Source organism: Diceros bicornis, chromosome 31 (genome assembly GCF_020826845.1).
Source record: "Diceros bicornis minor isolate mBicDic1 chromosome 31, mDicBic1.mat.cur, whole genome shotgun sequence".
Taxonomy (NCBI): domain Eukaryota; kingdom Metazoa; phylum Chordata; class Mammalia; order Perissodactyla; family Rhinocerotidae; genus Diceros; species Diceros bicornis.
In genome coordinates, this window is record NC_080770.1 from 24533684 (window position 1) to 24677160 (window position 143477).

The window sequence follows — 143477 nt, forward strand, 5'->3', positions numbered from 1 at the left end:
GTGGATTTTATGGCCCCTCCCAGGTGCCATAAGTTCATAACTTTGTTCTTTTGAGTTGCTTAGGAATGTGATGACCCCAGGGCAGAGAGTCTATGCTGATAGCCATCACCAATGACACCTGAAAGATCAGGGTGTAGGGCGTTGCTCTGGTCTCTGATGCACATCAAGTAAAACAAGACTATCAGGAACTAAGAACAGATGGATGCCCCCACCTAGAGATCAGATGGATGCCCCACCCAGAGACCAGATGCCTCCCACCCCCAACCCACCCCCCAAGACCAGCCCCCTATATAACTGGCCTGTAGTCTTTGTTCTGTAAGATGGTGCTTTTGGACATGAGTTGGCCATCTTCCCTCTTGCTAGCAAGCTGTAATAAAAAGTCCTTTCTTTCCTACCTCCTTGCCTCTTGCCTATTGGCATGTCTTGTGGCGGGCAGGTGACCCCCCCACTTGGGGCGGTTAAGCGGTAGCAGAATCACATCTGGGTTCAAATCCTGTCTCCACTTCCTCACTCTGTGACCTTGGGCAGTTGACCTACCCTCTCCGTGCCCCAATAAAGTGGAGATGATGAGATCAACCTCAGAGAGCCAGTGCGAGGATTACAGGAGATACTAGATGCTTGAGAATCATGGCTCTGACTGCTGCAGCCTCCATAATTGGTTGGAGAAGAAAAAAACAGACAAAGTCAGGGGGAGGGTGGGGTCTATGCTGGTCAGCCCTGTTTCCAGGAGAACCCCAATTTTATGCATTCATTTTAGATAGAGCAGATTTGCTAAATCCATAACTATAGGTGGTTTAAAATGTATAAATTTCTGAGCCTTTGCCTATAAACATATTTACAGATAAGAATAAAAAGATCCTCCCTCGGACCATATGCCCTGTTTTTTGTTTAGAAGTTGAGTTCTTGTGTTTTTCATGTTGTCATGCTCAGGATGTTCTGGGTCCTGGGATTCAGAGGCCCCCATCTGCCTCGCTGAGCGCCCCTCCCCCTTCCCTCTCTGCCTCCCCAGCCCAGGGAAGGCAAGCAGAGGGCAGACCAGAATAGCTTCCTTCCTGATGGAAAGAAAAAGCCTGATGTATTAACGATGGCACTTAACACGCCTCGATTTTAATCCCTGCTTTAAATCTGGCACAATTGTTTCTACAATAAAGCCTGATTTTTTCCACAATAGGGTGCTGAGGGTATGTGCTTTCCATTCAAACACAAAGAAAGCCCACTTCACTTTCTAAAAAAAAAGAAATAAATAAAACTCAGCCTTTGTTGTACTAAAAATTCACAGACTCGTGTCAGATGTCAGACTGTTCAATAGTCGCCTCCTCTCCCTCCCTCCACATTGCCTCAGCCTCGCTCTTGTTCTGTGTGCATTCCTGAGTGCCTACTGGATGCCAGGCAGGTGATGAAGGATGAGTGAGGCATGTGGCTGGCCTCTAGAAGGGAGCCCTGACCTTCTCACCTGGTTGCAGGCTGAAGGTGAGTAAGTTAGATCCAGACCCTGTAAAACAGGTCCGTGGGATCAGTGTTTCTCAAAGTGTGGGTTCCCTGGATGACTCCAGGGGCTCCCAGACCTGGCATCAAGTCCCACTGAATTGTGAGTGAGAATACGCTCTTTTGAGTAATTCAGTCATCATTTTCAATCCTGATCCTGGCAGGAGAAAGTCTCCGGTGGGGCTCGTGTGTCTTTATCGCCCCTTGAGCACTTGCCTATCTCCCATTTTAACAAAAAGAGCAGAGTTCAGGCTCGCAGACTGCCCAGGCCACCATCCATGGCTTTAATGCCACCGCCTTGCCGTTACTGTATTTTATAGTTGTGCTGTATTTCTGGACAGTGATTCTAGCTTTCCCATGCAGGAGAGAGAAAAGCTTCCTTTTAGATCTGCATCAGAGAAAGTGAACGTAAAGAAACATATTAAGTAAATAATTACTTGGGTGGTACGCAGACACAACACATTTCGAGTGTGCTGGCTCTTCAGTGACTGGAGACTGGGAACAAAATGATCCCGATTAACATTCTCTTTGTGTGTATTTCCCAGGTGCCATTCTAACCCCAAGTCTGAAAGTCCTACCTTTGTCTCCTTGTCTGTAAAATGGGCAGGGAGGCAGGGGGCGGTCTGTCTTGCTGCCTCGGGTGGACTTGGCTCGAGGGGCAGAGTCTCCCCAGGGGTCTAACGAGACTCCCCCTGTTTTTCCTGCAGAGAGTGAGAAGCTTTTCAGGAGATGAGTTCCAGGGCGCAGAGGAAGGAGCCGCTGGGCTTCAGGCCCTGTCGTGGGTGGGTTCCCTCGAATGAGGGCCTGAGATGGGGATTCTTATGCATGTGGTTTATTGATGGAGGGAAAGCTGTAAGGAAGGAGAGAAGCAGGCTAGGGCAGAAGCAGCCAGGCAAAGATGTGGTTGCAGGAGAATTCTGTTAGCCTGATCCCACGGGGAGCTTGGAGTAGGAATTGCCTTACAGGGTCTGTCCCACCAGTGGCAAGAGGGCTTCCCTGTTAGACCCCCACACCAGTCCGTCATTGGCTATGGGCTGCCCCTGGGGTGGGGGAGGTAAGTTCCCAGCCATCTCTGAGCAAGGCAGCTCCCATGAGCTCAGGACAATCCTTCAGAGAAGGGCGCAGGTGTGAGCAGCCAGCACCTCTTGGTAGGGCACCAACAGACTCTGCTGCAGGACTCTTGGCTTTGGGGAAATGGAAGCAACTTGCTCCCACTGCTGTGGTTTCCAATCTTATGCACCGGGGTGGCCTGGCAAAGGGACAGATCCAAGGGAGGGCTCAAGGGACCTTGCCTTTCCTGTGGGGGTTACAAACAGGGGTGGCCATCCTGCCACACAGTGGGCTGTGAGCAAAGAGTAGACGATGGGCATTGGCACAGCCAGGCGAGCATGTGGCTGGCAGGATCCACTGGGCCCAGGTTTTCAGTAGCCCATAAAGCAGACAAATGAATATTTGATAGAAACATAATTCCACAGAATGAGGGCCCCTGTTGGCCCGAGGGTGAAATACAGTGGCCGTCTGACCTCCTGGAGGGATAAATCTGCCCAGCGGTGATTTCAGCCTGAGACATGGAAGCCCCTCCAATGCAGCTTTTTCTGGAAGGGCTGAAACACTCAGCACGGGGATATTTACTGTCATCTGGAACACTGGGATCCCAGGGTCACCCTGGCTACGCTCCTCATCCTGCCCGAGGCGTGCCTATATGTCATCCTGGTACCCTGGGGCTGCCTGTCACCGTGGGCCCGAATGAGCAGAGGCCAGCATGGGGGGGGGGACGTGCCTGTCTTTGCCTGCTGGGCCTTGTTAAAGGAGAGGGGGCCCGCAGTGTGATAGTTACCAGCGTGGGGAGGGGTGGGGCAGACCTGCCACTGGAACTGCCCCGGTGCGTGACCTTGGCTAGTTACTTACCTTCTTCAGACTCAGCTTCTTCAACCAGACAGTAGGGCTAATCACAGTGCCTACCTCATAGGGCTGTGGGACGATTAAGTGGGCGAGTGCATCTGAAGTGCTTTGCAGGGACGTCCTCGGTGCTCCGTGCAGGCCAGCTATCATGACAGCCTAATGATAATCTGACTCTAGGCCCATCACTGGCTAGCTGTGTGTCCTTGAGCAAAACATATAAACTCTCTGAGCCTCAGTTTCCTCATCTGTAAAATGGGTCTAAGCATACCTACTTCACAGATATAAGGATTGTAGGGATGAATACAAAGCTCCTGGCCTATGTCAGTGCTCAATCAATAATAATGGTGGTGGCGGTGATGACAATGATGAAGCCAAAGAGAGATTTTAACAATATAGGGTTAAACCCCTTCCTGTGTAAGGCCTGGGTTAATTTCCCTCATGCCCCCTGGACCACCTTGGTGCCCAGCAGCCCTGGACAACAGGAGAGAGGTGGCAGCAGGAAGCTATCCTACCCTCCCTCTGTCCCCTCAGCTAATATTCTTGCTGAGACACAGGACTGGGCTCCAGGTGCTGTGGTGGCAGAGGGGCGGGAATTACCTGGGGTGAGGTGTCCTCCTCCCTCCTGCCACCTGCCCCGGCCATTAGCTCATGCTGCCCTCCTTGCCCGGAATAGTCTCCCTCCAGTCTTCTTGTGGCTCATTTCTCATTATCTCTGATATCACACTCTGGTCCCCACGTCCCCCTCCTGTGCACTCCCGCAGTAACCAGGGCATCGCCCAGCATCACCTATTACATTGTATTCATGAGCACTCACCATGTGCCCAGCACTGGCTAAGTGCTTAGTGCTAACCACTCCCTCCAGTCCATGCGGGGAGGGACTGTGTCTGCCTCTGATTCCCTGCTCAACCCATAGAAGGTTTCAGCAATTATCTATCGAATAAAGGAATGAACAGACCTGGCATCTGGGTGTTTGGTCAGCAGTGAAGACTGACAGTACCCTGGCTCCCTGCTCCTTCAGTCTGGGAAACCATGGACAAGGAAGGGAAAGAGACTGTGTCCTCTGTTTCCCAGGGCTGCTGAAACCTGTTCCCTCTAAAGAGTACAGATGCTTTCCTGTCATAAACCATCCCCAGTGCCGCATAGTTCTCCCTACCTTACCAAGTACTTCCCCATCTCCCCTGAGCCTCCCCATGACATCAGGAGATGGGAAAGACAGTGGGTTCCACTGTCTTTCCAGTTTTATAGACGAGGCTCAGAGAGGTTAAGGGTCTGGCCTAGGGTGACACAGCTTATGGTGGCAGAGCTGGGAACCAGGCTCTGTCTCCTCCACTCCTCTTTTACCACCTCCTGGGCCACATAATCATGAAATTCTAGAATGTCAGGGTTGGTTGGAATCTTAGAGATTGTGTGGCACAGATGGGAAAACTGAGACCCAGAAAGGAGGAGTTAGCTGCCCAATTCCTCACGACTAGCACGTGGTGAGCATGGGCTAGAACCCGTATATCCTGGCTTGAAGCCAGGTCCTGGAGGGAGCGCGTTCACAGTTAGCAATTAGGCGTCTGGTGTGGCCAGTCTGGAACCTAGCACAAAAAGGTTCACTGTCATAGCCTGTAGGTTATTCTCACAGACAACTGTTATGATGTGTTCTTGGCCTAAACGCTTTCCAAAAAATCCTGGCCAGCCAAGCAGACGGGCATCTGTCATCGGCTACAATGAGGAGGCTGTGGGACTCGCTGATCAGGCATCCCACTTAGAAACAGCTCAGAACACCCGGGCAGGAAAAACCCGGTGTGCCGATGCTGGGGCAGAGCTCTCAAGTGAAGGAACAGGGCACTCCAGACACAGCCCGAACCAGACACCGTTTCAGCACTCGGGACAGCTCCACGGAGGGACTTCGTCGTCTGCTGGAGTCCGGGAGCCACAGAACTTGATCATCAGAAGCCTGGTCTCCAGTGGGGTGGGCAGTGGTGTTTTAACGGAGAGTCACTCATTTTCTGAAAAAAGAATCCAAGTGTTCACAGAAGCATAATGTGACCTAATTTTGTGTCCATTTGGGTTTTTAGAAACCGAAAATTTTAAGATTAAGAAGCAGAATCACACTTGAAGAGATAAGGTGATTTTTGGAATATGCTTGAGCAATGATCATTCACGCCCCTTCCTCTCCACATTACAGCCAGTAGGGGAAGGAGAACGGCAAGGTGGAAGGAAGTAGGATGAGAATCAAAGGGGAGAATTAACAGATCCACAGAGAAGGAGACTGAGAAGCACAGAGACAGAAAGTTGAAAGATACAGAGAAAGTGCAATGAGAGGTTGGACAAAGGGATAGAAGGAGGTTCCACAGGTTCTAAAACTTGACCACATTTCTCATCCGCTTCCTGACGTTCGTACGGCCCCCAGGCTGCTTGGCAAGATTCCCTCTGAAATGTAATGAGTAGTTCACCCACTTTTGAAGTCCTTCAACTTCTCATTAAGCTTAAAGCTTCAGAAACTCTCCTCTGATGAGAACCCTTGTAACAATCTATTACAACGATGCTTTCCCTGGTGCTGCCATCAGCAAAGATTTCAGGGGGGGCCTCAAAGACTCAGGACGTCTGGTGGATTTAGCCTGATCCTTCACTTCTGATGATGAGAAGCTGCACCATGGCGGCTGATGTCTGAGGGCCGCTGTTGAAGACAGCAGGAGGGGAAGAACCCTCCCTCCCCATGGGCCATTCAGCATAGGGGCAAACAGGCAGAATGTCTTGACGGCCCTAGGGACAGCACAGAGCAGTGTTGGTGCTCATCATAGTGGTCCCAGTGCATCAATCTTATGGATTAAATGGCGTTTGATCGTCTCTGTTTAAGAAGATGGGAGCGTATGAAACATCCTCTAGAAACATTTCCATCAAAATAATTATAATAAAAAAGCTTAAAGGTGTAAGTTTCTGTTGTCTGGAGAATTCACTCGTATGTAATACTTCACTGCCCACTTATGTTGGACGTTAAGTTGTGTTCTCTTAGCCAAAAGGACTCATGCTATTATAATGAATTATAATGAATTAATCTGAGCTGTAAAATGTAACAATGATGCAATGTGGTAGGAAGGGAATTAATATTCTGAGTTTCTATCACAAGTGCCAGGGGCTTTACATGCTGTGATAGATTGGAATATTGCCCAGCAAATATTCTCTCCTCTATCCCTGGAGGCAGTGCCTTCCCCTCCGCCCATCATGACGGGTGTGGTCACGTGATTTCATTTGGCCAATAGAAGGTGGGTGGAAGTGACAGGGGGCCAGCTCCAAGCCAAGGCCTTAAGGGGCATTGTGCATTTCCCCTTTCTCCCTGCACTGTGTGGATCCACCAGGAGAAGAGCAGGCCCCTTCACTTGGGTCTCAGCACGAACACACGTAGAGTAGACTGAGCCCAACCACAGCCTGAAGCAGGACCACCCAGCCAAACCCAGTCTAGACTGAACCTTAGTCACCCCGCAGACCTGCGGGTCCACGAATAAACGCTCGTCGTCATCAGTCACTGGATCTTGGGGTTGTTCGTTCTGCAGCATCGTTCTGCAAGAACTAATACAACATACATTGTCTTATTCAGTCTTCGCAACAACTCTTTGAAGTGGGGATCACAATTTTTCCCATTTTATGGGAAACTGAGGCCTAAAGAGAAGAAATGCCTCACCTAAGGCCACAGAGTGAGTTAACTAGTGATGGACCCACACTGTTATCTGATCAGGTAAGGAGATAGCTGCTTGGCCCTCCCCGCTAGCCCCTGCTGGCCTCTCCCGCTCGCCCATCCTTTCACTCGCTCAGAGCTTCAGGGGAGGGGGTGGGTGCTGAGGAAGCTGCAGTGTGGACGATGTCTGAAGCTCCTCTCAAAGAGCCAGCAGGGGTTCCCCCGCCCCGTGGTTACTGGAAAAGGTCACATTTGGCGATTCAGCCCACAGAACAATGACATTTCAAGGATCAAAGAAAAGGTTAAAATATTCCTATAAATCTATTCTTGGAACTTTTAAGTACTTCCAATGGAAAGGGAAAATGTCATTTCTTTTCCCCCCAAGAGTGGCGGAGGGTGGGTTGCCGGTAATGGGTCTGCTCTCATTTTTCTGGCCAGCATGAGCTGGGAGGAAGAAAGGATTCACTCCACAGCCCTCCACGTGCAAATGAAGGTGCAGTTAACCCCAAACCTCATTTATTTATGGAAATTGAGTCCCATATGGCCCCCAGAGGAGCTTCTCCAAGGGCAGAGATGGACAGGGCCAGATTCCACCATGCTCCTGCTCCCTTTCTCTGGAGCGGCTCATGGGCCACCTCTGCAGAGGAGACCTCCAGGCTCTCAGGTCTGGGACGTGGGTGAGGCCAGGCAGTGGGGCAGGATGAGCTGGCAGATCACCTCCTCGAGCTGCCGATCCGTACTTCCAGCTGCCTTGTGCATCCACGTGGGTGTGTGTCAGGCTCTTCAAACCCAGCGGAGCCCAGATTGATTCACCGCCTTCTCCCCTTGGATTCGTGTCTTGGTGGGTGGCCCTGCCCTCCTTCGCCCATTCATTCAGCAAACGTGTCCGGAGTGCCCTCTGAGTGGCAGGCACTGTACCAGGCACCAGGATAACAAGAAGGGAGGGAGACTCCTGCCCTCAGGAGCAGACTATTCAGGGAGACAAACCAAGAAAGGGACAAGGACCCCGCCTCAGGTGACGGAACCCAAAGAAGCAGTGATTAACTCTGCAGGGGAATCAGGGAGGACTTCCCAGAGGAGTCGTTATTGAGCTGCAGCCAGTCGGAAAGGGGCACTGCGGGCAGGGGGAGTGCACTCATAGGCCCGGAGTCCAAGAAGCCTCGGCTTGGTGGAGACTTGAGGAAGCCTGTGACCCCGGGGGAGCCGGTGTCTTCCCAACGCTTCTAAAGCCACCTTCCTTCAGGGGACTGGGTTGTCGGCACGGTGGGCTGCACCCCACACAGTCTGTGAGAAGACGCTGTTATTCATAGTCCTCAAGCCATTGCTGCCCTCCCACGTCCCATCAGTCACCAAGCCCTGTTGTATTCTGCCTCCCGCACACCTCTCCTCACTGTCCCTTGCTGCCCACGGCCACCCCCGGTCCCAGCACCTCTGTGGGACTGTGCCACAGCCTCTGAGTGTTGACTGCCTCTGTGCGCAGTCTCCCTCCCACCCCCAGCTCCCCGTGCTCCAGCCAGAGGGGACCCTCGGAAGCATCAGTCTTGGTATTCGACTCCTCATTGAGGTCCCTTTGCTGACTCCCTGATGCCCACGGGGTAAGCATTGCACCCAAAGCCCTTTGAATCCAGAGTCCCCCCCCTCCAGCCTCATTGGGGCCCCCGTGTAACGAGCCCACTGTAGCCCTCTGGACCACCAGCTACAGGAACTCAAGCCCTTCCTGCCTCTGCACCTGCTGTTTCCTCCACCTGGAATTCTCTTCCCCTGTGCTTATCCGCCCAGTGAACTCCCACTTGGCTTTCAAGACCCAGATAAACAAATATAATAGTGATGAAAACAGTAAGGACCGCTATTTACTGACCACCCCTCCAGTCCCTCTGTATCTCATTACATCACTTTATTTCCATCGCATCTGAAATAGTACTGTTTATCGACGGCTCTACTGTCTGTCGTCCACCTCCCCATTAGAGTGAAGGGTCACGAGGGCAGGAACCGACTTTCCTGTGTCCTCAGGGTCCAGAGTCATGGCTGGCACGGAGTCGATCAAAAGAGTTTGTGGAGCAAATGAAGAAAAGACTCTGTACAACAACTCTACGAGGTGTTGACCATTCTTGTCCCCATCCTACACATGGGGAAACTGAGTCTTGGGAAACAATGGCTTTGGCAGCTGCCTCAGTGCTCCGTGTCCAGGCCTGTTCCTGGGAGCCCCTCCAGGGCGGGGGCCATGTCTAATTCCCATCCAAATCCCCCAGATCCCTAGGAGGGGCTCTGGAAGTTGGTGGGGGGCTCGCTGGTGAGAAAAAGGGGTGGCTGGCACAGCTTTGGGGGAGGCAACTCAGCTAGTTGAAGCTTGGCTTCCCAGAGCCTGTTTCCGGGCTGGGAATTAAAGGCACTGATGGTCCCCACTCATTTGTAATTAGCACCAAATTATGTGGAGTGGGCTGGCTGTGCTGCCTGGCTCGGCTCAGCGGGGGCTGAGAGGCAGCTGGTATCAATAAAGGAGCTTCCCCCGCGGTGGTGGGAAGTCAGCCTGATTGATTGAAGCAGCATGGGGCTGTGAAGGGAGCACTGGGCTGGGAGTCCTTGGTCCTTAATCTGGGGCAGTGGCAGGAACCCAGGCTTTGGGGTTAGGGACAGCCCAGCTGTGTGGCTGTTCACCTTTCTGAGCCTCAGTGGCCTCATTTCTGAAATGGGAATGGTCATCACCTACCTCCCGGGGTTGTGGGGAGGTAAGGACGGCTGCTCTTCTGTGGGCACAAGCCTGTACTCTCTGCAGCAGTGCCGGAGACGGGGAGAGGCTGGTTAGGGGAGCCCTTCAGACCTGGAGGGGAAGGTGAGTCTTCCTGGGTTTTACCTCATCTGCCCTTTGGGGGGCTCCAAGCTCGAGGGCACATTCTTTGCAAGACCTTTGAGCCCTGGGGCCTCTACCTAAAGGGAGGTTCTGAGGGTAGGGCAAGCGGATCCCTCTTCCCAACGCACTTGCCCAGTCCTAAGAGGGTGCATGCGCAGGGCGAGTACCGCTGTAGGAGTCACAGACCTGATCGCCAGCCCCGCAGCTCAGGGCGTAATCGTGGTCACCCGCTGCGCTGTGTCTCAATTTCCCTGAATCTGAAATGAAGGGTCTGGACTGGATGGTCTCTCTGGGCCCATCCAACTCTGATTGAAGTTAATTCTTTATTTCCTTCTGTATGAAACTTCCAATTCCTGCAAGTGGGCCTCTGGGAGGGCCGGAGATCGGAGGAAGGGGTTCTCACGGAGGAGAGTCTGACTGCTGGCTTCTTTCACGGGCATTTGCTTTGTTTTATTTAAGAAAGTGGAATTCTCACCCGACGGTTAATCGTGGGACCTTAGGCAGTGCACAACGCGAAGAATTTCAGGCATAGGGGGCAGAGGGGCGAGGAGGGAAGGGAATCAGGGCCATGCAAGGGGGTCAGCGACAGCTAGGAGTGGGGAACAACGACGGTGACAGAAGGTGATGGAGGCGAGCGCAGTCTCTGCAGAAGGTGCTAGAAGATGCACGAAGTACCACTGTCCAGACAAAGAGCTGAGATCAGAGCCCGGGAGGGTGGGGTTGGGTTCTGGGAGGGAATGCTCTCGAATCAGTCTTGGGGGCTGCTTAGCTATTAAAGAGGCAATGCTTGGGGTTTAGAGTCTCAGTCACGGGTTCTACTCCTAGCTCTGCCACTGAATGGCTGTGTGATTTTGAATATGTTACTTAACCTCTCTGAGCCTCAGTGTCCTTGGGGTTTAAGAGGGACGACCAACCCACCTCACAGGGTCGCCATGAGGAGTGAATGAAATAACCAGTGTGAAATGCCTGGCCCTGGCCCCACCGTTGTAAGCCCCCAGTAAGGGGTGGCCGTTACTGTCCTTGTAATTCACAGCCTTAGCACAGGGACAGTGGCTACAGTCCTTGGGTCTTAAAGGCCCCTCAGGGCCTGGTGCCCTAGAGCAGGGGGATGCTCTGGGAGCTGGAGCCCCTCCTGGAGCCCCACAGGCTCTGGTGTGAGGAGGAGGCTGCCCCACCGTCCTGATAGAGGGGGCAAGAGCACGGGCCCCTCTGGGTTCAAACCCCAGTCCCGCCACTTACCTGGCTGTGTGACCTCAGGCCAGTCAGCTTACCTCTCTGAGTCTCAGGGGTTTCATGTTTAAAACGAGGATGATGATGATAATAATTGTAGCCACCTCAGGGGATGCTACCAAAGATGAAATGAATGAATAGACTAAAGCCTCTGGACCTGCGCTAACAGGACCTGCACTAACACTTGCTCCACGTGGCTACTGAGCACTTGACATGTGGTTAATCCAAACCACATGAGGAAAAGAACCACTAGGCTTAGGAGGCTTAGGACAAAAAATATCAAGTATCTCTCTAATAATTTTTTATATTGATTACATGTTGAAATGATAATATTTTGAACATATTGGATTATCTTAACTATACGAAAATGAATTTCACCTGTTTCTTTTTACACTCTTTAATGCGGCCACTAGAAAATTGGTTACATATGAGGCTTGCGTTCTGTTGCTCTCAGTCAGTGCCCATCGAGAGCAATGCTAGGCATGTAGCGGGCACATGCCAGCGTCTGCTATTGTTATTATTAGTTGTTGGGTTCGAGTACTGGATTTACAACTTCCGGTAGGATCTTGTGAAGGTTAACTTCTCTAAACCTCAGTGTTCCTCTCTGTAAAATGGGACGAATGAGATTAGCTGAAGTCGTGCCTGAGTGTGCCTGGCAGAGCACCGAGCACACAGGAGGCCCTCGGTCAGTGTGAGCTGTTATGCTGTTGGCCAGAGGGGAGGTCCCCACCCCACGATGGGAGAGGGGCTCATCTGTTACCCCCCGGTGGCACAGGCAGGCCTAACCGGTGGAACTTGCTCTCCCCACAATGGGACCTGAGTCTGAGGACACTCTGCCCTGAGCTAGAGGTTGAGCTGTTTGGCCGGTTATATTAAGGGAAGGGTCAATACCACAGGAATGGGATCAGTGGTCCCATTAATCTTCCTCTAATGAACAGCCGTTCGAGCCAGCCTGTCTTCCCCAGATCCTGGAAGACGTTTCGTATTGGCAGGAGGCTTGCAGGTAGAAGGAACCTCGGATCCCATAAAAGTGATGGAGTGGCTTTGCTTGGGAAAGGCAAGGCGAGCCGCAGGTGGAGGGCAGGGGGAAGTGAAACAGGGGGGGAACAGCAAACCTCTCCCTCGGGGCTCCAGATCAAAGTCCCAGAGATGGCTGGGAGGGGAGGCGAGGGAGGGGACTTTGGTGAAAGTCAGGGGTGAGGGAGGGTTTGCCTCACTGGTGCAGACACTCGCACCTTGAAATCAACAGATTGTTGGTGATGCAAAAATTGGGATGGCCTAGAGGACCAGGAGGGGTGGCGATGGGCAGTGGAGAGAGCCGAGGTGGGCACCTGAAGTCCTGGGCTCTGGTCCTCTCAGCGGCAAGGTGGAACTGTGCGACTGTGGACAGGTCACTCCCCTTCCTTGTCTGTAGGGGTCTCGTAAATGGTGTCCGAGCAGAGGGGCCTGAGAAGATGCTGAGCTGGGGTGGGGAGACAGGAGGAGGAGCCTGGGGGAAGGATGTCCCCAGGGTCCCTGGGAGATGAGCAGAGGCCGAGGAGGACCCTGTCCAGGGGTTTGGCCTGGGAACCTCTCTTTCTACTCTGCCCCAGTGTTGCCCTCTGCCCAAAGAGGCTGCGGTTCAACCATCGGCACTTCATTCCTTGGGGGTGCACGAGTCTTCTGGGCTCCAGGGATCTGTCTGAAGACATGAATACTCATGGGCGGCTGCTCGTTTCTGCTTGTACAGCAGTCCATCTACCCGTCCATCCAACCCCACTGAAGGGAAGCAGAAATGGATGCAACGTGGAACCCCCTGCCTTCAAGCAACTTAGCATCCGGAAGGGGGGGGGGTCAGAAATGAACCCACGTGACTAGGAGTCAGGTAGGAAGTGGTCTGTGCCATAAGAAGGTTCACACAGAGCACTGTGGGGTTTCAGGGGACATGGTGACCAGCTGGGGGGTGAGCATCATGGGCTTCCTGGAGGAGGTGGCATTTAAACCAGGTCTCAGAGGAGACCTTAGCGATCAGCAAGTCCAACTCTCCCTTGTTACAGATGAGGAGATAGAGACCCAGAGCAAACACCTAGCTCCGTATGGCTGTGCCAGCGGGAGGGGTAAGATTTGGAGATGTAGAGATGGGGAAAGGCATTCCAGGTGAGGGAACAGCTTCAGCAAAGTCCTGGGAGAAGGAACTGGAGCGTGCAGAAAAGGCAGCAGGCAGTTCAGGGTGACCAGAGGCTGGGAGCTGGGGGGACACTGAGGCAGATGCAGTCCTCACGGCCCTAGTCGAGTCAGCAGAACCTCTGGTGGGGTGGGGTGAGGTCCTAGAGGCTTATGGAGAGCCGTGCCCACGCTCCGCCCACCATAGTACATGGGCTGTTCCTCCTCTCAGTAACCCTGCAGACCCTGGCGGACTCCCTGGAGGTGGCCCTCCCCCCCCCGAGATGCCCAGCTCAGGATGGAGGGAACCTAGTTTGCTTCAGGTCCCCAGGGGCTCCCTGTGGTGGTTTGTGGCTGTGGGAATGGCAAGGTGACCATCCGAGTGGACCTTCTTGCAGCTGAGCCACCCCATCTCCCTGGGCCTCAGTTTCCCCCTTGGGAAGCAGGACCCCCAGCCTGCCTCCCAGAATTCTCTTGGACTCCAGAGAGCACTGGGTGCAGAGTTATGCCCATGAGAGGGGCAGATCGGATGCTCGTATAATTATAATCGTAGCTCACATTTATCCAGCACATACTGAGCGCTAGGCATTTTCCTCAGTACTTTCCATGCATCCCCTCATTTAGCCCTCAAGCACCTCTACGAGGTAGCCATTATTGGTATCTCTTTTGCAGGTGGTAAAAGCACAGAGAAGTGAAGTGACCTGCCCCAAGTCACACAGCAGGCAGCCTGGGGCTCTGCTCTCCTCCCTGCACACCCGCACTCACGCTCCACGCATGCAGCCGCGCCTGCCCGCGCATGCTCACACTGCCTGCTCTGTGAATGCGCTCAGTGCTGAGCCTGTAGAGCAGAGACCTGGAGAAAGCTCCAGAGAGGCCCTCTGGCCGGGACGATGCACCCTCTCAGGGGTGGAAGTGACCGCTCACTGTGCTACTTGGGAAACAGGCCTCGACAGGCAGGGGGCCTTGCCCAAGGTCCCTGTGAGCTAATGTCTTAATGAACAGGTCCGGGAATCTGTCTGGAATGAGACAAGGTCAAGTCCAGCCCTTGCTCTGCACTTTTTTTTTGTGAGGAAGATCGGCCCTGAGCTAACATCCGTGCCAATCCTCCTCTTTTTTTGCCAAAGAAGATTGGCCCTGGGCTAACATCCGTGCCCGTCTTCCTCCACTTTATATGGGACGCCGCCACAGCATGGCCTGACAAGCAGTGCGTTGGTGCGCGCCCAGGATCCAAACCGGCGAACCCCCGGCCACCACAGCAGAGCGTGCACACTTAATGGCTTGCGCCAACAGGCCTGCCCCCTTCGCTCCGCACTTTTGACCCACTCTTCCTCCTGCCCTGCCCAGCCCAGCCCCATTCACTCTCCCTCACTGGCCCGTCCAGAAAAGTAGCCCCACTACTACCCAGCCTCCTCCTCTTCCGACCATCACCCCCTCGGGCTTGAGCACAGGCTCCACAAGGCTGAGGTGGGAGGTGAGACTTGCCAACACGGCTATTTTCACTCTGACATTTTCAGCTTCTGAAAAATCTCACTTGAAGTTCATTCTAGTGTTTGCATCCTCCGAAGGGGCAGAGATGAGGTCCCTTCCACCCTGGCCTGGATCCTTACGAAATTCCCCATCTTATCCCACACCAGTCCCTGCTTTCTAAACTCTAGGATGGACAGGGGCAGTAGTGGAAAAAAATAAAAATAAAAATCCAGAATAAGCCTTAGACCGACCTGGAAGGGTGAGGACAGGAGACAGGAAGGCCGAAAGGGGGCCCAGAGCGATCCTGCAGGCTCCGCATGGAGATCAGACAGGACTCAGGGCGGGTGGGTCCTCTCGGAATTTCCACCTCTCCAAGGTCCTAGCCTCAGAGCCTATGTGGCCGCCTCCCGGGCTCCAGCCCCAACCCAGGAAAGAGGCTGCTGGGAGGAGGGAGGCTAGTCCGGAGGCCTCAGCCTTGGAGCGTTTAATTAGGGCATTGGCGTTTTATTGGAAGCTTAGAGTAATTTCCACTCCTGGAGACATTAGGAGGCCTAGCAAATTCTGTCCCTGTTTTATAGTTTGGAAATACAACATAGATTCTACTGCGGGCCACGGTGTCTGTCTTTAAACCACCGCCCAGCCTGATAAAGCGGAGAAGCCGCTGAAGTAGGGCTGCAGAGGAGCCAGAAAGGCCTCCACATATCCGCACGGGGCTCTCTGCGAAGGGGTGGCCTCTCTTTCCAACATGGAAAGACCAGACGCTGGTTAACCTGTCTTGGACCACACAGCTAATCGGGAATGTGTTTCTGGGAAATTCTTCCAGATTTGGGACCTCAGCAGGGAGGGAGGGGTGTCCGGGAGGGTCCCCTCCCTTTTGAGGGTTTATTTTGATTTAGTTCAGCAGCTGTGGACTGAGCGTCTCTTATGGGCCAGGCCTGCAGGGGAAACTGAGGTGAACAGGGCACTCTCCTTGTCCCCGTAGAGCTCAGAGTCTGGAGTGGGGACACCAGCTATGACACCGTGAGTGATAACACTGGACACAAGCAGAGTGCGAAGAAAGTCACAAGGGGCGGCCGTGGAGAGGGGAGGAGTGAATTCTGCCCGGGGAGCACCTGCGAGGGGATCACGTTGGGCGTGACGTCTGAGGAAGCCCTGAAGGATGAAAGGTTTTACCTGACCTCCTCCGGAGGCGGCAGACTTGCTTCACCTTCCATCGCTCTCTTCCTGACTCAGGCTCTGCCACGTGCCCAGGTGTTTAAGCCACAAACCTGGGAGACTCATCACCAACATCCTGATGTCACCACGTCCTGTCGGTCCTGCCATCAAAACATATGTCAAATCTGTCCCCTTCTCTCCATTTCCCCTCCTCTGCCCTGGCCCAGGCCACCATCAGCTCTTGCCCGGACACTGCCATATCTTTTCTAGTAGATGCAGCCACACGCCGCTTAAGGGTGTGTTCCGAGAAATGCGTTGTTAGGCGATCGCGTCGTTGTGTGAACATCGTCGAGTGCACTTACACAAACCTAGATGGTATAGCCCACTACACCCCAAGGCTGTATGCTATTACTCCTATGGGACCACCGTCGTATATGTGGTCCATCATTGACTGAAACGTCATGTGGAACATGACTGTATTTGTCATGCAGGGCCACCCAGTCTCTTCTCATCGTATTTTCCATGAGACCTCTTGGTCTTCATCAGGGGCATGCACCTCTTCCCTTCAAGTCATGTGGTTCCAAGGAAGCTGGTGCCATCCCTGGCTCAAGGGCTGGAGCAGGTGACCCCGGCCAGGCCAACGGCTCCTTTCATTCCTCTGGCCGCAGCGCTTGGTTCAGGGATGCACATGAGACGGAGGTCAGACCAATCAGAGCCGATGAGACTCAATTCCAGGACTTGATGTGTTATTAGGGAAGTGGACTCAACTCTTTCCTGGCTGTACCTGGACAAGAGCAGATGTGGGACTGGAGCTATGCCAGCCATCTTGCCGTCATGCAGCGTGATCCTGGGAGGAAATGGAGCCACCACAAGGAAGGAGAGACAAGAGATGGAGGGGAAGAAACTGGGTCATGACAACATTGTTTGAACCTTGATCAAGCCTTGCCTAAATCCCTTCCCTATGCCTGGGCTTTCAACTACACTTGTCAATAAATTCTGTTTTTACTTGAGCCAATTTGGATTTCATTTTCTGACATTTGCAATCAAAAGAATGATGTAGCTTCTTAGAATCTCCCCACACTCTCTCCTGCCCGCTTCCTCCAAACATTTTTCAAGCTATAGACTGTAAAACCCTTTAGTGACTGCCCACTTCTCTGAGGATAAAACCCCCAAATCCGTAACATGGCCCACGAGGCCCAGCATGATCTGGACCAGCCCTTTCTCTGTCTCATTCACTATGATGCAGCCATGCTGAGTTCTCAGTTTTGCAAATATGCCAGCTCTTTTCCAGCTCAGAGCCTTCCCATACACCAGCACCTCTGCCTGGAACTCTCCATCCTCGCTCTCCGCCTGGTCCCTACTCACCCACCAGATCTCAGCTCAAAGAGGCCTGCTCTCCACGCCATTGGTCCCCCGTTACGCTCTCTCGTAGCACCTGCTTTTACTCTTCACAGCACCGAACCCAATTTGCAGTCAGGTGTATGCACGTGTGTGTGTGTGTGTTTGTACACTCCACGAGGCCTGGAGCCTTGCCTGTCTCATTCACTATGCCATCACTTATGCCTGGAAGAGTTCCTGGCACATTCTAGAGGCTCAATAAACATTATTTGACTTACGGAGTGAAGACTAAGTGAGGATTGGGTTGGGTTGAGCGATCCCGCCTGAAATTATAACAGGAGCTGAAGTTCAGGGCCTGGTTAGGGATAAGCGAAGGTGGCCAGGACCAGACCATGAGGGTCTTGAGTGCCACTAACACGTCTGATGTTCAGTCTGTAAGCCAGCAAGTTCCAAAGTGTTTTCTGGGGAACCCAATCCTGCAAGATGCTCCGCCAAAGGAAGAGACCGAGTAGATCAGAGGTTCAATAAGCTTGAAAACAGATGGATTCTCTAAACCCCTCTGGGAGAGGCACCGTGCATGAGTTCATTCCAAGGCTCTGACAAGTCTTACGGTGGCAGAATCTTAGGTTAACTAAGGGTTGACCCCCAAACCCTTTTCCCCCCACAACGGCCACGATTGTAAGATGGAGATTTCCATATTTATGAGATGGGGTAGTATCTTACAATCCATATGCTCCTGGAACATAGGGTTTCTTTAAAGGCCCTGAAAGCTGGTTATTTAATCGATAGGGCCTCTCACAATTGGTGATGTCTTAGAATCGAGGCCATATGGTCACGTTTTGCAGAAGCCATGATCTGCGGAAACTGCTTTTGGAGATGAGCTGGACATAGCATGACGTGTGTTTTGGCGCGGCCATTCCTGCAGCTGTGCAAGTGGATCAGTGGGTGCCGAGCAGGGACTAGGAGCCTGGAATCGGCATCTCTCATTCCTGCCCAGGCTCCCGCTGACAGGTCTGTGGAGTGAGCTGCTGAGTGCGGTGCCTGCGAACAGGAGAACTTTAGGACGCTGGGGCATTGCCGAAAGGTTGGATCAATTCCCCCCTGTGGACGCCTCCTGTCTTCTAATGCAAAAAGACAATCTAGAACGTTCCTATTGCTTTTCATACAGCTGTCCAGAGATGCCTGTTGGGGGTGTCTGGGTGCCGACGCTGTGCATGGAGCCTTGGGGCGGGACCACCGCTTAGCTCCTCTCTGTCTCCAGCACACCCCGACTGGTCAGGAAATCTGTCGCCTCTACCTTCAGAATATTCCAGGGTTGAGCACCATCGCTCTTCCCCTGGTAACTGCAAAGGCCTCCTAATCAGTCTTCCTGCTCTGCCTTTGCCCCCTGCAGTCTATTCTCAACTCCACAGCAGAGAGAGATGTTTTAAAAAATGTAAGTCAGATCATGTCTCTCCTCTGCTCAGAATCCTGTGATGACCCCTCCTTGCACTCAGTGGAAGGCTTGTGTCCTCACCACGGCCTACAAGGCCCTACATCATCTGACCTCATCCGCTGTGACTCTCGCTGGTCCTTGCTGTTCCTCCAACATGCCGCCTCAGGGCCTTTGCACTTGCTGTTCCCTTGGCCTGGCGCCCACTCCCCAGAGCGCCACATGGCTAACTCCCTCATCTGTTAAGTCTATGCTTTAATGCTGCTTCTCATTGGCACTTTCCCTGACCACTTATTGAAAATTATACCCCATCCCCCCATCACCCTGTGTCCTGCTTTCTGCTCAATTTCTCTTTGCACCTTCTAACCCGCTGTGGAAGGAAGAGTTCAAGAGGCTGGCAGCCTCCAGGCCGCGTGGTACACACACCTTCTCCCAGTTATTCAATCAAACACGGATCCAGAGGCCGCTGTGAACAGATTTTGCAGATGGAATTCAGATCCCAAGTCATTAGCTGACTTTAAAAAAAGGGAGATTATCCTCCGGGGGTCTAACCTGATTAGACGAGCCCTTCAAAGGGATGGGGCTTCCCCTGGCGAGAGAGATCAAAGCTTGAGGCGGTTTCGATGTGCGGGAATTTCTCCATTGCTGGCTTTGAAGACGGAGGGGGCCACCGGGCTAGGACCCGAGAGCCACCTCTAAGAGGTAAGAGTAAGCCCCTCGGGCAGCAGAGGAGGAACTCAATTCCGCCAGCATCCACGCGAACCTGAAAGAGGACCGTGAACTCCAGACGGGAGCGCAGCCTGGCCACCACCGAGATTTCAGCCACGTGGGTCTCTGAGCAGAGGATTCAGCTGACCTGTGCCTGGACTCCGGCCACGGATATCGCGAGATAACTAATGCACGTTGTTTGAAGACCCTAAATTTGTGGTCATTATTAATGGAGCAATAGAACATGAATACAATAAGCTACATATTTCTTTTATTTATCATCTGTCTCTCCTTGCTGGAAGGTAAACTCCAGGAAGGCAGGGATTTTTATGCGTTTCGTTTGCTGCTCTATCTTCAGCGTCCAGCAGTGTCTGCCACATAGCTTAATAAATATTGGTTGCACGAAGGAAGGGGAGTGGGGACCAGTGTCGGCTCAGCCTTGCCCTCCAGGAGCTCTGTGTCCATCACGGAGACGCACCCCGTCCGGCATCTATCAGAGGAGACGCGCCCCATCCCCGTCCATCGGAGGAGACGCGCCCCATCCCCCGTCCGTCGCAGGAGACGCGACCCGTCCCCCGTCCGTCGCAGGAGACGCGACCCGTCCCCCGTCCGTCGGAGGAGACGCGCCCCGTTCCCCGTCCGTCGGAGGAGACGCGCCCATTTGTAAATAACAAGGAAGAAAACGCTAACGGAGCTGGAGAGGCGAGAGCAGTTTGTCTGCTGTAAATCCAGCTGTCTGCCCATGACGATCTGTATTTTCACAGCCCCAGCAAAGCTCTGCTCTGAGGGGAACATCATCGAGATACGAGTGCACACCCCGGGTAATTAAAGCTGGCCTGGCCCCACCTTCCCCTGCGCTCTCCGCGAGGTTGTCCGGGAAGCCTGGTCACCCTCTGATTGCCCTGTGCTGAGAAGGAGCCTCTGAAGACCCACCTGTCTAAGTAATTAACCTGTTAGAACGAAAGCGATAAGTCCTGGTGCCAAGGTGAGCGTAGCGGGTGGGGAGGGCGCCTCTGTTGTGTTTCTTTCAAGTAGACTTCAAAGCCAGTGTCACTGTTGCTTCATAATGGTAATAAGTCTGGGCGCTGGCTGGCTCCCGGGGAGCAGCCACGGTGTTGAGGTCTGGGATGAGGCTGCTGCTCCCGAAACCCAGCAGCCCTGGTTTGAAACTAGCCGATATTGTCCTTTGGATGTGGTGGGTCAGAGTCTGGAGGGGATTTAGGGAGGAGATTCTGGACCCCTCCTCTGAGATTTCCATGTCTCCCCCAGGCTCCTCCTGCCCCCACCCCAGCTAGCAGGGATCGGAGCCAGAAGTCCAGGCCTTAGACTTTTAAAGCAGGAAGGGACCATAGAGATCTTTTATATTACAGCTGGAACCCTGAGACCCACAGAGGGTGAGAGAGTCGCCTGACGTCGCACAGCAAGTCAAAGGCAGAGTGAGGACTGGAACCCATCCTCCCATCATGACTGCTGGTTTGTCTGCCTCCTTGAGGGCCTCTGGGCTAACCTCACTCCACAGAGGGGAGCAAGATCTCTATTTCTAGCCCTCCAAGGGTGTGGTTACAGTCTCTGAGACCAGGCCTAGGGATGGAGGCTGCCCCGAGAAACTGAATCCCAGGAGGGATATCACAAGCCCCACAGGCTCCAATTTACAGATGGGGAAACTGAGGCTCCAGGAGGAGCAGTGCTGACCCAAGGCCTCCTGGGCAGTCAGTGGTGAGAAGCCAGGATTTCCGGCTCCTAGTGGGCGCTCCATCCCTGATTCCCAAATGGTCCCTTCCTATTAGGAAGGAAGTGGCCTTTAACGAGGAACCTTAGACGGAGCGGATGGGGAGGGAACCCCAGGTGGAGGGCCAGCTGGAATTCACACCTGCAGGTGTGAATGAGCAGGTGTGTGCAGGAAGCAGGGGGAGGCCCAGGGCTCAGGATGTGGGAGAGGCCACGGGGCGGGCCTGGTGGGCCCACAGTCAATGTTAGGAGAGCTGAGGAAGAGGAGATGTTGGCCCGTCTGCTCCTGGCTGGCAGAAGAAAGTTCTTCTGGGGTGGGGGTCTTGGTGGGGTTGCGGGGTGGTGAGGCCATAGCCCAGTTCTGCCCAGCACCTCCCCTCTTTCCTGCCCCTTGGATGTGTTGCTCGCACAAGCTGCAGGCCTGGGTTTGTTGGGGAGGAGCGTGGGGCCGCCTCTGCCTCCTCCTTCTCCTGCCAGGATGTATTTCTCTCTCCTTGGCTGCCGACCACATGCCTGACATCAAGTTCACGCCCCCGGTGGGTTATCTGCAGCAGGCAGGGGGCCCCCGCCCCCGCCTCCTCCAAAGGCTTGGGGCTGGTCATTGTGGGAGTGGCCCTCTGGCTGACTAGGTCACAGGGCCAGCGGCAGGCTGGGGCCCTGGCTGGGTGTCCAGGGCCTCTGGATCTCACCCACTCCTCTTCCAAGTCCCCCTGTGAAAGCCTGGGCCTCCCTGTCATACTGCTGGCTGCTGGGATGTAGAGAGGCCAGAAGAGGCAGCCTGGGCTCTGGTCCTGGCACCGCCTGTTCCGAGCTGTGCAACCGCTGCTGGCAGAGCCTCAGTTTCCGCATCTGTAGAGTGGGGATGGTTATAACTCTCCCTAGGTGATCTCGTTAAATTCCACCTTTATGCTGGTGACACCCACGTTTGTGTCACCAGTTCTGACCCTTGTCTCCCCCACTGGGTGGACTACATAATTTGTGGAGCCTGATCCAAAGTGAAAACATGGGGCCCTTGCGGAAAGATTATGAAGAATTTCAAGATGGCAGCAGCAGAACATTAAACCAAGAATGGGGCTCTCCTGAGCACGGGTCCCCGAGCAGCTGCACAGGCTGCCCGCCCGTGGGCCCTGCTCTCTGGAGCTCCAGACCCTCCCACCTGCACACAGACCTCTGCCTGGAGGCCTCACAGGACCCTGCAAGCTAGTAGTGTCCTGATTGGTGCTCTGGATCCGTGCCACCTCCCCACCTCTCCCCCTCCAGGCTTGCCCGTGGCGCCCCCATTCATTCAGCTACGCAAACCCTAATCTGGTTATCACCCAGGATGCCTTCATCTCTTAACCCCTATGATTATTTCATCACCAAGTCCCAGTAATTTCCTCCTCAATTTGTCTTGAGTCTTTCCGGTTCTCTGAATTTCCACGACTGTGGTACCTTCCTCTAGTGTCTCCTCATTCCACGCCCCCTTCCTCCATGTAATCCCCACACTGCAGCCTAAGTTATCTTTTAAAAACAAATCAGGCTATGCTATTTCTCAGCCTAAAAACACTTTGATGGCTTCTTTTTACATCTAGAATAAAATCTACCCTCCTCAGAGGCCCTGCCTGTGCTGGCTCCTGACTTCTCCCCACTCACTGCCCTCCAGCTGTGCTGGCCTCCTCCCGGTTCTTCAAACCCTCTGAGCTTGCTCCTGCCTCAGGGCCTTTGCACGTGTTGTTCCCTCTGCCTGGAGCACTCCAAAATCTGCCTTTTAATATTTCCCCCACACCCTCCTCCTCCTGACTCCCTGTACAAAGTGCTGTGGGATTATAGGGAAGAGAATGGCAATAAAAGAGCTAACAATGCTAATGACTGCCAACATTTATTGAGCGCTTACTGTGTGCCAGGTACTGTTACAAGCACTTTCTGCAGAATTAGTGCAGTTGAACCAGGAGAGGAAACTGAGGCACGGAAAGCTGGTGCTCACCTGCCTCAGTTGCATGGCCAGCGATGTCGGGGAAGGCGAGGCTGAGAAAGCTTCACAGAGGAGGGAACATCCAGGTTCTGTCTTGTCATCATCTGGGCCCCCTAAAAGCAGAGCCTGAGACAAGGACTTGAGTGAGGCTGTTTCTCTGGGCGGTGACCCAGGAAGCAGGAGGTGGGAGAGTGGGCGCGGAATAGGGAAGGGGGACATCCAATCTGAGGATGAGGGAGTGAGCTTGTCCTGCTCTGGGCGACTGGGACTCAGTCCCTCTGGGGCCCTCTGAAGAACAGCATGGAACACACCCCAGAACTTCCCTCCAGAGGGCGGGAGGTTGGGCATTTATCTGGCGACTCCTGCCCCCCTTTGGTTGAGGGTTGCCCCGGGGACACCTTCCCGCTGTACCTGTGCTTGGCTTGAATGGCCTTGGGGACAGCGCCGGGGCAGGAGAGCAGAGAGGCATCATGGGGCCTCGAGGCGGGACCCTGGCAATGTGCAGAGTGTCCCCCACAGCTGTGCTGAAATCAGGAGGTCTGGGGGATGTGACACGGGGCACCTCAACTCTCTGCTGCAGGTCCGGAGAAGTGACTAGAGGCTGGTGACAAGCGATACAGGCATTCTAGACAGAGGGATCGTGTGAGCAAAGGCCCGGAGGGGTGCTCTCGGGCCCCCTGCCCCTGCTGCCCCCACTCGATGGCTCTAGGGGGGCTCATCTGATGGAGCACTTCTTCCTTAGGTTCATTGACAGCAGCCTGTGGCACAAACCCACCCACTCCACACCGGTGTTGGAAAAATAACCTTGGGCCATAAAACTGTGTACAGAAGGCCTTGGCCTCTGTGAAGCTGGGGGTCTGCAACCTTCGCAGGAGCACAGACCCCATAGGAACACCCTCTTCCCCACCCTTCCTTCCCCACTAGAACACCAGTCTCAATTTAAAGTCCATTGATTGAGAAAATAGTGACTAAAGCTTCTAGAAATTCAGGGACATTTCAAAAGGAATTTGTATTTTTTTATCCTAACTGCATCTACAGTGCTTGGGGGAAAAAGAGCAGCTCCCCACTGCACCCGTCTGCTGGCCGAGATGGTCTCCAGACGCTGGCTGGGGCCATCGGGTTGAGGCTCCTACAGTTACCCCTCACTCTCCAGGCCCCTGGCTGGGAATTTCACAGAGCGTTTTCCTTCCCTTTCTCTCCTGGGGATGCTCACAATAGTGGGTGTCATAGGCAGGCAAGATGTTATTTATTATTCCCATTTTAAAGATGAGGAAACTGAGGTCCAGGGCCTCATCTTTCCTCGGGATGCACTGACCTCCTTCCGGAAACCCAGACAGTGTTGAGTTATAGATGAAGAATCCCAGCCTCCCTGGTTTTCATCTTGGCTTCCCCAATCACCACCTGTGTGACCTTTGCAATGTTATCAACCTCTCTGGGCCTCAGTTTCCTTATCTTTATAATGGGGATACCAATATATCTACTTGTAGGGTCGTGTGAGGATCAAATGAGCAGATATACGTAAATGTTCAAGGAACGTTAGCTACTGTCAACATCATCATCATGACTGAAAGTGGTCCCAGAGCAGAGTCCTGGCGGCTAAGGCAGCCCAGCCAGGCTGCTGGAGGTCCCCCTCCCCCATCTCCTTGGGCCCAATTGAATCTGAAAACAATGAACCAGCCGCAGGAGGTGTTTTCAGTCCTGACAATCAGGGGAGGGTGAAAAAAAAGAAAGAAAAGAAAAGAGAGTGGAGACCAAATTGTTTTCTTCAGGGAGAGAGAAATCTCATTTGGAGGCGGGCTCCGTGGCGCAGAGACGTTGTTGCGGGGTGTAATACCAGATCTGTCCATCTCCAGGCGGCTCTGGAATTGCTGCTGGCATTTCTAGCAAGAAGGCGCCACGGGCCCCACTTCCTATAATATCCTAATTAAAGGGCTGTTATTCATACGGGAGGCACTGTGGCCAAGTGACAGGCTGGTGGCTGACAGTGGCCGGGGCCTGGGGAGCAGAGGTTGGAGGGCGGGAGGGGCTGGCTGCCAGTTGCCTGCTGCTTCTCCGTCTGATGCACGCTGCTCTCTGCCCATAACCCACGTCCCATGGCTCCCAGCTCGATGCCCACTGCCCATCACCTATGCCCATCATCTATGCCCATTGCTCCCTGCCCTCTGCCCACTGCGTGCTGCCAGCTGCCCAGCACCAGGCCTGAGCTGTGGCGCTGGGGAGGGCCAGGTCCCGGGGGGCTCTCCTAGTGTGCCCAGGCGGGAGGTGGGGTGGGGATTAGGGAGAAGGTCCTGCTGGAGTTCAGCAGGGTGGGGAGATCGGGGGACGGGGACAGACAGCAGAGAGAGGAAGCGAGTGAGGGGAGCAAAGGAGGAGGAAGGAATAACAGGAAGAAAAGGGACAGAAGCTGAGCAGCTGCTGGGTGCCAGGCCAGGGCTCCTACGCCCACCGTCGCACTGCCCTGCACACCGATCTTTCGAGGCGACTACTGGGATAAATCATTTCCCCGAGCCTCAGTTTCCCCACTTGCAAAACAAGAGGTGGGCTGGAGTGGATTCTGAAGGGCCAAATCGGATGAAAGAATGAGGGAAAAGAGAGAGGGCCAGGGGATGGGACTGGGGGGTGGGCAGAGGGAAGAGGGGAGAGGAGAGGTGAGGGGTGGAGGGCAGGCAGAGGGGAGGGCTGTCCTTGAGGGAGGGCCCCGGGTGGGAGGGACCTCCAGGGATGGGGGGACTTCTGTACTCTTTCCCACAGCCCGGAAGTGAGGGAGGGAGGCTCCTGAGTTCCCCAGCGGCAATTTTGGCAGAAGGTTCCAGATGTTCTGGCAGGGAGAGGAGAGTTCTTGGGAGGTGGGAGCAGCTGTTGGTGAGAGTTGAGTTTCAGGCTGGGGTGGGGTGGGGCGCAGCTCTCCAGATTGGGAGGCCCAAGAAGGGGCTGCCCTTTATGAGGATCAGTGTGTGTGCATGTGCGTGTGCGTGTGCGTGTGTGTGTGTGTGCACAAACCTAGGAGCGGGTGATCCACACAGGCGTCCTCCTTAAGCTTAACTGTCTGACCAATGCGGATCTGGCACCTCGATGAGCACCTACTGTATGCCAGCACCTTCCACGCCTCATCTACCTAATTTCACCTGCTCGACTCCCCTGTGGAGCAAGTGGTGGGCTCATCCTGATATGGTGAGGAAACTGAGGCTCAGAGAGGTTCAACCCCTTGTGAAGGTCAACTGCAGGTGACCAGCAGCCCAGCTGGGATGCTCGCCTGGGTCATCGGCTTCAAAGGTAGCCTCTTAACCATGTGCCAAGCCGCCAACTCAGAGCCCGGCCCTGGGGCTCCCCGGGGGGATGAGCCACCCTCTTCGCCCTTCAGACGTTCTCAGGCTGATGCAGGAGGCAGACTCAGAGCCGGGCAACTTGCTACGGGCAGGGAGAGAGCCGTGTGCCGGGCACAGGGAGGAGGCTCAGCCCAGCTAGTGCAGGCAGAAGAGGTTTTGACCCATCCCTGCAACTTGCAAGGCAGCTTACAAAGCACTTTCATCTCCAGTATCCCCGTGCTTGTCACAGTGACCCCGGAGCCAGGTTTGATTGCTTCCATTTTACAGACGGGGAAACTGAGGCCCCGAGGGGTTACAAAACATGCTCAAGTTGGCTAGCGGCAGAGCCGGGATGCAACCCCACCAACACTGCCCGACTCCAGACTCATGTATTTCTGACACCCAGTCCCAGCAAAGATGCCAACACCTGCCAAGGGCTCTTACCAGCCTCTGAGGGTCATCATTCCCTTCAAGTTGGAGGTCTCACCTCATCAGTCTCTAGTTAATTCCCAGAACAAAAGCGAAGAGATGAGAGAGGGGGCCTCAGGGGAGCAAGCTGGGTGTCAGGAGCACCTGGGTGTCTCTCCTTCACCACTCTGGAGCCCCTCCATGGCCCCCCAGGTTCAGGCCTTGGGTCTGAGGTTGGTGCCCCACAGTGTGGTCAAGGATTGAAGGAGAGTCTGGGTATGACCCTGGCTCTCTTCAGCCTTCCGTTCTGGGGCCTCAGTTTCCTCGTCTGCAAATGGGGCTTATAGCCACTGCTCTCTTGGCCTCAGGATGGCAGTGAAGACCCAGGAAGTGATGCTGGAAGCTGGACCGGCTGCATAATTTGCAGGACGCAGTGAAAAATGAAAATATAAGGCTCCTGGTAAAAAATTACTAGAGATTTCAAGATGGCGACAGCAGAGCCTGAAACCAAGCCTGGGCCCTGGTGATGGTACAGGTCTCGCGCCCATGACGCTGGCTCTGGTCGGAAGGGGTGTGGAGGGGCAGGAGGCCCCTGCACCCACCTGATGCCCGGGCTCAGGCCGGCTCCACGTGGGCTTGTGGTGGAGACAGACCTTCCGCGGTGGATTCTGGGTTGGCAGGTGGGTGGAGGGGACTGTGGGTAGTTTGGAGGGTTCAGAGCTTAGAAGCGCTGGGGAAGGAGGAGATGGGGCAGGTGTGAGCACAAACCCACAGTCCCCACAGTCCCCTGGAAGGACCCCACCCCTTTGTCTGCCCCCAGCCCTCCTCTGAGTTGGGCAGGGCCAGGGTCCCGCTGGGTGACGTGGGGCCCTGGTCCAGTGGAGCCTTTAGAAGAACGCTGCCCTTGACAGCAGCTGTGAGAGACCCTGAGCCAGAGGACCCAGTTAAGCCACGCCCAGACTCCTGAACCGTAAAAACTGTGAGATATTACACGCATGCTGTTTTAAGCACTAAGTTTTAGGGTAATTACTAATACATCCCGTAATAGTGATAACAATGGGGCTCACTCATTCATTCATTCATGACCTTAGTATTACCCATCCATCCACTCACTCATTCGTTCACTCACTGAGCCAACAACTATCCATTAAGCACCCGCCATATATCAGGCACCGAAGTCATGTTACCATTAACACTTGACATGTGAACCGCACTTTACAGTTTACAATAGACCCCATTGTGTGCTATTTATTCTCACACCTCAACAGAAGGGGCCCCTGAGCCCCCTCAGGCCCACCTCTCTGATCAAGGCCAGCCTGCGGCTTTGTCTCCTCAGGCAGCAGCTGAGGACGGTGAGCACCCCCTGGTGGGGGCTCGCATACCCCCACTCTCCTCTGGCCTGTCTGGCCCCCTTGCACTGGGCACAGTCAGTTCAAGCCCAGCATGACCAGGAACATTGGAATGGGCTGGTTTCTGAGCCTCAAGTCCCCAAAGATTCAAGGGTGAGAATCAGAACCTTCTAGGCTACTGGAGAGAAGAGGCATCTATAGGCTCTCTCTGACTCAGGGGAGTGACTTTCCTGGACTCTACACTCTTGTGGCACTCACTCCTGGGATCCAGGATCTTGGAGAGTGGGGAGAGGGGTGGTCTTCCCACCTTCCTGAAGCCCGTTGGATGTGGAGGACAGGGCACTGGTATGACCCAGCCCCATCCTTGACCCACAATGACCCAAGCCATGAGAGGGGGTCAGGCTAAGATGCTGAGTCAGCTAAGATGCCTTGGTCAGCAGACAGCAGAAGAACAACTATTACAAGCAAAAAGAATAAAGAAAACGTGCTATCTGATGAGATGAGATGTTCCAGAAGTGAGTTGCTTAATTCCCTGACATCACCCAAGGCCATGAATCTCCTAAGGCCATGGTTTTTCCCTTCTCTTGCTCTGCCAACCTCAGAGTGGGCCATTCCCTCATGGTCATGAGGTGGCTGCAACTGCTCCAAGCATCACAGCCTCACACAGCTGCACCCAGAGGCGGAAAATGACATGCTTCCTGTCGCTTAATTCTTTTCCAGAGAAAGGAAACCTTTTCCAGAACTCCCCAGCAAAGTTCTTCTTTTGTTTGGCTGGCCAGAATTGCACCATGTGCCCCCTGTCCCCCAGTAAAGCACAGTCACTGGGGTTATTGGGACAGGCTTAGACCAATGGTGATTCACTCCCTGGGGCTGGGATGGGCTCAACCTTTCCTGGCCTCTGAACAACGCTGGGCTCTGTGAGCAAAGACGCTCCCCGCTGCCCCTCCCCTTCCCACGCTGGGCCACAGGAACCCTCTCCCAACACCACGCCCAGGCGCCTCCCCTCTGGTCAGCCAAGGGCAGGCAAGTGTCAGAGATCCCCTGAGACAGAGGCCCCAGTGTGGGCCAGAGCCCTGGGCTGACGCGGGACCTTGTCACCGTCCAGCCCCCAAATCCCTGGGCGGCTGATCTCAGAGCTCCCCCGCCCCCCCACCCATCACAGAATTCACTGCTGCTTACACTTAGTTTGCATTTGCCAGGCTCTGTCCTAAATCTTTACACAGGTTAGTTATTCCTCACAACAGCTGGAGAAGTCCCATTATCACCCTCATTCATCAGAGGGAGGAATGGAGGCAGAGAGGTGGACCACACAGCTAGAGCATGGTGCAGCTGGGATGTGGACCCAGGCCTCTGGCTCCAGAATCTTCCCTGTTAACTGCAGCCCTACTGCCTCCTAGTCCTGGCTCCGTCCCCTCAGTGCAAGTCCCTGAATCGCAGGCTTTCTGGGCTGCGTGGGGCCTGAGAGGCCTGATGAGGCAGTGGGGCAGGGTCGGGGGGCGAGGAGCTCCAGATGGATGGGGCCAGGGCTGCTTATCTTCTGGGGCCTTGGGAAAGTCACATGGCCTCTCTGAGCCTCTGTGTCTCAGGTTTGAAAGAGGAATCATAGATACCTGCATCAAAGGGATGTTGTGAGAATCAGAGATAATATATGTAGGTAGTAGTAGATATTCAACTAGTCAATGCTCAGTAAATAATCGCTATTATTATATGAAGCCAGCTAGAACTGAGCTTAAATTCCAGCTCCAAGATTTCCGAGCTGTGTGACTTTGGGCAGGTCACTTTACCTCTCTGATCCTTTAGTGTCTTCATCTGTAAATTGGAGATAATAATGTTGACCTTAGAGGGCTGTGTTGAGAGTTAAACGAGACAACACCAATGAAAGCACTTTGTAAACTGTAAAGTGCTCCTCAAATGTGCAGTGTTATAATGATCTCTTGCCCACCAGTCACTTCTTTTCTGCTTGGGTCCCTTCAAGGTTCCCTTCCTTCAAAGCAGGCAGTCGCTCATCTCTCTTTCCTTGCTGTTCCCTGCAGGTGCTGGGGTCCCGTGGATGCCAGCTACCATCCTCTGAGCAGGCGTCCATCCATGACTCATCAACAAACACGTGTTAAGCTGCCGCTTGTGCCTGGTGATGGAGGTCCCACAGAGCAGACCCAGAGACTCTGGTCTTGGAGTGTGCTGTCTAGTGGGAGAGACAGATGTTAACCCAATCACCACACAAATAAATATATAAACTGCGATAGGTGCGTGAAGGACAGCGAGCCAGGGGAACTCACAGCACGGGTGCAGTTTAGGTGGGAAGATCACGGCGGGCCTCCCTGAAGAGGTGGCATTCAGGCTGAGACAGCATTCCTGCTGCAGCCTCGCTGTGATGAGAGTAGGGGATGTGGGTGGGATCCAGGGCCCCTTCTTGTCCCTGTGGACCAAGGGCTGTGTTCCAGCCAAGCCTGGGCGCCTGCCAGCAGGGGGCTGTCCACAGCCTGCCGGAGGCTCCCTGCAGGGGCTCCATCCTCATGTCTCCGCCCCGGCAGCACGGGCCCTCCCACAGGCCAGGCCAGGAAAGACTCCAGCCCCCAGCCCGGGCTGGACCCTGAGTGCTCCTGGCCCTCCCCTGGGAACGCCGGAATCTCAACTAACGACTCAGAAGTGAATCTCTTGCTCTGGGAGGAAGCTTCCACCGACATGTGAATGTCCACACGGGCCGGGTGTCAGCTTCCTCATCCATCAAATGGGATCAGGATTCCCGCCCCACACACCTCCCAGGGCTGTGTGCGCGCAGGACAACCTCGGTCTGGAGGCGCTTTGCAAACTCTCAGAAGGGCCTGCTCACATCAAGGCCTCCTTCATCTCACTCCATGTCACCCCCACCCCCTCCTCTCCTTCACTTCCCAAACTCCCTCCCTTTACAGAACAGAGAATGTGAGTCTACGGGATTAAGCCCAGGGTCCCGCAGCTGGTGGGGAGGTTACGGCCCCAGAGACCGGGTCCTCATTCTGGGCCTTTCCCAGAGCTGGGAACTTCTCCAGTGAAGGGGAGGGTGGAGGAGGGGTGATGGACAGACAGATGAGGGGGGACAAGGGGGGGCTGCTGGCCTCTCTGCCTGGAACCCTCTTCCCCAGACAGGCTCACGACTTGCTGCCCCCCTCCCCACAGATCTCAGATGTCACCTGTCCAGCAGGTCTTCCCTGACCACTGACGGGAAATGGACTGCCCACCCGGCACTTCCTCTCAGTCACCTCCTCCATCAGCAAAGAACTCCCATCGCCACCTGACCTATATATCGACTCGTTAATGTGGTTACTGTCTGTCTCCCCTGACTGGACTGTAAACTCCAGGAGAGCCGGGCATTTTATGTTTTGTTCATGCTGTATCTCCAGTGCCTGCAATGTTCTCTGGTCATAGTAGGTGCTCCACAAATAATGGCTGGATAAATGAGGGAGTGAGTGAATGGACAGAGGGAAGGATGGAGCGACCCACGCTGGGATTTGAACTCTGGTCTTGCTGATGGAAGGAGGCGGCCACGTCCAGGGAATCTTCCCCATCCCATAGCTGTCGCTGGCAAATCATCAGTCCAGGAGATCCTGGAGCCACGAGAACGGACAGTGGGGTTCCCAGATGTGTCTCCAGGGCGGGCCAGGGGCACGGACTCACTGAGGGGAGGCTCAGAGCAGAGACGAGAGGGACAGGCTATTTTAAAATCCATTCATTCATGGCATACGCTCCTTTGCCTGTGCACACACTTGTGGACACATGCACCCACGTGCACACAAATGCACGTGCCCACAGGCACACTGAACACCCCTGCAGGGGCTCATGCAGCCAGTCATGCACGCGTACGCCCCAGGTTCTGACAAGGCCCGCAGATGTCTCTGACTCCTGGAGAGTCGGGAGGGGGTGCATTTAGAGACCGGAGCTTGCGGGCTCCTTGAGGAGTCTGCCTCAAGGCTAATCCACGGTGGATGCGGGGGATGGATGGGGCTGCATCCTGGGGGTAGGAAAAAGTTTGAAATATGGCTGAGTCTTCAGGCAGCCATGTAACCACACAGGGCTCCCCATCTGGCCTGGAGAAGCCGGAGAGGGGGGACCCCTGAGGTCAGGATGGGGGGCTGACTGCAGTTGCTAAGAGGCCACCCATGAATGCCAAGGCTGGCGGGGCAAGTGGAAGATCTGTTACATAAGGGGAAACTGAGGCTCAGGGAAGGGAAGGGACTTTCCCAGGATTACAGAGAGAGGCAGCAGCGAATCTGAGACTAGAATCCCCGTCTCCAGGGACTTACTCTACACAGCCCTGAGACGCCTCAGGCAGAGGCAGTACGGCCACTGGATAGGGGTCCGTGGTCCTCGGCCTACCCTCCCTCCCTCCCAATACAGAAATCGAGGTTCCTCCCACAGACCCTCCCATGAGGTGACGGCTCCTAACTCCGCTCTGTCTGCCCTGGTCCCTTCAAGCTGTAGCATTTCGCAGCAGCAGGGGGATGGACCTAATGACCTCTTGACGCTCCATCAGCTCGTTGGACAGCACTGCTGGGGACACTGAGCTGGATTTTTTGTGACCAGGAGTTTTGTGATATAGGCCAAGGGGGAGGGAGAGATCCAGAACCTGGAGTCAGGGGCCTTGGTTTCAGTCTGAACAGCGACTTCCAGCTGGGTGACTGTTTAACCTTTCTGTGCCTCAGTTTCCTCATCTGTACAGTTGGGAGAACAGTCTATCTCACCGCCTGCTCTGTACATTAAATGAGGGAATGCACGGAAAGTTCATAACTTCGTCAGGGAGGCAGGAAGAGCCCACTCAAAAGATGGTGGCCGTTATTCTTTTGGTTAAAACAATTAGATTTGCGTGGTCCGCAGCCTGGCACAGGCCTTGCATATGGTAGGGGCTCTAAAAAGTAGCTCGTTATGGCAGCAGCCGGGAACCTGGCTGTATTTGACCCTGAGGCGAGAATTGGGGACTGGTTCTGATCCAGCGCATGCGCGGTGCGCGTCTGAGCGCAGATGCACGGCTGACCAATGCCCGAGGCACAGGGCGACTTTGCCCAAATCACGCAGCTGATCCCGCCAGTGCATCGGCTTGAGAAACGGGTTTCGATTCCCAGCTGCGGGTGAGGTATGGGCGCGCTCCTGGGCTGCGGGCTGGGAGCTCCTAAGCCTAGTGCTTCAGCCGCTTGGCGCCGTGCTCAGAGGGGCGCAGCGCCTCCCCCGAGGGCTCTGGGAGAGACGGCTGGAGCGTGATCCTGGAGATTTCCCAGTGATGGATGCCGCGTCCGGACGCCCTGCTGCCTGTGGGGAGATGAGGTGTCACGGCTGAGAGCAGCCGGGGGACACCTCGGCTCCTTCATCCTCCTGGGACTTGGAGGTTTGGGGAGCTGGGCTCATGCCCGGGGGACTGGAAAAGCTGGCTCTGCCTGGGGCACATCCTCCCCCAGGCCTGGTTGCCAGATTCAGCAAACAAAAATACAGAATGCCCAGTTCAACTTGAATTTGAGATAAAGAACATATACTTTTAAAGTATCTCACATATTGAATGAGACCTATTTATACCAAAAAAAAATTCTTTGTTTATCTGAAATTAAAACTTAACTGGGCATCCTGTATTTTGTCTGGCAGCCCTATCTAGGCCCCACTGGCACCAGCGGCGTGACCTTGGGCAGATCGCCTCCCCTCTCTCGTCTGTTTTCTCGCCTTTATGGTGGGAATAAACTGCTGCCCTCACAGGGTTGCGGTGGGAATTGACAAGATTCTGCAGATGGGCGGTAGATGCTGTTGTCTCCTACCACGAGCTCTACAGACCCTTGAGTTCCAATCCTGACTCTACCATGTCCTAGCTGTCTAACCCCAGGTTTGTGCCCCCATTTCCTCACCTGTAAAAAGAAAAAATGATAATAACACTTTCCTCAAAGAGTTATGGGCAGGGTTAAATAACATAATACACACATAAAGTGCTTATCATGGTGCCTGGCACATCGTTAAGTGATAGATAAGGATTGGGTACTGTTATTGCTTTGTTATTATTATAGGTATCATTACCATCATTGTTGATTTTTCCCTATTACTCGGTGACCTCTTAAGGCTGTTCCCTTCTTATTAACCATTTTCACTTTAGTATGAATTATGTGATAGCACATTTTCCAATAGATTAGTCATGAGAGCAGGTTTGAGGAGTGGTGATAGGGAGAAGGAGGGCATGATGTCCAGAAGGAAAGGGCACTGAAGACCGTTGACCCCCACCTCACACCTGGCCCTTTGGAGAAGCCAGGTGGGGAAGAAGTGAGAGCACTAGACTAGGAGTCTGAGAATCTGGCTCTGCTGTGTGATCCCTGGCTCTCTTGACACCCACACCCTGAAGGCCTGGGAAGATGAGCAGAGATGGAAGTGGCTGGCCTGGCTCCTGAGCTCGGAGGTGAGGCTTCCGGAGACCTCTAACAGGTATCTGTAACCTGACTTTATCCCTCTACCCTATACCTGTTCCTCCCAGCTGTCCCCATCTCGGGTGATGCAAGTCTACTCTTCTAGGTGCTCAAGTCAAAACCCTCGGCCTCCTGTTGACTCTGCTCTTCCTTCCATACTCCACATCAAATCCATCAGGAAATCTTGTGGCTCTCCATCGATCCTGCATCTGGCGACTTCTCCCCCCTCTGCTGGTGGGGAGCCACATGGATTATTGCAGGGGCCTCCTCACGGGTCCTCTCTGGCCCTAAGATTTGGCTTCCCACCTCCTCCTGGAAATCTTCCCTGACCGTCAAGCACTAGGCTGGGGCCATACTCCAAAAAGGCATGTGGCGTGAAGCGTGACTTTGGGGAGGAGATCTGGGGGTTTTGGGGTGGCGGGGAAGCAGGCTCAGGTTGGACCTGGGCTCCGTGAGGCAGTGAATGGAGATAGACCATCAGCCTCTCCAAGTAGCTTCTCCATAAAGAAACCATTTTTTGCCAAGCACGTTAAGCTGGGGCCCAGGTCTCTGTCAGCGGCACTTAATTTATCGGCGTCTGCAGGGCAGGGGCCTTCTGCACAGGACAGGCCTCTGTGCAGTCCAGGGGGTCTGCCTCTTGGGGGCCCCGGGCAGCGGGATCACCCATCCCCCCGCTTTAGCCCCAGCTCGTGCCCACTGTATCCACACGCAGCCTAGAATCTTGGCGAGAGGGCTGGGCTGATTTTCATATAAATGAATCTCTCTTCCTTGCTCTCCAGCTTCCCGAACTGCTCTAAAAGGATAATTAATTGGAGTGAAAACACCAGCTCGCGCTCCTCAGAGCCGCTCCTCTCGGAGCATTCACAATTCTCTTCCTCCAGGCCCCCCACCCCTTCAGGCTCCCTGTGAATCCTCCAGCATTTCAGCCGCAGAGGGACGTCCCTGGCCCTGTCTCCCTACGGGAGAGGGTCCCTGGGGTACCTGTAATGGGCCACGGCATTGAGGGCTTCTTGTTGGGAGGCCACGGGCAGGCCGAGGTCGGGAGAGGTGGCCAGTGGTGATGGCGATGGTGGGGGCGCAGTTGGCCCGATCCGCTCCACAGGGGCAAGGAGCACAGGCATTTGGTGGCCCTTTGTGACAGAGACAGAGGCATCTCCCCTGGCCCAGCCTATCCTTCTCCCTCTCCCCTCTCCCTCTCTAGCCCCTCCCTCTCCTCATTCCGCTTTTCTTCACGGTTAGGCTGACGGTCAAGTTGGAACGTAGGTACTAACAAACACCATTGTAACTAACCCTTATCGAGTGCTTGAGTACCAGGTGTTTCCTAAGGACTTTGTATGAATTCTGAATCTTCACAACAACCCAGTGAGCCAGGTACTATTATAATTCCTTTTTATAGAGGCGGCAACTGAGGCACAGAGAGGTTAAGTTACTCGCTCAAAGTCACACAGCTAGTGAGTGGTAGAACCAGGTTTCAAGCCAGAATATGTGACTCTGGAGCCCTTCCCTGTGTCCTGGCCCCCGGCTAGGTGTAGAGGGGACTCGGAGCTCGCCTGCTGAGTTCCAACCCATCAGCCAGTCCCTCTCTCCCAGTAGGACCCCCCCTGTAGGCCTCTTCTGCTCTCTTATGCACAATCACATCCCCTCTCTCCTGCTCTCTCTATCCCTCTCGCATGCTCTCTCTTCCCCCACAAATGACCCCAATCACGGCTGATCAGCTCAGCCGTCGCGGATGGACGCAAAGGGGACCCTGCGTTCTGAAGTGAAATTAGACATAATGAAGAAGAAGAGTGCTTAGCTTCGAAAGCCCTTGAGAACTCCCAGAAGCCCCTTACAGGATTGCCGCCGGCTTCGCTTACCTCCTCAGCCTCCTCTGACGCAGTCTGCTCTCCTCCACGCACTGCCATCCCGCAGGAAAATCCTCCCCCCTCACTTTGTGGTGGGTGTTGTTCGTTTTCTGCAGGGTTTAAAGATTAGTTTTGAGGCAGCATTGTACCCTCCCTTCTCCAAGGCAGAGAGAAAGAGAGAATCAGAGCCCTGCGATTGACCAAACAGGGTGTTGTGGGCTAGCCTGGGAACCAATCTGCCGTTACAAATATTGTTTCTGTGGAAAACGCTTGCTGGGTTCCAGAAACCTGGCTGACCCACCGACTTGGGCGGACCTGGCTTATCAACTTAGCTTCTTGCAATCTCCAAATGCCTCTGGCTTTGGAGAGCCGGGCTGCTTGGAGGAAAAGAAAGGCCCTTTCTGCCCCCAGTCTTCCCCACCTCAGCCCTAAATATATTAAAATGCAACCCCCAACCTCTTCATCCCATTATGCGAATTTTAATGCCAGTAAATTATCCTGGGGGAGCAGGGGGTGGGAAAGGAGGAAGGAGACACCCCGATATGTTGGAGAGAGGGAAAGGGAGATGGCAGCTGTCTTAGTCTGCTCAGGCTGCCATAACAAATACCACAGACTGCATGGCTTAAACAGCAGACATTTATTCTCTCACAGTTCTGGAGGCTGGAAGTCTGAGATCAAGGTGTGGGCAGGGCTGGTTCCTTCTGAGGCCTCTCTCCTTACTTGCAGATGGCTGCCTTCTTGCTGTCTTCTCACATGGCCTTCCTTCTGTGTGTGTCCAAATTTTCCCTTCTTGTAAGGACACCAGTCGTATTGGATTAGGGCTCACCCTAATGACCTCAATTTAACCACCTCTTTAAAGACCTTGTCTCCAAATACAGTCACATTCTGAGTTACTGGCGGTTAGGATGTCAACATATGAATTTGGGGGGAGACGTAATCAGCTCATGACAGTAGCCATTTGCCTATGTGGAGTTTCAAGTGCCCCTGTGTGTCCTGGTGGGGGATGTTTCAGTTAGAAGTGAGGTGGCACAGATATGACATCAGGCATAATGGAAGCTGTAATGACCCCCTGCTGCTCCCCCCCCCTTTCGTAACTGATTATTTGGGATCCTGGAGCAATGGAGTATGGATAGAGACTGATTCAGCTCATGGCATCTGTAGAAATTTGATGGACACCAAGATGTTGCCAGCATCCTTGGATCAGGCCAGGGATGTTTCAAATCGAATGCTGAGGAATTTCTTAAGAATCTAAAGTTTAGATGGAGGCTTCTGTGGGTTGAAAGACCCCTCTCCCACTGCAAGCCCTCTAGTGTCACTTACGTCCCCAATTTGAGGATGTTTGCCCTTTGAGTCTCACCTAATAATTTAACCTCCCTCTAGGGACTGGCCCCTGCATGCTGAAACATTTCTGGGTGTATCTGGGGTTGGCTTGATGTCTTGAAAGTGAGGCTATTGCTTTGGTCATTTTATGTCAGTAGATCATAAGAAACCGTAAATGGCAGAAAGTGTCCCTGTCACCTATGGGAAACATAAGACCTTGAATCCAATGGAGAGCAGGTTATGCCCAGGAGGCCTTTTATTCAATAAGATAAGACAGGGCAACTGGGTGCTTGATCCCAGGGAACAAGTCAGGAAGAGTAAGAAACAGGTGGGTTTGACTTCACTTTTGCTGCTTAAGAGGGGAGCCCACTACAGCCTCCTTCAATGGGGACAGCCCAAGATTTGAGGTCTAGAAGACGTGGGTGCATATCCTGGCTGTGTGACCCTGGGTAAGTCACTTAGTCTCTCTGGATCCTCAGTTTTCTCATCTGTAAAATGGAGATACTCAAATAACATAACCTATAAAAGTGGCAAGCCCAGTGCCTGACACTTAATGGATGCTTAGTACATACTAGCTCCTTCTTTCCTGCTCTTTCTCCCCCTGATCTGTGTCTCTGGGTCTTCCCACCCTCACCTAGCCCAGGCAAGGTGACTGTCACATCTCTTCTTGCCCCTTCTCTGCAGGGTCGGTCATATAATAAGACCAAAGAGGCCTGGTGTATGCGGGATAATTTGAGAGTTCCTTGGTTTTCCCGCCTATAAGTGAGTGGGTTGGATATGGTGATAGCTGAGTTGCTTCCCATCTCTGACTTTCATGAATGTTAAACTCTACTGTGGCTGTGAGACCTTGAGCTTGGGAATTCAATTTGGGGCCAGTTGGGACCCAACTCATCCTGATGGTGAAATGCTGGCCTGGATCCCTGGGGGACAGCTTCAGGTCACACAGGCCTCCCCCGACCCTCTATGGTGAGAGCAGGGTGGGTGGGGCTGGCACCGAGGACACAGCCAGAGGGTGTTGCTATAATTAAAATACCAAGTCTTACATCGATTCCATGCAGACACTTTTCTACAGAGTCGGGCTGACATCCATGCCTTAGAATGCTTTGTCAAAATAATTTTTTCATTAAAAAAAGGGAAGATTCTCTCCAAAGCAGCAGAGCCATATCATCCAGGGCTCTCAGATGGAGAACTGGCTCGGAACCAGGTCCAAGCAGGGAATCTGCTTGTTGGCCCTCAGAGCCCTGGGGCTGGGGTGAGCCTGGGCTCTGAGGGGTTACTGGCTCCACGGCGGGTGCTCTAAGGTCAAGGTCAAGGTCGCACTCCCCTCTGTGGGATGAAAGTAAAGCTGCTTGGAGCTTGGAGCTTGGAGCTGTGGTCCAACCCAGAAGGGGAAAAGGACTTGCCCAAGGTCTTGCTGCCTTCCAGGAGGGCAGGGCTGGAGCCGTCTTATTCACGAGTGAGGCGCTGCAGAATGGAAAGGGCAGTGGGTTCGGTGTGCTCCTCTCTTAGATCAGCTTTCCTATTGAAAAGTAGGGTTAATAATATCTAAGCCAGGGGGTTGTAATGAGGATTAGATGGGATGGTTTATGGAAAGGCCTGGCTCATGGATGATATGGATGCAATTCTTGAGAGGAAACTCTCAGAAAGACAGAAAACTTGGACTCAGGAGACTTGGGTTCTGGGCCTGGCCCTGTCCCTGACACTCTGCTGATCTCGGGCCAGTCATTTCTGTTCTCTGGGCCTCAGTTTCCCCATTTGTGTGATGAGGATCATAACGCCTTCCGTGCCATTCTCACGGGGCATTATAAAGATGATTGAGGAGCCTCCCTTCTGAACAGTGTAATACTGTATACCACAGGACAGGAGTAAAAATAAGAATTGGGGTTTGCAGAGTGCTTGTAATGGGGCCAACAATATTATTTCCATTTTACAGATGAGAAAACAGAGACAAGAAGAGCTTGAGAAGCTTGTCTGAGATTGCGTAGCCCAGGCAGCTTGGTTCCAGTCTCCGTGCTCTTGACCACTGCACCACACTGCCCCTCTAGAAGGATCATGAGCGTTTATGATGATAACCCAAAGTATACCAGGCCTTCTGAGCAATGAGCATGTCTTAAAGACTCAGCTTTATGGGGATGTCCAACTCACAAAGAAGACCGGGGCCCCTGAGCAGCTGAGGGTGTTGCCCTCCCCCCCCCCGTCCTACCTCGGGAGGGAGGACCTGAACTTCTGGGGGCCTCTGGGTAGGGGAGCCACGCTCTAGGCTCCAGGCTGGTGGGTTTCTCCTTCCTCTTGTGTTGGTCTTTTTGTCTAACTGCCTACAAGACAGCTTTGCTCTCCTGGGCCCTGGGGAATCAGGCTGGAAGTCAAAGTGGTGGCCCTCCCACGGTCCCAGTGGAGCCCACGATGAAATGCTGTACTCTCAGACCCCGATCTCTGGGCCATGCAGCCCCACAGCCTCCTGGATCATCTTCCCAAAGCCCTATGAGAGGGCTTGGGGGGCAGCCTGGGTGCCTAGGGGTGACAGCCTAGACAGAATTCAGGATGAGTTCAGGTAAGGACCGGGTGCAGAGAGGATGGTGTCCTGAATCTCCATTGCAGCCACAACACAGACCTAAGGGGGAGGCGTGTGGACTTCTAGCAACTCTAGGAAGCATCAGCTCCAAGCCCCTCATTTTTCAGAGATGGAAACTGCAGTCCAGAGAGGGGGAGGGAGTTGGCCAAAGTTACACAGCAAGTTGTTTGCAAAGTTGGGACTAAACTAGATCTTTGAAAACTCTGTAGGCTGTACCTCCACATCCTGCCCCTGTCCCCCGCCCCACCCCACCACATCAACAACTAAACGCAAGTAGGACGGGGGCCTAGAGGTGGAGGAAGGCAGACTGTCCTTATCTCTGGGCTGGAGCGTCCCTTCCTTGACCTCTATTATTTAGCATTGCACTGCTTGATCAGCCAGGGCTCCAGGCTTGGGAGGTCAACCCAAGACCCTTTCAGAGAGGCCTTAATCAGGAATCAGCTTTATGGGGACATATGAGCCATTTCCTTTTAAAAACAACATGCAACTAAATGGCACCTGGCGCCCTGCCCACTGCCTTTCCCGTGCCAAGTAACCCAGCCAGAGATGTCCCAGCTGGAGATGTTTCCTAAAGAAGAGGGACCACAGCTCAGAAAGGGAGGGATGGCCGAGGAACTGGCTTTAATTTGGTACTTACTATGGGACAAGAATGTTGGAGAGCTTTATATGCATATTCTCATTTAATTCCCATATGAGCAGTGTGAGGCAAGTATTATTTAATTCCTATATTACAGAGGAAAAACTGAGGCTCAGAGAGAGGACTTTGTTTGCCCTAGGACACACAGCTGGTAGGCACCAGAGTCGGGACCCACATTCAAAGCTGTTCAAATCCAAATATTTTCATCACACCAAGTTGTTCTTTTAGGGGAACAAAGAGTGTGGGGGAATTGCGGCGTGGAGCGATGCTCATCTTAGTGAGCCCGTGGGGCTAAATGTACAGATGGGGACACTGAGGCTCAGAGAAGCCTGAATACAAGCTCTGGGTAGCACTACGTTTGGGGCACAGTCAGAACTTGAATCCAGGTCTCCGGTAACTCAGTTCTGGTGGTTTCCCTGGCGCAAGGGAGCTGTCCCTGGTGCTGACCCCAGATCCACACTCTAGCCTGACGTGGCCTCTTATCTGGGATGGATTCTTGCCCTCAAGGGCCCTGAAGAGCCTCTTTTGATAGAGGAAGACAAAGCCCTGAGAGAACAAGTGACTTGTCTGAGGCCACAAAGCAGGTCCCAGTGCCACTGGAGTTACCTCGTCACTCACTCTGTTGTCTATGGACTTCTCATGTCTAGACTGACACTTGAACTTTTCTTGTCTCCTGGGTTTAACCTCAAATGCTGTTTGAGACCAGACTTGAAGCTTGTCTTGGTCACTGACTCTGCCAAAGTAATAGAAAGAAATATCTTACAACTATGTTGTACTTGCTAATTTGCGAGGTGCTTTCACTTTGAATTTTTAAAACAACCTTTTGAGCAAGACAGATAGTATGGAAAGTCGAGATGAAATAGAACAGAATCAGAAAGGTTAAGTGACTTGCTTAAGGTTACCCAGCTAGTGAGTGGTAGAATCAGGACTTGAATCTGGTTCTTCTGTCTCGTTATCCTGATGTCCCCTGTGACTTGTTTGGCCAAGCTTGGCTTGGCCCTGGGAGAAATCTTCGTTTGTGTGTGTGTGTGTGTGTGTGTGTGTGTGTGTGTGTGAGGAAGATCAGCCCTGAGCTAACATCCCTGCTAATCCTCCTCTTTTTGCTGAGGAAGACCGGCTCTGAGCTAACATCCATTGCCAATCCTCCTCCTTTTTTTTCCCCCCAAGGCCCCCGTAGATTGTTGTATGTCATAGTTGCACATCCTTCTAGTTGCTGTATGTGGGACGTGGCCTCAGCATGGCCGGAGAAGCAGTGCGTCGGTGCGCGCCCGGGATCCGAACCTGGGCCACCAGTAGCGGAGCGCATGCACTTAACCGCTAAGCCACAGGGCCGGCCCCAGACCTCTTCTTGACTGGACATGCCTCCCTCTGAGCTGTGGCCTCACTCATGCTTCAGGCTGCTTCTTAGCACCTGTTGGGGGTTCTGGCTTACCTGGCCTTGGACAGACGCCCTCTTCTGATCCATGCCAGGAGGGAAACCATTCATAGCTCATTCTCACCCCCAACTTGTCCTAGATGGTGTCAGCCTCAGGGATAATGGCCAGGAATTCATATGCAAACTGAATGAAGGCTCACGTTTTGGACCAAAGTACCCTTCAAAGACTGGGGAATGAGCATGAGGGAACTCAGCTGGGGGCTGAGAGAAAGAAGGCTGTGGAGGCAAATAGGAATCAGAATGAACGAAGAGTACCCACCCACACTTCATCAGTGGGCATCATGACCACAACACTCTCTCACAGTGTGTGTGGACCCTCTTTGGGGCTAGTAGATTATGAACATATCTGCAAGGTGGTTGTAACATATAGATTGGCTCTACATCACGCCCCCCTCAACCTCCAGGTTACACAGATGTCTCTGCTTCTAAATACTCTGCTCTTCTCCTCCATTAATGAGAATCACTTTCCAAGTGAGATTAGTGGAAATTTCCTGTAGCCACTGTGTTTACGAGGGTGGGCATGCATGTGATTAGGTATATATCAGCCCACCCTTTCTCTCGTTCCTGTATCTTTCTTCTCTTACCCTCGCCCATCCCATCTCTTCATCCAAGCAGAGGTGAGCGAGGACCAAGTAACCTAGGACCCCAGGAGGTGATGTTGGGGGATGGTGGGGACACGGGGTAGCTGGGAGGGAGGAATTTCAGTGTGACCTTCTCATCCAATAAGGTGAGGAAAAAAAGAGCTGCTTCTCCCCTCCTTGCCCCTCACCCCACCCCTTATCTGTAATAAGCTGCCTTTTCCCGGCTTGCCACGGAGGAGGAGGAGAAGGTGGAAAATTATTCCTATTCTGCTCCTAGAAAACTTTAAAATGCTATCACCATGGAAACTGCTCTCAAGCAGTCATAGAGCACGCTTATGGGAGAGGGCAAGGCAAGGGAAAGGAAGGGAGGGGAGGAGGAGGAGGATGTTGGTGTGAGATGCTCACAGGGGTCTCCCCACCATCTCAGCTCTCTTGGCTCTTTTGGTTTAGTTGATACATGGTAGAATCAGGCTATCTGGGCTGAGAAGTCTCCCCCGGAGGTGAGTGGGCACAGAGACATCCCTGGAAGGGAGGGTTCTGGGGTCGCTGGGGATCCATTCACCCTCCCCCCCACAACGAGCTCACCCTTCTTGGGCACTGACCGTGTGTGAGTGTTTGCAGGCTCTGTGTGTGTGTATAAGAGTAAGGAGAGGGAAGAGAGCTAAAACACGACCTCTACTGTCAAAGGAATTACAAACTAGAGGGGGAGAAAGAACTGACACTTCTCCAGAACTTACTACATGCCTTGCACTTTATTATATACTTCCTTTTTTAATCCTAATAGTGACTCTGTCAAAAAAGGCATTTTAACTCCCATTCTACAGAGGGGGAAACTAAGGCTCAGGAAAGCCAAGTGACTTCCCCAACAGCTAAGAGGTGACAGAGCCAGGACTGAAAGGTAAGTGGCTGAGCTGGGATTTGAACTCAGGTGTGTCTGATGCCAAAGCTGCTGCCTTTCTTACCACACTTTGCAGCCAGATAATATACACTGGAGGGAAGAGGGTGGGGGAATGCTGAGTGTGGGCCAAGGCTAGCCCTCAAGTGTCCATTGTGAAGACCAGTGTGGCAACATGGGCACCTTTCACATGTTGTCTCTAAAGCCCAGCCAACCCTGGAGGGTTTGGTCCAGAATGAGGGGGGAAGGAGAAGGCTCCATGATGGGTGCAGTGACTAACCCATCTTAGGGGCATGGACAATGGCAGAAGATCCTATCTGGACCAAGAGTCAGAAGAGTGGACTGAGTGGAAGGGAATGGTTGAAAAGGAAATTGAAAGATAAAGCCCCTCGCGACTTAATAGGGATGTACTTCCTTTCCCAGAGGGGCAGGAGAAGGAAACACGTCAATCAGAATGGGCTAGATTATGCTGTGGTATGGAACATCCCCAGAATCAGTGGCTTAATACTCTAAGGTTTATTTCTCATTCACGCTACATTGTGTTAGCTAGACTTTGCAGAGAAGCAAACCATTCCAAAAGTTAGTGGCTCGGAACAACACACATTTAATATTTCCCCTGATTCTGTGGGTTGGCTGAGTGGTTCTTCTGGTCTGTGCCAGGTCAGAAGGGGCTAAATGGTTCAGGGTAGGAGACAGTTGTGACAGCTGGGGCCTCTCTCTACGTGGTGTCTCTTTCTCCAGCAGGCTAGCCCAGGCTCATTCACACGGTGGTAGGAGAGCTCCTAGCCTCAAAAGAGGGCAAGCTCCAATCTGCAGGAGCTTCACAAGTCTCTGCTTGCATCGCATTTCCTAACATCCCATTGGCCAAAGCAAGTCACATGGCCGAGCAGGTTCCAGGGATGTAGAAATGGACTCCATCTCTGGATGGGAGGAGTACCAAAGTCATGTTGGAAAGGCAGTGCATACAAGGATGGGAAGAATATTGCAGCCATCTTCACAATCTTCCACAGGCTGCTCCATCATGGGCCTGCTGGAGGGACCTGCCCCAGGTCTTCCTCATTCCAGGACCCAAGCTGGTCATGGCTCTATCTTATTCCTGCAATGATTACTGAGGCAGACAAAAGAGCATGGTGAATTGCACGTAGGCTCTTAAAGTCTCCATCAAGGGTGACACAACACTTCTGGTCTCATTTCATTGGCCAAAGCAAATCATACGGCCACACCCAATTTCAAGGAGGTGGGAAGTAGGATCCTACCATGTGCTTGGAAGGAGACCCACAGGCACTTGGAGAACAGCACTAATGACTACCACAAGCACCATTTATTGAGTATCTGCTCTATGCCAGGCAACTTAAGAATGTTATCTCAGAGTGTTCTCCTGGCATCTTTCTGAAGTAAGGATTGTTATCTCTGTTTTGCAGCTAATGAAGCAGAGCGGTTGAGTAACCCACTCAAGGAATCCACATCTGATAAAGGGCAGAGCTGGGACCAGGACCCAGGTAGCCTGACCCCAGAGGTGATGTGCTTTCCAGAGTGTTATTCTCATCCCCTAGCTCCCCAGAGAGAGGACAGAGGGCATGCTCCACAGGTAACTCCAGCTTCCTGGGAGGACGGGGGTGAGGTGCCCTTACATCATTCATTCCCTTAGTCGTTTACCCATTTGACCCGTAATCATTTAAACACCACCATGGACCAGAGGAACAGCAAACAGGACAGACCTGATCCTTGTCCTCAGGGAGCTTACGGCTTGGGACGCCCACCTCCGATCCCGAACGTCAAGGATTCCACAGACTCCCAGCTTTAGAGAGTGGGAGATTTGTAAGGGTGAGGAAGCTCACAGGGTCCCAACTCTACTGGGGGTTCCCCAAGGATCAGGGGAGCTGGGGGGCAGTGTCCCAGCACCTGGTCTTCATGGAAAGCCTGGGCAGCTGGCAGCCTCAGCAGTGCATCTTGTAGGAGCCACATAAATGCTCAGTGAGAGCAAACGGTTACTGAGTGATGCTTTCCACCCTGTGGGCAGGGCCTCTGCTGGCTGCCTCCTGCACCCAGGGGGGCTGGTGGGCTCAGGCGGGAGCAGGAGGGTTTTCGAGCCCATGCAGGTGAGCTTCCTGCCAACTGAGAGCTGGGGAGGGAGGCTGTGGTCTTGCTAAGCCACTGTGGTCCTGAGAGCTCCCAGTCCATGTCACCTCAGATGTACACTGAGACCCAAAGAACTTTGGGGTCACATGGCCCAGCCTTCTCCTTCTGCCTCCACCACGCTTCAGAGCTCAAATCTTGGCTGTTGCATGCTTGTCACGTGGTCATCTACCTCCCCCTGGAACCCCTCCAGGGATGAGGAGCTCACTACCTCCAGAATCAGTCTGTTCCAAAGTCCCTTCTAATTACTTGGCTACTTTGCCCAAGAGCCCACACAACTACATGCCACCAGCCACGTGGAGCCAGCCCTCGCCAGGAGGCTGCGTGTCCCGGGTGCAATGACACCCTCCAGGCGGGAGGGCTGCTTGGAGAGGAGGACGTGTTATGTGTGCCTGCGTAGCCCCAGGCAGATGGGCCTGGCTCTGCCGGGCTGGCAGTCGGAGATGCCGAGGCCTCAACCTGCTCTGGCTCCAGCAAGCATGGCTATTTATAAAAGATGAGGTCTGCCGCGGAACAGGGAGAGCCTGAGACATCTGCTCCCTCTGCCGGCGTGGCGGCACTCACCATGCACCTCCCAGCCTCATCACCCAGGTTTGAGGAGCCCCAAAGGCCCCAGACCCACCAGCTCCCAGTGAGCCCCACCAGCACCACCTCTCTGCCTTGCCCAAGCCTTCAAATGGACTATCTCGGGGATGGAGGTGGGGGATGATCCTTTACTCAGAGTGGCAGCTCCCTTGTCCCGCCCCCTTCCAAATCCAGCTTCTGGGGAGGGGAGGGCAGCTCCTCTTGAGGGGTGAGGCTGTGCTGCCCCCTCTCTGAACATGCAGTGACTTCTGTTGTCTCTTACAGAGCTGGCCCCGGGCCGCCTAGGGTTACTTTCCCTCTGAGACTGGAAACATTCCGAGGGCAGGGACATGAGTGGTTCTTTTATGCCAGCTCTGAAATATGGCCCTTAGGGTCTTGCCAGAGCAGTTGCTTACATGCTGCACAGCACAGTGGGTAGGAGCTGGCTTTGGAGCATTTTGGAGCAGGCACAGGGCCCTGGGTTCAAATCCTGGCTCTGTGATCTTCTCTGAGCCTCAATTTCCTCATTTGTCAAAAGGGGATGAAAGGAGTACCTGCCTCTCACGGTTGTAATAATCTTGTATATTATGCATTGTATCTTTCACTGTTTAATGAATGACTGAGTTCTGGACCACACAGTGAAACGGATAGAGCACTGAATTACGAGTCAGAAGACCTCCGTTCCACCACTGCCAGGACACAGTCGTGTGATGTTGGGAACTCAGTTCTCAGTGTCATCATCTGCCTGATGGATATGATAATGACAATCACGTATGGTCTACCTCTCTCAGGGCTTGTTGGGAGGCCGAGATGGTAGTGTGTGGGGAAAGAGCAAACTGTAAAGTGCTTTGAGTGTTTGTTCCAATGACAGCCATGCCAGGGTGTGACCTGGAGAAGTGACATTCCTGTGTAAAGGGTGAGAGGGTGGGGGGAGTCAAGATAAACAGACCTCAAATAATGAATGAGCCTCGGGCATGGCGAGCTTAAGTCAGTCCCCTTGCTTGTGGCTGGTCATCTCTGGGGCAAATTGTGTCACCTCTCAGTGTGTTTTCTCTGTAAAGTGGGAATAACAATATATCCTTCATGAGATGCTAAGAGGAAAACAGGTTTCCTGACCACCTGGAGACTGAGGGAGAGGTTGGGGGACCCTCCTGGTGGGGGATTATTGGGGAGATGTTTCCCTGGGAGTAAGAGTGAAGGGAGGGGTACAGTAACAGTTACTCGTTGTGGAACCCCCACTGCGTGCCCTGCCAGGGGGGTTACTCTATTATTCCTAATACAGCAATCCAACAACGAGGATGTTCTCTTCTTCATTTTACAGATGGGGAAGCTGAGAGACAGAGAGTTGTCTAAAGTCTCAGGTTTGGCAGATGGCAGAGCCAGGAGTGGACCCTACCTCCCAGGCACTGGGGCCTGTCTTCTGCAGTCATGTCTTGCTTTGCCAACAGAAAATTCCCAGGCCCCTCTAAGAAAGGTCATTGTGGGGGGGCCCGAGAGGGGCTGGGCCATTTCCCGGGGGTCAGAGGGCTGGGACAGGTGGGCAGCTCCCAGGATCAGGCTGCTAAAGTCCCTTTAGGCAAAACCCAGAGGCAGTGGAACTTGGGGCACAGTTGGCAAGGGTTGGGTGGTACAGAAGTTTGAATTGTGGCCCCCAAAATACGTCCACGTCCTAAGCCCCAGTACCTGTGACCACGGTTTTATTTGGAAATAGGGTCTTTGCAGATGTAATGAAGTTCAGGATCTTGAGATGAGACCATTCTGGATTTAGGGTGGGCCCTGTATCCAATGACTGGTGCTTTATAAGAGAAAGGAGAGGGGGGATTTGAGACACAGACACAGAGGGAATGACCACGTGAAGACAGAGGCAGAAGCTGGAGTGATGCTGTCACAAGCCAAGGCTCACCAGGAGCCCCCAGAGCTGGAAGAGGCAGGAAGGAGTCTCCCCTAGAGCCTCAGAGGGAGCATGGTACTAGCAACACCTTGATTTTCGACTTCTGGCCTCCAGAACTGTGAGAGACTACGGCTTCTGCTATTTTAAGCCACTCAGTTGGTGGTCATTTGTCACAGCAGGCCTAGGAAACTAATGCAGGTGGTGATGAGCAGGAGGTTGGCTAGGACATGGCAGCTGGCCTGGGGGCTGAGGAAGGGGTGGGGGTGGCCCTGGGGCAGAAGGCCGGGGGCGGGGGTGCTGGGCCAAGATGACCGTGCCACCCTTCCTGCCATAAGATGCTGGTGTTGTGGGGCCAGCCCCGGGCTGAGGGAGGAGAGGAGGGGGTGCTGGATGCCTGGCCAGGCCCCTGAATGTTACTGCAGGTCTGCTATTACTTGCACTGTCTTCCTTTCCACCCTGGACAACCTCTGCCTCTCAGGTCTCTCTTTGGGATGGTGCAGTAGCAATATCTTCTGTTTCCTGGTGCGTCAACTCTCTCCAGGGCCTTGGGCAAGCATTATTTTTTCTTTAGGGACGCACTGTCCCCATCAGTAAATGGGACGGCTGGCTCCCTTACGCAGGTGCTGGTGTGGAAAGGAGAGGGGGAGAGAGGGGAGGTGTCCCCTCAGAGCATCTTGGTCTTTCTGGGGATCCTGGAATTAGATTGAGGTAGAATGTTCTTGGCGGGAGAAACTGGCCCCTGAGATTTCAGGAAGATATGACTTTAATCTGGGAGAAAGGAAGGGAGTGTGGTGTGCCTTAAGGATACGCATCTGAGGGTGATTTTGCTGAAGAGCAGAGCATTTCTCTAGAGAGGGTGGAAAGAGAAGGGGCGCTCCAGGACGTGGGTAGGAGGGACGCTGGTGGGCGTCATTGAGTGTTGGTTGGGTGGGGCCTCTCAGCCTGAGCCTGTCACTCAGAAATCCTGGCTGGCAGGGAATTCCTCATCCTTACCCAGAGGGCGAGATGGGGTTCTACCTCTCTGGACGGTCTTGTGCCAAATCCTGCTTAGGGACAGGGCAAAGCTCTGTGGTGTTGCCCCCAGTCCTCAAATTAATCATGAAGTTGGGGGGCAGCTTGAATTGGCCTTGAAGGATGTGCAGGCAGAGGGAACAGTGTGAACAAAGATGTGGAAGTAGGGATCAAAAAAAAGTGTTTCTAGAGAAGGGAAGACACCCAGCCCGGGTAGAGTTGAGGATGGGCGTGCAGCCCAGTGGGAGGCGAGGCTGGAAGAAGGTGTAGACGGGATGGGCACTCACGTTTCCTGTGGGCTGCTGTGATGCCAGGCTTCACATGTCTCTTCTCATCGTATCCTCATCATAGTCTTGCAAGATAGAGATTGCTATGCCCATTTTACAGAAGAGAAAATGGAGGTTTGAAAAAGTTAGGTAAGTTTCCCCGGGGCAGAGAGATGTTGTAGGAGCTGCCTGATCCACGTGGAACCAGGTTTTGGAGGATCTGGAGAGCCAGAGAGAGGCATTTGGACCTGAGGCCACAGGTAATAGGGAGCCATTGTAGGTGTTTGAGCAGGAGCATGGCACAGTGAAAGGGATGCTGTCAGAGACCTGGCAGCTTAGGGGAAAACTAATAATAATAAAAAAATATATACAAAATAACAACCACAATAATGAGAATGACTCAGGTGTATCTTGGCTGCCTTAGCATCCTTCTTTCTTAATCAAAAGGCACCTGTAGGCCAGGCTGAAACAAGAGCATACCTAGGATGGAGCGAGGCCGGGAGGCAATGTGGGGTAGACTCAGGGAAGGGAGAGGAGGTTGGGGGAGCAGGGAGATGGGACTGATGGGATCTGGTGGCTTGGGGCAGAGAGAAGATGGGAGGATGGGCTTTAAGGGGGACTTTAGGGTGTGGCTTTTCCTACCATCATCCAGGCAGGGCCAGACAGGCAGCCGTGTCAGCCTAGGGTCAGGTGTGGCTCGGCTACTACCCAGCTGTGTGATCGTGGGAGAAGCGCTTCACGTCTCTGAGCCTCTGTTCCCTCATCTTTAATATCCAGAGAATACTTTGCCCTTCCCTGCCCCCAAACGTCAGTTCTGTTCCATTCCTCCTCCCCTGGCCTAGGGCTACCCCTTGGAGGGCGGCTGTCAGGATGACATCTCAGTCCCTCCAACCCCTTTCTGTGTGTGGGGGGGTAGCTTTCCTTTCAAAGGGACACTTGAACTGGCCTTGAAGGCAGGGACGCAGCAGCTGGAAAAGGCACCCCTGGCCGAGGGCACAGCGGGAGTAAAGGCACGGAGACGAGGATGTGCCTGGCTCCTGATCACTTGTGCCTCCCCTGGGTCTGTTACCGGACACTCTCCAAGCACCTGGTGGACTCTGGTCCTTAGAGAACACTTGCAGGGGGGTTTGCACCCATTTCTTGTTAAGATAAGTTGAGGCATGAAGAGCACCGCTGCTAAGAAGGGAGAACAGAGTGCTGCCCCATCAGCGCCGTGGGTGGTGAGGCGGCTTGGGAGCAGGCTGGGAGGGGAGGGTTTGACGGCACTCACGTTATTTTTGCCCCCAAATTGAAATTAAAGATCCTTTCAGCTCCAGATGCTGGAAATGCCTGGGTTCATTACTTCCCGGGATTCTGTCCATGCTCTCGCTCTGGATTCAATTAGGGCAATTTAAGGGAATTAATTAAATTTGTTATTTGATTAATAAAGATAGAAATTCGGCTAAGTTGCTGGGGAGGAGGAAGCCATTTTGGCATTTGCTACGAGAGGTTTGGGGAGACTCCTTCCTCCTCCCGCTCTGCCTACTCCTCCCCACAGTTACCCACCGTATCGTCCGGGGACCCCCTACCATTCCAGCTTTGGCTGAGGAGCCAGAGTTCCAAAGTCAGGGCCCTGTGTGTGGCTGTGTTCTGGAAGGAGCAGGGAGGCGGGGGTGGCTGGACCAGTGTGGTCCACCGGGGAGAGGTAGGAAATGGGGAAGGGGTGATTAAGGCATCACTTCCCCTGGAGGGGGCGGGGTGCTGAGCAGGGGCTAGGGGGCTTGCAGCAGGCTGGGAAGAAGCCAGGCAGGCACGGAAGCTGGGGGCCAAAACAGCACAGGTAGAGGGCAGGGAGGAGGGGAGGGGGATGTCTAGTGAAGCCAGGTGGAGCTGTCCAGCGAGGCCAGATGCTGGTGACACGGGCCAGCATTGGCGGCGGGTCACACCAGGGAGGAGAGATCAGGCCAGACACCAACATGGGAGTCAGTGTGGGTCAAGTTTAAAAATCCAGAGAGTTTCTAAGTATGACACAAACCCCAGAAACTCCACAAAATCCAGATCAGTAAATCTGATGACATTTAAAAAATCTCCATTGAATTAAACACCATAAACAGAGTCAAAAGACAAGTGAAAACCTGGGGAAAATGCTTGAAAGACATATCACAGACAGAGGCTAAACTCTTTAATATATAAAGAGCTCCTACAAATCAATAAGAAAAAGAAAAACAACCCAGTAAGAAAGGTGGGAAAAGGTTAGGAATGGACAATTTGTAGGAAAGGAACTATAAATGGCTCTTAAGCATATGCAAACTTGCTCATTCTCTCCCATAATAAGAAAAGTGAGAATTAGAAGTAGGCGAAGATACCATTTTTTTTTTTGTGAGGAAGATTAGACCTGAGCTAACATCTGTTGCCAATCCTCCTCTTTTTTTGTGCTGAGGAAGACTGGCCCTGGACTAACATCCGTTTTCCATCTTCCTCTACTTTATATGGGACGCCGCCACAGCATGGCTTGATGAGCAGTACACAGGTTCGCACCTGGGATCAGAATCTTTGCACCCCAGACCGCCAAAGCAGGGTGAGTGAACTTAACCACTATGCCACCAGACCAGCCCCAAGAGATGCCATTTGTATCCGTCGGATACAGCAAGGTTAAAAAAATACGCTAATATACTAAGTCGAAACTGATGTGGAGAACTAAGTACTCTCAAACAATTCTGCTACTACCTCTATGGAGGGCAATTTGACGTTATCTATCAAAATTATAAACACAAATATTCTTTGACCTAGCATTTCAGCTTCTTGGAATTTATCCTACAGATAACATGCTGATTTATTGCAGCGCTATGCTAGCTTGATGGGAAACAGCAGAAGAGCCCATGAATAGGAGGCTGGCAAATCAATGATGGTAGATCCAGGTAATGGAATACTATACAGCCATGAAAAAGAAAAGAAGCAGCTCTCCATGTGCTGATGAGGGAAGATCACCAAGACAGGTGATTGGATAAAATAAAAAGCAAGGTCCAGAACAATGTGTATGGGACGCTACTATTGATGTCAAATAGAGAAAACTTATAAATACCTGTAGACTTCTGCTTGTAAAGACATAGACTATCCCTGGACCACTAGGTCCCTTGAGTCTGGGAGCAGTGGCTGCCCTCTGGGGAGGGGAAGCACGTGGGGAGCAGGAAGGGGAGACAGGAAAGGAGGGACTGACTTTCCCCTGTGTTTACATGTATTGTTATGCTTTTTGAATTCTGTACCAAGTATATGTGCTTCCTATTTAAAAGAATAAAGAAAGGGGCCGGCCTGGTGGTGCAAGCGGTTAAGCGCACGCGCTCTGCTGTGGCGGCCCGGGGTTCCCCGGTTCGGATCCCGGGTGCGCACCGACGCACCGCTTGTCAGGCCATGCTGTGGTGGCGTCCCATATAAAGTGGAGGAAGATGGGCATGGATGTTAGCCCAGGGCCAGTCTTCCTCAGCAAAAAGAGGAGGATTGGCAGATGTTAGCACAGGGCTGATCTTCCTCACCGAAAAAAATAAAAAAGAATAAAAAAATCACAATTAAAAAACTAACCCAGGCAAACACTGGCTTGGAAGGATGTGACAAAGCCAGGCTGAGAGATGCAGGGAGAGGTCAGGGCCAAGGTGATCTTCAGGCCCAAGGGAGGTAGGAGGGGCCTCATCAAGCCCGCCTCTGGGTAAGGGCGAGGACCGTAATCCTTCCGGGAGCCTCCTCAAAGAGGCCTCTATGTACGCTGCCTCATCTCATCCTGCAGCAGCTCTGAGACAAAGGTAATTATCCCCATTTTGCAGAGGAGGAAACTGAGGCTCAAGGTGGGGGCCCAGGAACAGGTGTGGAGTGCCTCAGCATCACCCTGCCTTCCCCTGCCGGCCCTAAGGGTGAGGCTGGGGTGGAATTCCGGGCCTGGCTGGCAGCTGGAAGTGAGGGTGCCAAGCTGGGCAGCTTGTGGTCTGGCCTGGGCTGTGGGACCCCGGGAAGGATGAGGTGAGCGAGGGGCCTGGTTCTTCCTTTGGGGAAAGGGTAGCAGATGTCTCCAGGGAGGGGAATATCCAAGAACAGCTCCAAAGAGGGGCTCTGAGCCAGACTGACCCCTCAACTCTTCTGCCCTGGGAGGAGATGGCCGAGAGAGGCTGGGGGGACCGGGGCTAAGACTGAAGGGGCCGAGGAGGCGTGGGACCCCCACAGGGGGGAAGTGCACTTCTGAGCACTGAGAGTGACAGGGCTCCTCTCAGCCCTGCTGGCAAGAAGATGGACTTGGATTCTGTCTGGAACATGACAGATTTAATATTCCTCTGATGGCTGGGGTGGGGTGAGGGAGTTCCCTTCAGGGGGTGGCAGCGGCTGATGCGGTGGGGGACCCAGAGGCTTTTAAATCTCAGACGTCTCCCATGGGGGCTGCCCCAGGACGTTAAAGGCCTTTTCACACAGACACTGTGGAGGCGCCTCCTGGGGGAGGCCCAGCCTCCCGATGTGATTGGGAGCATCGCTTCCCTCAGAAGGGGGGACGGATTCCCCAAGAAGGGAGCAGGGAGTAGTCCACCTGACCCCCTCCAGCCCGCCTCAGGCCAGAGAGGAATGGGCGCAGGAGGGGCGCGCTTTGACGCCAGCATGACGGAGCAGAAAGAACGCGAGTCAGCAGACCCGGGTCCGGGGCCAGCTGCGCACTCAGCGGCTGTTGGAACCTGGGCAGACCCTCCTCTCTGGGTCTTAACTTCCCCATCTGTACAGTCAGGCCGTTTGGGCCAGATGGTTTCTAACGGGGCCTTGGAGCTCTGAGGAGGGGCGCTAATGGGGTTTATCCAGACTTGGAGGAGCTCTGGGGCTGGAGGAGCCAGATGGACAGCAGGGCCGGGGTGTCCCCTCGCCACCTCCCACGGGAGCAGAGAGGGGCCCATCACGCCCCACCTCTGGGAAGCAGACTTCATCTCTAGACCCTTGGTCTGTAGATGCTCAGTCAAGGCAGGGCCTCAGCAGGACCCCCCCAGTGGCCACTGCCACCCCGGCACTCCAGATGGGTGGGGTATGACGTTCCCTCCCCGCTGCCTCATAGTTAGAGCTGGAGCGCTTGTGTGACTGACTTCCCTCCTCGCTTCTCCGTCCCACCCTTCTTCCTCCCGGATCTGATGGAGGCCTCAGGTCTCCTACACTGGCTTGGGCATGGCCGGGCCAGCCATGCCCCCGTCTCTCACTCCAGGCTGGGTGAAAGGGCATGAGCGTGTCTGGGCAGCCATTTCTCCCTGTCCACAGCCTGTCCAGTTCCCGCTGTGACCTCAGCTGCCATCCTTTCCCGTCACCTGCTGTATCCAAGACAACCGACAGCCCCTAACGGGCAGCGAGAGGTGCATGGGGGGCAGCAGGGGCAGCTCAGCAGTCATAGCTCCCCGGCTGAGGGGGCCACCTGTTCCGTCTGAGGCTCTCATGGTGGGAGGGAGAAGGTCAGCCCTTTCGTGAAATACAGGGAGGCACGTGGGGGACCTCAGAGGCACCGAAGAAGAGGCTGTTTCATAAGCCAGTGCCCCAGGCTCTGGCTGTTCCCGCCTTCACAGAGTGAGGGGAACAGCATGAATGTGGAATCAGAAGTCCTGTGTTGGATGCCCTCTTCCAGCTCCGATGAGCTGTGTGAACTCAGGTAGGCTCCTTGACATCTCTGAGCTTTTCTTCTGATTGGTTCATGGATTCACTAGGGCCCCGCAATGAAACCAGTACTTTGTAAGCACTAGAGCTTCAGTGGTTGAGAACATGTGCTCTATGGCCAGAAAGGTTGGTTTGAATCCCAGCCCTCCTGCATGACCGGGGCCAAATGACTTAACATCTGTGTCAGGTAATTTTGCTGTGCAACAAACACCCCACGGTTCAGCGGCACAATGCAACAGCCATTTATTTAGCTCATGATTTGAGGGTCAGAACTTTCAATTGAGATCAGCTGGGCAACCATTCTGCTCTCGCAGGACTCGGCGGGTCCTGGCTGGGCTCACTCATGTGTCTGCTGTCAGTTGGTGGATCCGCTGGGACTGGCTGGTTAATTTGGCCTCAGCCAGGATGACTGGAACCACGAGGCCTCTCTCCCCGGGGTCTCTCAGCCTCCAGCAGGCCAGCCTGGGCTTGTTCACAGCCTGGTGAAAAGCCTTCGAAGGCAGCGGGAGAGCAAGCCCCACTGTGCAAGCATCCTCAGGTCTGTATCTTTGCTTCCCTCTTATTGGCCAAAGCAAGAAACATGGCCGAGCCTGAGCCAGGGTGTGAGGGCACAGCCAAGGTCGTGCCTGGACAAATTGGGGGCCATTACTGCAGCCCTCTGTCACCTCTCTGGGCCTCAGTGTCCCCATCTGTACAATGAGCATCATCTTGTAACTTCCTCAAGGGATTGGTGGGAGGCCTGAAATGAAACAAGCAAACGTGTGTAGAAGGCACTGTCCAGTTCAGCACCAGGAGGGGTAAGCAATCTACAAGGTGGACTGTTAGGACTGTTATCAGCAGGCGCCTTGAGAGAGACAATGACAACCCCACGCAGTAGACTGGGGGAATGGACGGGACACAGGCTCCTGGATGACAGCTGTGGGCCTGCTTTTCCACCCCCAGGACACGGATGGTGCCGGGGAATGAAGGTCTCGTGGACGGGCCCTGCTCTTATTCCCTGGCTGGAGGGAAAGGGGCACCCGTGGCAGCTCCTGATGGAGATTCGGGCTTTGTGCCCCTCCAGAGCTGGTCCTGGGGTCCGCCCTAGGATCCAAAGGGACAAATTTGCTCCTCCCACGTTCTCTCTCTCCCTCCTCCCGGGCCCAGGGCCCTTCTTGATCAGGAAGAAGGTGGTCCGGGCATGCGCTCACCTGAAGTGCTTGGTTCTGGGGGGGGACTTCGAGCACTGGTTGAGTTGGGGTCCTCAACCCTCTCCCTATCAAAGCTCACGTGGACCATCAGGTAACCCTATGCATTGTGCTCTCTGCAATATTGTGTCTGCCACAACCCACATTTGCAGGGTGGCGGATGATCTTCACATGCCCATTGGGTGCAATGCACAGACTGGCAGTGCTGGGTGTGTGACCTGGAATTGGGGTGGGGTGCTGTGATTGCAGTAACGGCCAGCCAGAGTCCCTGACGGTTGTTATGACTCTGGGCAAAATCAGAGGGGCTGCCACCTTGGCGAGCTTGTGCAAGCCATCCACAGGGGAGAGGAGGAGGTCTGACTTTATTAGGCTTTTTAAAATCTTGGAAATAGGATTCACACTACTGCACTCATAGACCCCAGCTTGGCACCTACAGATCTGGCTCAACCCTCTCGTTTCCTTGGCTCTAGGGGTCACTTCTGAGCTTACACAGAGGGCCCGAGGAAGGTGAATGGCCATCCCCCCATTCATCTCATCTTCATTCTTCCCTACGTGTCAGGTCCCATCCCAGTCACCAGAGACAGGACAGTGAGCCAACTCAGATGCGGGTCCTGCCCTCGTGGAATTTATGGTCTAAGGGAGACAGAGATTAATTGATCACAAGAATAAATGTAAAATTATATGGCCAGATGGTTTTCTTTTTGAAATATTAATCTTCCCTCCTTCCCTGGCATTTGCCTTCCTTTGCAGGGCAGCTGGACTCAGAACATTCACTGCCGGAGGGGAGGGATGACCCAGCGGAAGTCAGAAGTCTGTCCTTGCCTTCTGAGTGTCAAAAACTGAAGCCTGCATGTGGGTGGGGGATGGATTCGGAAGATGCAGGATGCTCCGAGTCCTCAGACCAGATGACGTTCCCGGCTGGGGGAGGCGGAGAGATGGGGAGGAGCATTGCTGGGTGGGCCTGGGAGATGGGCCACGTGCTTGCCCCGACTCCGCCCTGCTCCCCACCCAAATAGGTTTGGAGGACCTGGGAACAGAGAACCTGTGTCCCCATCCCCAGGGTAAAGACTGGGGAGGCGGAAAGACCCCAGATTATTCCCTGAGCCGGGGTAGAACAGACAGCGTGGCGATTCAGAGCATCAAGTCTTAAGGCAGCCTTGAGTCTCCTGGGCCTGGGCCAGCTCTCTTCCACCCACAGCTGAGGCTCACCTGGGGGAGGGGTAACCAGTCCTCCCACTGCCCCTGCCACTGGGCCCAGACCTGGGCTACCAGGAGGGCTGTGCACCTTTTGTTTTGGGGGGGCAAACGTTCCTCTGAGTTTCACTTTTTTTTTTCTACTCAATCCTATTTGTCACTCCGGCTCCTGGAGCTGGGCAGCACCTGGCATTGTTTCCTGACAAGCTGGCATGCCGTGGGCTGCCGCTGCCCCCTCCTCTCACCTGCCTGAGCCCGTCCTGTGAAAGAAATGCCTCTGCGTGGGGCCTGGGGGTCAAGTATGTGGAGGGGGCCGAGGAACCAGGGGCTTGACTCTCAGCGACAGGGTTTCCATTGTCCCTGGAGCCACTGTGGGCTGGGCCACCCACTGGGGGCCTGCCTCCCAGATACAGAGGGCACTGGAGTGGGTGGGAAGTGTGGATAAGCCTGGCCATGCCCCTGAGCTGGCTGTGTGACCTGGCGCAAGTCGTGTTCTCTCTCAGCCTGTTTCCTCATCGGAAAGACAGGAACAATGTGAGCGTGGTCCACGAGATAAAGACTGTGACAGGCCAAGTCTCCTCATCACGATAATGCTAATAGATTCCTGAATGCTTCCTGTGCCATGAGCCAGGCACCATGTTAGAAGCCAGCCTGGGTTATCTCATTTATTCCTCCCACATCCCCATGAGGTGGACATGGCTGATATCCCCATTGTGTAGATGAGCACACTGAGGAAGAGAGTTCAAGGAAGCTGTCGAAGCTCATATAGTATTCGGCACAGCTGGGATCCCAGTCCGAGCTGTCAGGCTTCAGAGCCCAAGCTCCCTCCCTCTTCTGTACTGCAGGGCACTTCAGAGCCTCGCCCACAGGTGGCGGCCGACGGGGCCTCTGAGACCATCTTCTCCACTCATTGTCCGGAGAAGGAGAGTGAAGCTCAGAGAGGGGAATAGACTGGCTTAAGATCTCACAGCAGCCTAGAGAGCACACTGATATGTGTAAAATGGCAAACATTCATGTAGCTTTTGGACAAATGTATTGGAATCCACAAAAAAGACTCTCTGAGGATGTCAACACTTCCCCAAATGGTATCCCTAACTTTGAAAAGTGCAGGTCCTGGGGGAGACCTGTGACAAGGGAAGGGGGACCTGCTGGGGCTTTGAGGACCCTCAAAGCTGCCTGGAGCAAAAGGAACAAACTGGGCCACCACCTCCATTCCCTGCCTGGACTCGAACCCCAGCTTTGTGCGGAGAGGGAAGTGGTCCTGAGGAAAGATTCCGAGGGAGCGCAAGGATGCTCGCTGCAGCAGTTTCCAAGGATGAAAAATCGGAAGCACCTAAAGGTCCAACAGCAGGGGGCTGGTTAACGTGGCACCAAAGGAAGATGTTCGGTCTCTGTCCCCACATCCTGACACCCAGCTCTGAAATCCCCTGTAATTTCCTGAGTGATACGGGTGATAAGTGCATCTTTTGTCCTAATGAGGCAACTCTTGGCGGGCTTCTGGACACTTCAGGATGGGGGCTGGTCCCCAGAAAGACCAAGCCTCGATGAGCAGCCTGGAACTTGCAGGACCATCCCCAACCTCTGGGAAGGGGAGAGGGGCGGGAGACTGAATTAATCCCCAGTGGTCAATGATTTAATCAATCCTGCCTACGTAATGGAACCTCCACAAAACCTCTGAGGGATGGAGTTAGGAGAGATTCCTGGCTGGTGAGCGCATCCAGATGCCAGGAGGATGGCACTCCTGGAGAGGGCACAGGAGCTCGGCACCCCCAATACCTTACCCTATGCATCTCTTCCATTTTATTCCTGAGTTGTGTCCTTTAGGTAAACCAGTGAACACAGTGTTTTCCTGAGTTCTGTGAGCCATTCTAGCAAACTACCAAACCTGAGGAGGGGGTCACGAGAACCCCCAATTTACAGCCAGCTGGTCAGATGTACAGCCCAGGACTTACAATTGGCGTCTGAAGTGGGTGCAGTCTTGAGGGACGGAGCCCTTTAACTTGTGGGATCCGACACTAACTCCAGGTAGACAGTGTCAGAATGGAACTGAATTGAACTGTTGGATCCCCAGTTGGTGTCAGAGAAGTAATGTTGGAAAAGATACCACTTGGGTCGGTGTCAGAGAGAAAAAAACTGAACAGTTAAATATACCACTGTGGTTGTTTGATTCTGGAATGCGAGGTAATGACAACCATTAAAATTGGCATAGAAAAAGTATCTAATGGTGTGGGAATATGTTCCCAGTGTTAAGTTAAGAATAAAGTGGGAACAACATAGGAAATGCCATCTGATCTCAATTAAAAAAAAAAAAAGAAGAGTAGAATGTGCTTGGAATTGTGGTTTATTTCCACTTTCTTTGTGTTTTCTTGCAGTTCCCAAATTTTCTAAGAACATACATGGCTCTTGTAATCAGATGGCCATTACACACCACCATTGAGGCTATTTCAGGGAAATGGGGCGGGGGGCGCCTCAGCAGGAGGGGTCTGTCCCTGCAGGGCTCAGAGAACCTGGCTGGCCACCTGTCGGGGAGGCAGGGAGGCTGCTCAAACAGCAGGAGGCAGGGCGGGGTCCCCTGCCCTTCCAGGGGCCTCTGAACCCTTGGCCAGTGCCAGCAACGTTTTCCCAGGTTGGGGACTGAGCCCCCAGCCCCAGTGTGGCCCATCTGCTCCAAGCCAGAGTAGGGCAGGAAGCAGAACCACGTCCATGTTCCCTGGGGAACTTGCCTTCTTGCAGTGCCCACCGACACTAAGTCTGGCTCATTCATTCATTCATTCACTCAACAACAATTTACGGAGCACCCACCGTGTGCCTGGTACCATTCTAGGTGCTGGGAACACAGCAGTCAAACAAATAGCAGCACTGTTGTCCCCAAGGAGCTTATATCCTCATGGCACAAACAGTGAGCAACTGGATAAATATATAATATAAGATCAAGTGGTGAAAAGAACCATGATGTGAAAGTGAAGCCAGAAAAGATAGAGAGGGATAATGGGGGCTATTTGGGGTTGTCTGGTCAGGGAAGGCTTCCCTGAGGTGGTGGCATTGAGCAGCCAGCTGAACCCCAAGAAGGCACCAGCCACGGGGATGCCAGGAGGAGAGAGTCCGAGGAAACAGAAGGTGCAAAGGCCCTGGGGCAGGAGTGTTAGCAATACTTGAGGATGGGGAAGGAGGGGCAGAGAGGCTGGAGAGAGATGGTAGGGGATGTGAGGGGCCAGAGCACATCAGCCTGCAGGCTAAGATAAGGGGCACTGGCTTTTGTTCTGAGTGAGACAGGAGCCTCCAGAGGGCTTTCAGCAGATGAGTGACAAGACTTGACTGATGGCGCTGGGTGGAGCAGGGAGGTGGCTGCTGCAATAATCAAGGGGAGAGAGGGGAGCGGCTGGACCACAGGGGTCGGGCTGGGGTGGAAAGACGAGGTGGGATTCTGGACGTGGTTTGAGTTAGAGTCGAGCACGCAGCACCTCCCTCCACACTGGCATGCCTCCTGGGTCCCACCCCTCACGTCTCCATCTCCAACAGGCGTGAGTCTGTGCTCACCCTCTCAGGGCGAGGAGCAGAGTGGGAGCCAATCTGGCTCCCGGCTGGTGCCTGGGGTGGCCAGCGCAGGGCTGCATGAGCTGCCAAAATGAACTCCCTCCCCAGAGGGAGGGCGGGGGACGTCAGGGAGGATGCCAGGCACACAGACTGTTTCACTCATGCGACAAATACTCCCTGAGCACTTACTACATGGGGACAGCTGTGAACAAAACAGACAAAACTCCTGACCCCACGGGGCTTCCGAGGAGTGGAGGGAGAGACACTGAACAAATAGATGAGTGCGCGAGGTAGTCAGGCAGATGATGGTGAGTGATATGGAGAAAAATAAGACAGCGAGGTGGGATCGTAGGACCCCCTCCCCACTCGATCTCCTTTACCTGCTCGGCTTCCCTTGTATTTCAAAGCACTTATGTCCTTCTAATATTCCAGATAAATTGTTAACTTCGTATGTTGGAAGTTTACTTTCTGCATCCCCCCTGCCCTCCTGCTGGGAAGGAGGCCCCACCAGCACAGGGCTCTGTCTGAATTTGGTCTGCTGCTGTCTTCCCAGGGCCTAGAACATGAGTGAGTGGATGCACAGGGAGGGCGGGGGTGGGAGAGGAGTGTCTCCCCCGACAGAGCCCTCCCACCCTAAGACCAGCAGCTCTAGCCCAGCAAAGTGGCAAGGTATGTCCTCTTCACTCCCCATCCGGTCACCCAGGCTGGATGATGGCGGGTGGGTGCGATGGTGTGGCCTGGATTATACTGCACAAGTTGGCCATGGAGCCCTCCAGGGTCCTGCAGTGCCCGGGCTGGAGGGAGAGAGGTCCCTTCCCCTCCGTTCATCCCCGCCCCCCACCCAAGATCAAGGGCCAAGGCTTTTAATTCACCCCAGTCTGAGCCAGCATTGCAGGCCTGGAATCCTCGTGGCCAGCAGCCCTCCTACTGCTCCAGAACAGGGAGAGGGGAAGGTCTCTTGGCACCCACTCCGCCATTTTTCCCCATTTGATATGAATGCTTCATCCACATTGAAAACTCACGATGGGGAAGCTCGTGCTGAAGGCCTGGCGAGACCTACTGTTTCCCTGCGCCTCCTCAGCGAGCTCCAAAGATGCTGGAAAAGAGGGTCGGCCCTGCTGCGGGGCTGAAAGTCAGGTGGCAGCGTGGCCCGGGCGTCCTGGAGCTCTCTAGGCTGGTGTCACCCAGACGAGCTGGCGCATCAAACACGGGCCGTGGCTGGGGTAAGCAGGGGTAAGTGAGTGGCGAGTTAGGACTAGAGATCGGCAGGTAGGCAGGAACAGGAAGGGCTGGACACTTTGTCACAACTGTCTGATGTCCTAGGGCATAGTTTCCTAAAAGCAGAGAGAAGAAGAGGTATTTTGTGATAAAACGCTTAAACAAAATTAAGGTGGCTTATTTGCTGTAGGACTTCTTAAGACTTTTATATGTTACTGAGAATTGTGAATGCCTCTTTCTAAGAGGAAACAGTGGAGTGGTTCTCAAACTCCTGTCCATGGCACCCCTTTTTCAAGGGATCGTGAAGGATTGGGGTTCCTCTGAGCACTCTTTGAGAAATCTGGTCTATGTCAATAGCCGTCTAAGAGACTTCCCTCCCTCTGCTTCCTCCCTTCCTGCCCCCTCCCTCTTTCCCTCTATCTTTGTCCTCTGCTAATCCAGCGTGCATGATACTACCACCCCATTAAGTCACAGAAAAATATTTGACTCTCTCCTGGGCGCATTGAGCAGCTCTTGAGCTGTGAAGCATCACAAGGAAATCAGACTTCTTTGCCTGGCATTCAAGGCTCCAGTCTGGCTCCAAACCTAGCATCTGCGGCACCCTGAGCACCAAGCCTTCCCTGCTTCAGCCAGGCCACTCTCCTCACTGCCCCAGAACAGTTGTGAACATGCCTGCCTCTGAGCCTCTGCTATGGCTGGAACACCCTCCTTCCTCCTCTTCGGTCCCCTCCTCCAGGCAGCCTTCCCTGATTATTCTAGCCTTGTCTCTGAAGTCCCTGGGGGTGGGATCAAACACAGAAAGAAGGTGAGAAGCCCTAAATATTAGTTAAAATGATTCTAAAACCACCCCCGATATTATCCTGGAGAAATAATATATCTCTATGTAGCTATTATATAATATAACTAGGAGCACCCAAAGGAACAAATTTATCAAGAAGTCAAAGGGAGATCTAGCAGCCTCAGGAAGATTGACCACAGGGCCCTCTGGCTTTCTCAAACGAACCCCTATAGCATTTGCATTATGTGCAATCTCAGGATGCCCGAGATGGCTTGGCCTTAGCTGATTGAATTTTTCCTTTTGACATTTTACTGTGGAAAATTTCAAACATACAAGAGTAGATAGACTATTATAATGATAGACCACAGAGCTGTCACCTAGCTTCGACAGTATCAATCACGTTTCATTTCTACACCCACCCATGCTCTGTATTGTTTTGAAGCAAACCCAGACACCATATATTCTGTCCATATTTATCTCAGTATGCTTTTCTACTATTTTTTTTACATAACCATAATACTATTATCCCACCAAAAATTAACAATAAATCCTTAATATCATCAAATAACCAGTGACTGTTCACATTCCCAGTGGCCTCACACAGCTGAATTTTATTTATTTTACAGTTTGTTTGAATCAGGATCCAAGTGAGGTTGGTTGATATATCTAAGTCTCTTTTTTTTTTGGTGAGGAAGATTTGCCCTGAGCTAACATCTGTTGGCAATCCTCCCCTTTTGTTTTTTGCTTGAGGAAGATTCGCCCCAAGCCAACATCTGTGCCAGCCTTCCTCTATTCTGTATGTGGGATGCCGCCACAGCATGACTGATGATGAGAATAGGTCCGCGCCCACGATTCGAACCTGTAAACCCGGGCCACAGAAGTGAAGCGGGTGGAATTTTATCCACTCGGCCACGGGCCAGCCCTTATATCTACGTCTCTTTTAATCTATAATCCCTCTACATTCCTCTCTCTCATTTTTTTTAAATAGACTTTATTTTTTAGAGCAGTTTAAGGTTTACAGAAAAGTTGAGAGGAAGGTACAGAGATTTCCTATATGCTCCCTGCCCCCACATACACACAACCTCCCCCATTATCAACATCTTGAACCAGAGTGGTACATTTGTTACACGTGATGAACCCACATTGACACATCATTATCACCCAAAGTCCATAGTTTACATTAGGGTTCAGTCTTGGCGTCCTATATTCTAAGGGTGTAGACAAAAATATAATGGCATGTATCCATCACTACAGCATCATACAGAGTATTTTCGCTGCCCTAAAAATCCTCTGTGCTCATCTATTCATCCCTCCTGTAAGGCCTGGCCACCTCTGATCTTTTTACCATCTCCATAGTTTTGCCTTTTCTGGAAGATCATATAGTTGGAATCATACAGCATGTAGCCTTTTCAGATTGGCGTCTTTCACTTAGTAACATGCATTTAAGTTTCCTCCATGTCTTTTCACGGCTTGAGAGCTCATTCTTTTTAGTGCTGAATCATATTCCATTGTCTGGATGTCCCACAGTTTATCCATTCACCTACTGAAGGACATCTTGGTTGCTTCTAAGTTTTGGCAATTATGAACAAAGCTGCCATAAACATCTGCGTGCAGGTTTTGTGGCAATAAGTTTTCGACTACCTTTGAATGAATACCAAGGTGCGGGGTTGCCGAGTCGTATGGTAAGAGTATGTATAGTTTTGTAAGAAACCGCCAAACTGTCTTCCAAAGTGGCTGTCCCTTTCTCTTTAAAAAAATTTTTTTTAAGAACTGTGTTATCCCAGTGTGGACTTTACTGACCGCGTTCCTGTGATTTCTTCTAACACATCCCTCTGCCCTCTATATTTTCTATAAATTGACAATTAGTTTTTGAGGCTTGATCTGATTCAAGTTCGGCTTTTTGAGCGAGACAACCTGACGGGGCTTTGTGTTTCCATCAGGAGGCACGCGATGCTCGCTGTCTCCAGTTCAGGGCTGTTAGCAGCTGTGAGTGTTCAATACCTCAATCCATTAATCCATTAGGGGGTGCAAAATGGTGAGATTCTAATCCTGTCACCCTTCCTCATTTATTAGCTGGAATAGTTCTAAAAAGAGAAATGTCCCTCATCTACAATTTGGTACCCAGTGGTACAGTTTGTATAGGAAAGGCGGGATAAATGCTTGATTCTTTCCCTTTATTTACCAACTAATTACCTTTTAATGGAATGATGCTAACAGTTAACACTTGTAGAGCGCTCACAGCTCACCAAATGTTTTTATCAACACTATCTCATTTAATTATCACAACAACCCTGTGAGGTAGATGGGACAGATGGTTTCATTTTCTAATCTTTTATGTATTTTTTTGCAGATGGGAGAACTGAAGTCCAGAGGAAAGTGACTTGTCCAAGCTCAGAGAGCTACTAGAATAATCACCACCAACATACAAGGAACCAGAAATCTGAACCAGATGCTATTCTCTGAATGTGAATGAACACATTTGCTTCTCATAACAACTCGGAGAAAGAGGAAGGGGCAGTGGTTCCCCGTTTTACAGATGGGGAAGCCCGAGGCCCAGAGAGGTTAGGTCAAATGATAATAATAGTGGTTATTATTTACTGAGCACTTACTGTATGCCAGGTACCTGGGGAAGTATGTAAAACAATATAACAGCATTCCGCCATCTGCTGTGAGATGGGTTCTTGCCACACGCCAGGCCCATTGACTCTTCATAGCCACCTAATGTTACTCCTTTGTTACAATGGAGAAACCGAGGCTCAGAGTGGCTGGGTCACACTCCCCGGGTCGCAGGGCATGTATGCACCTGGGTTGGGTTCCTGTCCAGTTCTGCTCTGCATTATACTGTCTCCAGCCAGCGCACAGCCAGGACTTGAGTCTAGATCTTTGTACTGGTGTCTGTGGCTCCTCCTCCTCCCCTCTCCAGCACCCACAGGGGGTCTGACCCGGAAGAGAGAACTTTTCCTGTGGGTGAGGAGCTGCCTGCCGCCTCCACCCTCGGATTACCAATCTTGCCGCCTGAGAGAAGCTGCCGCGTGTAGGTGTTAATTGACAAGGGGAGAGAGAGGAGACAACAAAGGGAAGAAATCTCATTACCTGGAAAAAGAATAAGTGATTTTAGTGCCTCCACGACGTCCCCAGGTGTAGCTGGCTCGGCCTCTAATTGCTTGTATAGACCACTTTTCTTCCAGAACGGGGGTATTAAGCCCACCCAGCTGTCACAGATTAAAAGGACACGGGGTCTCTTGGCCTAGCAGGGAGGGGTGGGAGGGGCTCGCAGGTCTGGGAGGGGCAGGGGTGCGGCCCCCCTGGACCCAGAAGCCCACCTTTGTCGCAGGCCACCCTCATGCTCATCAGACCTCATCACAGGGCCCTCAATCATGATGGCCTCGATGATAATCGCGACCCTGGGTCAATGCTGCTGCTGCTGCATGCTGGCGGGAACAGTCAGAAACAGGAGTCCTTAAAGGGACGCTGTCTCATAATGAGATGCTGCGGCCTGCTTCCTGCGCGGAGAGAGGCCCTGTGGAAGGCAGAGGAGACGGGGGAGAAGACAGGAGGAGGGCAAGCAAGAATCCAATTAAACCCTCAACTCGAGCAGAGTAAATGAATTTGACTTTAGGTGATCAGGAGGGAGAAAGCTTCTAATTAGACACACGGCGATCCTGGGGCTGAGCACGCTCCCGACCCGCCCTCGCGGCCGCCCCAGTCACTTTTTAGATAAATGTTAAGGATTAGAATGAGATGTAATTAAGATCCGTCAATCCCATACACTGGCGGCGGATGGGGTCTGATGCCCGCCCGCCTACTTTCTCCTGCGTCAGGAGCTCCCGCCCCTCCCGGCTTCCGCGTCCTGATTGGCTCCTGTCGCAGCCAATCCCTTTTGAGCAGGCAGAGGGCACTGGCAGGTGGGGCAGGCTTCTGGAGGGTCCTTCAAAGGCCAAGGGAGGGTCGGCAGAGCAGATCTTATCTGGAGGGGGCGGGTTGGCCAGAGGCTGCAAACTGGAGGCCCTCCGACCAAGTCTGACCCACACGTGATTTCGGAGAATTTGAAATGCATTTCCGGCACTGTGAAATCTGGATATTTCACATAAATATTTGGATTTTCTGGTTTCTTTTGAAACCTCAAAGATCTGGCAGTACTGAGCCTGTGTTCCCACGCAGCGACAATTGGCTCAAGCAGAATAGTAGTCACCATTTAGACAAGATGCTTGTGTCCCAGCTCATGGCACCTCCAGTCTGGCCTGATTCACTCTTCTGGGTGGCCTTCAGCCCCGAGGTATTTGATGCAAGCTCTGATTTAGGTCTTCAATCTCTAGGAGATGGGAGACGCCTAATGGTCCACTCTGAATCCCCCCACCACACCTCTGCTCGTAGGAGGAAGGGCTTTCCTGCTGTGGAATCCGAAGCATCCTTCAAGGCTCCATACAAACGTCACCTCATCTAGGAAGAATCTCCCTTCTCCCCAGCAGGAATTGGGCTGTCTCTGCTCTGGCTTTTGGAGCACTCAGTGTCTGCCCCCAGACAGCACCTCTCTGCTGCGTGATGGTGAATCCCCCTGCCCCAATGGGCCCTGAGCTCCCTAAGAGCAGGGTCAAGTCTGATTTGCTCTGTCTCCTTCTAAGTGCCCAGCACAGGTCCTGGCCCAGGGTAGACGCCCAGTGAATGTGAACTGAGGGAACTGAGCACATCCCGGGGCGCGACCAGCCTGGGCAAACACGGGAGTGACCAAGGCCATCTTAACGCCTCTCTTGCCTCACTGTTCTCCTCCTTCTGCAGGCCCCAGGCTCATGGGCTGGAGATCATTCACAGAAAGGTGTTTGGGAATTAACACATCACCACGGCCAAGGAATTCACCTTGCAAATGAGAATGAATAGAAGCAATGCTTCCCGCCAGAAAGATGTGCGAGAGGTGGCATCCCAGGCTCACGACAGTGGCTAGGTCCACAGGGAGATCCTTTTGGAAAGCGACGTCTCCCAGTGACACATACAGCCCATGGTTTGTGTGATGGTCAATCTACTTCCCTCACACGACCATGACTCAGTGTCACAGGGCAATTCACTTGACACCTCTGAACCTCAGAGTCCTCGCGTGAAAATGATGATAATACTGTGCTGTGAGTACCTGCCAATTAGCTTTTTTTAAATTATAATGTAAATGCCTGACATTAAGCTTTTGATTGCAGAGGCATCCATTTCGAAGACATCCGTCTGGAATAAACACATTGGCAGCCACATGACTAGATGAAGAGCCAGCCCCCCCCCACCACCCAAGTCCCTTTTTAGAAAGCCCTGGGTGACCTAGATGTCTGACTGATGGAGTGACCCCGCGTCTCTCTCCCTGCGCTTTAATTCCTGCCCTTATGTTTTAAATTTACCGGTAAAGAGTGAACCCGAAAAACCCTAGGCACCCTACTCTTGACCCCAATAAAGGCAGAACCCCAGGTCCTCTCTCTCTCCCTGTGACCTTGCTGTGTGACCCCAGCCATGCTGTGTACCCTCCAGGACCTGTGAGTAATAAACCCTTTTCACAAGTTCCCTGATGGTCTTGCGTTTGCAATGAGAACCACAGGGCCGGTCCAGCCACAACATGGGCTCCAGTTGGGGTGGGGTGGGGCTGTCTGTGAGGGCTCGTCACCAGTAGTACTGGCCCGGGTGAGTGCCCCCAGGCATTTCCAGCTGACCGCATCACTGTGCATAAGCTGAGACCACCACAAAACAAATACCTTGGGCATCTTTCTTAAAAAGTTCAACTTTCCCCTTGACCCAACAATTCCATTCTTAAATATCTATCCAAGAGCAATGAAAACGTTTGTCCACACAAAGTCTTGCACCCGAATAGCAGCATTATTCATTATTCGTAACAGCCAAAGATTGAAAACAAGTGTCCATCAGTGGATGAATGGATACACAAAATGGGTATATCCATACAATGGGATACTAGTCAGCCTTAAAAAGCAACAGACTACTGATATGTACTAGAACATGGATGAATCTCAAACGCACCATGCTGTGTGAAAGACGCCAGACACGAGACCACACATTGTGTGATTCTATTTATACAGACTGCCTACAAAGGCAAATCTATAGAGGCAGAAAGTAGGTTAGCAGCTGCCTAGGGCAGGCAGGGGGTAGGAGGGGGATGAACATAAACGGGCATGAGGGATCTTGTTTGGGTGATGAATATGCTCTAAGTTGATGATGGTGGTTGCACGAGTTTACTAAAAATCGTTGCACTGTAAACTTGAAGTGGGTGGATTTTATAGTATGTAAAATATTCCTCATAAGTTTGTGAAAATCACCTTCTGCACAGAGTGGTGGTGAAACTCACAGGAGATGGCACACACGTGGTGCCCAGCTCAGCCCTCGGTGTGCCCAGGAGCTTCATAGACGTTAGTTCTGCATTTTTCCTTCTTCGGAGCTGTCTTTGACTCAGGACAATTTCAATGATCCGGGAAAAACAGCGTGTGATTTCTGGTTTTCATCCAAGGCATTGCCTTAAGGACGCTATTTAAATGTCTGGGCCACACCCCTCCAGGCTCCATTGGCCCCCGGGGCCTGTCAATCTTTCCTCTTGATGGCCTTGTCCCTCCTCTTCCTGTGGCCTCCTCCACTCCTGGCTCTCACTACCTCTTTCCTAGACCACTGTGACAGCCTCTGGCCAGTGCCCCTCCTTGCCCCGGGGTTCTGCCTCCTTCTCATTGGTCCTGCACCAGCTGCTAGGCTGCTCTTCAAGAGCTTTGTACTCACACACCTTCGCTGGCTCCCCAGTGCCTGAGGAGGAAGTGGAAGCCATCAGCCTGCAGGCTCTGTAGTTGGCTTCCTTCTGCTCTCTGTTGTCACTTTCTTCTGCTCCACTGTCACATGACTCTCTCCCTGGCCCTGGAACTGACTCCCTGTCGTTCACCTCTGCACCTCTGCCTGTCCGTTCCTCCGCCTGCCCGCTGCCCCAGTCCTGATGACCACGCCCTCCTCTGAGCACCAGCTGCCAGCGACACTCATCTGGGGGGAGTGTGGGGTTTGGAGCCAGAAAGACCCAGCTGGTTCTAGACCGGCTCTGCCACCGCGCAGCAGAGACACCTAAATACTCTGAGCTTCAGTTTCCTTGTATGGGAAATGGGTGTGGTATTAAAAGGTAACATAGAGCTGATTAGTGTCTTTCTTGCTCACAAGATGGTGACGTCTCGGGGTGCAGGGATCATGAACTACATACCTCCCTGTCCCCTCCAGGGTGTAAGCTCCTGGAGACCTGGAACCGTGCCTGGCCCAGGGCTGTGTTCAACGGCTCATCTGTGAATGAATGAATGAATGAATGAGTGAATGAATATCTTGGTTGATTTTTTTCTAGTGCCTGGAATGTGATTGGTAAATGCCCCTCCCTCCGTCTTGCCTGCCATTCTTCCAACAAGGATTTCTTGGGTGTCCACCACATGCTGGGTGTGGGGTGTGGGGTTCAGGCTGCAGGAGAAGGACTGTGCTGGGGCCTCTCTGCCTTTCTCTGCCCTGGCCTTGCCTTGCCCCGACCTCCGGGCTCTGCTCCCCTCTGGGCATGTCTCTGGCCCTTTGGACTTGGTCTTCTTGGTGTTTGACTCCCGGCTTTCAGGTGTGGAGGCAGATGGATGTCATTCATTCATTCATTCATTCATTTATTCAGCTCTTGTTTCCTGGGGTCCCACTTTGTGCCAGCCAATGTTCCAGGCTGGAGACACAGCAGAGAGCAGGATGCACAAACCTCCCTGCCTTCATGAGCTGTTTTCCAGTGTGGGGAGAAAGATGACATCATAATAATAATAACTAACTAAATAAGTGAACTACTTTCTGGCAGCGAGTGCTACAGAGAATATCCAGCGGGGAAGTGGGTGGTGATGACAATTTTGAAGAGGGTGTCAGGGCAGACCTCACAGAGAAGATGACATTGGAGCAGATGCTTAAAGGAGAAGCCATGCTAATTTCTGGGGGCAGAGTGTTCCAGGCAGAGAGAGAAGCAAGTGCAAAGGCCCTGTGGCAGGAGACTGCCTTGCCAGGGGTAAGGGGAGTGGCGGGAGGTGAGGCCAGTGAGGTGACAGAGGCCAGTCAGAGGCCACGGTTAGGACTTGAGCCTGAGTTCTGGGTGGAGGGGAAGCTGTTGGAGTGTTTTAAGCAGTGGAGTGAAGTGACCAGATATATTTTCAAATACCGTTGTATTCATAACAGCAGCTAACATTTACCAAGGACGTGCCCTGTTCCAGGCACGAGTCCAAGTCCTTTACCATTTCAACTCATTTACTCTTCACAACACCACGAGGTGGGTCCTATCATCCCATTTTAAAGAGGGGGATACGTGAGGCTCAGAAAAGCAATTTGCCCAAGTTCACACAGCCTGTAAGTGACAGAGCTGGGTTTGAACAGCAGCAGAGCCCTGGCACGCATGTGGCCACCACTGCTCGGCACTGCCCCTTGGGTGGGTAGGAGCAGGGCTGGGAAATCAAATAGACTCGAATGCAAAGCCTCGCTGCACTTGACAGCTGTGTGGCCTCGGGCAAGTTACTTAACCTCTCTGTGTCCTGGCATCCTCATCTGTACACTGGAGATAGTAATACGAACCTCCGAGTTTGCCAAGATAAGACAAGGTCACGTGGGTAAGATTCTTGGTGTGGTGGGGTAGGATTTCCTTATGATCTGGGGGCTTGGCTGCTCAGCCTGACCGCCACCCCTCGCCCCATTGCCCCTCCTGGCCCCAGCAAGGGATGAGATGACCTTTGAAGATGGTGTCGTCTCACTGGGGGAGCGTGGCCGGCTCCCTCCCCGTCCCTGGGCCTCTTTGCCCTTCTGGAGAGAGGCAGGGCCGTGTGGCGCTGGCCTGGGGCTCTCCCGTCTCTGCAGTCTGGTGATGGCCCCCGGTTACCTTTGCCACCCCTCCCCACCCGCCTGCCTGTCCCTGCAGCTCTGCGCCAGGGCCCCGAGAAAGCAGAGCGCCCAGACCAAGCCCCCAGCCCCTCACCCTACTGCTGGGGAGGCGGCCAGGCCTTCTGATGGCCAGAGACGTTTCAACTCTCAGCACGGAGGGGCCCTGCTGTGGGGGCCGCCTGCACGGCCCGGTCGGGAGCAGCTGTGCTGCCCGGCCTGCCCACGACCCCAGGGGCCCGAAGCAGACGGCTCCTCTCAGAGTCTAATTACCCACCCACCCAGAGCCCCAGACAGGCCCTCACCGTGACAGTCATCGTCTGTCTTCCTCGCCCTGGAGAGGGAGCAGAGGAAGGAAGGAGCGCAGCGAGCCAGCCACCCACCGAGGGGGAGGCCTGTGCGTGGGGTGTTCCAGAACCCACCCCAAGGAGCGGGCTTATGTTTGGAAGAAGGGGCCCAGGGCTAGAGTCAGTTGCTGTTCTAGTCCTGACTCTGCTGCTTCCCAAAGAGGTTGCTCAGACTCTTGGGGCCTCTGTTTTGCGGTCTGTGAAATGGGTGTCATGTTAATCTATTCCCCCGAGCGTGGGGGGCGGCTCTGAGAGAAAGGCCTGGGGTGCAGTCCGCCTCCCTCTCCCAGTAGCCTGGGTGTGTGAGAGGGCTGGAACTGCATCTGAGTCATCTAGTGTCCCCAGTGCCCTGCACACAGCATGGTACATGCTTGGTACTCCATGGATGGCTGCTGAAATGAATAAATGATGGCAAAAGTTTGCCACTGAGTATTTATTTTTCTTTCCTCTCAGGCTGCTGTCAGAGCTACTCCTCAGCAAAACTGAGATTAATGAAGTTCGTCTCAGAGCCCTGCCCGCTTTACTCTCCATGCCCTTCTCTCTCCTCTTTTTATATCTTCTGTCATCTACTACTATCAGTCAGCTGTCACAGAGAAAATGATCAGTGTGTCTAATTTATACTAAAGTGAAAATGACTGATAGGACTATCTGTCGTTCCTTACATTTCCGTAATGAGCAATCCCTAATCCAAAGGGATGAAACGTAACCGCCAGTTGCAGGCGGTTCAGCGCCGGGTTCTAGCCTCATCTCTCAGGACTCACGTTTTTGCTCCTCCCCCTTCCCCCATCTTGTGCATTTCTGGTTCAACCACACCAGATAGCTCAGTGGCCCATTGGGACTTCAGAGATGATCCCGGCCCCTCAACGCAGAGTAGGACAGATGGTCTTCCAGCCTCTGCTTGAAACCCCCAAACCAGGAAGCACAAGTGACGGGGAGCTCACTCCCTTGAAGGCAGCCCATTCCGTTACTCTGACATGCTGAAACTTCTCTCCGTTAGTCCGTTTTGCCCTTGTCTGTCCTCTGGAACAACAGTCGAATGGAGTAACTCTGTCCACTTTCATGTAATAGCCCCGCCCCTAAATACAGGCCTCCAGCCCGCTGCTTCCTGAACACGCCCTGAGCTTCTTTCCTACCTCCTGCCCTTCGCGCTCTCTCTCTCTCTCTCTCTCTGCGCCCTCTGCCTTCCGAGGTCGCTTTCCACTCTGAGGTCACACCTTGCTCCGGTCTCTTTGTAGAGCTCGTATGATGGAGGGCACCCTGAGCCCAGTGACCGTGTGACTCTTTCCCAGCTCAAGTTCTCTGCAGAATGGGTTTGGGGAGTTCTAAAGGTCACATTAGTGACAGTAACAGCTGACGTTCGCTGAGTGCTCACTATATGCCCAGCGCTGGCAGAAGGAGCTTTTCGTGTATTGCCTAATACAATCCTCACAACAATGCCTGGAAATAGGCACGATTGTTATCCCCACTTACAGATGGGCAAATTGAGGCACGGGGACATGTTGTAATGTCCCCAAGGTCAAGTAGCTAAAAGTAATGGCAGCAGGATTTGATCTGAGGCTGTCTGATTGCATAGACCATACTCTAAACACCGGGATCTGCTAAGCATCGGACGCCGCCACCACGCGGGTCTGCACGAATGCGCACGTGAGCGCACACACACACACACATACACACACACACACGCGCACACGCACGATGGGGGTCCCGCTCCTCCTGCCTGCTACAGTAGACCAGGTGGTAGCAGAGTCAGGACACTCAGCTCTGAAGTGTCTGTTCTATAAGAACCAACCGTTCATGGCTTTTGCCCTACAAGCTGGACCCACACCTTGTGCTTGTCTCAGGCTTGTCTTTCAGTTCCAAATGTTCCTCCCACCTTTACTTACTTGGTCAATTCCTAGTCGTCCTTTAAGACTCAGCGCAGATATCACCTCTTCCAGGAAGCCTCTCCAGATCCCCCTCCTCTCTGCGCTGCTCCAGAGCCCTCTGAGCCCCCACCCTCATGGCGCCTATCCCATTGTCCCCAGAATAGCTCCCCCATGGGGAGCCATGTCTGGTTCTCCAGGACCTAGAACAGGGCTGACACATCACAGGTGCTCAGTAATTGCTTTTTGAATTTAACTGAACCCACTAGCCATGGGACATGGGAAATACCACTAATCTTCCAAGCATCTGTTTTCCCGTCTATAAATCGGGAATAATAATCGCTGCCCTGTTTTCCCCTGCAAGGGTTTGGTGATGCTCCCGTATGAGACCGGATGTGAAGGTCCTTTGTAAGTTACAAGGCGGAGCACGTGTAACATGCATGTAGTGTACAGTGAGAGCCCCCGGAAGGGAGGATGGGCTGTCTTCCACTAACAAAGGAGTGCAAGGTAACCTGCTTCAACTGGGACAGAAAAGCCAGCCCCGAGCAGAGGCATCTTGCTCCTTCTCTTTTGAGGTGGAGAAGAACCAAGAAACCAGAAAGTGAGCCAGAGAGAGAACCTGTCACTCTGTGGTCCCAGTATCCCCAAGCAAAGGCACGCGCACACACGACAGGAGGGCTGGGAAATTCTGGGGAATAGAGACGCTCGTTCCATCTCAACAGGGACTCACAGCCACTCGGGAGGAGCCCTGATGGCTTTTGATGCCAAGCTTGCCAATGGTCACAGAACTGGAGTATCTAGGTGTGTCTGAGCTGGAAGAGACACAGCTGCCCTCAAGCCCAGAGAGGCCAGGTGAGCTGTCCCGCCCCCTGCTGCCTGATGCCTCACTTCCTCCCTGACACAATACCACCCTCCTCAGAACTGTTGCTAACATGTATCCGGTGGAACAGAATATCATTGTGTATATAATAAAAGAAATAGGGCACTCTTCTAGGTGCTTTATAAATACCAGCTCATTTAATTCTCATAATTCAGTGAATGTCTATTATTATCATCCCCATTTTACAGATGAGGAAACTGAGGCCCAGAGAGGTTACACAGCTGGTGAGTGACTAAGCTGGGATTCTAACCCAGGCTCCAGAAGGAAGAATGGCACGCTGCTCCCAACACTGAAGGAAGGGACAGGTCAAGCTGCCAGCCCTGCCAGCTGGAGGGAGGGAAGCTGTGCCCTGGAGGCCCTCACCAGGCCTGGGGTAGATTCAGGGCTCGGAGGAGGGGGCAGCCTGTGTAGAGCTCCCTTCCCGGGCTAGAATGGGGGAGACCTGGGAAGGTGATGGGGGCCCCATCGTGCTATGAGCCTGGGCCCCGCCAGAGCGGTGAAGAGGGCGGAGGTTCCCCTGGGAACCGTCTCCGTTGCCCAAGACAACCTGACATCTGGACAAGATCAAAGAGAGGCTCCATGGGCCGAGAGCATCTCTCAGCCCTCTCCGGCTTCTCTGAGGCCCTCTTTCCGGCTCCTTCCCCCACCCCCAGGGCCCTGACACATTTGGTTTCCTCCCAGGATTTTTCCCTGCCCCAGTGCCCCTCCCCCTCCCCCATCTGCCACACCATTTCCAACCCATCTTTCCCATCTCAACTTGAACTTCACTTTCCCCTGGTTCTCAACCCCTAGACGAAGTTGCTTCCGTCTGGGGTACATTCTCAGACCGTCCAGGATCCCTCAGTAGTAGCTGTTCATCTCACCTGTAATTAAATGATTCCTTGTGCAGTTGTAATTTTTTAAAGAGCTTCATTGGCCAGCACACGTTTAAAGTGTAAAATGTGATAAATTTTGACATGTATTTTCACTCGTTAAACCATTACTACAATCAAGATAATGAGGGAAAAAGGTCCCTCAAATGTTTTCCCTCAAAGGTCACCTGATGACCCTCTGTAATTCCTCCCTCCCTCCCGACCCCCCACCCCGTCTAGTCAAGAACTTATCTGCTTTCTGGTTTGCATATTCTAGAATTTTCTAGAATATCTAGAATATCCTAGTATGTATACTTTTTGTCTGGCTTCTTTCGCTCAGCATAATGATTTCGAGATTCATCCACACTGTTGCGTGTATCAGTAATTCCTTTTTTATTGCAGAGTAGTATTGCGTTGTATGGATAGATCACAATTTGCACATCCATTCACCTGTTGATGGATACCTGGCTTGATTCCAGGTTTTGTCTCTTCCAAATAAAACTGCCATTAAGATTCATGTACAGGTTTTTGTATGGACATATCTTTCTATTTCTCTTGAGTAAATACCTAGGAGTGGTGTGGTTGGATCATATAATAGGTGTGTTTAACTTTTTAAGAAACTGCCAAACTGTTTGCCACAGATCATTTTATGCTCCCACCAGCAGCATATGAGAATTCCAGTTTGGCCACTTCCTCGCCAACACTTGGGATGGGCAGTCTTTTTAGTTGTAGCCATTTGAGTAGATGTGTAATGGCACCTCCCTGTGGCTTTAATTTATATTTTCCTAGTGATTACTGATGTGGAACATCTTTTTACAATTTTATTATTGAGATATAATTGATATCTAACATTACATTAGTTTCAGGTACACACAATAATGATTCAATATTTGCATATATTGTGAAATGATCACCACAATAAGTCTAGTTAACATCCATCACCACATATAGTTACAATTTGTTTTCCTTGTGATGAGAACTTTTAAGATTTACTCTCTCTCTCTTTTTTTTTTTTTGTGAGGAAGATCAGCCCTGAGCTAACATCCGTGCTAATCCTCCTCTTTGTGCTGAGGAAGACCGGCCCTGAGCTAACATCTATTGCCAATCCTCCTCCTTTTTTTTTTCCCCCAAAGCCCCAATAGATAGTTGTACGTCATAGTTGTACATCCTTCTAGTTGCTGTATGTGGGACACGGCCTCAGCATGGCTGGAGAAGCGGTGCATCGGTGCACGCCAGGGATCTGAACCCGGGCCGCCAGCAGCGGAGCACGTGCACTTAACCACTAAGCCACGGGGCTGGCCCAAGATGTACTCTCTTAGCAGCTTACAAATATACAACACAGTCTTATTAACTGTAGTCACCATGCTGTACCTTACATCCCCGTGACTTTTTATTTTGTAACTGGAAGTTTGTACCTTTTGACCCCCTTCACCCATTTTTCCCACTCCCTACTCCTGCCTCTGGCAACCACTTATCTGTTCTCTGTATCTGTGAGCTTGGTTTTTTTTTAGATTCCACGCATAAATGAGATCATATAGTATTTGTCTTTGTCTGACTGATTTCACTTCGCGTAATGCCCTCAAGGCCCATCCATGTTGTCACAAATGGCAACATTTCTTTCTTTGTTATGGCTGAATAATATTCCATTGCATATATATACCACATCTTCTTTATGCATTCATCCATCCATGGACACTTAAGTTGTTTCTATGTCTTGGCTATTATAAATAATGCTGCAGTGAACACAGGGGTGCATATATCTTTTTGAGTTAGTGTTTTTGTTTTCTTCAATAAATACCCAGAAGCGGAATTGCTGGATCATACGGTAGTTCTATTTTTAATTTTTTGAGGGCCCTCCATACTGTTTTCCATAGTGGCTGCACCATGCATTCCCACCAAAAGTGCACAAAGGTTCCCTTTTCTCCACATCCTCACCAACACTTTTTATCTCTTGTTTTTTTGATAACAGTCATCCTAACAGGTGTGAGGTGATGTTCCATTGTGGTTTTGATTTGCATTTCCCTGATGATTAGTGATGTTGAGCATCTTTCATGTACTTGTTGGCCAGCTGTATGTCTTTTGGAAAAATATCTAATCAGATCCTCTGCTCATTTTTTAACAAGGTTGTTTGTTTTTTGCCATTGAGTTGTATGAATTCTTTATGTATTTTGGATATTAACCCCTTATCAGATATATGATTTTCAAATATTTTCTCCCATTCAGTAGGTTGCCTTTTCATTTTGTTGTGGTTACCTTTGCTGTGCAGAACGAGCCTCTTTTCTTTTGCCTATATGTCATCCGTATATGTTCTTTGGTGAAGTGTCTGTTCAAATGTTTTGCCTGTTATTATTATTTTCGAAATTGGATTGTGGGCAGCCTTTCCCCATCACGAGACTGAAAGGTCTGTGAGGGTGGGGACCACGTCTGCTCTGCTCATGGTTATAGGTGATGCTCCAGGGCCCAGCACTGTGCCAGGTAAACAGTCGGCACTCAATAAGTGTTTGTTGAATAAATCAGTGAATGAATGAATGAATGAATGAAGGGTGTTTCTGTGTGTGGCTGGAGTTGACCAGATACGCTTGGAGGCTTGGAGCAAGGTCAGGAGAACCAGCCTTAGGAGAGGGGGCAGGTAACATCAACAACGAAGGGGAGACGAAGACAAGAGAACTGGATGGTCCTACGGAGACTCAGGCTTGTCCCTGTGAGGATCCCTCCACACCTGGCTTCAGACCCTCCAGGGCGGCCAAAAGATTTTTCGGTGAGCTAATTCTACCTAAAGTGTCAAGACTTCTGGGGCCCATTGGTCTCTGTTATCAGCCCCTCCCCCCTGAAACCCGGAGCCTTATTCCAAAGGAATGACCCATTTGCTAATGGGGCGAAATGACAGGCCTGGCCAGAGCCTCCTCAGGGAGATTTTACGGCAGCTTCAGCCACAGCTCGTGCCCTGCCCAGATGGAGCAGTCCTAGACTTTGAACATGAAATGGTGTTGCCTTGAGGGCTGGACTGACCTCATAACTATGAGATTGAAGCCACTGCAAGCTTCCTGTAAGACTACGTTCAAGGGGAAACCTTTCAAGAAGTCTGAAAACCGAGCTCCCTCCCCTCTTCTCTCCCCCTCCCCTCAGAGGAGGGCTCACGCTCATGAAGGGCATCCCATTTAGACATTCAGAGTTCCTTCCCAGCGAGGTGTTACATCAGTCACTGGACTGTGGGTAGGTGGCAAAAGCATTAATCAGTTAAAAGCAAACGTTTAGTATAGACCATGAGTTCTGTGACCCTGCCTTGCCATCGTCTTCATTGTTAATATCCAGTGGATTTCAACATCAAGACACCTTGAAAGTTCAGGCCCACCCTCCCTGGGGCTGAAGTCTGGAGAAGGAGGGCTTCACCACCTGTGGCCCCCGCCAAGACCCTCACTGTCCTCTTCCCAAGCCCCAGCAGCCCCAGCTCTGCAGAGAACCCAGGAGGATTTAGAAGAGCAGATCTGAGCTCAGGGACCCCGGGGGAGCTCAGCCCCCAGCCGCCTGCGTGGACTCGGTGACCACCCCAATTTCCCATTACGTACAGAGCAGAAGCAATGAATCCCATCTTGCTGTCAAAGAAACCAAGACGGAGAAGAGTAATTGTGGTGGCCATTAGTGGTATTCACCAAATACTGCTGGCTCTCTGTTTTCTGAGCATATGGTAAGATTGGACTTCCAGGTCCCCTTGCTGTTGGGTGAAGTCCTGTGGCTATTCTGACCAATGAGTTGGAAGCCAAAGTGATGTGTGTCTCTTCCAGGCCAGAGCATTTAGTGGCAGATGCAAGGCATTCTAGAACCTTCTTTCCTTCTGCTACTGTAACAAGAACGTGTGAGATGTTGGCTGCTCCATCAGCCTGTGTTCCTAAGTGAGAATGACACTGGCAGAGCTTCCCACTGACCTGGGATGGATACGTGGTGGGAGTTGTTAGCCTCTGTGGTTGGGGTCATTTGTTACTGCAACATCATCAGGCCCATCCTGACAGATACAGAAAAAAATAACCCCATGTGTAGGGCACCTTCTTTGCTTCAAGTCAATTGCATGAACTATCTCACTCAATCCTCACAACACTTCCACAAAGAAGAGAGTATGGCCATCGTTGCTATTGTCATGATGGCCATTTTACAGACAAGGAGACTGAAAATAGAGAGGAGACTGGTCCACCCAAAGCCAGCCAGCTGAGCCAGGATTTGAATACAGATCTCTGACTGAAAAACCCATGCTTTTCCCCACAAACTACGCTAGTGCCTAGGCCCGGCTGTGTGGGGCTCAGCTCTTTGGGGCTGGAGCCAGAGTGGGGAGATCCTAAGACGCTCGACACCATCCAGGCTGTCCTTGGGTGCTGTTCCTGGACACTTCCTTCCTTCATCCATCCCCGAATGCATTCAGACAGCAAATGTTTACTGAGCCTTTACCATCACGCCTCTTTGTCGTGGCAGAAGCCCTTGACCAAGCCTGGGCCAGGAATGGGGAGAATAAACACGAACCAGGGAAGGGTGGGGACAGAGGAGAAGGAGCCTGTTGTTAGGGACAACAAGGGCACCGCCACGGAGCGGGTCTGTGTGGAGGAGGGGCAGGCAGGATAGGGTTCAGGGTGAACAACAGCAACAATACCAATAGTCATCATTATTGAGTACCTACTATGTGCCAGGTGCTGTGCGAAGGGTGCTTCCTATATAACATCACTTCCTTCTCATGACTGCCCTCTGAGGTGGCCATTATTAGCTGCATGTTACAAACAAGGAAACTGATATTCAGAGATGAAGTGACTTGCTGAAGTTTACACAATGAAAGAGTAGCACACTCAGGATTTTAACCCGCATCCATCTGTTCCAAAGCCCATGTTCTTATCCCATAGTACACCCTGTTTTTCCTTTAGAACTGATGAGTGTCCATCAATGACTCTGTTCACGTTAGGGAAGGGTACCCTTCCTCCAGGAGGTGACAAGTGGAGGTGCCCTTGTATGGATTAGAAAAAGTCACTGTTTGGCAGGCTGAAGTTTAACCAGCTCCTTGCCTTGGCTGGCCCCCTTGTACAGGGAGCCACCTGCACACCTGTCCATGATGGCCCTGGGGGCAGGGTCTTGTTGGTGATGCTGAGGACTTAGACTTTGGCTTGAGGTCAGTGGGGAGTCCATGGTTGAGGCAGGTGGTGGTTGTAGCTGACTCTGGTTCCCTGGAGCATGGCCTCGGTGCAGCAGGAGGAGATGCAGAGAGACGGGTGGAGAGGATGGTGCCTAAACCCAAGCAGAAGCAGCAGAGTCAGAAGCAAGAGAGTCAAGACAATTTAGGAGGTGGGGTGGACAGGACACGGTGACTAAGAGCGGAATCAAGTCAATGCTCAGGTTTCTGGCTTGGGCAACTAGGTGAGCATTGGGGGTGGTGTTAGCATGGAGAAGGGGGTGCACAGAAGGAGGAAGCCACATCTTAGAGTTGGGGTGGCAGATTGGATCGGTTTTGTAAATTGATTTAGCAGTGCCCTTCAAATCTTTGAAAAGATAACCCTGCAGACTCGTGTCTTCCCTTCTCTTGGCAAACAGCTCTAGCCCCCTTGACTGTGCCTTACGTGGGTCAGTTCATGTGTTGAACGCTCTCCGCATTGTCTGCATCCCACCTGGAATCCCGCACTCAGAACCAAACACAGGATTGCAAGGATGGTGTGACCACACTGGGTAGAGGCCATCTCCTTGTTTATTCTGTGGGTTGAGCTGAGTTTGTGCTGGCTTGGCTGACAAATGCATGACACTGTTGACTCATTTTGAGAGTGTGGTTACTAAGGCTCAGAGATTTTTTCACTTGTGTTCCCCTGCTAAGATACATCCTCCCTCCAACCCCTGCTCTGTGTTGTCACCTCTTGGACATGACTTTAAAATTTTCTTGACCTCACCTCTTACTCCAGCCACTGCCGCAGTGACCAGTTCCTCGCAGGCTCTGTGCAGCCTTGTGCAGGAGTCATCAGCCAGTCCTGCCCTCAAGCCTTGGCACGTGCCTCTCACTTCTTGTCCTGAGACTCTCTGTCGCTCCTTTTGGAGATGCCTGTGGGAGCCCTCGGATGTTTGATCAGCTCCAAGTGTGGACAGTTCATGCCTGCAGAGCCACCCTGGGTCACTGGGGGTTGTGGGTGATGGATAATGTTTCCCTGGACAATTCTGAGACTCATTTCATAAGGCCCCTTGGAGAGTCAGCTCCATGACGCATCCTTGGACTGGATCCCTTCCATGTCACTCTTTCTGTCCTGTTTTTTCGATTCCTGGGACCACTTCCAAAATAAGCCACCTGCCCGTGCCTTTGTCCTGTGCTCTGCTTTGGGGAAACTCAGGCTAAGACACCCCAGTCTTTTCCACTTGGACAGTTGGCTCTTTGAATGGAAGGATAAGACTTTACATTTATCTGGATTATGCAAAATCTAAACCCAGAATGGTCTGGTATCTGAACTGAGACAGGCAGGATCAGATCAGAGGATCTGAGGGCTGACCCCACCATGTGGCTTTATTTCCTAAATGAGGGAGAGGTCATCTATTTCCTTTGGTCACTCAGAGAGTCTCCTGGTGGGCCTGACAGTTTTCACTAGCTTGTGGAAGCCTTTGGAACATTCCTGATGCTTCCTTTTCAGGCTAATCTGAAAATTAAAAAAAAATATATCAGTGAGCAACTCGTTTCACTGGTTCCTTCCCAGGTCTCTGAGCTTGAGGAAATAACAATCTAGAGATTTTGTTTTTCAGCAGAATTATGAAAAGGGCAGTGGGATGGCAGCCAGGCAGGAGGCCGGGAGGGATGAGGGGAGAAGAGGCTACCCGCTGGGAAGGAAAAAAAGAGAGACAGCACATCAGAGCCCGGGGAGGAGCGCGGTCACCTTCGGGGGGAGCGACTGAGTCCTGCTTCTCTTTGCTGCTGGGGGCCGTAGCCCAGAAGAGAGGCAGGTGCTGCGAGGAGCGTGCGGAAAGGCAGGTCTGGTGGCCAGGGGAAGAAAGAGGCTAGCTGGGAACAAAAACAGGTTGACCAGTTTGGGGGTCCTTGAGAGTGGGGGGTGCTGGGCTGCTTAACCCTCTTCCCCTGTGTCACGCTCCATGACAGGGAGGGGGAGCACAGGAAGGCCAGCCCTGGTGATGCAAACCCCAGGAGAAGGGTCTTCAGGTGTGACAAAATACAGCCGTAGATGGACATGGCAAATCCTACTCGATCCACTAACGGAGCAGAACTGGGACAGGTGACCATGAGGATGTAGAAACAGCAGGAGCTTGAGTCTCAATTCTGCCTCTTCTGAGCCCAGGACCAATCCTTTAGCCTCTCTGAGCCTCAGTTTCCCATCTGCAGAATGGGGATGATAATGCCCACCTCACAGGGCTGTTGGGAGTTGTGATGGTTAATTTTATGTGTCAATTGGGCTAGGCTATAGCACGGATAGTTGGCCAAACACTAGTCTGGATGTTGCTGTGAAGGTATTTTTTAGATGAGATTAACATTTAAATCAGTAAACTTTGAGTAAAGCAGATTCCCTCCATAATGTGGGTGGGCTGCTTCTAATCAGTTGAAGGCCTTAATAGAAAAAGACTGATCTCCCCCAAGCAAGAGGGAATTCAGCCAACGGACTGCTTTTGGACTTGAGCTTCCACATCGGCTCTTCTGGGTCTCTAGCCTGCCAGCCTACCCTTCAGATTTTGGACTTGCCAGCCTCCACAATTGTGTGAGCCAATTCCTTAAAATCAATCAATCTCTCTCTCTTTATATACACACACACACACACACACACACACACACACACACACACACATCCTATTTGTTCTGTTTCTCTGGAGAATGCTGACTAATATAGGAAGATAAAATGATGAAAATATAATGGCAGATGGCAGACACAAAAGAAAACATACTGTGTGATTCTATTATATGAAATTCTAGAAAAGGCAAATCTAATCTACAGAGATAGAAAGGAGATCTGTGGTAGCCCAGGGCTGGGGTTGGGAGGATGGACCACAAACAGGGACATTTTGGGGATGATGGAATGAGATGTGATTTCATGAGTGTATGCATTTGTTAAAACTCCTCGAACTGTACTCTTAAAAATGGATGTAATTGGTGCTGAGACAACTGGATACCCACGCGCAAAAGAACGATGCTGGATCTTTTCTTCACATTATACAAAATTAACTCAAAATGAACCATAGACCTAAATGTAATGGCTAAAACTATAAAAATCTTAGAAGAAAATGTAGGAGTAGATCTCCATGACTTTGGGGCAGGCAAAGTCTTCTTAGGTATGAAACAAATGACAAAAGAAAAAAATAGATAAATTGGATTTTATTAAAATCAAAAACTTCAAAGAACACCATCAAGAAAGTGAAAGGAGGGGCCGGCCCGGTGGCACAAGCGGTTAAGTGTGCGCGCTCCGCTTCGGCAGCCCGGGGTTCGCAGGTTCAGATCCCAGGCGCGCACCGTCGCACTGCTTGACAAGCCATGCTGTGGCGACGTCCCATATTAAGTAGAGAAAGGTGGGCACGGATGTTAGCCCAGGGCCAGTCTTCCTCAGTAAAAAAAAAAAAAAAACAAAGAAAAGAGGAGAATTGGCATTGGATGTTAGCTCAGGGCTAATCTTCCTCACACACAAAAAAAGGAAAGTGAAAGGATAACCAACAGAATGGGAGAAAATATTCGCAAACTATACGTCTGATACAGGACTTGAACTTTGAATATGTAAAGAATCATTGCAACTCAACAATGAAAAGACAAATAACCCAATTTAAAAATGGGCAAAGAATCTCAATAGACATTTCTCCAAAGAAGATATACAAATGGCCAATAAACACACAAAAAGATGCTCAACATCATTAGCCATTAGGGAAATGTGAATGAAAAACACAATAAGATGCCACTTCACATCCATTAGGATGGCTATAACTAAAAAGACTGGTAAGGGGCCGGTCCTGTGGCATAGTGGTTAAGTTCCTGCACTCTGCTTTGGTGGCCCAGGGTTCAGAGGTTTGGATCCTGGGACCAGACCTACCCACCCCTTATTGAGCCATGCTGTGGCAGTGTCCCACATATAAAGTGGGAGAAGATAGGCATGGATGTTAGCTCAGAGCCAATCTTCCTCAGCAAAAAGAGGAGGATTGGCAACAGATGTTGGCTCAGAGCTAATCTTCCTCACCAAAAAAAAAAAAAAGACTGATAATAATAAGTGTTGGTGAGGATATGGAGAAATTGGAACCCTCATACATTTCTGGTGGGACTGAAATGGTACAGCTGCTTTGGAAAACAGTCTGGCAGTTCCTCAAAAGATTAAATGTGGCATTACCATATGACTCAGCAATTCTACCTCTAGGTATACACCCAAGAGAAATTAAAACATAAATCCACACAAAAACTTGTACATGAATGTTTGTAGCAGCATTATTCATAATTACCAAAATGTGAAAAGAAAATTACCAAAGAATGAATGGATAAATAAAATGCGATACATCTATACAATGGAATATTATTTGGCAGTGAAAAGGAAATGAGGTACTGGTACATGACACAACACAGATGAACCTTAAAAACATTATGCTAAGTGAAAGGAGCCAGGAACAAAAGGTCACATATCATATGAAATGTCCAGAATAGGCAAACCTGTGGAGGCAGAAAGTAAGTTAGTGGTTGCCTAGATGTGAGGGAAGGGAGTTGGAAGAAATGGGGAGAAATGATTGCTAATGGGTATGGGGTTTTTTGGGGGGAGGAGGTGAAGGAATGTTCTAAAGTTGGTTGTGGTGATGGTTGCACAACTCTGTGAATATGCTAAAAACCATCGAACTGTACTCTTTAAATGGGTGAATTGTATGGTAGGTGAATTATATCTCAATAAAGCTGTTAAAAAATGAGTGCATTTTGTTGTACACAAATTGTACCTCAATGAAGTTGAATGAAGATTCTAACGTGTGTGTATGTGTGTATCGTAGGTACTGTTATCTTCATTTTCAGATAAAAAACTGAGACATTGAGGCACAGAGAGGTTAAGTGACTTGCCCAAGGGATTCAGGTCTCTACGGAGCCTTCACAAATATGAAGCGTCCAGGTGGGCTCGCTTTGGTAGTGGTGGCACCAGGGTGCTGGCGCGTGAGCGACGGTAGAATTCAGGACCCAGCTGCGGAGATGCTGTTCTCCCAGAGTCTCCAGGGCACAGGAGCTGGGGCTCTTCTCTTCTCAAGATGGCCAGAGTCTTGGCCTGGGACGATGACTGCCCCATAAGCCCTGGGGTCTAGATGGCCCCGGGGCTGTTGATCAGACCTGGGTCCCCGTCCTGGACCCATTTCTGAGTTGACATGTGACCCATTGGTCATCATTTCCCCTCCTCAGTCTTGGATTCTTGTTTATAAAACAAGGGGTCAGCTGGCGTGATGAACAGTCCTTGCGGCCTCTGATGCTCTGTGGTCCCGGAGCATGGCCAGCACAGGGGAAGGGACACAGGGATGTGGGGCACGCCTGGAAACCTGGAGGGGATGCCAGCTCCTGCAACCCGTCTGCAGGGCAAAGTCTGAGCCGAGGCAGCGTGCGCTCACTAATTCAGCCTCAGCTGGCTTTGTGAGCCCATCTGACCCCTGTGACAACGCAGCACTCAGCTTGACTTGAGTTTCTCTTTCTAAGCCCTTTCAGGAGCAGCCTCTGAGGCCCATCTGAGGGGAGCTGGGTGGTTGAAAGCCAAGCTTTTGCTGGCTCCCGTCGGCCCAGGGGAGGCTCGGCCTGGAGGAGCCCTCCTGCCAACGTAGCTATTTTTAAAGAGTTTCTTTCTCCCCAAGGGTCTTCCAATTTTCTGATGTCAACTGTTTCCTCCCCCTGTCTGGACAAAGCGGGTGGGATTTCAGAGAATTAAGTGGAGCTGTGGCTGTGTGACCCTTCGTTAATGCCATTGCTGCACAGCGTGGGGTTCAGGGGCCACCCTGGGATTTGTTCCTATGTTTAATTCATGGTCCAGGGGTTTAGTTCAATGGTACATTTATCTCCAGATCGAGGAAAGAGGCATGAGGCAGAGATGTCTGTAGGGCCGGGGTGGGGGGCGCGTAGGGGAGAGAGAGACAGAGACAGAGAGAGAGACACACACACACATACAGAGACAGAGAGACACACACAGAGAGAGAGGCACAGAGAGAGACAGAGACAGAGATAGAAAGAGGCAGAGAGAGACAGAGACAAAGAAGGAAAGGCACAGAGATAGGGAGACAGAGAGAGAGAAAGAGAGAGAGGCAGAGAGAGAGACACAGAGAAAGAGAGACAGACGAGATAGAGAGAGGTAAAGAGAGAGAGAACAAATGAGGCACAGAGATAGAGAGACAGAGACAGAGAGAGGCTTTCTGAGAGAGTTCTCTGAGAACTCTCAGGCGCCTGGATGAAAGAGACTTAACAGAAGAGGGACAGAGAGACAGATATGGGTGAGGTTGTGCACGTAGGTAGAGGGTGAGGTGGATACACACCTGGGTGTGAATCTTGGCTTTACCTTTTACTAGTTGTCTGACCTTGGATATAACTAAATCATTGGGTTTCTGTAGAGATTGAGATTTAAGGTATGTTATTCCCATAACAGTGCCTGGCATGTAGTCAGCACTTAATAAATGTTCCTTCCGGATACCCTTTACCATCGTTTCTCTCTCTAGACAGACTGTGTGCCCCTTGGGGGGCAGGGTCTGAGTCCTATTCGTCTTTGGCGCCTGGCCCAGGGACTGCTCTGCAAATGTTGATGATCAAAGGAGCTCAGCAGTGGAAGGTCCTCCCAGGAGCGCCAGCCTGCAGATGTGCTGGATAGGCACCCAGGGGTGCAAAGCTGGACGGGCAGCTGTGGCTCCTGGAGAGACCCTGACCTAGTTACTCCCATGTCCCTTTCCTACCTGTGGCCCAGGCCCCAGAAATGCACCACAGAACTTCTGTCCCTCCATTTGGCTCTCTGAGCTGGCAGTCTGGTTGCCATGGAAACCAGTGGTTTCATCACATAGGACAAAGCACAGGGAGACTCAGCAATGGGCAGAAACTTGCAAACACATTATGTAGCATGAAAAGAAGAGAGTCTGAGAGTCTGGGAGCAATAAAGGTTTCACTGCCACTTGTTTAGGGGAAAAAAACCCTCCACAAATCCATCTGGAATAGGGTTTTGTTGTCATATTTATATTTTTTCTTTTCTTGTTGATTTTTTTTTCTTGGAGACAGATTCTAGCAAACCGCAGTCCAGGAGTGCTGCTGAATATACTGCCAGCCCTGCAGTCCTCCTGTCCTCTTCAAATGTCCTGTCATTCAAGCATCTTCTTGCTCAGAGTTCTGGAAACTTACTGGGCACCCCTAATTGCACAAGTCTAACCAAGCTGCTTTTGCTTCTTAACGTCGGGGCAAGGTAGGGCCAGAGAGAAGTGGGGGACGGTATCCTTTCCACCTCTCCAAGAACCATAACCCTTGTGCTGACAGGAGCCCCTTTCAGATTTATTTGGTTTCTTATTTTAAAATCTTAGGGTGGTGGGAGACTTCCACTGCTAGCCAAGAGAGAGTGAGAGAGTCCAGAATTGCCCTCAGGCTGAAAACAAAGAACTGGACAAGATCTGTGAAACAACTGTTGTTCAAACTTTGGACAACAGGCAATGCAGGTCTGTGAATGCTGAAGAAGAGAGACAAATGAGATCAGCCCTCAGATTGCCCCCGCTAAGTGCCTGGAGGCAGTGTCCAGGCAGCGGAGCACGGAGAACTCCAACAGAGCCTGCAGTCTTGCTGACTTGAGGAGACAGAGATGGGAGTTTGTGAAGGCCGAGGCAACTAGAACTCGCAGGACATAACACAGAGAGGAAAGGGACTCAGAGACAGAAAGAAGTTGAGAGAGAGAGAGAGAGGTCTAGCTCTCTGCAGAGGGAAGCACTCAAATATTTGGCTAAATACTGGTTTGAGAATGTGTGGGGCAAAACTCCATGAGGTTGGGATAAGTATGCCTGGAAACCAGTAGACAGAGAAATTCCCAGAGCTCACAGAAGGCTGGGAATGGTGTATGTTCCACTATCCAGAGTGGCTTGACCTCAAAATACTAAGGGCATCAGACAGTCCTCAGAAATCCGTAGTAATAGAGCTAAATTAGCCCTAGACCAAGAGCTGCTTTGGACCCACCCCAACAAAGCTTAAAAAACAAGACTCAGAAAGATCAAACTGATCTCAAATGACATAACTGCACTCCTCAACATTCTTTAAAGGAATCCAACAAAATCCAGCACCCAAAAACATAAAATTAATTATGTTCAATATTCAATATGATCCATAGCCCAAGTGAAAAATTAATCAATTGAAACAGGTCTGAAAATGAGAGAGATAATGGAATTGGCAGGTGATGGTGTTAAAACAAATATTACAAATATGCCCCATATATTCAAGAAGATAGAGGAAAACATGAATATTATCGGGAGAGAAATGAAAAATACAAAAAGACCCAAATGAAACTTGTAAAGATGAAAAATACAGTATACGAATTGAGAAATACATTGGATGAAATTAAGAGCATATTGGAAACTGCAGAGGAAAAGATTGATGAGTTTAAAGACAAAGCAATACAAGCTATCCAAAATATAGCACAGATTTTACAAAGAGAGAGAGTGTCAGAGACCTATGAGACAATACCAAGTGGTCTAACTTTTGTGTAATTAGAGTCCCAGAAGGAGAGGGAAGACAGGTGGAAATAGAAAACAAATAGCAAGATGGTGGGCTTAAATCCAAACATCGTGGTAATTACATTAAAGGTAAATGGGCTAAATGCCCCAATTAAATGGAAAGATGATCATTTTGGCTAAAAAATCAAGATGGTTATATGCTGTCTACAAGAAGCCCATTTTGAATATAACGACACAGATAGATTAAAACTAAAAGAATGGAAAAGATACACTACACAAACACTTATCACAAGAGAGCTGGAGCAGATACATCAATATCAGACAAAGTAGACTTCAGAACAAGGAACATTAACAGCTCAATTCATCAAGAGGACATAATAATCCTGTATATGCATGAAATAAGAGAGCCTCAAAATAGATGAAGCCAAAACTGATAGAATTAAAAGGGAAAATAATAGCTGGAGATTTCAATACTCTTCTCTCAATAATTGATAGAACAAGTAAACACAAAGCCAGTAAGGATATAGAACATCTGAACAACACTATTAAAAATTGGCTTATTTGATATTCATAGACTACCCCACTCAGCAACAGCAGAAGACACATTCCTTTCATGTGAACATGGGATGGTACAGAGATCAACCATATACTGGGCCACACAACAAGTCTCAATAAAATTAAGAGGATTTCTATAATTTTATTTATTTATTTTTCTCCCCCAAAGCCCCAGTAGATAGTCGTATGTCATAGTTGCACATCCTTCTAGTTGCTGTATGTGGGACGCGGCCTCAGCATGGCTGGAGAAGCGGTGCGTCGTTGCGTGCCCGGGATCTGAACCCGGGCCGCCAGCAGTGGAGTTCGCGCACTTAACCGCTAAGCCATGGGGCCGGCCCTAAGAGGATTTCAATCATACAAAGTATTCTCCCCGACCACAGCTGCAACGGATTTAAATTAGAAATCAATAACAGAAATATATAAGAAAAATCTCCAAATGTTTGGGAATTTACAAAACACATTTCTAAATATTTCATGGATCAAAGAAGTGAAATTTAAAAATATTTAAAACATTCAGTTTGAAATGAAAACACATTATGTCAATATTTGTGGATTGTAGCCAACACAATGCTTAGAGTGAAATTTATAGCAATAAATGCTTATTTTACAGAATAAGGAAGGTCTCAAGAATCTAAGCTTCCTACTGAAGAAACTAGGAAAAAAGAGCAAACTAAGCACAAATAGGCAGATGCTAGAAAATAATAAGGATAAGAACAGAAATCAATGAAGTTGAAGAAAGCAGAGAAAATCAGTGAAACCGAAAGATCAATAAAATTGACAAACTTTTAGACAGATCAAGAAAAAAGAGAAGAGAGATGACAAAATTTACCAGTATTAGAAATGAAAAAGGGGATGTCACCACATCCCCCATGTCACTACAGGTCTTATATACATTAAAAGGATAGTAAGGGGATATTATGAACAATATTCAACAACTTAAATGAAATGGACAGATTCCTTGAAAGACATAAATTTCCAAAGCTCACTCAAGAATAAATAGCCAAATAGCCCAAATATCCCCGTATCTATTAAAAAATTGAATTTGCAGTTAAAGACTTGGTCACAAAGAAATCTCCAGGACTAGAGAATTCACTGATAAATTCTATCAAATGTTTAGGGAAGGAATAATATCAATTCTACGCAAATACTTCCAGAAAATTGAATATGAAGGAAGGCTTCCCATTCATTTTATAAAGCCAACATGATGCTGGTATAAGAACAAGATGAAGATATTACAAAAAATGAAAACTGTAGACTGATATGTTTGATGAAATTAGATGCAAAAATAATTCTATCATATTGAATCCAGCAATGCATTAAAAAGATGATCCATCACAATCAAGTGGGATTTATCCCAGAAAAAAACCCAATCTGTGCTATATTCATACAGGAGACTGAATTTTATTGAATGTCTTCTGAGTCTACTGAAATGATCATGATTTTCTTCCTTTAATCTGTTAATATGCTGAAATTACATCAAACCAATCTTGAATTCTTTGGGATAAACTCTATTTGGTTATGAAGAACTAACTTTTTATATAATTCCAGATTCTGTTTTATAATAATGATAATTTTATATCTACAATCATAAGGTCATCATGTAATGTTCCTGTCTTGTATTTTCCTTGACAGACTTTTTGGCATCAAGGTTATGCCATCTTCCTATGATCTGGAGAGTAGTCCCTGTTTTTTCCCCCGCTATACTTTGGAATGGTTCATTAATGTTTGGTAAAACTAGAGAGTTGAATCATGTGACTTCTTTGTCAAAATATTTTTGCCAACCAATTCAATTTCTTAAATGACTGTAGATTTACAGTCATGTTTTCTATTTCTTCTTGATTCCATTTTGGTAAGTTGTAGTGCTCCAGGCATTTTCCCCTTTCTCCATTTTTAAGCTTATTGCCATGAAGTTGTTCATTATATTCAATTACCCCTTTAATCTCTGCAGCATTTGTGATATATGCATTTGTTGATATATGCAACAATCTGGATGAATCTTCGGAGAATTATGCTGAGTGGAAGGAAAAACCCAATCCCAAGGTAAAAAACAATCTCCAAAGGTTACATATTGTACGGTTCCATTTATATAGCATTCTTGAAATAATAATAGAACTGAGAAACAAATTATTGGTCACCAAGGGTTAGGAAGGAGTGGGAATGGGAGAGAAGTGGGTGTGCAATAGAAGGGATCCTTGTGATGATGGAAATATTCTGTATCTTGACTGGATCAACGCTTTTATCCAGGTTGTGAGATGGTACTATAATTTTTCAAGATGTTACTATTGGGAGAAACTGGGTGAAGGGTCCATAGGATCTCTCTGTATTGTAAGAAATAATTATTTCTTACGACCTCACATGAATCTACAATTATCACAAAATAAAACATTTAATTTAAAAAAAGTGAAAAAAAAATGAGCATAGCTAGCGTTGGCAAGGATGTGGATCAGCTAGAATGCTCATTCATTGCTGGTGGGAATGAAAAATGGTTCAGCCACTTTGGAAGAGTTTGCATTTTTAAAATAAAGGTAAACAGACACTCGCCCTGTGACCCAGCAATCTCCCTCCTAGGTATACAACCAGGAGAAATGAAAACACGCGTTCATAGAAACCCTTGCATGCAGATGTTAATAGCAGCTTCATTTATGTTAGCTCCAAACTAGAAACAACCCAAATATCCATTCATAGGTGAATGGATAAATAAATACTGATATATCCATGAAATGGGATACCATTCAGCAATAAATAGGAATGAATTACTCATACATGTAACAACATAGACGAATCTCGAAAGCGTTATGCTAGCTGAAAGGGTATAGACTGGATGATTTCATTGATAACAATACTGAGAAAAAGGCAAAATACGGGGATAGGTCAGTGATTGCCATGGGTTGGAGTGGGGGAGGGGATGGACTGCAAAGGAGCAGGAGAGGACATTTGCAGGTGACGGAAAAGATCTTGACTGTGGCAGTAGCAGTTAACTGACTATATCTGTCCAAACTCGTGAAATTGGACACTTAAAATTGGTGAATTTTATTATTTTCTTATTACACCTCAACAGCTCTGATTTTAAAAAACCCTATGATGGTGAATCCGGAAGAAATTTTGGAGGTTATCGACTCTAACATCCTTGTTTTAGAGGAGGTGAAAGTGACTGGGGATGTGGATGGGGCAGGGAGGGTCAGGAAAGTCCCAGACGGGGCACGTAGGGAGGGTGACAAAGGCACCTGTTTGGCTGGAGCACAGGGGAGTGGGACATTAGGGAGGGGGACTGGGAGACGAGGCGGTCACATGGGGCAGGGAGGGAGGGTCCAGAACACCGGACAGCTGTTAGCCCTATGGCACCTTTGTGCAAATTAGAAAAAGGCATCTCTCTGGGTGAACCAGTTAGAAAAAAGGCACCTCCTCTGGGGTGACCAAGTAGGAAAAGAGGCGCCCTGTGGGTGGACCAATCAATGAATGGTGCCAGACTGCACAGCTTGGGGAGCAGATTTCACCCCGACTCATCACCTCTCAGCCGAGTGTCCCAGGTGGGACACACGCCCACCTGTGTCCCTCCCCCGGGGTGTGGGTTACAGCTGGACCCCTGCACTTGAACTCTCGCTGTTCATATTCCAAGTGTTCCTCCCTGGTGCACACAGGTAGGTTAGAGTTTCTGGCAAATACACAGCAGTGCGTGAATTCTACAAGGCCGTCCGCTGCGTGTGTCCCTTATGGAGTCCTCCAGCACAGCACTGAGCCACCGTCCCTCCCTCTGGGAACATGACAACATTCCCAGTCACAGGGACCCTACCCTGGGCCTCTTCTCCCATGAGCACACCAGAGCACTCCTCCTATTGTATACACCGTAGCCGTCTCCACCCCCTTCCCCACGACATACACAGGCTATAGTTTCCCCTACAAATTCCCTGCATGGCAGACATTGTCTTGAGAAAATCCGGTGTGTAAAATCAATTCGTTTCCCGTTTCAATCAGAAGATATTTATTCTTTTGAAAAAGCAACCGTTGCCTTGGTTGGCTTGTCACCACCAACACATGCCTCGGGAGTCTTTCTTTCCCCTTCTCTCAGATCTGCCCACAGATGTTCCCGGAGCTGAATCATGGGGCCAAGAGAAGCCTCAGCAGCCCTCACTCTCACCCTGGTCCCTGCTTCAGGGTCCCGGGGCTTGGGAGGGATATGAGCCCAGCCTCTGGAGTTCCCAGTCTGCTTTAGCTGCAGTGGAGAGAGAAGGTACAGGACCACAAGCTTGTGGATAGATGCTCATCAGGACCATGTAAACCAATTTTCCAGAGTTTCCCCAGGTGGACTTTCTAATGACTCATAACAGGCAAGGAGGCTTCACCATGGTCCCGGGCATCAAATAGTCTCTTACCTCTAGGTGTCAATTGCCTGGGGAGAGGGGGGGTCTTCTCAATGAGAGCTGGGCCAGATTCTGCTGTCTGAAGACCAGATCAAGGGTGAATGGTCTCCTGGAGTTGTCATGCACCTGCCCCATACAGCCAGTTGTGGGAATTAATTTATTAATTCAACAAAGATTTATTAGGTGCTTACTACGTGCCAAGCAGTACTCAAGACGCGAGTGTACAGCAGTGAATAGAACACACACAAAAAATCCCTGCGTCATGGAGCTTCCATTGTAGTGATGGAGAGAGAGAGAGAGGAAATTGATAAACAAATCAAGATCTGTCAGTTGGCAATGAGAGCTATGGAAAAAAATAGATCAGGGTAAGGGGTGGGTACTACTGTTCTTAATAGGGTGGCCAGAGATGGTCTTACCCAGGAGCTGACATTTGAGCAGGGCCTGAATTAATTGAAGAATTGGGCTAAACCAGTGTTGGAAGGAACAGTGTCCCACGCAGGGGAACAGCAATTGCGAAGAGCCTGGAATCACAGCATGCCTGGAATGTTTGGGAAGCATGCAGAAAGCCAGTGTGGCTGGAATGAAGTGAGCAAAGAGAGTAATAGTAATTACCCCTCTCTAATCCATCATCAGGTCCTGTGGGGTGTGCCTCTAAAATCCATCCCAAATCTGTCCATTTCACTCTACCTGTAGTGCTATCTGAATTCCAGCCACCATCCTCTCTCACCTGGACCAATCTCTCCTCCTCCACTGTGACCCTTCCTCTTCCATCCATCCCCCATCCAGTAGCCAGAGTGATCTTACTATGGTAAATTGGGTTATTGTCCCTGATCTTTCATTTCCTTCTGTAAGAATGGTACACCCTTTGCAATACGAATTTCCAGTGCCTCCCCTTAGAGTAGACAGTGTGTTTCCTGGTCCTGTCGATGCTGGACTTGGCCCTGTGCCTTGCTTTGGTCAATGAAATGTTAATGGACATGATGCAAGCAGTGGCTTTAAATGAGCTTGTGCAGTTTGGCTTGGCCTGTTACATATCTACCTTCTTCCATGAGGAGAGCAATCCTTGGTGCACTGGTCCCAGAATGAGCACCAGATGGAGGAGACCTAAAATCAACCATCAGTGTGAAGAACAGCCACCCCCGTTGACTCCTGAGAGAGAAAATTAACTGTTGTTGTAAGCCACTGAGATTTGGGGGTCGTTTGTTATGGAGCGTTGTTGTAGCAATAGCTGACGAATACACTTGTCATTGTATTTAAAATAAAGTCCAAATTCTATACCATGGACTACAATACGCTACATTATCTGGCTCTACCCTGCCCACCTCTCTGATCTCATCTTGTGCCATTCTCTCTCCCTTACACACGATATTGCAGCTCCTGCAACATTCTGTTTAGCTCTTGAACATGCTACTGAACACAACTCCCACCTCAAGCCTTTGTACATGCTGTTCCTTCTGCCTGGAAACCTCTTTTCTCAGGTTTTTGCATGGTTGACTCGTTCTTGTCTTTCAAGTCTCTGCTCAAATGTCTCCACCTTAGAGTAAGTAGACAATCCAAGATCACTCCCAATCACTCTCCTTACTTCTTACTGCTCACTGAAACTTACTGAAACTTACTGTTTGCTGAAATTATTTTTTTTAATTATGTTGGCTTGTTTATTGCCTCTTTTCCTCTCCTAATATGTAAAATTCATGAGAGCAGTGACACTGTTATGTCTAAATTTTATCCCCAGTCCCTACAACAATACCCAAGAAAAGCTAGTTCTTTGAAAAGATTATTAAAATTGATAAACCCTTAACAACAACGAATAAGAGTAAGAGCGAAGGCACAAATTACCACTATCTGAATTGAAAAAGAGACATCACTACACATCTTACAGACTTAAAGATAAATAATAAGCAGATATTATGACCAATTTTATGCCAGTTAATGTAAAAACTTTAAAGAAATGAACAGTTTCACGAAAAACACAATTTACCAAAATGGACATGAGAAGAAGAAGAAAATCTGAAAAGTACCATATCTATTAAAGATTGAATCCATTATTTAAAATATTTTCACCAAGAAAACTACAAGATTTACTGGTGAATTCTTCCAAATTTAAGGAAGAAGTGACAAACTCCCAAGGAATAGAAAAAAAGAGAGCATTTCCCAGCTTGTTTTATGACACCAGCATTACTTTGACACCCAAACCTGATAAAGACATTGAAATTGAGTCCAGCGATACATAAAATGGATAATATACCACAACAAAGTTAGGTTTATTCCAAGCATGCACCTATTAAGAAGATGAGGTAGTTTTCTTCTTTGTTCTATTAATGTTATAAATTATAAAGATTGAATGTTAAACCAACCTTGCATTCCTGGAATAAGCCCAAACTCAGAGAAAAGTCAGTTCTACAAAAGCCCACAGATTCTCTGCTACCTCTCGGACCCCACCTGCTACCATTGTCCCCTGGTTCACTCCACTCCAGCTGCATGGCCTCCTGCTGCTCCACAAACACCCAGGCATGCTCCTGCCTCAGAGCCATTGCACTCGCTGTTCCTCTGCCCGGATCACCTGTCTCCCAGACAACTACCTGTCTAGCTCCCTCACTGCCTTTTCTCAGAAGCCACCTCCTCAGTGAGGTTTTCTTGCCTCCCCTATCTAGAATGTCCATCTCCCTCCCGCTCCTGATCATTTCTAGCCCCCTTTTCTGCCTCATTGCTTGTCCTGGGCATTTTGCTACCACCTAACACACTATACATTTTATTATTTATTTTGTGTGATGGTGAATTTATGTGTCAACTTGACCGGGCCATGGAATGCCCAGATAGCTGGTTAAACATTATCTCTGATTGTGTCTCTGAGAGTGTTTCCAGAGGACATTAGCATTTGAACTGGTGGACTGAGTAAAGCAGACGGCCTTCTCCTATGCGGTGGGCACCACCCAATCGTTGAGGGCCTGAACAGAGCAAAAAGGTGGAGGCAGGTTAAATCTGCCCTCTGCTTGACCGCTGAGCTTCAACACTGATCTTCTGCCCTCGGAGCTCCTGGTTCTCAGCCCTTCAGACCCAGCCTGGTTTCTACACCACCTGGCTCTCAGGATTTTGAATGTCACCGCTAGCTTTCCTGGGTCTCCAGTTTGCAGACCGAAGATCATGGCACTTCTCAGTCTCCATAATTGCATGAGCCCAGACTTTATAATAAATCTCTCTCTTTGTCTCTATATATCTATATAACACATATATATAAAATGCATATATACATATATAATGCATATATATAAATATATATATTTATATATACTTTTGGTTCTTTTTCTCTGGAGATCTGTAAGACATTTCGTTTATTGCATGTCTTCCCTAATTAGAGCAAAAACTCCACGAGTGTAGGGATATTTGTGTGTTTTTGTACTGCTGTATCTCCAGCATCTAGAACAGTGCCTGGCACATAGTGGGCACTCCTAACAAACATTAGCTGAGTGAATGAATGTCCTCAACATCCTTCATAGCAAGACACATATTCAGCAAACGCTTGCTAAGGACCTGGGGGTGCTGGGAACGTAGAGATGAGTCAGGCCCCTCTCTGCCCTCCAACATGCGGTGCGGGGGCACATGGGGGAGACTCAGGTATGCAACAACTCAACTCAGTGGGTCAGAGACAGTCGGTTTCCACTATTTGAAGTAGTAATGCTCTATAAACTCACTGTGAAAGTAAACCATTGCTCCTCGTGAAAATACAGGGTACTTTCCTAACTAACTCTGGTGAGGCTCTGGTCACAATATTTTTGTCAACCAATCAATACATAAACTTGTTTTATGTGTGCTTCTGTTTAAAGACACCTTACTTAATACGTATTATTTTTTGTGTATGTGAGGAAGATCAGCCCTGAGCTAACATCTATCGCCAATCCTCCTCCTTTTTTTCCCCAAAGCCCCAGTAGATAGTTGTATGTCATAGTTGCACATCCTTCTAGTTGCTGTATGTGGGACGCGGCCTCAGCATGGCCAGACATGTGGTGCATCCGTGCGCGCCCGGGATCCGAACCTGGGCCACCAGCAGCGGAGCACGCGCACTTAACCGCTAAGCCACGGGGCCAGACCCAATATGTATTTTTGATTCACTAACATTGAAGTCACGGCCAACAGAGTGATAATTCATGTCTTGATGAAACTTTCCTAACACACATATTTTCTCCGTAAGCCACATCGGATTCTTCTTGCGCTTAGGAACGTGAAACGTTATGCTTGGAGGCCATTTTAAACAGCGACGTCACCAACAAAAGGTGCAAAAATGTGAAAAAGGCGGCACAAAGTGGATCACAAAAGGATGCTTGTTTACGGTCGAGACCTGAAACAAGAAGGCAGACCGTTGCCCGGCTGGACCTCAGCTGAGCACACGGATGCTAAATGACTCATTTCTTGCCCTTCTGCACATGTCCATATTGTCAATGAACATATTGATTTCGGAGCTGAGTTTTAGCGGGTAGGTGAATTCACAAATACGGAATCTGCTAATGAAGAGGATCAACTGTGCTGAACGGAGCATTTGCAATTTGCTGGGTGATGGCAGACCAGCACAGGAGGGGAAAGAAGAGCAATTGACAAGGTGGGGCGTGGCCGCTGCTGGAAACCTCATCCCAAAAGGAAATGAACACGTTCCCGAAGCTCCTCCCTGAAACGGTTTCCCCTACCCCAGTCCCTGCCACTGCTGTTTGACAAACATTTGCAGTCTGCTAACCACGGCTGGTTTGAATGACTTGAGTCATCAGGTCTGATTGGGTTCTCCAAAAGTCAATTTTTATTTTTAATTCCTCCAGTGGCTCGGCTGAGCTGACAGCTCCCCGCCGCGTGAGAGATGTGCCACAGCCCGGGGAGATCTCAGGGAAAAAGAAGACCCTCTTCAGAAACCAAGCTGGGCGTCTTTTCTTCTGCTCGCTACACTAAGTAATTTACATGGGAACAACCCAGAGGTTGTGAGTCTCCAAGTCGATTCCCAGAGCTGACAGCCCACATGAAATCTTCATCCCCCATCCGTGATGCCCCGACGGTTTCCGGAGCAACCACGGGATGGCAGAGCATGGGGGAGGGGTCCAAGCGGGGGGGGGGGGGGGGGGGGGGGATCTCAGCAGGAGCCTCCCTCAGGGTGAGCCCTTTCTCTAGCTACCCCCACGGCAGGAGCCAGGTGAGAGAGAGGCAGGACCTGTGAGAAGGGTGGTGTCCCACACGCAGTGGCTGCACTTGTTCCCCCTGAGTTCAGTAGCAGGATCGGATGCTTTTGCTATGTGGTCTGCAGGATGGCCAGGTGTTTATAATGCTCGGAGAACCTGGATGGCCTCTGCGTCATTTATGCTTTTCTTCTTTATCCCCAAGTCTCATCCTTAAAGCATTCAGGCTTCCAGTCCATCAGTCAGGAAACATTTATTGAGCACCTACTGTGTGCCTAGCCCTGGGCTGGGTACTGGGGACACAGAAGTAAACAGGTCAGATGTGGCACCTGCTCCCATTGAGTTGACATCCTAGGAGTGGAGATTAAACAAACACTCTGGCACATGTTGTTCTAAGTGCAATCAAGACAAGCTATGAAGGAGAAATTTAGGGAGCAGGAGGAGGATATTATAAGAGAAACTAACTAGTTTGGGGACTCCAAGAAGGCTTTCTGGTGGAGTTGACATTTGCATTGAGATTGGAAGTGCAAGCAGGAAAGTGAGGGTTCCTGGCTGAGCGGGAATAGCATGTGCAAAGGCCCTGTGGCAAGAAAGCAAACTTGTGAAGATCTTAAAGATCATCCTGACCTAGCCCCTTCCCTATCTTATAGATGAAAAACCTGAAGAAGAGTGACTTGCCCAAGGTCACACAGTGAATTAGGAGCAGGACTGGGATTGGACCCTGAGAGCCCATTTCCTATCTAGCTCTTTTTTACCGACTCCTTTTAGGGCTGTGAGCTCCAAGCTTCTCCCAATTTCTTTCTTGGATCACAAATGATCTACTTGACTTCTCTTCTCCCATTTCCAGCCCTAGATGCATTGACTTGGGGGTGGGTCACCGAGGAATTGTGAAATAAGAAGAAATATATATATTGGTGTCTGCCCCCGGTTCCTGACACAGGGCTCCTAAAACCCATGTGAATAGGGATGCTAGGAGAATCTTTTGTTCTAACGTTTCGTCTTTGACCTCAATTCCCGGCACAGAGCTCTTTTAAAACCCTTGTAATTTCCTAAGTGATTGTTCTAATATTTGGTCTTTGACCCCAGTTCCTGACACAGAGCTCCTGAAACGCTGGGAAATTCCTGGGTGATAAGAGTGTGTTTTGTTCTACTAAGGCGACTCTGGGTGGGCTCCTGGATGGGGGCTGGTCACCAGAAAACCAAGCCACCAGAAAGAAGCTTGGAATTTTCAGCCCCACCCCCTGTTCTCCAGAGAGGGCAGAGGGGCTGGAAATGGAGTTAACAGTTGGTCATGCCTATGTGAGGAAGTCTCCATAAAATCCGAATCGTATGGGGTTTAGAGAACTTCCACGTTGGTGAACATGTCCGTGAACTGGAAGGTAATGCACCCAAACTCCACGGGAACAGAAGCTCCTGCATCCAGGACTCTTTCAGACCTCGTCCTGTGTGTCTCTCCATCTGACTGTTCATCTGTATCCTTTATTATATCCTTTACCATATAATGAACTGGTAAACGTAAGTGTTTCCCTGAGTTCTGTGAGCTATTCTAGCATATAATCCAATCCAAGGGAGGAGGCATAGGAACCTCCAATTTGCAGCCAAGTCAGACAGAAGTTGTGCGTCACTGGGGGGCCCGCTGCTTGGGATCGACGTCTGAAGTGGGGGACAATCGCATGAGACTGAGCCCTTAACCTGTGGGATCTGACGCTAACTCCAGGTGGAGTGTCAGAATTGAGTTAAATTGTAGGGTGCCAGCTGATGTCACCGAATTGCTTGGTGTGGGAAAAAACCCCCACACATCTGGGGTCAGAAGTGTTGTGAGTGTAAGCGGAGCGTGAGAGGAAAGGAGAGACACACAGGAAGAGTGTGGTTTTCTGTACTCAGGAATATTCTTTGCGGCAGGCAGGAGAGGAGAAACCTTTGTCCTTGACACACACTGCCCATGGCTGTGCGCATTCCCCAGGCTGGTGACGACGGAGGGAGTGGAACCAGGGGTGTGGTGAGACCATCTCCTTACCCTCATCTGGGCCAATGTCCTCTGCCCGTGGCCCTGCCTCCACCCTGAGGTGGGCCCGGGTTCCCAGGGTCAATTTCCTTCAGTGAGGAGTGTGGAGCCCCAGGTTGGAGGCCTTTCCAGAGCAGCCCCCATAGAACTTGGGGATCCCAGAGGCTGATGGGACTCCAGCAAAGGCCAGACCCAGACATGGAACCCCTCAGAAAGTTCTGCTGCATCTTAGATATCCTCCAGTCTTCCCTTGTTGTTCTATCGATGAGGAGCCTGAGGCCCAGAGCGGGGAGGGGATGTCCAAGTCCACACATGACTCAGAGGCAGAGCAGGGGTCCTGCGACCAGCTCCAGGGCTCTCAGCGTCTTTGTAGCAGAGGATTATGGGAGACCTTGAAGACTCCACTGACTGTGACGTCAACAGTGATGTCACCTTCCCTCAGTATTTGCAGTAGCTGGAGACAGGCGATTCAGCAATTGGGCCAGATTCTGATGGCACTGCAAAAGGAGAAGAGAGAACAGAAAACAAGAGTGAGAACCCAGGAGACAGGCCTCCGGGCGGCATCCTCGGCCCTTCTCCATGGAGGCAGGTGTTACCTGGGGACAAGGTCGTATGGAGTCACCCGCTCTGTGTCCCTCGGTAAACCGCTTATCTCAGCCTCAGTTTCCCCATCTCTAGAATGGGAATCCTAACTCCTAACCCACAGTGTGGCTGTGGATGAAATGAGACGTGAGCTTCCTTTACTCTCCTGCCGCCATTTTGTTTATAGCTAGCAATGTCTTTCTATCTCCCTCGCTCTCTCCCTGCCTCTCTCTCTCTCTCTCTGTGATGGTCAATTTTATGTATCTGGGCCATGGGGTGCCCAAACATTGGGTCAGACATTCTGGGTGGGTCTGTGAGGGTGTTTCTGGGTGAGATTACCATTTGAATGGGTGCATGCAGTAAAGCAGACAGCCCTCCCCAGCGTGGGTGGGCCTCTTCCAATCAGTTGAGGGCCTGAACAGAACAAAACGATGAGGAAAAGGGAACTCCTCCTGCCTGGCTGCCTTGAGCTGGGACATTGGTCTTTTCCTGACTTTGGACTTGAACTGCTGGCTTTCAGACTAGAACTGTCACCACTGGCTCGGCTCTCTGGGGTCTCCGGCTTGCTGACTGCAGATATTGGGACCCTTAGCTTCCATAATTGTGTGAGCCAATTCCTTATAATAAATCTCTTTCTAAATGTATGTATCCATCCCATTGGTTCTGTTTCTCTGGAGAACGCTGACTAATACACCCTCTCTCCGACATTCCAAACTCAGTGACTTGGAGGCTCCTGGGCCTCCAGATCTGATATCTGCAAGGAGTCTGTCCCCACACATCTTTCCCAGGGCTCCTGGTCCCACCTGATCATTTTGTGGCCTCTGCCTCTGCCCTGGCAAGTATCCTTGCACCCCACCCACAACGGAAGAAAGGTCTCGGTGAAGCAGAACAAGTCCAAAGCCCTGGGTTCAAGCCCTGACTTTGCACTGACTTAGAGATCCCGAGCCTTGCAGTCCTCATCTGCTGCTGGGGCTGACAGCCTCACACTGCCCACCTGCAGGATTGTTCATGAGGATGAAAATGGGATCATGAATTTTCTCCCTTCTTACCCTCTTGTAGGCTATAAGATGTGTGTCTGCAGGGCCTGTACCATTTATTCCCATCCAGGCCTCTGGCTCAGGATCTCGTTCCCATAATGTTCCCCATGAATGTTTGATGACCGACTGAAGGAGCATATGAGGAATCTCTGTGAAATTATGTGAGACACCTGTCAGAGGCTCCAAGACCCAGAGACGTCCAAAGCCATTCTATTAAGTGAGATGGAAATTAGATGACGAGCCAGGGCGGTGTGCTGGAGGTGGCAGGGGAGAGCCCTCTGGAATCCAGGGTCGTCAGCGGGCTCTGTTCCACACATGTTTTCAAGCAAACGGTGGAGCCCAGTGAACCTTGGACATAAAGCTCTTTCCAAATGAGTCTTTAATAATTTAGTTATACAAATTGAGCCTAATTAAATTGTACCCGCTGAAAATGCACTGCTGTACATATGAATGATGAAATTGGGATCAAAAAGCAATACAGAAAAGATGCTAAGGTAATTTTCCACTTGTGCTAAGCAAGCTGTAATCTTCAAATTGCAATTGCGTTGAGTGCCCTCCTGGGATTATTAAAGGGCCAGTCCTCCGGGTTTGTGGGTTGTCAAGGCTGGCACCATCTCTCTCTCTCTCTCCCCGGGCTGCCTACTCCTTGGCCTCCAGAGCAGGGGACAGAGGAGGCGAGAAGGGCTTACAGTCACCTAAGGTGGCACCAGCTTCTCTCTGGTCTTTGAAAACACCAAGCGTGCTCCCTCCTGAGGCCTCAGCTGCTGCTGTTCCCTCTGCCTGGAATGCCTGCTTTGTGGGTCTTTACGTGGCTGAGTCATTCTCACATCCACGAATGCACAAGCTCCCCCGACCACCCGATCTAAAGTTGCCCGCTCTGCCGTGCCCACCTCCGTCGCCGTCTCAGCCCTCTACTTTGCTGGCTTCAGAACACATCACTCTCTGCAGAGCATCCCTTATCTTCGGCTCCTGTCCTTCCACGTCTCCCCGCCACCCCACCCCAGCACCCAGATGTAAACTCCAAGAGCCCAGGGACCTGTCTGTCCGTCTGTCTTGCTCCCTGCTCTCTCCCCAAGGCCTCGACACAGAACAGATGCTAAATGAGTACTTTTTGCATAAAGGGATGTCAGAGCTGGAGGATCCCGGAAGTCACATGGCCAACCTCATTTTGAAGCCCAGAGAGGGGAAGGGGCTTTCCAAGACCACTCAGTGAGTTTGAAGGCAGCAGGCTCATTCCTCCTCTCATCTCCCAGAGGGTGTGGGCTCCACGGCCAGACCACCTGGGTTCAAGTCCCACCTCTGCCTTTACTAGATGTTTGACCCCAGGGCAAGTTCCAGAACCCCGGTTCCCTCTTGCATAAAATGGAAATAGCAGCTGCATCCGACTCCACGTGGCTGTGCACCCAGCCCTGCAGGGCGGTTTTGTCATCCCCACGTTTCAATGGAAGAAGCAAAGGCTCAGAGGGTCAGTGACTTGCTCCAAGTGACACAGCCAGCAGCGGCCAGAACAGCTTGTGAGCTCAGGTCTCCGCCCCTGCCCCCGCCCCGGGGCCGCCGCACCCCTGCCTCCTGGAGTCCCCGCTCCCTCCCCCTGCTCCCGCCTCCTGTGCCTGATTGACAAGGGCAGCACTGCTGGCTTCTGCTCACCAGCCTCTCTCCTGACAAGGCAGCGTCGCGTCAGGGCTGAAAGGCAAGTTTACAAGACAGATTGAAAAGCCTCCCGGACAGCGGAGCTGGTTTACACGCCTCCGGGGCCGGGCTAGCTCGCGGCTTCTAACGAAAACAGACTCCTGGTTCCCCAGGCAGCTCCGGGAGGCGCTGGGCTGAGAGCGGGCGGGGATGGTCTGCTGCGGGAGGCACCAGGCTGTCCCCCATCCCGGGGCCCCGGGGTCCTCCCCCCAGGACCCCTTCCGTCAGTTCCCTCCTCTCTACCTGCCTTCTCCCCTTTCCAGAGACGCTGCAACAGGGCTCTCACACTGGTGGGGACGGGAGCTGGTTCCCGCAGGTGGATGAGACGAGATGACCCAAATAGTGATTTTTTAAAAAAGAATTGAGCCAACATGTAAAAGTCAGATGATTTCTTATTTAAAAAAACAAAACAGATTTTCAGTCTCCCTTTAAACGTATCTGAAGAGTTGCCAGCAACCCCAGTGTGCGCGCACACGCACACACGCGCGCACACACACTGGCCCCATGGCAACAGGGGCTGGGCAGAGCAGCAGCCTCCTCTCGGGACAAGGCAAGTTTTTTCTAATTTCCCACAATCCCCTGCTCCCTGAGGTTCCTCTGCCTCTGCCCTCATTTACATTTCCTGCTTGTTCCCTGTGAGCACCTGACTCTGAGAGCCCCATCCTGCTGTCCAGCCCGGTAGGGACCTAGGCCAGCGCTGCCCATTTTCCACATGAGGACACTGGGGCCCAGAGAGGGAAAGTAACTTGCCGAAGGTAGCCCAGAAAGTTGGTCGCACTGCCAGGACTAGAGCCCAGGACGTCCCCTCCCAGGGGAGCGTTTGCTGCCCTGAGCATGGCCTGCGCACGGGGGTTTCTGGGGGTTTCCTCTCTTTGATGTCCCGAGGCAGCTGCAGCCTCCTCCACGTGGCTCCCGCCCCCCAGCCTGGCTGCCAGAGAGAGCTTCAAAAACCCCGATCTGATCTCATTATGTCACTCACTTCCCAGCTTTGAGCAGAAGGAGCATTTTCCCAGTCTAAGGATAAAGTCAGCCTCCTTGAGATGACATTCCGGCCCGCACTGTGTGGCCCAGCCTCCCTTTCCAGCCTCACCCTGGCGCTCTGTCCAACTCTCCTTGTAGCCTGTCTTGGCCATCCTGGGGGACCATTAGTTCTCCCCCAACACCCTGCTGTGCCCTTTCCTCAGGCCGCTCCCCTCCCGCAGAGAACCCTCTGGGCAGCCTTCAAGGCCCCGGATCACATCACTTCCTCCAAGAAGCCTTCCTTGACTCCTGATCCCACTACGAGTCCCCAGGTCAGAGCTAACAAGGCCCTCCTCTCCTTCCCCTCTCTGTTCATCCCCCCGTCATAGCACAGATCGTTTGTGTTCATGCCCTGGGGTGCTGTATCTTTCTCATTCACCTGCCGGCCTGTTGATGACCACAGTTTCTGAGCGCTCGTGTGTGCCAGGCTGAGCCCCTTATGTGGGTTAGCTCATCAGTTCAGTCCTTTGACGTAGACAGATCTCTCTATTTGTTCAGATGGAGAAACTGAGGCACAACAAGGTTAAGTAGCATGTCTAAGGTCACTCAGCCAGTCAGCGGCCATGGCGGATGCAGCCTGCGTCTGGGGGCCCAGGTCCCACCCTCCGTGCCATGGGTGGGGGCTCAGAGCGCGACAGTGAGTGTCTCTCTGGTCCGAGGCCCTGCACCCTGTCCAATGAGCCCAGAGGGTGTCCTCGGGGTCAGGGCTGGGGGTCAGGGCTGGGGCCATAGCTCCTGGGGCCATTTCCTTGGTTCTCAGTAGCTCAGGCCCATTGCCCAACCCCCATCTCCAGCCCCTCCCCCAAACCTCCCCCCTTTCCCTACCCCCAAACACTCCCCATCACCTGCGTCACTGTCACCTAGTGGAAAAGCCCAGAAAACAGCTTTTCTTGGGCCACACCTGCCCAGCACGAACTACAGTCATGTGCTGCATGACGACATTTCAGTCAACGACGGACTGCATATACCACGGTGGTCCCATGAGATTAGCACCACATAGCCTGGTGTGCAGTGGGCTATACCATCCAGGTTTGTGTCAGCACGCTCTATGATCGCGCAACAACGAAATCGCCTAATGACACGTTTCTCAGAATGCATCCCCGTTGCCATTAAGCAACGCATGACTGTACTGGCCTTTCCCCACAGAGCCCTCAGCCTCCAGGCCTTTGCACGTGCTGTTCCCTCTGCCTGTGCTTAGACCTTCCACACTTCTGTCCTCTCTTCCAGAACTCTGTTGTCCTTTTAGAGGCAAACTCAGAACTCCTTCTTTGGCCCCTGCTCACCCCTCTGACCTCAGCTCAGGCCACCTCCCCCTTGTCCACTCTGCCCCGGCCACACTGCCTCCATCTGTTCCTCCCACAAGCCAAGGCTTTCCTGCCCCAGGGCTCTTGCACACGCTCTCCCCTTGGTCTGGAATGCCCGTTCCCTGCTCTTGCTCCTTCTTGTCCTTCAGGTCACAGCTCAAATGTCACCACCTCAGGGGTGACACATGCCCTGTTTGCTCCTTCATGTCAGTGAGGGCTGCTTTGTCATCTGTCTCCCCTGCGTTTGAGCCTCAGGAGGGCAGAGACTGAGTCTGTCTGTCTGGCTGTATCCCCAGCACCTGGCACCAGGCCCGGCACAGAGTAGGTGCTCAACAAATACTTGAGTGAATGCAAGGAAGGGAGAGAGGAAAAGAGAGAGCAAGAGAAAGGAAAGAAGGGAGAGAGGGAGAGGGGGAGGGGAGGAAAACAAGAAACAGAGCGCCCAGTTCTTCTGGCTCCTGCCATGTTGCCAGGCTGCTCTTTCAAACTGACAAAGCATCTCGTCCCTGGCACAGTGTGTGTCGAGGGTGAGAGAGCAGCGGGAACAAGGAGAGGAAGGGACAGACGTCTCCCTTTATCCCCCAAAGGCTGCATCTGGGCGAGGCCCATCACTGGCGACTGTTCTCCAGCTGAGAGCCCTCTCCCTTCCCGGGCCCCAGAAGAAGGGCGACAAATGAGCACAGGCTCCTGGATGTCAAGGGCACTGGGCAGGGCCAGATCGTGGAAATGAGCGCCAGAGGTGGGCCTGACGGGAGGCCGAATCGAGGACAAGAGAGATTGGAGCTGGGAGAAGACAGGAGTCCTGGCGAGCGGGGCCAGGAGGGAGGCGCCCAGCCTGGTGGAGAACGGCCGCCCACGGCCACGAGGTCCACGCGTGAGCAGCCTTACGGCTGCCCGAGAAAACACACTGTGACCCGGATCACAAATGCAAGTCAGGGTCCCGGATCAGCACTGGAATTAAGTACCGTGAGAATTCAAGGGGAAAAAATTCACATAAAATTCAATTTAAGGATTAAGCAGTCATGCTTTTCGGTGAAGCCGTCCTCCTGTGATTATTAAATCGCCCTGCGTTGGAGTAGATCTCTCCCTTGAAGATCTGGCAGGGGCCTGCGCGGTGGGTTGACACATGGTGCCCCTGGTCTCTAAGCCCATTCCTTCAGGTCCCCGGGGAAGCGGTGGCCGTGCCTGCTTGGTCCCCGCCCATCAGTCAAGCCACCCTCCAACCAGCCCCTGCTACTGGGTCGCAAAGAGAGCGGTGTGGAGGGTGCCAGGCAAGCCCACCCCACTCCGGGCAGCTGTGACTTTGCAGACAATGTCACACCACCTGACCAGCACTCGGAGCAGGCAGGCTGCACACAGACTGGCAGGTAAGACCCTGAAGGGGACTTGGAGATTCTCAAGTCTCCCCCTGCGCAGATGAGGAGAGCAAGAGCCAGAGACTAGAGCAGAGGGACTCGCCCAAAGCCACTTAGTTAAGTGTCAGGGCTGGAACTGGGCTCCAGGGTTTCTTGACATCTGGAGTTCATTCCTCAGTAACAGCAAAGGCCATTCAAACAGGCGGTTAGAGCCAAGTAACATGTGCCCCATTACTTTGATTGAAATGATTAGAAACAAGTTACTTTCTTTCTCCTGAGATGGCCCAGCTGGTAAGATGTAACCCTAGATTTGCTGGAGCTCATCTTTGTCACCACTTGGACAGTCTATCTGAAGGTTAAGCCAGAGGAACCATACCTAAGAGATGGAGGGAGATAGGCTTCAGATGATATCATTTGAGCACCTGGATCCAGCCATGCCTGAATGCAGTAACTTTGGTGGTTTTAGTTACATGATTCAAAACCTTTCAAGTCCAAGACAATTTGAACTGGGTTTCTGTCATTTGAAACTGTAAGAGTCCTGACTAGTATAATTTTCCTCTCCTGAAAGAGAGAATGGCCTGCAAAGCTGTGTGGGACTTGGTGCAGCTGATCCCTACTGCCCCTCCCCACCTCTGACGATAACAGGCTTCATGCTTCAGCCAATCGAACCACTGTGGGGCCCACACTCATTCCACCCAATCCTTGTGCCTCCATGACTGCCTCTGTCTAGGATGCATTTTCCTCCTGTGTGCCTGGAAAACTCCTCTTCATTTTCCAAAATCCTTCCCAGTAATTACTTTTCTTTTTATTATTTTTTTTAATCAGACTTCCCCAGACAGACCATTTCCTCCCTTATGCCACGTCAAGCATGTGGTGTATTTCAGTTGTGCTTTTTCTCCTGGTTTCGAAGGGACCATTTATTCGTTTGCTTCCTCTGGAGGGAAGGGACCAGTTCTCAAATGCCTTGATATCTTCTGTGCTTAGCACACCTCTTGGTCCCTAGGATGGGGCTGATTAGATGTTGCAGAACTGAACATGGAACAGATAGGCACTCAACAGATGTGATTGGCTGATATCTCTCAAAGCCAAACAATGGGAGTCCTTGTCCCCAGATGTCTCCTCAAGTCATCTGCCAAAACTGGCCAGAGAAGCCTTTCGAAAGATAAGCCTTTTGATACGCTCCCATCAATCCCTGACTTAGTTAAGAGCGTTGGTTCCAATCTCATCCGTTGGGTTCAAAGCCCGGCTCTGACACCTCCCTGTGTGTCTGTAGGAAGGACTCGTAACCTCTCTGGCCCCAGGCTTCTTTTCAACCGTTCGGTTGAACTTAGTGACATGGTATCTATAAAGAGCTTAGAACGGCGTCCGGCCCATTGTAAGCACCCAATAAACGTTAGGTGTTATCATTCACTGCAGAGAAAAACAAGGCGAAATTAACAAGAACTCTGACAAGGACACTTAGTACATTTCACTACGATTCTGTGTCATATTAAACGGTATTTTATTTGAGTGCTTACCACGTCGCCCTGTTGAATTGATTCAGAAGCGCCTCTGAAAGCTGGCTGCCACCCAGAGCACGGGTATGCCGTGTAAACGTGGTTAACACAGGTGTTTGTGGCCATTTTACAAAATGTTGAGCATCAGGTCTTTAGCGAGGAACACCATTGCGTCGTCTCCACGGGAGAATTGGATTAGATTTAGATCATTTCGACTAATAAGTGCATTTTACAAGCCCAGGCTCTCCCAAGCCGGGTGAGCAAATGGTTCAGAAATGGAAGAACTCGCTGCAGAGCTGAGCTTCTGGACTCTGCTCCCTTCCCGGCGTCGGTCACCAGGACCGGGCATAGAAGCTTCATCTTCCACCCTTGTGTAGTCAATAACATCCTTAGATCCTGGAAAAATAGCACGTTCGCACGGGACTCTTTCTAATGACTTAAAGCCTTACCTAAATAGGCTCTGGGCTGCACTGATCACAAAAGAGGGGTGCCAGGAGGGCCAGTGGAAGGTCAGTTACTGAAAACCTCCTGGGCACCAGGCGTTATGCTTTGTTGCGTTGTCTCTTTAAACCCGATAGCATCCCTCTGAGAAAGGTACTGTGATTATACCCATTTTGCTGAAGAGACAAGGCCCAGAGAGCTGAGCTGACTTGCCCAAAGTCACACAGCACGGGGGCGTGGAGCAGACGCCAGAGCGGTCTCGCCCCGAGGCCTGAGCTCCTCCCGTAGCTCACCCGCTGTGTCCCGGGCTACGGTGTCCGGTGTCCGGGAGTTTCCCCAGCCTGACTCCGAGCCAGGCTCCACTTCAGCCCCCACCCTGTGCCCTACTGATTCCTACTGCCAGCCTGCTGGGAAATTCCAGCACAGGGTCTCTCTGGGGTATTATACAAATGGCCACTTCTTGTAGATTTTAAGCTACTGGAATCAACTTCCAACAGGGTCTTTGCCATGAATGTAAGTGTTTCTAAGTAGGAGAACAGCCCACCCTGGGGAAGAACCTCTCACAATTCATATTTTACTGTGACTTATTCCAAGGTTACGATGGATGGCAAGTGCTCTACAACGACCGCTGAGATGCTCCTCTAAGGGTATTATTAGATGAACTTGGGGTGTGGGGTTCAGAGATTCAAGGGGCCAAGAGGGGCCTGGCCGTCTGGGGATTGGCCGCGTGTTTGGGATTGGGCTCACCTTATGTAGAAGATGGACTGTGTTGACTCAAGATGTCAGGAGAGCCCCTGGGCACACTGAAGCACCAAGTGCGGGCTGGCTCAGGCCCTCCTCCACCGCCCGTCAGCAAGGAAGTCAGCCCCTCTGTCCTGACTCCTTCACACCGACATGCAGACTGGGGTGTTCATAAAAGAGGGGACCCCCGGGCTGGCCTCTTATAACAACATCAGTGTTCTCTCTTTTCCCAACTTCCCTCTGGATGGCGAGGACTGCGAGGACCTGAGGGGAACAGAGCCACAAGATGGAGGGAGCCTGGGCCCCGGAATGACCGCGTGGAGCAGTGCTCCCTCTCTCCACTGACCTGCTTAGGACTTACAACACGAACAATAGATAAACTCTCTGGCATTAAGTGCCCGAGACTGGCGGTTGTTTGTTACAACAATTATCCTACGCTGACTGATACACTCTCCCTTCACAGACTCAGTCCTGAGCCTCTGTCTCCATCTGCTTTTCTCACTGCCTCAGGCTTTACCATCTGTTTTCTGGTTTCCAACCTCACCTCATCCTGGGGTAATTCTTCTCCTGCTACCCTGATGCCTCTGCTGGTGGTCGATGCTCCTCTCTGGTTCTTCTAGGCCTCCTGGGAAGCGACCACTCCCCTCCAAGGAGCAAAGTAAGGAGGAAAAAACAGACTTACATCTCTGGACCGAGAGTCGAGCCTTTGATTCCAATCTGGGCTCTCTCACAACCTGCTGTGTGACTGTGGATAAGTCACTCCCCCTCTCTGGGTTTCAATTGCTCCATCTATAAAACATGGAAGATAGATTTTTAACCTTAAATAGTGTCAGTTAAGTTGGATTCAATTGCTAAGGAAGACTCAAATGGCAACACTCACAAATCTATGGTTTATTACAGGAAAAGGATACGACATAGTGACTGCATTAGAGTCAGGATATACTTCACAGCTAGGGGTCTGTTTCACTCTCGCATCAGTTTCACTGTTATCCGTGAACAATGCTAACAGGCTGGGTGAAACGCCTCCGTCGCCTGCTTCCAGAGCAACATATTGTCCAGCGTGTCTCATGCCCTGATCAGGGGTCAGTGCCATGCAGGGCCTTTAGCAAAGCAGCTCACAGCACAGCCCACTCCCTGTCCCATGGGCCAGGCCTTTTTATGACAAAACCATCATCCTTAGTTTGACAGCAATTAAAATGCTCGTATAGATGTCAAACACGTGGAATAACCAGTGAGGGGTTGGTACGGATTTAAACAGACAACTGAACCATCTAACAACACCAGCACAAATTTTCTCATACTTTTGTACTACATTTACAATTCTTTTGCCCACTGATCTACAGCCATCTCTACTCAATGATATACATTTTTTGAGTGATTGAGAACTGTAATCAATCTGTCATTAATCAGATTTGAATCTTCTTCAGACCAATTCTCCTCTGCAGGCGTAAGGTCCTGAAGGTATTTTGCTTTACTCTCCCAATACATTTGATCACAGGCTTCAGTATTATCATAAATTGTATTAGCTTCTACAATATTAATTTTACCTATGAAGCCTATATCATACCAGAGAGCAGTATCATGTTCCACCCCGGATTTGTGGTTACAGCAGAAATGAGACATAATTACACTATAATTATTTGTCCCTCTCAACAAAATCTACCTTTTCCCGTATAGCATATATTATTTCCCACAGGAGTATAATTTGGCGACCAGGTCTCTATTATTTCAGGATTCAGAATGTCTTGAGGACCCAGCCAAACTCTTTTACTCAGGTTGTGTGATGTGATAGATGTTGGTTCCCGATGAGAGGGATGCCCTGGAGGGCCCCTCCACCCTTCGGGATGGGGATATTAAAAATCCTTGGGTCACAGTCCTGGGTTCTACAGTTCTTGGATACTTCGACCTGGAGAGAGGAAGGATTCTGGGCTGGGAGGGTGCCCAGTGAGTTAAATCAGAGAATGGGGCACGCTGCTATCCAGATCTCAGAAGAGCAATTATTCCCTCCTCTTCTTGCACAAGAGGCCTCGGATCATAAACGCATTGATTTCCTATCAGGCAGACAAGCTGGGCTGGGGCATGAACAAGCCTCTCAGCATCAAGGGGAGGCCTAGCTAAGCCCCCTGGTTTTGCTGAATCATCTTGGAAAACGCTAACGCTGGCCCGGGAAAGGCCTGGTTTGGGGGGAGGCTGGAGCCCCCCTGGGTGGGCTGCGCCACGATCCCAGGTCGTCCTTGAGTGGGTGACCAGACGCCCTGGTGTTCTTGTTCTTGTCGCTCTCTCAGCTTAAACCTTGCGCTGAGCGTGTTTTGTTGGAACACCTACTGCGTGCCCGGCCTCCCACCTGAGTTACCTCACTTAATTCTCACGTCTCACCCTGGGTTTACCCTCCTTGAAGACGACTCTGGGGACCTGGGAGGGCAGGTGACTTATCCGAGTGGCTTGACCTTGCAAGTACCGTATCTGAGACTCAAATTCAGGTCTTCCAGCTCCTGTATCAGCTCGCCCGTCTTCCAGCCTGTGGGAGATGAAGGCCTGCCCCCCACCAGCACCATCTGAGCCAGACTCCACACTCAGGGCCTGAGAGACCGCGGAGCTGGCAGAAAGCGCTCCTGATGGGGTTTCCACACGCTTCTGGTGCTTCGAGGACCCTTCTGATGCCCGACTTCTCTTGGCAAAGTCCTTTCCCGAACAGTAATGCTCTGAGGTGGGACAGGAGCCACGTCCTCCCATTTTACAGATGGACAAATTGAGGCTGTGGGATGTTGTAACTTCACTGGGGACCACGGTCAGGTGCAGGGCTCTCTAGGGTGACTTCCCCAGTGCCTGGCCTGGCACCTTCCACGTGAGCAGGCTTTCAATTCTTTTTGTCAAATGACTAAAGGAGCAAAGCACAAATTTTCCATTTCTTTACTTAGTTTTGGGATTTCTGAAATTACATCAAAGACTGTAGCCCATTGGAGCCAGAAGGGGCCGTAGAGATCCTCCAAACCCCTCATTGTACAGACGAAGAAACCAGGGCTTAGAGAGGGCCAGTGACTTGTCCACCATCACATAGCTGGTTGGAGGCAGAGCAGGCAGTAGACTCCTCGTTCAGTGCTCAGGGTGACCGGACTGATTTCAAAGGCTTCCCATAGAGGGAACAGTACTGCTGGGCCAGGAGAGACGCATTTTGCAAACTGCCCCTTTGGGTGGGTGGGGGGCTGGTGGAGAGAGGTGATGCGTTCTCTCAGCTGCCTGCACTGAAGGGAGGCGGGGGCAGGGCCTGGGATCCAGCAAGCTTCTCTGCAGCTCAAAGGGAAAGAGAAAGGCAGGCCTCCCGGGGCTTCACTAAGGACCTTGCAGAGTCTCAGAGCCGCAAGGAGCCTGGAGCCAGAAATCAGCCTGCCCAGTTCATTTCTGCAGACGCCAAAGGGGAAAAGCCGAGGGGCCCTGCCTCATGGAGCTTGTGGTCTCGTGGGGGGAGACAGACATGCCACACGGCCCCCTCATCAATGTAAAACTGCGGGGGGGCAGGCCCCAGCCAGGAGAGGGCTGATTTCTCCAGCGCCCAGCTTGCCTGCTCACCCCGCCTGCCCCTTGTGTCTGTCTTCCCCAGCCGGCCGTGCCTTCTTTTCTCTGCCTTCTGTTGTGTCCAGTCCTGGGCCCTCCCTCCCTCCCTCCTCATCAGTCTCTCTCTCTCTGTCTCTCTGTCTCTCTGGGTTTCTGCCCCTCTCATCTCCATCTCCTGCCTTGGTCGTCTGTCTGCACCCCCCTCTCTCCTTTCCCTCTCCCACCCTCACAGCATGTTGATCTCCTTCTCGCTCACTGTCTACAGTCTCTGCAGGATGCCTCTTCCTTCCTCTCCGACCTAGGTCTGACTGTCTCTGCCTCCCGCAGCCTCTCTCCCTCTCCTCTCCTTCTCTCCCAAGATCGGAGCCAGAGCCCTTGTTCCCGGTGCCCTCCACCTCTGGAGAGCCCCTCCCCGTGGCCAGCCAGCAGGCTGTGAAAACACTGGGCCTCATAACCTGAAGGGCAGGATTGATGAGAGAATAAATTCCTGATTAGTGTTTTAATTTTAAGGATCTTTAGAGGGGACTAAACAGCAAGGGCGGCTGGTGGAGAAGGTCCGCATTATTAAAACCATAAATCCTCTGTGGAAGGGTGGGGAAAGGGGCCAAAAGGAAAGCAGTGGGGAGCAGACAGGGCCTCCTCTGGGGGGGGGTAGGAGGGGGAGGCCAAGGGCGTGGCTGTCCCCTCCCTCCTCCACCCAAGAGGCTTCCCTGGGGGGGGGGGTGACAGGACCCCACTGGCCATGCTTACCTGCCCCCAGGGTTTGGCTGGGCCACAGAACGAGACTGACGGCTCCTGGATGGGGGTGCGGATGGGGAGGTGGAATCCCTGTTAGTTCAACCCTCTTTCCAACTGGCCGTGACCCGCGAGGGGTGGCCAGAGAGCACAGAGGCGAAGCTCATGGCATGGGGGTCAGACTGCCCTCCGCAAAACCGTGGCTCTGCTCCAGCCTCAGCTTTCCCATCTGCTGGGGGAGAGATCACAGCCCCCGCCTCAGAGGTGTGTGTGACAAGGAATGAGATAACCCACATCAAGCGTTGACACTTAGAAGGTGCCCGTTAAACGTTAGCTTTGTTCTTATTGCTGGCAGACAGCGTCTTCCTCTCCACAACTTCAGTTTGATTCTCGCCCCCTTTACAGATGGACAAACTGAGGCCCGAGCCCCTTGCTCAAGGCCACCAGGACTTGAGCCCAGCTCTGAAGCCAAGTCCTCTCCAGGCGTCCCCACGTCTGCCCTCAGAATGGTCACACTTTGTATAGAGGAGACGGTCCAGCCAGCAGCCTGCCCGGCAGGTGGAGACTGGGTTCCAGGCAGTGGGACTGCTTGCTTTAGCTGACAAGGCCCAGGACCTGCGGGCCACGTGTCCTGCGGGGAGGAGGGGCAGGAGGTCTACCCTCTGCCCTGCCCCCGCCCAGGAGAACAAGAGGCCCTCGGCCCCTGCCAGCGCCAAGGGCTGCATAAGCGTGCCAGGTGGCGCCTGGTACATCGCCTGCCCCCGTGTACCTGCTGTCCCTCTTAATCCCTCCAGCCTCCCCATCCTCTTCCGGGTGACCTCTAGCCCCCAGGGGAGTCGCTGGCCTAAAGGAGCACCGCACACCTCCAGGGGGCACCATTCCCATGGTGTGGAAGGTGGATGGTATACTGCAGTGAGGGGAGGGCGGAGGAGGGACGGTCACCCTCCGTGGGATTTTCTCACCCCGGATCTTCAGGACCCACTTTACAGGCAGGAGGGCTGTTCCTCTGGAGAAGGGAGCTGGGAGCAGGCCCTCAGGAGTAATTGGGAGGAAGGGGCTTGGCGGCCATCCTGGGAGGAGGCGTGGGTGGTCTCTAGGAGTGAAGGCCGGTGACCAGAGCCACCGAGCCCAGTGTGGGGCGAGAGGAAGGCCACGGCCTGTGGCACAAGGAAGGGAGGGCAAAGAGTCCAGCCAGCCCCGAGAAGGCTCTGGGGTCTGGGGTGGCCCCTCCCCTCCCCTCACCACGCAGGGCCAATCTCACCAGCCAGAAAAGATCACCCTGTCCAGAGTCTCCGACCTGACCTGGCAGGGCTCTGGGACCCCCTGCTGCACATTCCTGGCTGATGGCACTGATTTGACCCCAATCCCTTTACAGGCTGCCCAAGGCCCTCTGCCCCGGGGTCTATTTTAATAAGGGAGCTTGAGTGCAGCGGAGGTTGGGGCTGGGCCAGCCCCACGCCCACAAGTTCAAAGGCCTGTGGCCCCCTCTGGCTCTCGTTTCATAGTTTCCTCTCTTTAGCTTTAATTGTCAGACATTGTCTTTGGAGCCCGCTTCTTTCTGGCAGCCCCAGGGTGGATCAGAGGCAAGAAGAATTTGGCTGCTTGGGGTGGACGGGGGCTGGCTGGCTCTCGGCCCAGTATTCCTGCTTTCCTTGAGAATCTGTCCACATCCTGCTCGCTGAGGTCCAGGACAGGGCAGATTATGACGTGGCAGGACTTCAGTTCAAATCCGTGGTGAGCTGGCGTGGTGAGGATTCGGTTAACACGCTGCCTGGGTTCTGATTCTGAATTGTGCTGCTTTCCTGCTGGGTGACCCTGAGAAAGTTACTTACCCTTTCTGTGCCTCGCCGTCCTCGTCTGTAAAGTGGAGAGACTAATACTCAGAGGGCCGTTGGGAGGCTTTTCCCCAAACCTCAGCCTGGTGACCAGGCCGGGGGTGGTGCCCACTGCTCACCTGCCGGCTGCCAGGCCGGGCCCCATCCTCCCAGCGGGGACCTTGGCCACTTCTTCTGGGCCACCAGGGGCTGCCCACTGGCTGGAATGCCCTGCTGTTTGGTCTCACTTAGACATGGTCCTGGTCACCACCGGGAGTCCTCTCTCTAGCATCCAAGCCACAGCCTCCTGAGGCTGCCCTGCCCAGCCTCATCCTGCCCTCGGTCTTGTTAGCAATCACTCCACCCCTAATGTGCCCCCATAGTGCCTCACTGGACTGTTTTATATACAATAGCTCATCCAACATCCCGCCAAAGCTGCTGTTCTCACCCCATAAGCAAAGGAGGAAACAGGCTCAGCAAGCATAAGTGACTTGTTCCAGGTCACACAGTTCATATAAGGTGTGGCGGGATTTGAACTTCCGTCTCCCTGCAGATGGGCAGGTAGGGGACAGGTGGGGCTGGGGAGAGGAAGCATCTGGAGGGGAGACACGACGAGGAGGTGCGGGAGGATGATGATGGACCAGCGCGGCCCCAGTGTAGGAAGAGCGAGGGAGGAGCAGGAGAGAAGGAGGAAAGAGGATGGGGTGGTGGGGCGCCCCTCTCCATCACTGGCAGCTTGACATGGTTGTGAAGCCTTCCGGAACAGGGTGAGGGATGGAGGCCTGGAGAGGGAGCCCAGATTGATGGGTGAAGCAGACGATCCCACCCCCGGCCAGGTTTCCTGGGTGGTGGCAGTGGAGAGAGAATCCAGCCATTTCGGTAGGTGGCCCTGGGCCCACAGACTCAATATGTAATTACTGATGGTGGGACAAGAAGAAAAGAGCACTGATTCAGGAGTCAGGACAGACGTTGGCTTAAATCCCTAGACCGTTGCTTTCTGTGTGACCTTAGGTAAGCGGCTTAACTTCTCTGTGCCTCAGTTTCTTCAGCTGTAAAATGGGAACGCGAGCATCCACCTTGCAGGCTGGGCTGAGTATTGGATGGAAGTCAAGCCATCAGCACAGCTCTATGCATGTCCTCAGGCTCTCCAATGGTGGCTGTTTTCTCGGTTTGTCCTGACCCGGCTTTGAGCTCAGTGTGTTGGGCAGAGCCCTGCCCCTCTCTGCACCTCCGTCGCCTGGTCTGTGAAAGGGGAGGTGGGACAAGCTGACCCCAATGGTCCTTCCAGCCGGGATGGATGTCGTTAGGCTGGGCCAGCTTCCCCTGGAGCCACAGGAATGTGGACGGGGAGTCGCCTGGGGGCAAAACGGTTTTGTGCAGTGGCACGTTCCCGCTGCGGGCAGAGTAAAGAGGATGATTAGTCCTGGGTCTGAGGAGACACAGACTGGAGGAACAGGAAGAGAACGCTCTGGGGAAAGGGAACTGGCCGAGGGGAGGTCACAGGCACCTCTGAGCTGGAAGGAAGCTAAGGCAGGCGGGCCTGGTTCCTCCTGCCCCTGTCTGTGGCCAGTGTCCCAGGATGACCGTTTGGGTAGGAGCAGACAGGGAACTGCGTCGGCCTTTCTGGAACCCCAGGCCTGGTTAGGCGTGTTTCACAAACAGCGGGGACCTCTCAGCTCAGGCCAGGAAGTCAGGACCCAGCCCACATTTCCCTGCCTTTAAATCTGGGGAGCCGGAGAGGGACCCCCCAGGAGCAATTTACCAAAGCCACAGGCCGCGGGCTCTGTCGCCCTACTGGGCTGACATCTTTCATCTAACGCTCTGGTGCTGTGTGACCTTAGGCAGTTCCCTTGACCTCTCTGAGCCTCAGTTTCTGCATTTGTGAAAAGGCAATAATAACAGTACCTACTCTGCAGAGGGGTGTGACATGCATAGAAGAGTGGCTGGCACATGGCAAGGGCTTCATCAACCTGAGCTACCTCGTCCCCTTCTCTCCACACCTGTAAAGTAGTGGTCGCTGCCCTCTTGCACGGATGAGAAAACTGAGGCCAGAGATGGGAGTGATTGCCCGGAGACGCGGGGCTTGTAAGTGGTGGAGGAGGAGTGGGCCTCGGGCTGGCTGACTCCCGGATCTGAGACGCACCCCTCTCCATCCTTACCCCTGTGACAGGTGCCTGGGGCTCGGAGGGAGTGGGCAGGGGGAGGGCACCCCCCCCAAACACTTCCAGCGGAGCTGAAAGAGGCTGTCAGCCTGGGGCTGTCCTGGGGTTGGACATCTGCGCAGACCCCTTTTCCCTTTATTAAATTAAGCTTTTCCCATCTCCTGAGCCCCGTCATACGTCAGCAACCACGCCAGGCATGCCGCCCACATTATCTCATTTATGCTTCACAATAGCCCTGTGGGGTCAGTGCTACTTCCCCCACTTCACAGTTAAAGAAACAGAGAGCTTAGTCCCTTGCCCCAAACCACATAGCTGGTGAGAGCAAGCAGGGCTGGGACCAGAGACCTCTGCACGCCTGCTTTCCACCCAGCTGTAGTGCTAGACTCTGATGCCCACAGCCAGTTATGCACCTGCTCTGAGCCTCAGTTTCTCCATCTGTAAAATGGGACTGATGAGGATAGCACCTCCATATCTTCTAGGGTTATTGTCAGGATTAATTTGGTTAATGCACGCAAAACCATCCGGGACAGTGTCTGACTCAGAGTAAGTTTCCCATAAGAAAAAGGAGCTGTTTTCAGGTCCCCTGGTTGGCACAGGCCATGAGGCCACGAACCAGTGGCTTTGGGCACCCCGAACCTCTTTTCTTAGGACTCCTCCGCCACACCTTGGAGGGTGGACCTACTTAGCATTTATTTAAGGAACATTCAGAGGCATTGGTGGGTCCGGAGACTTTACAAACCGTAGTCCATTTAACCCCCCTCTGAGATAGGTAGGGATTATTCCAATCATCCCCTATTCACAGATGAGTAGACTGAGGCACAGAGAGGTCAAGGTCAAGCGGGATTTGAACCCAGGCTTCAAATCTGTGTTCCCAGCCTCTGCCCTCCAGCAGCTCCCCTCGCAGCGCTTCTCCCCCAGAACCTGAGAACCTGAGAGAGATGAGCCACTTTCCTTGACCATCATCCTCAACTCTTCGCCGGGTAATTAACGACGATTGTCTTATCTCCTGGGAGTGAAACAGACAGCACGACTGTGAAGCCAGTTACAGTGGATCTGGTGCCCCTCTCCCGGTTGATAGGGCTAAGTAAGCGGAAACCGAGGTGGTGAGCTCTAAATATTGTACAGGAACGAGAATGCGGGGGCAGTAGAAATGCTGTTGGCTTAAGTTTGCTGATGTCTTAAACTGTTTTCATTACTGCTTATTTTAAAAACATCCCAATCAGGGTCTTCCTGGAGAAGGGGGCCAGGCCTGTTGTCGTGGGTCCCCGGCAGGGTCTGTGGTCAGAGCGGCCTCAGCAAAGACCTACCGAGTGAACCCCGTGAGTGAGATCCCATTCCTGGACGCACCCAGGGAGGAGGGGCCTCAGGGTCCTGTGGTCCCATGTCCCTCTCTTAAAGAGGCAGGAATCCAGGTCTAGAGAGGGGAGGTGACGTATGCGAGGTCTCATCGCATTGGGGATCAGGACTTCAGGATCCCTGGTCACTCCTCGTGACCTTAACATGGACAGGACACGTCCCCTTGGCCTGGCCTGGACCCCAGAGTAACTAGGAGAGGGTGTGGGTGATGACTCAACGGAACCCTTCCAGCTCCTGGGACTGTCAGCTCCATGAGGACAGGAGCCCCCTGTGTGTTATTCTTTGCTGGATCCCTAGGACTCGGCACAGAGCCTGGGACATAGTAGTTGTTCATTGAATGTCTTCAGAATGACTGACTGACTGAAGGACCCCATGTGCAGTAAAGTGGATGAGTAGAGGGCCTGTCCACGCATGCTGTAGGGACAGCAGAATCCTAGACCAGACTCAGAGTCGGGGAGGTACAGGCTATTCTGAAGACATGGCTTCCTCTCAGGAGGCTTCCATCATTCCAGAAGATCCGCTCCCAAGGGACATGTTCTGGGTTCCCAAGTGCCAGTTGGAGGGTGGCTCCTCTGGGGAGTGTGTGTGTGTGTATGTGTGTATGTGTATGTGCGTGGCCAGGGGACAGAGCTGGTGAACCTCCACTTCCCCAGGCTACACCCACCCTATTGCAGCCCCATCTCACTCAGGCCATGAGGCCTGGCTGTCCTTCACTGAGTGACAGCTCAGGGCGCATCTTCAAACTGCCCACCGTGGCTTCTTTGTAGGAGACTACTAGGCTTCTGGGACCCGCAGAGCTCTCATCTGGGGGCACAAAGCGAAGGCCAGCTCTCCCTTCTGATAGGAAATCCTTCTGATCCACCCCCTTCCCAGAGTGGATTCTGGATGAGCAGCAGTCCCCCAGGGGGGACAAGCCTTGCTGGCTGCAGACGGTGCTCCTCATGACTCTGAACCTAGAATGTTCCATGCCACCCCGAATCACGTGATAATAGTAATGGCAGCTGCTGCCTTTTATCGGGAGCTTGTCTTGTGTTGGGGCCTTTGTTCTGTGTTCTATGTACATGATCTCATGTCACCTCCCTCAACAGACAGAGGCAGAGAGCCCCGTTGTGTGGATAATGAAATGGAGGCCCAGAGTCGTGCAGCACGCTGTCCAAGGTCGCACAGCCGGAGGGGCAGGGTTGGGGCTGAACACAGTTCTGTCAGACTCCAGGCCCCTGCTCCGGACCACTCTGCCTCAGACATGGCACTGGGGGCAGGGAACCCAGAACTCGCCTCAAGACCCTGGATGACCCAGCCACAGCCAGGCTCTCCGTCCTGAGGGGGAGTGGATGCTCTATCTAAGGCTGGCCCAGGGCTGCCTGGGACACTGTAGATTCTGTGTGAGCCTCATCTTCTCAGTGGTGGAAGCCTCAGGGGAGTAGAGACACCCCTGAGTTCTCCACAGCACCACACCCAGGGTACACAGTAACTTCTCTCCCCCCGCCCCGTGGCTGGGCCAGGCCACTGGCTCCAATCCTTTGGGTCTCCCTGCTCAACTGGTTCAGGGTTGGGCTGCCTGGTGATTGAAATCTAGACCCAGGAGACCCAGTTCTTGTCTCAGCTCTGCCATTTTCTAGCTCTGGAAGGTTGGCAAGTCCTCCCTGAGGAGCCTCCGTTTCCTCACAGAGATGTAATGAGTATCAACAGGGCATGGGGTCCTCCCTGCATTTGTATGGCCTCTTAGAGCTAACTGAGAGCATCCAGAGCTTTCTCTCCATCAATCCCCCTCTCACAGGGTCATGAGAGGGGAGGAACGTGGAAAGCCTGACTCTTCCAATTCCCAGCCCTTGGCCTCTTCTCTAGCTCCAGTTCTGTGCATCAGTCAGCTATTGCCATGATAATGCTGCAAAACAAGCCAGCCCCACACTCAGCAGCTCACAGCCACAAGCATTTATTCTCACATTTGTGGGCCTACAGGTCAACCACAGCTCTCCTGGTCTAGGATAGGCTTAGCCGGGAGTTCTGTTTCAGACTGCAGGTTGGGCCCATGTCACCCCACATAAGATCATTCTACAACCCCAGCTGTAGGGCAGCAGCCTCCCAGGGGAGCCTCTTCTTACAGGACCACCAGAGTGCGCAGGAGCAGGCCGAGCCACGTGGGCACGTTTCAAGCCTCCGCTCTGCCGGGTCTGCTAATATTTCTTGCTCAGAGCAGGTCACGTGGCCAAGCCCCACCTCGGTATGCAGGGAGTGGACCCTATGCACGCTGGGAGGAGGAGGGGGATAGACACTGGCTGAGTAATAACCCAATCTGTCGTGGCTAGAAGACCCCAACTTGAATTTACAAGTAAGGAGAGGCCCATTTTGATCACTGCTGGCTCGGGGCCCCCTTTGTCCTCTGGGTTCAAGTGCGGAGTGAAGAGGCAGCCTGGGCCAGGAGAGGGGGCCGCAGAGGGGGTCTGAATCTAGGGTGCTGTTTTCGCTGTGTGACCCCGGGCGAACCCTTCTCGTCTTTGTGCCTCCGTTCTCCACCTGCACCTTCTCCAAAGCCCCTTCTAACAGCCCTGCCAGGCCCCCGCCCTTCCTCCCTGTCCTCCCCCCGTGCGGCTGGCGTCTGTAGAGCACAGAATGACAAGTCCCCGCTCCACACCCAACTGGCTGGCATTTCGGCTCTCAAACACCTCTCCCGGGAAGCAGATCTAATTTCCACCCTGTGAGAAACGGTTGTCTCGCACCCCGGCAGCCCTGCCTGCCATGGGGCAGCCAGCTGATTCCCTGGTGGGGACAAAGGTGGATGGGAATCTGGTCAGGACTGGCTGCAGGCACGTGGATGCGGGCGTGTGTGAAATGATCGTTCTTCTCCTGGGGCGTGGAGTCTGGCACGGGGAGCTGCGGGAAGGCAGGGTGGCGATGCTGAGAGAGAGCACCGGCTGGGCCAGGCCAGTCTTTGAGGCCATGAGTAACATCCCCTCTCTAGACCTCAGTTTCCTCATCTGTGAAATGAGGATGGGGTTCTGGAAGGCCCTTTCTAGCTCTCAAGTCCTATGGCTCTAAATGGATCTACCTTTGTTCAAAGATCGATTTTTGTAGCTCCAACTTAAAAATCAAATTCGCAGGCCTCAACCTTCCCTCCTCTTCTCTGAGCCTGGACATAGCAATGGGAACCATCACCCCTCTCCCGGCTCCCCCCAGGCATGCTCTGTCTTCAGGTAACCGGCTGCTGGGCCCGGCTGTGCCCTTCTGCAGCCTGACACAGGCCACGGGAGGGGGCGGATGGGGTCCTGATTCCCAGAGAGGCGAAAGGCACTTTTCATAAACCAGCACCCCTCATGGGGGTTGGCTCCAGAGGTCTCAGCCAACCAGCGCCCTGGGGATGGAACAGGCTTTTCAAAAAGAAGGTCACTTCGTTCCCAGTCAGAGTCTCCACGTGCCTTCATAGGCCCTCTGAGCACAAAGCCAGGCTGCTGAATGACGCTGGAGAAGCCCCAGGAGGCACGGGGACAATGCAGAGTTATCTGCTGGTGGAGTCCACCTCCAGAGATAGCAGGCGCCGTCCCCGGAGACTGGCAGACCACGAGTCACAGAACCCCACCCTGCTTTGACAGGAGATGGAGTCAGTGGGTAGCAGTTTCCAGCCGGGGATGTGAGAAAGAGACGCTCTGGCCCCAACTAGCCTCAGCTGCCTTGTTGGGTCCCCACCCTCTGGGGACTCCGAAATGTCAGCTTCCCCCTGAGCTCGGTCCCTGAGCGTCATCCTCTGCACGCTCCCTCAGCGAGCTCATTCATCCCCTGACATCAGGGTTCAGCGTTATAAGCTGATCCCTGTTGCCCCCCCTCCTGAGCTCCAGACCCATAGACAGTCCCATATAAAAGATCAGAGTGCTGCCACCACCCCCAGGTCTGAAAGGGCAAGAGAAGAAGCAGCTGGGTCTGCAGAGAGCTGTACAGAGGGAGCCTGGGGGAGCCCGAAGGAGCCGTGGCCGTCAGTAAAGGGACAGCCCGCCCGAGGCAGGGAGACAGCAGGGGGAATAGATTCTCCTGCTCACTCTCTTCCCTCTGCTCTCCTGCCCCCTTGATGGAAGCCAGCCAGAAGCTAATAGGCAAGGACCAGGCTGCCCATACAGTCAGCTTCCCAGGATACAGAGTAGGGGGAGGCAGAGGGGCAAAGGGAAGATGCTCTGTTCAGGGAGCTGAGGAAGGAAGCCCTCCAGATCTGCTAAGCTTGCGACCCTGTCTCTCTTTCCGCATTTGGGTCTCCTCTGCCTGTGGGCATCAGGGTCTGGGAGGGCTTTGAATTCAGACAGACCAGGATCTGGATCTGGACTCCACGCCTCACTGGCTATGTGACCCTGAGCAAGTTACTTAACGTCCTTACACCTCAGTTTCCTCACCTCTAAAATGGGAACCAGAGCACCTCACTCAGCACTGTTGAGAGGTGAATGAAAACATACAGAAAGCACTCGAGAGCCAGCCCTGATGGCCTGGGGTTAAAGTTCAATGCACTCCGCTTCTGCAGCCCCAGGTTCGGTTCCTGGTCGCAGAACCGCACCACCTGTCTGTCAGTTGCCATGCTGTGGCAGCGGATCACTTACACGTAGAATATACAACTATGTACTGGGTCTTTGGGGCTGGGGGGAAAGAGAGGAAGATTGGCAACAGATGTTAGCTCAGGGCAAATCCTTAAAAAAAAAAAAGAAAGTGCTTGAAACATAGTAAATGCCAGTAAATCGATCTCATTTTTATCCAGATCTGTCTGTTCTTTATGTCTTGGCTGGACGTGCAGAAGCCCCAGTGTCGGCCCCCCAGTTCATCCCCCACACTGCCCCCAGAATGTTCTCCCTAAGACCCTGGCCAGATGATGTCACAGCCTTCCTCAAAAGCCATTAATAGCTCCCCTGTGCCCAGAGAATAAAGTTCAAGTTCTTTAGTGTAACAAACAAAGCCAATTAGCATCTGGTCTTAACCCCCCTGCCCAGACCCTGCCAATCCCTCCCTTGGTCCCCTTGCCCAAGCGACACTGATCTACTCTGTCCCCACTGTCCCCGAATAGCCTTTAGGTCTCCAGGCCTTTGCCAATGCAGTCCTCTCCATTGGATGTCCCTTCTGCTATCCCACCAGTGGGACTCAATGTCCATCTTCCTTGACAGCTCCCCCTCACCACACCCAAATGTCACCGCACGCAGCTCATTTCTCCTGCATCCACGTAGCACTTATTCCATTTTGCCCACTAGTAGAAGCAGTTGTGGACGTCTGTCCCTCAGCAGGCTTGGAGCCTTTGGAAGGTAAGTCTTGTGGCACCATGTCTGGCTCTCTGCAATTCCTCAGCCAGCGCCGGACGCAGGCGAGGGCCGACTGTGCACCAAGATGAACCACATGCATTCGTGCGGATCCTTAGAGAAGCCTCACAAGGTGTGGGTGCATTATCCTTTTTCACTAATAAGGAAACTGAGGCAGAGCAGTTTGCCTTAGGCCTCTTGGCTGGGAAGTGGAGGACCAGGCTCTGAACCAGGGGAGTCTGGGCTCTGAAATCTGTGCTTTTCCACTCCCTATGGGGTTCAAGAAATATTTGGGAAATGGACCAATGAATGAAGGAGGGAAGGAAAAGAAGAGAGCAATAGCAACACGCCATGAGAATTAAAAGCAGGAAAGACTTGGGTTCAAGTCCAACACTTATGACTTTGGAGCAGTTGCTTCTCTTCTCTGAGCAGAAAGCACTTGCTCAGGGAATGTTCCTTTCCTGCCCTTCCTAACCCCCCCAACACCTTGTCTTTCGACGTGATCTGTTTTCCTGGGCCTGTCGGTGAATCAGGCAGCCCTGGGGTCCCCTCTAGAACCCAGACAGGCAGCTGGGGTCTTCCCGTGGGAAGCAAACAACCAGTGGCTGAGATTGATGTGGTGAGGGGAAGCCAGCAGCCAGCAGGGAGCCCGGAGAGCGCTGAGACAGCCCTGCAAGCCAGCATGGTGAACATCTCAAGGTGTCTTCTCCAGCACCCGGTGAGGGAGAGGGGCCTGTTACAACTATTTATATCCTGCCTGCCTGCAGACTGACTGCATAATCCCCCTGCCTCCTCCCTTTGACTTTTACTGTCAACCACACTGGCACACCCCCCAAGTGCCTCAAAGAGTGGCTCCTAGTGGCTTGGCTGGACAGCCCAGCTCTCCCAGTAGACTGGAAATTTACAAGGAACCCCCAAGGGGCCCACAGCTGCGGCTCCCCTGTGGGTGGGCCTCCAGCCTTGGTTGCCAAAGGGGGCTTGCGGGAAGATGCTGGGCAGCCCAGGGGTCTGCAGGTGGGGCTTTGCCTGGAGCGTCTGTGGTCTGAGCTTGGCCTGAGTGTCAATGGCCGGGCAGCAGCTCAGTAATTGATCAAGACTGCGCTTTACCCTCCCCTGCGAGAGGCACCATCGACCGGGGCCGTAAATCAACCACTTTAATTCTCATCAGGGACTAGTTTGGCACGAAGGTTGCTGGCTCCAGTGTGAATGGGATGAGATGTCAAAGAGCAAAGCTGGTTAAAACAGTGTCCTGCCCTCAGGCCCGGAAGTCCCTACTCACAGAGCCCGGGTCGCCGTGTGGAGTGTTCCTGTTGATGAGGGAAGACCATGATAGGAGTTATTTTAATATGTGAGACTCCGACACTGATGTCGTGCAAGCCTCAAAATTCACGGCAGCCAGCAGTAAAGAGGTGGGAACGCAGACCCAAGGATCCATTTGTTCATTCATTCATTCATTCGTTCGTTCGTCTACTGGAATATTCTGCCCTGAAACCTTGGCCTGGCTGACTCCTCAATATTCAGGTCCCGGCCCCAGGGGCACCTCCTCAGAGAGGCTGCCCTGACCAACCTTTCTAATGGAGTTCCTCCCCTTCCATCCCACCCGGAAGCTATTATGTCTTTGTGTCTTATTTCCATCACAGCACTTTCCAGTAACTGAAGTTCTCTTGTTTATTTGTTGTTGGTTGGGTTGTTGTCTGCCATGCCCACTGGAAGTAAAGTCCTTGAGAGGAAAGATCTTGCCTTTCTGTCTGCTGCTGTGTCCCCAAGTGCCTGGCTCTAGGCCAGGTCCATAGTGGCCCCTCATCCATCCTACATCTTCCAAGAGCTCCCCAGTTGTCAGGCCAGTGCTGGGGCTCCACCACGGCTGGTTGCCGCCCTCAGGAGAGTTTGGCAAATGGAGTAAAGGCCACATATGGACCATGTGTTTCTGATGCTTTGACATCCGGACCTTGTTGACTCTGGAGAGACTGCCTCTCCCGGGGCTAGTGGATGCTCGGAGGAAGTAAACAGTAAATGACATGACTATGAAGACACCTTTCATGTGCAAACCAACCAGAGACACACCCACCCACCGCCTTTATCCCTCTCTGGGTCTCACTCGAGACCACTAATCACCACAGGGCTGGGCACCAGAGAACTAGGGACAGTCCCTAGACCCCAGCGCCCACTGAAATTGTTCACACTAGCTGCTTATGCTGTCTTGCCCTTTCCTCCCTGCAGAATCCACAGAGAAGGCTCTTGCTCATGCTTTCCTCCACTCCCTCTGCCTCCTGACCGACCCTGGTGCCTCCCTGTGGGGCCCCCCGTGGCTTGGCATGCCCCTTCCTCTTAGGATCTGTAACAAACTGTCTTTTCAGCGGTGATCATCTCTGATCTATTGGCCTCACTATATCGGAACAACAATAAAGCTGACATTTTGAAACAGGTATGAGGGTGAAGACAGGCTCGAGGTGCTCGGGTGACATGGGAGAGGGGCAATAACTCACATCTGGGGTCTCGTGTCTGCGGGGGCTGGTCCCACAGTTGCATCAGCTGGATGGGGAAGCAGTGGGTCTTCTAAGCAAAGGGCAGAGCCCAGGCAAAGGCTTGGCAGCTAAGGAGGGGATGGGACTTTCTGGTAACTCAAATGGCCCCACATGGCTGGAGCACAGTTGAGAGGAGCCACAGGACGAGAGGCTGGAGGAGGATGGGGGCCGAATCTTGGAGGACTTTGAAGGAGGCTGGCTTTGGTTTTGGAGCAGGCAACAGGCACACAGGGAGCTGTGGATGGAGCCACCAGATGCGCGGTCCCTGGGTGTTTTTCCTTCAAGCTGAAGTCCACTTGGCCACTGTCCCATCTGTGAGAAGAGGTGCGTCACCAGGCTCTGACTCCCACTCGCTCAGCTCCGGCCCCGGCCCACACTCGCCCTCAGCACCCCCAGCTCTTTGATGAGTCACTTCGGCAGCTGCTGTTTCTGCTGGGCCACCTAGACTGAGTCACACCTGCACATACTCTCCCGTCTCCCACCCTCCCCACCTCCAGCACCCAGGGGTGGGGGACGACGGGCCTGATTTGGTAGCTGGTGGAATCATCACTGCACGCGGCACTCAGGGGCTCAAATCACTAGGGATTCTGGCTCCAGTACCAATTTCCTGAAAGAAAGTAGTGGAATTGGAGTGAGGAGCAGGGCCACGCGGAAGGGGCGACAGTTGTGAGTGTGGCCCAGTCTGGGTCCCAGAGGTCTCATAGACTTATCCATCTTTCTCTCCTATTGCCTCCTCAAGGCCTGGCCTGGGCTCCAGGAACAAAGACAGGGGCCCCTTTGCATTGGCCTGGAAGGAGCACAGATGCACAGGAGGTCCAGCACCAAAGGAGAAACCTCCACGGCTGAGCACCTTCAAACCAAGGTCGGGACGGACGAGCAAATGGAACCAGCCCTTGACTCCCTGCAGCAGTGGCCAAGAAAAAAATAAGACGGTCTAGGTGCCAGACACACAGAAGTGCACAAAACATCCTGCAAGTCTGTCGTCAGGGAGTTTAAATTCTCTCAGGGGAGACAGCCAATGAGCGGACAAGGAAATAAATGTAATGTCTGTAAGTGATGAATATTAGGGATCAAAATGAGTAGGTTTTAAAGAAAAGAAGAAAAGGAAGGAAGGGCTTGGCGAGGGGTGTATTAGATCAAACAAGGTGAAGAATTTACATTTGAATATGATCCATCAGCAGCTGGAAAGGCTGCGCCACCTGCCGTGGAGGATAGAGAGAGCTCTAAGAGGTGAGGTTGCCACCTCAAGTGGTGCGTGGCCTGGCCATGGGGGATGTTCTCAACCAAATATAATGGGTACCATTTAATGGGAACATGTTATATGCCAGCCTTTTACATGGGTTATCTCCTTTAATTCCCACAGCAACCCTTTGACGTAAACATTATTATTTCCCCATTTCGTGGATTTGTAAACTGAGGCCTGGGGCCATCAAGTACGTTGCTCAGAGTCACATAGCAGGTGCAGAGTGGGGTTCAGCGACTTAGCTTCTAACAGTCCGACAGCTGGGGCAAGGGGCTTGACCATGGTGCCACAGCTGTGGCACAAAGCACAGAGGTGAATGCTCTTAGATAAGCGCCAACAGGATCCACAGCCTTCAGAGGAGAGAGGGCTCTGGAAGGGCTCTGTGGACCAAGAGGCCTTACAGTCGGGTAGGATTCTTTGACAGCAGTGATGCAGAGGGGGTGTTCCAACGAGAAGCACAGCGTGAGCACAGGTGCAGAGGCTGGGAGAGCAGCATCCAGTGTGCTGCAGGGAGGACTGGGAGACAGGCTCCTGTTGGAGGTGAGGGCCATTCTGGCGTTACCTTGATTGCAGGATAGACTGTGAGGGTTCAGCCAGTTGTTAATGGGAAGCAGTGAAAAAGTCTGAGCAGAGGATTGACTCAAAGTGAGGGTAGGAGAACAAATGGGTGATGATGGGCAAAATGGGTGGGAAGAAAGGCAGGGCAGGCCATCATGTCGGAGCTGGCAGAGCACATGGTTACAGGTGTGGACCCTGGACCCACACTGCTCAGATTTGCTTCCAGCTCTACCACCATCGTGGGCACTGTTGGGGCCCCGCCCTGGCCCCTTGGCCCTGATGTTGGGCTGCACTGGTCTGACTCCCAGCTCCCAGCACCAGCACTGCTTTGCTTTAGGGCTTTCTCAGCTGCCGGAGCCCAGTCCACCTGCATGGAGAATGCCAGGGACTCCAGGCCCCCAGGAATAGCCCTCAACCGTGGACGAAAGGAAGTTGGTGTATCAATACCCCAGCTCCCTCGTGTTCCCCGGAGTTCCCCAGAGGGATTAAGCTCCAGTTCCTGCAGTGGTAACTTGCTTGATAACACACTCCTTACTGGCTGCCTCACCTTCCCTGTCTCAATTCCTCACCCCACTACCAGTGTTTCCTAGACTCACTGTCCCAGCATGCGTCTTGCACTTGAATCCCTTACTTGGGGTTGGTTTCTGGGGAAATAAAAATAAGACAAGCACTTTTTAGCTGTAGGGCCTTGGGTGAATTATTTTACCTTGCCATGCCTCAGTTTTCTCATCTATCAAATGGGGATGACGATAATAATTCACCAAAGGGTCATTATGATGAGTAATCGAGTTCATAAACAGGAAGAACTTAGTGTCTTGCATGTAGTAGCTTCTTAGCAAATGTCGCCAAGATTGTTCCAAAACAGATGAGGTTGACAAGGGAAAGAGGCTGGTGGTTGTGAGAAGGGAGAGGGGGACAGATGCACAGGAGTTGGTGGCTGAGCAGGGGAGGGAAGGAATCAGCACACAGCCAAGTTAGGAGAGCTGGCAAGAGGAGTGCCGTTTGTAGCAGCTGGCGGCCAGGAGAAGGAGCTGGGTTTGGACAAAGACAGTGAGTGCAATTTCAGAGTCAGAGTGTCTTCAGGCACCAGACAGCCCTGGGCAGACATCCAGCAGGCAGCTGGGACAGCGGGGCTGAGGTAAGGGGGACAGTAAGGGGCAGGGGAGGGATCTCCTCTCCCTGAGATTCTGAAGTGATGGGCATTTCCGAGACTAGAATCACGGTGAGCCTGTGTCTTGGGTCTGGTTCCCTGGTAGCAGAGCCTGAGGCAAGGATTCAGTGCACATGATGGATTGGGAAAAGAGAAGAGGAGTAAGGGCAGAGGGATAGGGCAGGGCAAGTCTCAGCTGGAGACTTGCTTCAGCCTAATCCCACAAGGATTTCTGTAGCATAAGCTAACATCCCTCTTGTATTCACGTGTCCCTCAGCCATTGGCTCCTGTTGGGTCAAGGGGATCCTCCAGACAAGGGGACAATCTGTGAACCATTAGCAGCCAATGTTCACAGTCACGAGGAATGGGGCATAGACCCCAAAAAGAGATCTGGGTGGGGCACCCCCAACATCCACAGCAACTTGGAGAAAGTCTTGCTCAGCCAGGCCCAGCCAGACTGAAAGACCTTTCATGGACTAACAAACGCTTGTCCTGCTCACCCAGAGCAAACATGAGATTCACCTTGGCAGGAAGTGCAAAGAAGATTTGGACAGTGTGCTTTGTGACTGTTCCTGCTGTCTATCAAGAGAGGGGGCCTGACACTTGATCTTCACGTAGACAGATTGGCTCAACGGGGGCCCTGTGCCCCAAGACAGACTACAACTAGTGTTCCAGGAGCCCTGGCTGCACATGCCCTGCTCCGTGCTAAGGGCTTTGCTTGCATCATCTAATGAGCCACGAGAAAGATGTTTGATTACCCTCTTTTACAGGTGAAAACATTGCAGTTTCGTGCTCAAGGTCAAGCAGCTAATAAGAGAGAACAGAACTGAACCCAGGTTTGTCTGAGGCAGAGCCTGAGTTCTTAACCTCTTCCCTGTCTTGTCGCTCGGTGGGTTAGGGGGTGGTGAAGGCTTTAATTGCATTTGGCTTGGCAGAGCACAAAGGAGCCAGCTCTCCTAGGCCCCTAGAGACCATCATCTAATCCCACCCACTGCACCCCAGTCCTGATATTTTAAAAGAAGCAAGCAAGAAAAGGAAGGAGAAAAAATATTCCACCATGAGCCCTCCAGGCTGAGGACGCACATGGTTGATCAATGCTGAGTTGAGATGCCACCCACAGGTACCCGCCACCCACAGAGAGGACCACTTGGGTTCCGCCTAGCTCGCCGAGGCAGGCCACGGTCTGTTGTAGGCCTCATTCTGGAGAACTTCAGGATACCATGCACAGCTCTCGCCTGGCTTCCCTCAATCCCATTGACCCCAAGCCTCTGATGAGGGCCCCCCAAAACAGGCCAGTATGGGCTGCAAGACTTTGGTCTGGGGGGGTCAGAGCCAAGCACAGGGGACCCTCCAGCTCTCCTGGAAGAGCCAGCAGGCCTGCCCCCTGGCAAGGCTGGGAAGCTGTCTTGGTTTGAGCTCTGCTGGGCCCAAGCCCCTGAGTGGCAGAGGAGTCTACTCTGAGCCACAAAAGACCCCTGGACTGGGTGTCCGGAGCCCTGGATTCTGGGCCCTGCTCTGTCTCAAACTCACTTTGCGGCTCAGGACCAGCCGCTTAACCCCACAGGGCCACGGCATCCTTGTCTAGAAAAAGGGGATTGGTCTGTGGCCTGCCTTCCAGGCGGCCATGAGGACCAGGTGAGACCTGAGCAAAAAGGACACAGTGTGAACACGGGCCTCCCTGCTGCTCCTCGAACCCAACAGCAAGCTTGAGACCACCTCTGGGCATCCTGCTTGCTGTTCCCTCTGACTAGAACGCTCTTCCTCCAGGTATCCGCAGATTGGCTCCTGCATTCAGGTCCCTGCTCCAGCGTCCTTCCTCAGAGAGGCCTTCCCCGACCACTCATCTGAAAACAGCCTCCCCACCTTTGTCCCCTCCCCTCCCCGGCTTTATTTTTCTTTTGCATCTGTCACTACCTGGTATGTGTTTATCTTCTTTTGATCTCTCTCCCTTCATGGAATGGAGCTCCTTGTGGGCAGCAGCCCCCTCGCCTGCTGTCCCCCAGCACCCCGTCTGACGATATTAAATGGTGGTGTTTCCCACCATTTAATGGGCCCCTGCCCAGGGGGGCCTAAGCCCCTGCTCCCTTAGGCCTCTGTGCCTTTCTTACTGCTGTTCCCCTACTGCAGAATAACCTTCCCATCCTGCAAAACCTTCACCTGGCTTATCAGGTGTGCCCCCTCTGGGTGGAATGTCGCCTCTGAGGCTCCTGTAGCACCCTGGGCCACCCCAGGATCTGCCCCCTGCAGGCAGCACGACGACTGGACGTTTGCCTGGGAGTGTCCAGTCTTGTTGATCTCTCGAGCACTGAGCGGATGCTGGGCTGGCCCCGGAGGGTGAGGTGTAAGCCAGTGGCACAGAACTGCTCACGGCAGGACGAGCAGTCACATAAAACAATATAGAGTCTCATCCTGGGCTCTCTTGGTGGTAATAGGTGGCCAAGGGGACTCAGGGCTCTCGATTCCAGCTGTTGGGGGTGGAGCTGGACCAGAGGATGGGCGGGTTCTTTCCTGATGTGGTTTGCGTCCCAAACAAAGCTGCTTCTCTTGGCTGTGGCCCTGTGCGGGTCAGCCCCCAGGCGAGATGCTCTCTGGAAAGGGTCTGGAGCCTCGTTAACCACCTGGTGGTCTGCGGGTGGTGGGCGAGGAACGAGCTGGTGAACAATTGCTAGGTCCTGGTCAGGAGAACAAGGTCTACGAGGACAGTGAACAAACGGGCAAAGTCTAGGAACGCCCTGGGCTCAGCAGAGAAAAGAGTGGCCTGGGTAGGGGAGCAGGCTGCCAGTTTCCTCCCGGCCACTGACCAGCCGTGTGGCCTTGGAAAAGCCACTTCATCTCTCTGGGATTCAGAGTCTGCATTTTAGCTTCAAATAAAGTGTTTGTAGAATCAATTTTGTCACAAACACTGGGATACCTGGAGTGCTGGGTTGGGAAGGATTCTGAGGTACACACTAATGCATAATGGGACTGTGCTATGATTGATTAGTAATGTCTGCCATGGGCATGGCAAGGAGATGGGTGTCATTCCTGGTCCAGAATATCTTTCATGCTCTGACATTTCATGATTCAGTGACTCCACAGAGCTAAAGCGTAAGAGTGGGCGTGTGTCGAGGGAGGAGGGGTCTCAACGATAAAAACCAGATAAGTTAAGAAACTTGGGTCAGACCCATAGAGAGCTCCAAAATAGATAGAGAATGGAAGCAGCTTCGGTGCCCACACAGACACGCTCTAGGATATGGTTTGTTTTTTCAAACAGGGTTGCTGACTATTAGTGAATCATGAAATAAATGCAATTGGCTACGAGCGATACTTTAAGAACATACAGAGTAGAACAGAATGAAACTGAATGGAACATTTTAGATTTCAGTGTTATGGGGTTCGAGACCCACTACCCCCAAATATGGCACCTTGGAATCTTGTGTATTTTAAGCTGACAGAGTTTGAGAAAATGGCAGAAGTAGGAAGGTCACTCTGGCTCCCCCACCCCTCCTTCCCTGAAACATGCCATAAAACACTCATGTGAGGGGTGCCCCCCCTTTACCCCAGGGAAAGAAGCATCCTTGACTTCAGAGACAACAGGGCCACCAAGAAGAATCCTGCCACTCAGGCCTTGTTGTTTCCCCCAGTTTACCACAAGTACCTCACACTCCTTAACCCATCACAGTCCTCCGCAGACTGTCCACTCTTCATCAAACCTCGCATGAAAATACCCAGGTCTAACTGCTTCTTTGGGGCTTCATTTCCTTATGAAGGCTCCTGTGTCACATAAAACTTATATTAAATAAATGTGTATGCTTTTCTCCTGTTAATCTGTGTGTCAGTTTAATTTTCAGACCCAGCCAGGTATCCTATGAGGGTCCGGGACAACTTTTTCCTCCCCTACAAATGCACATGGTAAGAGTAAGGGCTGTTTTGTGAACTTTTGTTTCAGTTACATGTATATCTATGAAGAAGGTCATGAAAGATTTGTTTTTTCTTTGCTTGAGGAAGATTCGCCCTGAGCGAACATCTGTGCCAATCTTCTTCCATTTTGTATGTGGGTCGTCACCACAGCATGGCCGCTGACGAGTGGTGTAGGTCCACGTCCAGGAGCCGAACCCGGGCCACCGAAGCTGAGTGCACTGAACTTAACCACTAGGCCACGGGGCCAGTCCCCATGACTGATTTTTAACTGTGGCTCATGGTGCAAACGTTTGTGAGACTGAGAAGGAGTCGGGCGACGAACTGTGCTTTGCCCAGGACAGTCCTGGTTCAAATCCATCATCCTGGTGCGATTAGATAGCATCTCCTTTCACTCCCAGTGGTGATTTTAAAATATGTCAGCGCATTTTTTGACACTCTTTCCTTCAGAAGGTGGGGCCTAATTCTCCTCCCCTTGAGTGTGGGTTGGACTTAGCGACTTGCTTCTAATGACTAGAACGCGGTGGAAGTGGCAGTGTGTCACTTGGGGACCATGTCACAGAAGGTGTCATGGCCTCCTCCTTGCTCTTTCTTGGGTCACGCGTCCTGGTGAAATCCTGCTGCCACATCATGAGGAAAGTAAGCAGCCCTACAGAGAGGCCCATGTAGTGGGAAACTGAGGCCTCCTGTCAAGAGCCACGTCCGCCATCTTGGAAATGGATCCTCCAGCCCAGGCAGATGACTGCAGCCTGGTCAACATCCTGTCCTCATGAGGACCCTAATCCAGAGCATCCCAGCTAAGCCACTCCCCAATACCCCTCCCACAGAAACTGAGGTGATGAATGCTCTTTTAATCTGCAAAGTTTTGGGTAATTTGTTACACAGCAATTGATAACCAGTACAATCTCAAAGTTATCTCCTTTGGTTGAAATTTTACATGGTCACTTTATACAGGGAAGACTTCCAAGTTCCTGTGAGCTGTCCAAGAATCAGGAAGAATGAGAAAATTGCAAGGAGACCAGAAAGGGGCAAAATTGCCCTGGTTTGTGAAAAAGCAGGGAAGGTGGGAGAGTGATTCTGATCATGACAGAAACGGCCTAGACTGGGTGACTAGACAGAAAGTCTGGAGCATCTGGAAAAGAGGGGGGCATGGTCCAAGGGCCAGACTGGGCTCGTCAAAGTCAAGTTTCCCCTAATTAAACATTTCCCCCCTTTTCACAGAATGAGTAGATTAGCAGATGAGAGGATACAGGGCAGTCTCCTGGTGGTCTGAACAGCCCCACCCAAGGAGTTTGTGTGGAGGGGAGTGAATTGGGAGAGGGACTTGCAGTGCAAACATTGTCCTAGCTCTAACCTGTCCAATAACTTTGCCAGAGACTTGGATGAAGACGCAAAAGAGGTGTTTATCCAAACCTCGAAAGCACAGGTTATTTTGAAACAGCTGATTTATGATCCAAAGCTCTCTTCCCAGGTGGAATGCTGGGCCAAAATCAACAAGAAGAAATCTAACAGTAGTCAATGAAAACTCGGGCACTTTCAGATCAAAAAAATCAATGACCTAAGGAACAAGTCCCAGAGTGGGTAGATGGGGCTGGCTTGGCAGAATTCCACCTGAAACGATTTGGTCATTTTGATTTGACCCCCCAAGGTCAATGTAAGCACCAACAATGTGATGTGGCTACTACAACAGTGGACCCAGACGTGGGTTCCTAACTTGATGGGGCCCTGGTGGTGGGAGGGACTGCCTTCCCCACCCTAGTCAGCTACATCCGGTGCTGTGGGTTCAAATCTGGACCTCACACTTTATAGGCACAGGGTCCAGAGAGGGGACCCAGAGAGGGCAGCAGGACCTAATGTCCTCATGTGAGGAATGATGAACAGAATCTCGGGGAAGCAGCATGGGACAGAAGACAAGGCTTAGTGGGGACAACTTGGCTGCCTTGGAACATGGACCTGGGGAGGAGGGAGGAGCTGAGAGCAGCGGGTAGAAGTAACACGGCAACTGATTTGGGGTTGCTCAGGGGAAGGATGCTCTGACAGGTGGGCTTGTCTGTGGGTGGTTGCGTGACGTGAGCTTCCCATCTCTGGGATGAGAGAGCAGGCCACCTGGAGCACAGCCTGGTCCCAGCAGAGACTGGACCATAGGAGCCCAGAGTCCCTCCCCTCCTCTGTCCAGACAGCCTCTGGTTTCCATGCGGGCTTTCTCCATGGTAATGGATGGTTCTTGGTCAGCTAAGGGGGTGGGTGAGCAAAAGAGAGAGGGGTAGAGAGGGGTGTAATCTGCCTGGGCCATCCTCCAGGGCTACGTGGACACTCACCAGGGCAGACAGCATCATTTCCTCTGCTGTTGCACAGGCCAATTAGTGAGAGGAAGAGAGAAGCTGGGGAGCCCAGCAGCTGGACCTCCCACAGCCCCAGATGTCATCTCCCACAAGGCTCTGCAGAGGTGCGGGAACACACTCACCATATGCACACACACACACACACACAATCCTGCTGAGATGTGTTTAAACATCAGCCCTCGCACAAATGTTCACACGCCCACACTCATACGCAATCACATGTTTTCCCACCTAATGCTCATCTGCCTACGCACTGACTCACCCTCACCTACGTGCACACACACAAAGTGCACACACGCAAGTGCACGCACACACGTGGGCCCTATCTTGGTTCAGATTCCTGGGACACAGACTCTGAGACGGCAGCACGCACGCAGGAGGCTCCTGGGGGCATGCTCTGCAGCGAGGGAGGGGGGCAGGATTACACAGAGGGAGGAGCTGTGCGCCCATGCAGACACAACTGAGGCCTCAGCCGATCCCACAGGGAGCTCTGAGGCTGGAACGGCCCTTCAGAGACGTCCAGAATTCAGATGAAAGGGCTGGGCCTCTGTGTCCCTGCATGGACCCGTCACTGGGGAGGGGAGGGGGGCATATCTGGGCGAGGTGGCTTTCTCCAGAGAGGGACTCGGCTGTGACCATCAGCTACCCACCCTCCCGGTAGCTGGGGGTTGAGTTGTGATCCTGGAAGGGGAACTGGGCAGCACCACGGTGTCCACTAGATGCCCGCAAGGACACACACAGCCTGGCTGGAATTCTCCTCCCCAGCCTCACCCATGCCTGTTCCCGGGACAAGCCCACCCACGAGGTGAGGAGGCAAACAGAGGGGTCTCGAAGGGAAGGCCACTGCCCTGACCAGTGAGGGGAGGGAGTGGTCAGCACCCTGGACGGGCAGCCCTGGGCAGCGATCAAGGCAAGATCGGGGTGGACCAGGAAGAGAGCGAGGCACCCTCTTCCCCAGTCTCCTTGGCTCTTCTCAGAAAGCTCCATAAACGCCCTTCTCTCCACTCCCTTTCTTATACCCTTGATCTGGCTAAGGAGCCCAGGAATCATGGAACAGTTCTCAAAATTTTCCTTTGTGAAGTCTTCCACGGCGATGGGCCTTACCCTCTCTGGTGTCTAATATCACAGTCTCCATGTCTCCCAGGCCAGTGCTCAGTCACGGTTTCTATTTTAATATCTGGTTGCCCCATACGGTTCAGAGCACATCCCCTAAACAAGAACACCTAGGTTCAAACGCTCCCTCTGCCCTCACCGCAGGCCCTTGGCCGAGTTCTGTGATCTCTCTGTGCCTCCCTTGCCCCGTCTGTGAAATGGGGCGACAAGCTCACAGAGTCTGCACTGGGCACATGCGCAGATCCACCTGGAAGGGTTGGTGCTCAATGAGCTTCACACTGCGATCCTCTTCCAGCCCCTCCTCAATCGCGCTCAGCATGCTCAGAGCTCACCCCTCCCCACGTGTCCCCCCCGCCCCCCAGGCTCTGTTCCACTCCCGGAACAGATCTTGGCAACCATGGTCTTAATTGTGTGCATTTGATGAATGGCTCTGCTGGGTCTGCTCAGGGCGGCAGCTGTAGAGCTGAGTAGGGATGGAAACAGCCATGAGGAAGGTTGGGAGCGCAGAGCCCAGGTGAGGCTGAGGATGCAGGGGCCCCGCCCCGACCTCCTCGCATCCAGCACTCTGGGGACCAAGCGGCCCACTCATTGCCCCTCTGCAGCCACCCTTAGGGGTGGGGTGGGGGTGGCAATCCGAGAGGGCCTAGAGCACCCTTGGAGACCTGCCTCCCTGACCCTTATTTTCACACATGAGGATGTCGAGGCACAGACCAGTTGAGCGACTTGCCCAGGGACACACAGCTGGTAAAAGGCAGACTTGAAAATCTAACCCGAGCTTCCCAACCCCCAGGTCGATGCTCTGCCCACTGGCCCACCCTGCCTCATTCCACAGTCCTCCGCCAAGATGCTTCCTCCTCTCTGCTAATTCGATTTGCTGACGATGTTTCACTGCCTTCTCCCACCCTTCTGTCTTCTGGAATATCCAGAGTGGGAGGCATTTCCTGCAGCACCCAATTCTGGGAGCTCCAGCCCTGGACCTTTCACTTATTTGCTGCGTGACTTTAGGCAACTTGCTTAACATCTTTGAGCCTCAGCTTTCCCGTCTGTAGAATGGGGATGATGCAAATTTTGTCTACCTCCTAAGATTGAGGTGGTAAATAAGAGAGTGCAAGTGACATACTTAGCACAGCGGTGGTGCAGAGGAAACTCAATGTTGGCCATTACCATTACTAGTCGGGGTCCTTGGGGCTGCCTTGTATAGCTGGGCAGTTTGCACACTGTGCAAATGTACCTGCCAGGAGTAAGTGGGGCTGAAATCCAGCCTGTGCTCACCCCCAAGCTGTGCCCCCTTGGAGCTGTGTCCGCCCCCAGGAGGTGCTATTTTCTGATCCATCTACCCAGAGGGGGTGCCTTTTCCTCCTCTGTGCCAAGGGGCCGTAAAGTGCAGCCCTGCATGCCCTGAATATGATTGGAAGGGTTCAGGGCAGGATTCCAAACTACCCGCATCTGGGAATCACAGGGCCTGAATTCTACCATTCGAGATTCCCCTTGGGTCCCATGGTCATTTTTGATGTTCTAGAAATCCCACTGAAAATGAAACATCCTGGGGAACAATGATACTCCAAAAATAATAACCCCTTATCATCATTTTCATTCTCATCATCACCATGATTTTAAACTTTGAGTGGATTAGCCTTCACGCAGCTGAGATAAGCCCTCGGGATGGGGTGGGGGAAGAAGGGCACTGCGGGGTGAGGCAGGCGAAGGCAAAGGCTTGGTTTCCTGCCTTTGTAATTTCTTCCGGGCCCCACTTCAGCGGCATGAACCTGGCCCACTGGGCCCACAACAGCAGCTGCAGCAGCCAAAGGTTTCTGATTTACAGGGAAACCCCGCTCCGAGGAACAGTATTAATGCAGTGATAAAGCTGATCCCCCAGGAGCAACTCCATTTTAAGGGGAGCGAGAGACACATTCCAGGGGAATGGGCAATGTGGATTTACGGGGCCCTTGGGCCTTCAAATCCCACCCCAGAGGTGGCTGCTGGTGCCACTGAGACAAAAAGTCTGCCTTGCTTGGGGACAATGACATTCCAGAGGTGGGGCGTCTTAGGCCGGGACCCCCAGAAGCAGACCTGACATGGGATTCCTATGCACGTGATTTATCAAAAAAGTGCTCCCCGAGATACAGGCAAGCAAGGGTGACTTCAGGTGACGTCCCGAGAGGGTAGCTTCAGCGGGCAGGGGCAGGGGAGCTCTGGGGTGTAAGTTATGCCCTGAGGTAAGGATGCCGGGGCTCTGATGCCCCTGAACGCATTAGTCACTGGTTAAGTGCAGCCCAGGGAGGGGCTGGAGGATGTAAATTCTAGCACTGCAGCGAAGGTTCTAGAAGCTGGAGGGCAAGGCAGTCCTCCAAAAAGTGTCACAGGGCTGGCTATTGGAAAGTGAGGCACAGTGAAGCCCAGCACCCTCCTCCTGCATGAATGGGGTAAAAGGACCCGAGAGGACCTGAGCTGGGTGCCTCCAATATCTGCTAGACGGGGCGAGAGGAGGTGGGATCTTAAATGCTCTTGCCCACCCATGGAGGCGTCCTGTCTCCAGCAGCGAAGTTTTCTAAAATTCCACGCCCACCTTTCCACTCTCCAGTTCCCTTGGAAACACCCCATTTTTTCCACTCTCTCCTTGCTGAAGCCCAGGAGAAGTGGGCTCGCCCCAAGGGCCTCTGACGGAGCCTCGTGCTCACTGCCACTCCAGCTGGGCATTTCCACCTCTGAAATCTGGATGCTAGGGCGACCACGGCTCTCCTGTTGCTTTTTTTAATGGCGCTTTTTGCAAATATTATTGATTGGAGCTGGCTTACTCAAGTACTTTAAAAAAAACATCTCCCACACATCAGAAAAGGGGAATATTGCAGTTACACACACTCCAACCCATTTTCAGTCTCCTCGGGCCCCACCGCAGCACGGGTTCCCAGGCCAGCCTGGAAGGAGCAGGATAGGTGGAGCTGTTGAAGGTGAAGGATTGCTCTCCATTTGTGCAGGGGCTAAATTGCCCCAAAACTCCCAGCACAGGTGTATGGGGTTCAATGGTGTCCCCCTGAATTCATGGCCACCCAGAACCTCAGAATGTGACCTTTTTTGGAAATAGGGTCTTTGCAGGTGTAATTGGTTAAGACGAGGTCATACTGGTTTCAAGTGGGCCCTGGTGTCCTTATAAGAAGGGGAGAAGGGACACACACAGGGAGAACGCCATGGGAAGATGGAGGCAGAGACTGGAGTGAGGTGTCTACACGCCAAGGAAGGTCAAGGGTTGCCAGCAACCAATCAGAAGTCAGGAGAGAGCCGTGGACCGGATTGTCCCTCAGAGCCTCCAGAAGGAGCCAACCCCACCAACGCCTGGATTTTAGACTTCTAGCCTACAGAACTGTGAAAGAATACAGTTCTGTTGTTTAAAGCCACCCAGGTTGTGTAATTCGTTAAGGCAGCCCTGGAAAACGAATACAAGAAGAATACAGAAGGATGGAGGTCAGGCCCCAGCCCCATGGTAGACCCCCTCTGCTTCCTCCGGTTGCCACACAGGCCCCTCCGGGCTCCAGGAGGCCTGAGGAAAGGCGAGTCTGAGCCTCCCTCCCTCACCTTGGCACTCTTTTGCCTGAAGCTGGAGAAAACTTATACCCCCTGGACCCCCCAGACCCTGAGACACGGAGGCCAGTAATGACTCCGCTTGGACACCTGGATCTGTCATTACTTAGTTCCTCACTGGATTTTCTGGGTCCCTGAGAGTAGGACGGGTATATTAGTCAGGGTTCTGCAGAGAAACAGATCCAATAGAATGTATATATAGAGAGAAGGTGAGAGAGAGTAATTTTTTTTAAGGAATGGGCTCACACAATTAATGGAGGCTGGCAAGTCCAAAATCTTCAGGGTGGGCCTGCAGACTGGAGACCCAGGGAAGAGCCAATGTTGCAGTTCAAGTTTGAAGGCTGTCTGCTGCAGAATTCCCTGTTGCTTGGGGGAGGTCAGTGTTTTGTTCTAGTCAGGCCTTCAACTGATTGGATGAGGCCCCCCCACATTATAGAGGGCAATCTGCTTTACTCAAAGTCCACCAACTTAAATGTTAATCTCATCCAGAAATACCTTCACAGAAACATCCAGAATAATGTTTGGCCAAATATCTGGGCACCATGGCCCAGACAAGTTGACACGTAAAATTAATAATTACAGTGGGCAAGTATTATGATCTCTATTCTAGAGAGAGGAAAACTAAGGCTCAGAGAGGGTGAGTGATTTGCCCAAGGTCACAAAGCAAATTAGTTGTGATGAGGAGTTGTAAGAAGGAGATTGGGCTGACAATGAGGAAAACTTGGATTCAATTCCCGTCCCCTCTGTATCAGAGCTTTAAACCTTTGTGGCCCTCCTACACAGACACACTGGATAAGGATAAACATACCCAAT